The sequence below is a fragment of the Gopherus flavomarginatus genome, chromosome 4 (genome assembly GCF_025201925.1).
Source record: "Gopherus flavomarginatus isolate rGopFla2 chromosome 4, rGopFla2.mat.asm, whole genome shotgun sequence".
Classification (NCBI taxonomy): Eukaryota; Metazoa; Chordata; order Testudines; family Testudinidae; genus Gopherus; species Gopherus flavomarginatus.
In genome coordinates, this window is record NC_066620.1 from 46,539,630 (window position 1) to 46,683,808 (window position 144,179).

Consider the following 144,179-nt stretch of genomic DNA (forward strand, 5'->3'; position numbering starts at 1 on the left):
GTGCAGGATGGGGGGTGGGCTCCAGCTGGGGGTGCAGGCTCTGGGGTGGGCCCAGGGATGAGGGGCTTGGGGTGCAGGAGGGGTCTCAGGGCTGGGGCAGGAAGTTGGGGTTTGGACTCCGGCTGGTGGCACTGCGGGGCTAAGGCAGGTTCCCTGCATGCGCTGGCTCCACGCAGTGCCCCCGAAGCAGCCGGCATGTCCGGCTCCTAGGCATACAGAGGTCAGGGAGACGACTTCTGCTCAGAGTCTCCAGCTGCAAACATTATCCTTGTGTGAAGCACTTAAGCCAGATCAGCCAGGTAGCCCATGCGATCCCCATTTACTTTTGATTTGCCTGTTTTAGTATTATGGGAGGGGGGCCAAAATATTCTGCTTAGGGTCCACAAAAGGCTAGCACTGGCTCCAAGTCCTGACTTTCAGTCTGCTGACCCAAATGCTGGAGCGCTGCCCCGGTGCTGCGGTGTGCTCCAGGTGGCTGCAAGGAGAGGCTCAGTTAGAGCAGGGATCTGGCACCAGCCTCCAGCACAGGAAGGCTCAGGCTGGTAGCTGGGGGCAGAGGGAGGGGCCACAAACGCTCCCTCGCCTCCAGTGCTGCACATGGGTGATGTTACTGCAGCCAGCAGTGCGGGGTCCCCACGGGATCCTCACTGCCAGGGTGGACAGGCTGCAGGGGGTGCTGTGCAGTGCTGGATGCCTCCCTCTGAGTTCTTCTTGGCCGTGGCACCTGCCCTTCATTCTCCACTGCCAGAAGTAGTGGCCTGGCTATGGGATGAAGCCAGAGGCAGCAATTCAGCTGGAGGGTGAGTGTCAGGGCTGGGGCCTAGGAGCCGGACCTGCTGGCTGCTTGCAGAGCCAGCGCAGACAGGGAACCTGCCTTAGCACCGCAGCACCGCCAACTGGACTTTTAAAAGCCACCAGGATCCCTTTTCAACTGGGTGTTCTGGTCAAAAGCTGGACACTTGGCACCCTTAATTATCATTAGTAGCTGATAGCTTGTGCTGTCGCACGGATTTAATTCGTAAAGTCATGTATGTAACAAAGCCAAAAACGGCTGAGCGGTGCTGATTGAAACTGGTGATATTCTGAACAAAAAGAGCTCTCAACCATGCTTGTGGCTTCTGTTGCTTCACACTGACTCAAGACAGTCTAGGCTTCACGGTGAGACACAGAGTGACAGTCCTAAGAAGTCTATATAGACTAGAGATAGACCCAAAGCAAAATGCCTGGGTGGATCAAAACTCCCCAAAATCCTCCACGAATTTGTATGGATTCAGATCTGAACTTTGTGGCTAGCTGTGTCTACCAGTGGGACAAATCAAACCCTCACGTTTGAATACCACATTGAATGCCAAGAAAATTTGGATCCAGCTGAGAACTTTGCAGCTCACATGCATTTCTAGTTAGAACTTAAGCTGTTTGTTAATTTGCTTTACCCTTTGTAAGATGGTTGGGAAAGCAGAACACACACCATATTTGAACATCACTTGCCAGTTGGCCAGGACTAATGGAATGCCTGGCTAATAGCATTGCTCACCCCTCTCCTCTTCATCTGCTTCATGAAGATTTGAGAACTATAACTTACAGGCCTTGGTAACAATCCCATTTGTGGCCCTAAGATACACAGATGTCTCATATAGAAAGATATCTAATTTTCCAAAAGCTGCTCAGGCTATTGAGCAGATCTATCAGTCAGATGGTCTCCTGTTTTCACTAGATAGTCTGTAAGTGATATGAAAATTTGATAAATTACCTGTTACAGGAACAACTTTGCTGGTACAAGTTAATGCCATCCAGAAGAGGTGAAAGGCTAAAAATGATGGCCCCTCATTCAGAGGAGTAAAATTTCAAACATTTTGCCTTGGCCAACTCAGCAGACATTCCAGCCTTGTTGAAGACATGCAAGTTAAATGATGTTTCTTTGTTCTAGGCTACAATTTACAGAGAAATGTTCACAGTAAAAAACTCTTACTAGTAAGCACTGAATTATTTTGATGTTTTACAGCGTTTAATTTCTCATTAAAACTACCAATCACAAGCTTTACTATAGACTATTATTAGAGATGGATAAAGAATGGACCACAATGCAACTAGGTAGTTGTGGATGCATTAGAATGGTTATGCCATTGCAGTGTGTGTTTATGCTGTACAACCTTTCCCAAAACAATAGGTAAAAGAATGAGATTATAACAAAAGGCCAGCTTCTCATCTCAGTTACATCACTGTTAGCCTGTCCCTGAGATCAGAATCCAGATAACTGTTACTTTTTACAAAGTGCATCAGTATAACTTGCCATTTCTAATTTACTGAACCTTTACATGCTATTTTTATATCAGATTTCATAACCAAATAATTGCTTGCTTGTTTAGTTTAGTCATCTCTTCACAGGCAACTGCAAGTTACAGTATGACATTCTGGCTATATACAAGATGCTTCATTTTGCAAGGCTTTCCTGAAGCCTATAATACTTGTTTGCATAAAGTATGGTATGAGTGAGGAGGTGTTCTGATGCTTCCCTAGACCTACGGAATTCCTCTACATTTACTACTTATTGATTACCGTGCTCTTTTGCAATTAGTCATTTGCCAAACAAATTGATTGCCGCTAGTGAGAGGTAAGGGACTGACTGTAGTGGAGACTGGAGTCCCCTATTGATCCATAGAACAAGCAGAGTGAGGGTAGTAGCGCTGGGAGATTCTCTTGAGGGTGGGGGATGTTGCTAAATGGTTTATATTGGGTTTGCCTGATTTTGGTGGGCCTGTCCCTCACACTCCAAATTTGTTTGCTACTGAGTATGAATTAATCTCCCCATGCCTCAGTCTCCCCACTGATAAAATTAGCCACTTCATAGATGAGCTGTAGGTCTTCATTAAAATCACATGGTTTGAAATCCTGCAGTGGAAGATACCATGATACTGCCAAGCATTAATTTTCTTCCATCCAGTTCACCCATTCCAGGTGCATTTAAAGTCAATATTTAGCCAGTTAGTCTTTAACTTATTTTTGGCAAGCTCTTATCAACATCCAATCATAGTTTTATAGCAATTTACAAACATAAAAACCCTAAATATTTATTTCTGTTAAGAAATGTGCTCTCCACACTTCACCCCTTAAATAATGGTTAGTTAAAAAATAAGCAGCTTTCACAATACTCTAGTCTCTTTCCTCTTCTTGGAATAATATACATAAATATCAAAAATCCTAGATTTAAATCAGTGCTGGAAAAATAACATTAAAGGAAAAGACAGAAACTAAGGGCCCAATCCAGCAACTAGATCCACATTTGAAAGAGGAGGATATTTGCATCTGTGTGGAACTTAAATGACAGCAGAACTCTGTGCAAGGTGCAAAGGTCTACTAATGCCGATCGGATTGAAGGATTGGGACCTGAGGCCTGATCCGAAGTCAATAGAAGGACTCCCATTGACTTCAGTGGGGTTTGGAAGGCCCATGTCAGATATTTAGGACACGACACAGTTTTTAATGGTTACCAAAACAAAAGGTAGTTAACAAATCAACACACACCTACACTATGAGTTAGTTATAAAGTTCTGTAGAACAAGTTGCAGCTTGGTCATCTGTTAAAAAAAGAATGTAGCCTAAAAAGCAGCAGTAGTAATTTGCATGTTCCAGCCTTATCTATGCCCTGTGCAATCCCTCTGTCATCACTTTATGGGTGAAAGATTAGTTTTTGTTTCTCTGCTAATTTTGACATTGGTAAGGTTTGTATTAAAGCAGCCATTGCTAACATCAGGTATTTCTGGAAAGAGTTGGGTTAGATCTTTGCCTCTGGCACTGGTTAATCAGTAATCTTTTTTCAGTTACACAGGACTAGACAGACCTTGACATTGCTTCCTTTTGGAGTAAAAAGGTCTAGAAATGGGATGAGATCCATAAAAATCTGACAACAAATATGAGCTGCATCTTGACATACATATCATGCCAACTTGCCCTGACCAAAACATGCTTACAGTATGCAATCAGCAACAGATGAGGCTAGAAAAGTCAGCTGAAGAGATTTCACAGAGGAGAGAGAGAGAGAGAGAGAGAGAGAGAGAGAGAGTTGTGAAAGGTGCAGAGTACTCCATTCTTCCTCCTATGAGCAGCCTTATCTGACTACAGAAACCAGGGCAATGTAAGTTGTTTTGCCAGGACGGCATACTTTGCAATTTGGCTTGCCTTGACTCCTCCCACATCTCAGTTCACACTTACCTTTTCTGAGTTTGCAGACCTATCTGTGTTGAAAGTTGGAATGGCAGGCTCCCCAGGGGGGCGCACACAGGATTTTGAGGAAGGTTGTGTTGCAGTCTGTCTCACTTTGTGAAAAAATGCAAACCATGAGAGCACATGTCCCTAAGTGACAGCTTTTTGGAATCTTAGCAAAACTTCTAGTTCAATTGCACATTGCCATATGGATAGAGCGTAGAGATTATATATCAAAATACCAAAAGGGCTTTGAACATGGTTCAAACTGTCCTTGCTTCTTTTAATTCTGGAACGTCTGAACTCACTGTATGTAGTATGCTGTAGGATAAGGAAATTGCAAACTGGTCATGAGCGACACTGCCATGTCTATTTATTAATGAACATGTATGTGATAGTCCAACAATTTAAGAGGAAAAATCTAAAATTATGTTTAAACTATTTCTTATAGTAAAGGATTTACAAACAGAACTTTATAATTCCTAGGAGTTTTAGTTCTTCAGGGTTATGTCACAGAATATGCCAAAAAGAACACAACAATTACAATACATGTAAATTACAGGTAGCCTCCTATTTTCATGCATGACAGTCACGTGAACTGACACAAACCTTTTGGACAGGGTATGTGCATTAAAGACATGCTGGAAATTGTCATATCTCAAATATCACAGTTATGTATCATTGACATTACTGATATATTAAAACATCATAAGACTTATCAAAGCTCTGTAACTATTGTTAACAGTGGCTTAAAAAAGAATCCCGATGGCCTGGATGAGTCTAGCAAGACCACAAGGGATGCGATGGCTCAATCTGATCAGAGTAAACCTCATAACAGAGTAAGTCTTAGCAAGCGCAAGAACAAAAAATCAGGCCATTTTGAAAGGAAATGGGGAAACAAAAACAAAATAAATGATTTCAAAATAAACAGACCTGTTTAAAGATAGCCAGGGTGGCATTACTGCTGTGTTTCTCCTCACCAATAAAATAGGCATATTCTTGTCATTTTTTAAAATAGAAAGCTTGGAGAATAAGTCTGTTCATGGAAGGGAAAGAGAATAGGAAAGGTTTTTAAACCAAATCTTTCTATCTATTCATACTCTTAGAATTCTCAAGATTTTGGCTAATAGCAGTGAAAAATGTTAAATCAGAGTGAAACAAAATTCAGGCTAATGCTGACCTACATAAAACGCCATACAGAATGAATTGCCTAGACTTAAGGGATAGTGGTGCATAGTAATAATGCTTTAATCCAGTTGCTGGTGATAAAACATGTTCTGTTCAGGAAAGGTACTGACTAAAATTAACAATATCACTGAACTACAGTTGCCTAGCACACCATAACTATGGGCATAACCCTGATCCTATTTAAAAAAAAAAAACAATGGGAGTTTTGCCATTGACTTCAGTGGGGCCAATATTCCACCCCATGTGATGTTTTTGAATTGCAGGAGCTGTCAAAAGAAAAATGTTACACGAGTTAATATTTTATACTATGGTTCTGAGGTTATCACTCATACACTGGGAAATTGTTTCAATAGTTAATTGCCCACACAGTTAAAAATTTACACTTTTGAATACTGCTAAGATCTTGGCTTCTAATACTGGGGCAAACACATGCATACCAATAGCAACAGCTCTTGGAAAATACTTTCTGCTCTGTGTAGGCAAATGATCAGTACAAGGTAGAGATCACTGAAACCTAGTATCCTTGATATTTTTAGAAGGGTTTGGCAACACTGGATTTTAGTGATGATTAAAATACTTGAGTCACCTAAGAATCAGATTTGGAAATAGCTAGACTCCTTGAATTCATAGCTGACTCAGCTTTTCTTCCTTCAAGGACAGATAATCCGTGTACACTCTGTGATTTTTAGGTGTAGATATTTTGGATGAGATCTTAAAAGCAGAGGTCCCAATTCTGGGCTGCATCCCAGAGCCAGAAACTCTCCCCTGCAGAGGGGATACCTGTGAGATAAAGAGATAGCTAAACACCACCGCCAGTGTAGGGCTGTGAGCTGGGCAGAAGAACATGGGTGAATGGCTGGAGTGCAGGCAACTCTCTTGGGCAGTACAGCAGCTAGGGTGTAAGTAAGAGCAGTCCCTGGTACCAGCCAGGTTTAAAATGCAAATAGTTGACAAAATACTGAATACTATTTGGCCCAGTCTACACTGACTGGTTGGTTATGGTCAGTATCATGTCAGCTGACTCAACTCTTCAAAATCACATTCAAACACAATACAGCTTTCTACTGAAAACAAGCCCACCAAGATTAAATACCCTCAGGCAACACAGGTGGGTTAGCAGCACAGCAGGGATCAGGATGAACAGAGTTGAGGCTAGCACCATGGTAGGTCTACCAGGGGTTCTCAAACATTTTCATATAATGTAGACAACTTAATAGAGAGCCTGTCTCAGAGACCACGTCACCTCCCATTCACAAAAGATCCCTGTCGCAACTTCAGCAACTGTTTATACTGAACAACAGTAATACTATGAAATTAATAATGTAGTTTAGCTGTCTTTAATGCAATAAATATTTGTCCTTTTACAAAAAGACGGGAATCACGCCTTTGTTCTTCATTTCAACTCCTCTTCTCATCAGTTCTATTGCTCTCTCTCCCCACCCTCCTCCCCTTATTCTTTTGCTGTCTGGTCCCTTTTTCCTCCTCTACCCTTAGACATACTACTTGCTACTTAATTCCCTCTTCTCCTGGGGATACTGCCCCTGGACAGCAGCCTCATTCTCTTCCCTCAAGGTCACGCCTCTCCTCTTGTAAAGCAGTGACCTCTGGCAGAGGCAGATAAATTGGCTTCTCCTCATTTCCACTTTCTTTACCAGCCACCAGGCTCTTCTTTGTATTGAAGAAACTGGAGCACCGTGTGTCCAGCCTTCTTTGAGCAGACCAACCAGTAAGTGCTCCTCCATCGGCTACAGACCACAGTTCCAGAACCACTGAACTTGCATATAGAAGTGCAACGCTATTGCCAGTCTTTGAAGGTATCTTCAAAGGAGTGCACAGGTTTACTAAATTAGTGCAATACAAAGACAGGCAAAGGAAGTGTCTATTGGGGGTGCCAGTGAAATCCTAGAGCACCTGTTGTTCTGGTTTTCACCCTTTATTGCACCAAAACCTTTGTTTCCTTGTCCCATGATTTTGTGATAAGGCACTGGATTAGGATTCAGGAGATCTAGGTTTGCTCCCAGCTCTGCCACAAAATGCCTGAATGACCTTGGGCAAGTGACTTAATTTTGCTATGCCTCAGGTCTCTATCCACCTATTTCACAGGGGGATGTGCATAATCAACTAATGCTCAGTTAAGACAAACAGTAGTTTATATTTTATTGAAAGGTTTAGACATTGTTCTCTCTGCAATATTACTGTGCAGAATAACTTCAAATTAAATCTGATCTTTTCATTCTATTAAACCTGTTTGTCCCCATCCTTGGATCTCTTCCTCATACTCAAAAGTTGGCTGGAAAAGTGTATTGTGATCCTTTCAATCCATATTTAATTTGAATTGAATGTCTGTGAAGATCCTGCAGGCTTCCCACGTCAATGGTCATGCAAATTATTAAAGTCATGTTTTACGTTGTCATCATGCATTATAAGGGTGAACAGTATGAACTATTACCTGAAAAGAGTTGTCAGACTGAAAGCTTTCTGCACAAAGATCTAGTATTAACAGATACGTAAGCTGATCTCAATCTGCCAGCGACTTCATTATGTAGGAAACAGGAGCCGAGACACACGGGGTCAGATTTTCAATGAATACCTCAATCTGTCTTAGTTTCAAGTATACAATTATCTGCATGCATTAAGTTCTGTGCAGTCATATTCCTATGCAAGTGCAAGGACAGGCCAACAGAACTTCAACACAAAATTAGAGATCACGTTTGAACATCAGCCCCCATCCCCCTGTGTTTTTTGGGGCTGTCCTGGTGCTGGAGAATTCTGACTGTCGATACCTAAGGCATAAATATGATGCTGTGGTCCTTATTCACTTTAAACCATGTTCAAAAACATTTACCATTTTAGGAATTCTAACATTATAGATTACAAAAATCCAGACACTTCTGCAATAAATGTATACGTTTGTTCATTCTTCAAATCAAGACTATACTGATGAAGGGCATTCTGCCTCTCATGCTCTGGCTCCTTACAAAGTGTCTCTCCGTAGTTTGGTTTTCAGCAATAATGCTCTTGGTAAATCAGAGGATGCAGGCTCAGTCCTAGGCCTGATGTTCATTTTCTACTTGTTGAGAATATGTTGTCCACTGGTTAGAGCAAGGAAATCTGAATCACTAACCCTGGTTTCTATTCCTGGCTCTCGCTGACCCAGGGGTCAACTTGGCCAGCAAGTATTTATGTTCAAGTACTAGGACGGCCATCAAGTTGTCCTGAGTCAGTCACTGCCTACTGTTGGGATTTCATTAGTTGATAACGAATATTAACACTGGGATAACATATTCAAACGCAATTTTCACGCCTAGTCATCAGCAACCTACTCTGAGTCCCCTTCCCAACAACTCTTCCATGTCATGGTTGCAACCCAACTCACTTTAAGCACTGACATTAGGCAAGTGTCTTAACCTGTCTGGTTGGTTCGTCAGTTTCCCCAGACATCCCTATATCAGAGCAGTGCTTGCCTGCTGGATAAGGTGGGTCTTTCAAAGTCTCTCAGGTCATTGGGTGAAAGATGCAACAGAAGTGCAAAATTTTTATTAATCTCTGAGGCAGCCACCCTGATAGTGTGATTATTTTAGTATACGGGGTACCGAAGGCTATTATTCTCAATTAGGTAAGAGTCTACATTCTTTGCAATGCAGTAAGGATTGGGAACACAGTATCATAGTTTAACATATCCGATTCTTGTGTCCTACATGCCCGCTTTGTAACTGAAGTGGAAGCTTTAATATTTCATAGTGGCATAAATGAGTCGTGCCTGGTCCCCTGCATTTAGCATAAATTATGTACATGGTTTTGAATAACAGGATAGTGAAACAGAGAAGTCCAGCTTAGAAATCTATCACGGAGTTTGCCATCAAGGTGCTGACACAAGAAGGGCACACAATTTGTGTCATTTTTTCTCCACACAGGGAAATTCAACTTTTATTTGGACATTTGATTCCTGTCAAGTTCCTCTGCCTCAGTCTAATCTATTGGACAGTCTGCTAGCCTTGGCTCATGTATCTTTGAACTGCTGGTCTCCACTAGGGCTAGCTCCTTCTCTTCACCTTTAAGGCCTAGCATATAGTAGGATAATTTCCTATTGCCCAAAGCAGGGATACGTAATGGGTGCAATTGAACTAGTGCTCAAGTTGGTTAAATGGCCATGACAAACTATATTCTGCATGGTTTCAGAAAACCATGATTAACGCTTTGAGGGTAAAGTGGAAGCAAGCCTGTTAAAGGCCAAAGAAATCTAGGTCACCCTTTGTTCTCTCTACTCTCAATACCTGTTAGATCAAGTTTATTATAGACAGATCATTTTCCTAGACATAATGACTTCCGCTATGAATTCAACCTGAATTCTTTCCAAAAGGTGGAGACTGAGTTCCTCCTTAATGAGCCAATCATTATGACACATTTCTAAAGCTCCCATTGTAGTGTCTGTTCTCCTCAGCCCAGCCATCATATTCCCTCTCACACATATGTTTATCTCACACAATGCTCCTCCCTATAGCCTTCTTAGGCAAAAGGTCCCACAGCTCTTAACTGGAGTGAATAGAAGACTAACATCTCCAGCCAGCTTTTTAAATTTGACTCCAATAATGTAGTTTCTGCTTTTCTCAAAAGACCATGGCAAAGTGGCTGTCTGGTTGTAGCCATGTGTGTGGACACACCTGACAGGACTGGAAGGGGTTACGGTGGCCAGGCTAGCTAATTAAACTTCCTAAGCCACACTTGGATGAACCAGGGAGCTGGGAACTGATTGATTAGGAACAGGCTCATCTGTGCTGGATCTGGCAGATCCTATATAAACCCAGGTAACTGCAGACATAGGGCAGTCACTCTCTTGGAAGAGGGAGTTGGTTTGCAGCTGGTATTTCTAGAGAAGGGGGGAGACTAGGAAGCAGTCCAGGAAAGGAGCAACGAGGGCTGAGAAGGTAGAGCCCAGAACTGCAGAGCAAAGGGTCCCTGGACTGGAACCCAGAGTACAGGGCAGGCCTGGGTTCCCCTATTGGCCACTGGTGAAGTGGCACCATCAGGGCAGCACAAGAGAAGATTGCCTGGGACTGTTTATACAGAAGGACTTTGAGTAACCCCAAAAGGGGGAAAGATGGATGATGACCCAGCCAGCGGGTCTGCACAGTGAGAGGAAGATGAGAGAGGCGCCAGCGGAAGGCACACCAACTGGCAGAGCTAATCCCCAGGATGGCTATCAAAGGCCAGGAAGAAAATACATTTGTAAGAAGTTATTTAAAAGTCTCATGTTTAAGACAATCTAATACTATCTGAATGCACAGGGGGTTGACAATACTGGGATTTCCTCCTAGGCTTGACTTGAATAAGCCCCTAAAAACCACTGGAAGCAGTGATGGCCTTCACAATCCCACAAGATTGGATGGCAGCAGAAGCTATTTAAAAGAACTGTGCTCAGCCTTGGTGGTGGAAGTGAGAGGAGAGGTTAGGTGAGAGCTCACACGAATTGGGGAAGGGATTATACTGTAGCTATAAAATAGTTTAAGGACTAAAAATCCTAATCAGCTGCTCAGCATTACCATCAGTGGGTGGCAGCTATGGATAAGGGAAAATGTGAGGGGAGCACTAGGATCCAGGAGAGGCAAGTGGGACACGGCAGGTGGTGGGGCAGAGGGAGGAAGAGGTCACTGGGAGCTCTCACCCTCTTAGTCTTGTCATCACTGAGAGAGGCTCAGTCTATTTATATTACAGGGCTGGTTCCCATTTAATAACACTTACAAATGAGTTACTCCCCTCCCTCTGACAGTCAATTGTTCATTGGCAAGTCAGTAATTAAATTGAATAAACTTTGTGCACACACAGTCACCAACATAACCATCATAACACTCTGCTTTCACGAGAGCAATGACAGACCCTAGCTCAAGGCAGGATGACAGCCTCCAAAACTTTTTCTTTTTTAAAGGCTTTAACCAAAAATTATGGAAGACACAACTTGTTTAACTAAAATGTGAGTGTCGTTCTATTGGTGTTTAACTCAAAACAGCAGAAAGGCAATAAAACCAGTGTCAGATACAGCCTTTGAATAATTATTTGTATTACTATCGCATTTAGGAGCCCAGTCATGGACCAGGATCCCACCGTGCTAGGCACCGTACAACCACTGCCAGCCCCGAAGAGCTTACAATACTTTGCACTTAATAGCACCTGAGACTCTCCAAGTGCTCTACAATGAATTCAGCCTCACAAAACCACTGCAGGGAGGGTAAGTAGTAGTAGTCCCATTTTACAAATTGCAAAACTGAGGCCCACATTAAATGTCTTGCTTAAAGTCAGAAAGCATGACAGAGAAAGCTGAGAACAAAACACAGATCCTCTGATTCCCAGTCCTATGCTTTAACCACTATGACATCCTGCCCCTTTGATGAATGAAAAATGGTATTCTTACGTGATGGTGATAGAAACACAGATACCTCTCTCTGAGGCTCTGTCAGGTTGAGGTGTCCAATTGCTGCTCTTGGAACGCTTTCTCTTTTGCTGTCTCTCACTTTCCCATTAGACTAGTCCAAATCTTAAGAATATATACGCACAAACTTTGACAACTTACATTAATAGGAATATACCTATCAGGGAATGTTATGTATTCTGTCACTGGGAAACAGAAAATGATCGTGTAAACCTTTCCTTTTCTGTGTCTGACAGCAAATGCAGGCAGAGGGGTTCTTTATAGTATCATGCAGAAGAAAAAGGACAGCACAGGAACCAGAACACATTGCAGTAACTCTATGGAGAGTCTGAAGGAACAAGTAACAATCAACGGTTGGATTAAATTAACCTGTTATGGAACATCTGTGAGAAGATGGCAATTTACTCAGATTTATTAATTGTTTAAAACAAATGGACATTTTTGATGACTTATTTTCTCTCTAACAGCTCTGAAAGACTTTCACGTTACTCACTGGAGCTGGGCTGGTTAGTTCTGACAGGTCACCTTGTCAATAACCTAGTCCCAGATTTGGACCTTAGCGTCCAAAATATGGGGGTTAGCATGAAAACTTCCAAGCTTAGTTACCAGCTTGGACCTGGTAAAGCTGCCACCACCCAAAAAATTAGAGTGTTTTGGGGCACTCTGGTCCCTCCAAACCTTCCCTGGGGACCCCAAGACCCAAATCCCTTGAGTCTCACAACAAAGGGAAATAAACCTTTTCCCTTTCCCCTTCCAGGTGTTCCTGGAGAGATACACAGAAACAAGCTCCGTGAATCTAAACAGAGGGATTCCACCCTCCCCGTTTCCAGCCTTGGAAAACAGAAGTACCGAGAGCTAATCTCTCTTCCCCCTCACCCAGAGGGAATGCAAAGTCAGGCTAGTAAATCTAACACACACAGATTTCCCCCGACTTCTTCCTCCCACCAATTCCCTGGTGAGCACAGACTCAATTCCCTGGAGTTCCCCACTAAAGAAAAACTCAGGTCTTAAAAAGAATGCTTTATGTAAAAAGAAAGAAAAATACATAAAAAATGGTCTCTCTGTATTAAGGTGACAAATACAGGGTCAATTGCTTAAAAGGAATATGAATAAACAGCCTTATTCAAAAAGAATACAATTCAAAACACTCCAGCAACTATACCATGTAAATACAAAAGAAAAAAACAATAACCCTTATTGTTTTATGATCTCTGTACTCACAACTTGGAAACAGAAGATTAGAAAGCAGGAAATAGAGAAATCCTTCCCACAGCCAAGATGGACAGATACCAGACAAAGGACTCAGAAACAAACTTCCCTCCACCCAGACCTGAAAAAGTCTGGTTTCCTGATTGGTCCTCTGGTCAGGTGCTTCAGGTTACCTCTTTCCAGGTGTAAGAGACATTAACCCTTAGCTATCTGTTTATGACACACTTAAGTCACATGTTTTTTCCCCACTCACTGATTTGACTAACAGACTTGGGCTAATGGGTCTCCTACTACACTGCTCTAAAAATAGCTGTGCAGACAGCACTTTGAAGTTGCGGCTTGGGCTAGTTTGGACTCTGAAGCTAGGGAGTGGAGTGAGCTCCCATTGCTTGACTCTGTTGACCTGTGCTGGCAGACTTGCTAGCCTGTTAAAGGCCAATTGCAGCTGCAATACCCAGGCATGGGGCTGCAATTTGAGGGTGCTATTTCAGTCTTAACAATGGTTTTGGTTGGTTTAAAGGTGACCTACAAGTAAGGGTACTGAAAATCCAGCATAATTATATGCAGAATGTCCCACACAGCACTAGTAAGGAGGGACATGAAGCATAACGTGTAATGGAATTTAACCATGGAAGAACACAAAAGTTACATTTCAAGTCAGTCAGTTGCTGAATGCTCCCCCTTTAGTACAGTAACTCCTCACTTTAAGTCATTCCAGTTAATGTTGATCAATTAGGAAACATGCTCATTTAAAGTTGTGCAGTGCTCCACTCTTATGTTGTTCGACTGCCTGCTTTTTCCACAGCTGGCAGCCTCCCTATGGCCCCCACCTCCCAGCACTTCCCGCCTGCCAGCAGACCTTGCGGATCAGTGCCTTCCTCCTCCTCCTGCCCACGGCAATCAGCTGGCTTGCAGCATTTTGGGGGCAGGAGGGAGGAGCGAGGACTTGGTGCACGGGTTCCCCTCCCTCCCGTCTCCTGAACACCGCAAGCCAGCTTATTGCCCTGGGCAGGAGGCGGGGAGAGGGAGGGGCAGCCTGCGTGCCAAGTCCTCACTCTTCCCCGCCCCCAATGCTGCAAGCCAGCTGATTACTCAGGGCAGAAGGGAGGAGTAAGGACTCAGGGTGCGAGGTCTCCCTTCCTCCTGCCTGGGGTAATCTGCTGGCTTGCAGTGTTTAGAAGGGAGGGGAGAAGCAAGGATGCAGCATGGGAAGTAAAGGGGGAGGAGAAGAGGCAGGTCAAGGATGGGGGTTTGGGGGAAGGAGGGGAGTGGGCAGACTGAGGGTTGAGCCCCCCATCCCTGGTGCTTGCAGAGTAGGGGAAGCTGCTGCTGCGCAACGTGCTTCTCGTGGCCTACAGCACCTTCAGCCTCCTTGCCTGCCTCATTTCCAGAGCCAGTGGGCTGTGCCTGTGTGGGGTAAGGCAGGGGCACCTCCCAACTATAGTACAGTACTTGTATTAAATTGCTTGTTTAAAATGTATACAATGCCTTTTGTCTGGAAAAAAAAAGTTTCCCTGAAACCTAATCGCCCCTATTTACATTAATTCTTATGGGGAAATTGGATTCACTTATCATTTCACTTAGCTGCATTTTTCAGGAACATAACTATAACATTAAGTGAGAAGTTACTATATTAATCTTTTGGGCATTCAGCATATAATTCTAAAACTGCTGTAATTGTTAGTAATCTATCTGTGGGTCTCCTTTAAGCTGTAACTTTAACTACATATATATAAAATCTAACTTGTGCTTATTTTCTTCACACACACAATACTATTCACTCAAATCATATTAGTTCCTTTGGGTAAATACCACCTTGGGTGAGGGTTCAAACTATATATCTAATTATTATGAAGTATCAAGTATAATTGTATATTACAGACTTACAGAAATACAAAGGACTATTAAATCGACTAATGTATATGTATCAGAGGGGTAGCCGTGTTAGTCTGGATCTGTAAAAGCAGCAAAGAATCCTGTGGCACCTTATAGACTAACAGATGTTATATATAACATCTGTCAGTCTATAAGTATATAACAATGTAATATACGCCATCATATGCCAGCAATGCCCCTCTGCTATGTACATCAGCCAAACTGGACAGTCAATACGGAAAAGGATAAACCGACACAAATCAGATATTAGGAATGGCAATATACAAAAACCTGTAGAACACAAACCTCCGTGGCCACACTATAGCAGACCTTAAGGTGGCCATCCTGCAGCAAAAAAACTTCAGGACCAGACTTCAAAGAGAAACTGCTGAGCTTCAGTTCATCTGCAAATTTGACACCATCAGCTCAGGATTAAACAAAGACTGTGAATGGCTTGCCAATTACAAAACCAGTTTCTCCTCCCTTGGTTTTCACACCTCAACTGCTAGAACAGGGCCTCATCCTCCCTGATTGAACTACCTAATTATCTCTAGCTTGCTTGCATATATATACCTGCCCCTGGAAATTTCCACTATATGCATCTGACGAAGTGGGTATTCACCCATGAAAGCTCATGCTCCAAAACGTCTGTTAGTCTATAAGGTGCCACAGGATTCTTTGCTGCTTTTAATGTTTATGCCTTAGTCTATATCTAAAAATCTCTTAATCTTCACATGTGCAGTTGTTGACTAATCAGTGTGAAAAACTCCTTCAGCATGTCAGAAAGAAATGCAGGTACTTGTACAGAATGGCTGTTTGTTGTGCAAATCCCTTTATAGTGGTCAGTCGGTTCTTTCCCCCATCTCCCCCCAACAAGGACAAAAACAAAAGCCCTCCCTTGAGTACAAAATCTGTAAAACTAGTGACCTGCAAAGAAAAAAAATTTGTTTAACATGGAGCAGGTTTTGAGGTTTAAGTACAGTAACTTCCACCTGCTCTTCTTGTAATTTATAAACAATGTAAGCAGATGTTGAAAATCCCTAGAGTTGGTAGATCTGAGCAAGCAAAACTGAACAACTTGCTTGCTGCTGGCCTGTATTTTGCTGTCCTTGCTGCACTGACAAAGCCGCATACATCACCCGAGGCTGAAAATGGAAATTGGCATCTTGTTCTCTTGTAACCATACTGCTCTCATCAGTATCCCGGTAGACAAATGAGAGGACTTGCCACCTGCCTTGACTGCTGCTTTGTTAAATTCCCCCGTTCTGGCTCTGCTTAGCCACCTGTGTGCCACACGGCACATTGGGAAGAATGTATGTGGCTAATCATGTACATGCTCTTCCTGAAACACAGCACAGAGTGAAACTGCCATTCTGAGGCATTTACAACAAAACTGAGGTCAGAGATAAAACTTCACTCTCAGTCTCATTGCTTGGAGTCAAAATCAGAGGGCTTGGAGCTCTAAGGGATTGTAGGATCAGATCAACAAGCTTGTCTCTGAGGGACATAGGCTTTTTTTGCTAAGAAAATAATTTGGTCAGTGTTGGCATTGGGCGAGTTTCCCTAGCCTACTCTCAAGTTTGTTTTTCCCATGATAAAACTATTTTGACAAACCAACTTTCCTGTCATTTATTTATTCCAAATTAAGAAAGATCTACAGTCCTACTGTCACAATTTCCTTTCAGTTCTCGGTTGTCTTGTAAAGTTGCAGTCAACGCATTTTCACCCATGTATTATGTCAATTTATAACAGGGTAAGAACCAATATTCATTCCCTAGAGTAGGAGCTGAATAGTTTAACCTTTTACTTTTTCTTCTGTTATTTTCACTATAAGGATGGTCACCCCCCTATTCCTGGAGGCATGGCAAATACCAACTCCATGCATGGAGTGGATGCAGCAAGCCCCTAGTCTCTCTCTCTGTTCCATAAATGAATCTAATATGGAGTTTACAGCTATTAAGAAGGATGGTCTTGTGGTTGAAGCACTGGACTGGGATAGTTCAGTTCCCAACTCTGCCACAGACTTCTCATGTGACCACAGCTGAGTCATTTCTTTCTCTAGCCACCAGTTCTCCATTTGTAAAATGGGTGGAATACTTCACCCCACAGGCATGTCCTGAGAATAAATTAATGTTTGTGAGGAGCTTGGCTGTTACGGTGAGGAGACCATGTATATACCTAGGTATCACCTTTAAAGACAGTACCAGCTTTCCAGGCCATCTGCCCTCTGCCTCATTTCTCTACTTATATGTTCTTTCAATAACCAGGCTGATATTTATAATGTCATGCTATGTCATTTACCACTGAGCACATCAAGAAAATCCATTTCCTTTTCACCTACGATATATGTCTACACTACAGGAACTATACTGGCATCACAATGGTGCTGGCATAACTCCACAGTGTAGACACAGCCTACACTGATGGAAGGGGTTTTTATTGTCAGTGTAGGAACACCGCCTCCCAGAATAGCAGTAGTTAAGACCTACCAGCATCTATATTGGGTGTTTGGACAGCATAGCAACAACAGTTAGGGGGATAGATTTTTCACACCTCAAGTGATACAGGTGTACTGACTTAAATGTTAAGCCTAGACCAGGTCTCAACCTGTCAGCCACTCCCCACTGAATGAACTACTAGTAGAATCCATAAGCAAAGGGCGGATTTCCTGCTATATTGAAATTAGAAAATCTTTTATTTTTTTTTGGGTGGGGGGAGGAGAGGGAAGAGATTTTATTTTGTGACACTCCTCCTATTTGTGTCTTGTATCCCCCTTATCTTCTTTCAAAACACTCTGGAATTAATACCCAAAGTTGATGAAGCCCACCCATGCTTGCTTCCAATTTCCTTCTTTGAGAGTCACAAGTCAAGAGGAGGCAAAGTAGGCTATTGCCTAAGAAGGAAAAGAGGTAACAGATCTCTACACATCATCCAGCTATGCTGAGCAGGTGAATGTTGAAAAACAGGACATTCTATACATACAAAAAGTAAGGTCAGAGGCTCTTGCCAGCTTCTAGAGTGAAGCCCATCTGGACAGATATTGAAATTAAAAAAAACACAACTGCATTCAAGCTTCTATTAGAGATGCCATGTTACAGCTACCAGATTAAAAAAATTATTTTAAATGAGTGAGGTTCACATACAGCATCGGGCTTATGGAACCTAAATACCAGCATAATGGGCATATTAGAAATTCACAAATTAATTCCTGCTCCCATGCATAGATATTAAAGTGGCTGCAAAGTCCAAAAGAAGCTTGTCCCCAGCACCCTGGCAGGGTCCAACCTGCCTTTGGAGCATTTGTCATAAACAGATAGTTAAGGGTTAATGTCTCTTACCTGTAAAGGGTTAACAAGCTCAGTAAACCTGGCTAACACCTGACCAGAGGACCAATCAGGAGACAAGATACTTTCAAATCTCCGTGGAGGGAAGCCTTTGTTTGTTCTTTTTGGGTTTTTCTTTGTTCTCTCTGGGTTGTGAGAGGGACCAGACATGTATACAGACTCTCCAATTTTCTGAAACAGCCTCTTCTGTTCAATTTAGTAAGTACCAGTTAGAAAGGCGGTTTAGTCTTTTGATTGTTTTCTTTATTTGTAAATGTATATTTTGCTGGAAGGATTGTATCTCTGTTTGCTGCAACTTGTATTTGTGCTTGGGGGAGGATTCTCTCTAGTGTCTATAAGCTGAAAGACCCTGTAACATGTTCCATCTTGATTTTACAGAGACAATTTTTACTTTTTTTCTCTTTTATTAAAAGCTTTTCTTTTTAAGAACCTGATTGATTTTTTTTATTTCTTGTGTAAGACCCAAGGGGAGGGGGCCTGCACTCACCAGGGAATTGGTGGGAGAAAGGAGAGAAGGGGGGAGGAAAAGCCTGATTTCTCTCTGTATTAGGATCACTGTCTCTCTCTCTCAGAGAGAGTCTGGGAGGGGGAGAGAAGGGGGGGGAAGGTGAATTTCCTCTCTGTTTTAAGATTCAAGGAGTTGAATCACAGGGATCTTCCAGTGTCACCCAGGGAGGGGAGAATCTGGAGGAAGAAAGGAGGGGGGAATAGTTTATTTCCCTTTGTTGTGAGACCCAAGGGGTTTTGGGTCTTGGGGTCCCCAGGGAAGGGTTTGGGGGCCAGAAAGTGTCCCAAAACACTATATTTTTGGGTGGTGGCAGCTCTATCATTTCTAAGCTAGTAATTAAGCTCAGAGGGGTTCATGCAGGTACCCCATCTTTTGGACGCTAAGGTTCAGAGTGGGGAATCATACCTTGACAGCATTAAGCAGGGATTTCCCAAGAGGGATAGATTAGGCATATGCCACATGATCTATTTTCTGGGGATGCAGGCATTAGTGGATTTTAGTTCTTCCACAGTCTTCAAGGTTTCACATTTCAAAGGAGGAATGAAAACTATTTTGAGCAGGTGGTATAATTAGACTTCTAGTAGTGCTATTTATGGCAAAATGCTTCAAGAAATCTCTGTTAAAATGACTAACATGATAAAAGATCATACTGACTGAGCACCAGAGCTTTGGCATTTAATAGTTCCCTACTTAAAACGTTAAACATTAAACAGATTTACAAATTAACATTTCCTCTTTTCAAAAAAAAAAAAAAAAGTAAACAAAGTCTTGCAAAGGCAGATAAAGATGAAACAAAAAAGCCACTTCTATCCTCCTGTTTGAGGAGGCACATCCAATCATATCTGTTCCCACCACTGAAACGTCACTTCCCTTTTAAAAGTAATTTATCTGTTCTCCAGTTGGCATCCCTTCAGGACAAGTACATACAGAGGCAAGAGAATGAGCAAAGACAGCAGTGTGCGCACATTAAATACAATGTTATTGGCTGGAATGCTACCAAAATATTTTTCAGCTTCACAAATACTAAAACTACTACTATAACCATCCAATATGATGTCCGGATATTCCTGCCAACAGCTTCACATTACGAGACACTCACCTTGTGTAACACTGTTTTGTTTCGTATTGTATTGAATTGTCCAGGCTGTTAGCAGGTGGCCTGAGAGCCCAAACACCAGAACGTATACCCCTCAGGAAATGGCGGTCAAGTACATAGCACAGTTGATACACTAGGTTACCAAGGAAGGTTCTATCCACACAACTCTCAGTCTCCCCTACTGGATAATTTCACAAAGCACTGCTGCCATTGGTCTTGGAGAATATACAGCTGGGGGGACAAACTGTAGACATAGTATAAAAAAATGGAACTCCAGACTTAACCCAAGTTGTACCTATTTACACCAGGATTGAGGCTGTCTACACAACCAAAGGATGTGATTCCCAGCTTGCAGTGACAAGTGCAGCATGAGTATAAATAGCAGTGTAGCCACAGTAGTGTGGGCACTGGCAGGATGGCTAAGCCATCCTGAATACACACCCATGGCGTTCAGGCGGGTTTGTACTTGGTATGGTTAAACCATGCTACCATGGCTACACTACTATTTACTCTCATGCTAGCTCTCATCAAGTTAGCATGAATGTGTGTATACAATATGGGAATCACAACTTTATAGCTTGTATCATGGACATAAACTAGTCATATGGACCACACTGAGGCTAAGTGCAACAATAATGACACTAAGAACACAGAGGAGGAAACTTGTGGGACTGCCAAAGCATTTAAATGTCTCCAAAAGACATCGTATCCAAGCAAAGTGAGATGCCTGTAGGCTAGACCCATGAAACCTAAATGACACTTTTGGGGACTAAAAACGTGAGTATGCTGTTCTTTGCTGCTGCTGCTGTTGCTGCGACGGTGGCTGCCCTTGCTGTTGTTGAAGGCGAACCTGTTGGGAGTAGGGATCCTCAAGAGATTTAACAAAAATGGTGGTTTTGGGCCCAGTCTTCCAAACAATACCATTTAAGTCTTTTACAGAGGACTCTACTGTGATGTTATGGGTTCCAAGGATCGCCAAGTTCAACAGAAACTGAGTGCTGAAGTAATCGTTGTGTGGTTCCACCCTCTGCTCCATCTCATTGGTCATGTTGTCAATGGGGATCTGGGAATACATGAAGAGTCAGAACGTCATTCTCAACAACCTGCTAAAGGGAACATTCAGATCCTGACAAGCCGCCACTCATTCTGTGTAGTACGGTACGGAAAGACGAGAGAACATTAACTCCGTTCTCACTTTTCCCAAATCAACTGAGGCCTAATTTTGAGCCAGGCCTCACCCATTCTCTGTTGATTGGTGCAAACTGCATTCACCTGTAGAGGCAAGGCAGCTGACGGTTATTTTCAAGCAGCTCCAAATCTTAAATTAGTATCTAAATAGGATAAACATTACATTCTTCTAGTAGCTTTAGAACTGGTCTACTTTTCAATTGGCTTTTCATTGAACATTACAAATTGCCTAGCTTGTACACATCAGAAGCTTGTACACATCAGAAACTTGGATCTTTGATGAACTGTTCACCTGAAATTAACATAATTATATTTAACGACTATTCATTTAAGGCAGACTGCATTCCTAGGTCAGTTACTATAGGCAGCAGGAATTCTAATGCTTAACACAAAGGAGTTTCAAATATGCCTGTGTGGCTAGTTGGTAGAGAATTAGCTACTCTTGTCTTTCTCCTCAGCTGACCTAGCTGCATTCAGAAGGGAATGAAGTTCCACAATATGAAGCAAATTCCCACAACAGTTAGAATGATGAGTTTCTGCTCCTGAGAGCGCCACATAAAGGCAGTGTCGGTTTGCAGCCGGTGTGGACTGAAGAACTCAGACAGCAATGCATGAGGAAGCTAGCACATTCTTTACCTCCACTATGCCTAGCTCTAACCAACGCTATAAAAGTCTTCCTTTCAAGAGCACTAAAACTAGTATAGAAATACAAACGAGAAATGTGCATTCACATTCAGTACAAGAATTGGTGAGAATGAAGGGGAAACGTGATGAAAGGATGCTTTCTACCAACAGAAGTGATAGAAGACTATGTTCTGCTCTTGACCGTTATTCGTCAATAAAGCCATAGGGCACATTATGGCTCTATACTATCCATACCTTGTAGTCCTGTCCAGATTTGCTCTGCAGTGTTGAAGATACGTTTAGACAGACAGACTGAATTTTGCGGAAGAGACCTGGTTTGGAGCCATGCTGAACCACTCCCTCCACCTTTAAAGCCAGCTGTTGATTGTTTTGTACAGCAATGGGCTCTGCGGGGTTCCGTGGGGATGGTGACAGAGCGAGCTGAAACACAAAGTCAAGAGTGGAGATTACGGACTTCGAGAGATTCAAAAATTAGTTGTTCTCAGGAGAAATGTGCAATTCATAGGTAAAAGGGAACAGCTCCCTGTACATTGGAAGGGGAAAGCAGCAGATGAACATGTAGAACTGAAAGGGGAGAGAGAAGAGTCTCCTAAAGCATATGAGAATTAATAAATGGCCTTGGGAACACCAGACATGCTCTTTGCACCTGTAGCATCAGTTACACATCTGTGAAAGGAACTCCTTAAACAGCCCTCTAAATACCCACAAATAAAGACCAGATTAAAAGTCTGAGTATTTTGCTTCATTGTTCCTAAAAGGTGTAACTGTCAAAATTGGGTATTCCCCTCCCCTAGTGGAAGGGCATGTCCTCCAAGTTCCAAGGCTCCCTTCCATTTCCCTCCTCAGCGGCTCCACATCATGCCTGGCTGATCTAGTCCTGTCAGCTGAGGAAGGATGCAACACTTTTCAGTCTAATGCTGTAAACATCACTTATAAATGAGCAAGGTTGCTGCAGAGCGACAGGTGGTGTTCCCTCAGGAGATGCGCATTGCGAGGCCTTGCTTGTCCAAGACAGAGGAAAGTTGGTGAGAGAATTTATCTTCAAGGCTCTATATTTACAAAGTTTAATTCTGTTTGCTTGTTACGAGCCCTTAAGGTTAGGACTCGTATAATCTTATATACACACACTTCAAGTTATTCCAAATAGACCTAGGCTCAAGAGGCCTGAAATTTTGTTCCTAAAGCAGGTTGATAACTCAGATGTTGGTTTTAATGCACTTTGAAATAGCATTGCAAAATCCTGCCTCCTTCAGGCAACAGATGAAAATGGCCAAGAGCTAAAAAATATCACAATACTAACTTGACAAAAGCCCATTTATCTCAGAATAGAATTCAAAACAACAATTAGTGAGATGGGAAATTACAATGTAAACCCTCCCCACAACAGTCTACAAAGCAAAGAATGTTACAAGAGGCTGGCTACCAGTGTTTCATTTGAATGTGTTTCCCACCATCCATATGTAACATTTTCAAAAGAAAATAGGAGAAGTATTTTCGGAAGTGATTTAGGCTGCAAATACCACATTTATAAAGGTATTCAGGCAAAGCAATACCTTTAAAAATCTGCCCATTCCACACTAATTTTCACTGAGACTTAGACACCCAAGTGTCTAAATCATTCTGTAAAGGTAGGACTTGGACTTGCTCCTAAGACACTTATATTCTTTTGAAAATTTTGTCTCAAGTCTTATTAACTTGCAATGATTAGCTACTGTACATAACCAAATCAAAGGAATGTGTTATAAAATAATTTTAAAGAAAAGTCTATGGAAGACACTTATTGACCCTGTTTGATAGCTAAGTATTAAACCATAACTCAGCCAGTTATATTCCTCCTCCCACAATACCACACATTTCATTCTTTTAAAGTGAAGTTGGTTGAATCAGAATGGAAAACAGCATCAGAATCCAGTAATGTCTAGTGTTTTATTAATGTGACTTAAATAGCCTGAAATAATTCATTTTTTTTTTTAAATCTGCTTTTAGAAAACCCTCTCAAATCCCCCAAATTTGCTTCCAGGTTGAGACACTAGGCAGCTTCCTTGCTCTAGCATGATGAACACTAGAGCTGTATCTTTTTCTTTTTTTAGGACGATTGCTATATTTCCCCATAAGATTCTTATACATGAATTGTAATCTAAATCCAATCTGTGCACCGCTTACCTTAATACTTGTAGATTGCAATTTCTGAAAGAAATACCTTTGAAATGAAAGGGGAACTTTCAACAAGGCGATAACTGCATTGCATAGGCAAGCTGTGTGCTGTAAACAGAGATAAGGCAAATGAGATGAAATTCTTTTAACAGCAATATGAAAAAGCATGTACTTCAAGCAGTAATACTGCAGTTATTTCTACTAAGGCCTTGTCTACACTGCTACTTTATAGTGGCAACTCTCTCACTCAGGGGTGTGAAAAAACACCCCCATGAGCACTGCAAGTTTCACGGCTGTAAAGTGGCAGCGTAGACAGTGTGCCAACACTGGGAGCTACTCCCCTTGCGACTACACAGCCATGTTAAAGCGCTGCCAGGGCAATGCTTTAACGTTGCTAGTGAAGACATACCCTAAGAGACTAATAAATGCACCATCAAGGTTGCAGGATAGCATATATTTACTACCAGAGATGGAAAGAGACCACTAGATCATCAGGGCTCTCTTCTGGAATGGCAGAACATAGAATGTCCTGACCTGACACAGCAACAAGATAGCCAAGAAGAACCTACAAGAAATACATACAGCGTTATTTCAGCTGTAATGTAAGAGTGCTGAGGTCAGTGGAGTTGTACCCATTTACAAGGCTGAATTTAGCACATTGATGTTCATATCTGGCTTAAAAATGATTCTCGTTTCACTCACGTAAGTCAGGACTAATGCCACTGGAGTAAATTAATTACACTGGTCTAAAACTGGCATGATGAGAGAATCAAGGAAAAAGGGTTCAGTTTGTTTTTATATATTATACACAGACTGAAGAGCTGGAAAGCAACAGAAAAGGGATTCCACGATAAGAGACTTAGTAAAATAGCCAAGAGGTTCTAATAATCTTTCAAAGTTTACATTGGCTGTTTTATAGTTCACTTTAGAATAAGTGGGTGATGTCAGTTTAAATAAGAAGTAGAAGTAGAAGCAGAAGCAAAAAACCATGCATGAAACATGGTTTCCTGTAATTTGCATTTCTGCTTTATCATGGCCAGTAATGTTACCAGAAACAAGTACTAGTATCGTACAGCAGTGAAGAAAAGAGCAGTATGTTATCAGTTCTGTATTTCTGAATAGTATAATTTGCATTGTGTTCTCTGATGACCTGCACTGATAAGAGAAACACTACACTTGCAAAGTGCTGTGCTGAAATGCCACCGGCCTGACGAATGAAGCAAAGCTGGAAGGCTGTGACATGTGGACTCTGCAGCATTGCACACATTCCATAGACAAAATTGCTGCATGACAGCAACTACAGCACTAGTAACAAAAGATATGACAAACTGACAAAAGCCAGAATATGTAACGTTAATGTTGATGTTCCTTTTTTAACTTTTTCTGTAGTTCCCCTCTCCCTCCTCCCGCAGTCAGTAGCATCATAGCAGTCTCTGTATTTCTTGACTTTTGTCCATTCTGATCAGACCATTAATGTTACAGATGCTGTAACTAGTGCTGAAGACATGACTGTGGAACATGAAAAACGCTATTAGTCAGTATGTGAGCTACCTCCAACTTTGCTTCACTCTTCAGGCTAATTTTATTTAATTTCATAGCTCCAAGTGCAACATCATCATCAGATTACCCCCTATTCATTGGAGAATACATACACTAACTGTAGATGATGCTAACGAAGGGCTGAATCAATATATTCTTTAGCATACATCCTTCAACACCAAGAAAATGAGTTGCAGAACGTTTTAGAAACCTCTCTTTCTACTGTAGCTGCTACTTGCCAAGTAAGACACAGGAGCATATTTCCTGTTCAATGATTCCACTTCCTCCAACACATGATTAAATACAGACATCATTCTTCTTTCATATTCACTCTCAACATGTGCTGCTCCACTCGAGGTGTACTCCTGGAAACTAGAAAATAAGCTATTTTAATTGTGCCCGATACACTCCATCCATCCTAGTCATGTAGTCCCATCCTCAAACAAGTTCCAATAAGATTGTTTTTTATTCCAGCTTTAAGTATCTTCAGTAAGGAAGATTTCATTTCTTTCAAAGAGCTTGTTCTGTCCCTTGGCTCTTCTGATACTGTAATTATAATCTATCCCTCCTATTTAAACTCAAGTTTTCCTTCTTGTAGTTTGTCCATGACTTTGTCTTGCCCTCTTTAAACCCTCATTTTGCACAGATAATTAGATCTTTCTTCTATTCTTTCCTAGAGCCAACATCCCTAAATCCATTAGCTTTTCTTTACAAGTTTTATTTCTTGAACTCAAGTATCAGAGGGTAGCCGTGTTAGTCTGGATCTGTAAAAGCAGCAAAGAATCCTGTGGCACCTTATAGACTAACAGACGTTTTGGAGCATGAGCTTTCATGGGTGAAAACCCACTTCCTCACACGCATCTGAGGAAGTGGGTATTCACCCACGAAAGCTCATGCTCCAAAACGTCTGCTAGTCTATAAGGTGCCACAGGATTCTTTGCTGCTTTTACATTTCTTGAACTGTGCATTATTTTTATTGCTTTTCCCTAATACTATTTTGTCAAGGCCTTACAGTGACCGGAATCAAAGGAGGTTCTCCAATGGAGGACCTACCACTGCAGACTAGTACAGAACAATTACCTTGCTTTTTATCCCTGACCTCCAAGCAATAGTCCTGTTAAAAGCTACTCAGGTCTTGGCACAATCCTGTGCTCAAATGCATACACACAACTTCACTGACAGCAACGGGAGTTACATAGGTGTACATGCAAATTAAGGCCATATTTTCCTTTTTGCAACATTGTCATATCACTAAATCTCATTCACTATAACCCTGTATCAGAGTGGTCTGCCCTCTTAAGGGTGGTTGTGCCTTCTGGTCAGCCCAACCTGTTACATGGCTTGGCCCGTCAAGGTTTGAAAGGTCCAGAGTGAGAGCATGAGTGTGTAAAAAGGACTTTGACGTTATTGATAGAGAGGAAGTGGTCCTGGCACTAAATGGTGCTTGGGAGAAAAATCCCATCACTATTTCTCTAAGTGCCAGGAGCCTTGTAGAGAGGGCTGGGCAAGGTTCCCCTCTTGCCCAAACCAACTGGGGAGAACTGGGAGTCAGGCAACAGCATAAATGGTGCCTTTTCTCTCACAGCAGGGCAGACGCAAGCAAGAAAAGTCTGCCTACTGGATTCTCCTAAACCTGAGGATTGAGAGGAAAAAGGAGCCAGTTGAGGAAGAAGCTGGCTAGGCCCTACAGGTGCCTAAATTATATCCTGACACCAAGGAGGAAAATGGAGGACTTCTATTTACGGAAAGAGGTAATAACTGCTGGAATCACCCAGCTCCAGGAGGAGAGCTAGGGGGATCCTGACACAATGAGAGACAAAGTGACTGCTTCATTGATATATACCTCATTCCAGGAGAAGGACTGGGGGACTAGTTAACTCATGACCCAGATCCAAGGAGGAGAGGTGGGGAATTCCTGTTTTGAAGGAGTAACCATTTGAAGGACAATCTCAGCTTTAGGAAGGGGGTCGGGGCAGAAGTGGGGAGGAGGGTATCTCCTGAACTAAGACAAAGAACTGACCAGTCCTCTTCTAGGGACCCAGATGTGAGTGACCTTGGGCAACTAACCAAGTCACCCATGGTAGAAAAACGTAATAAATTAGACCCCTGGAAGGAAATGTGGATTACTGAGCCAACCTAAGTTTGGTAATTGACTGAAAGAACCCAAGAGGGCACTGAGTGCAAGGTACTGGCAGGGCCACGAGTGGGAAACCTCCAGAATGTCTGTGATATTTTTGTTGCCCCAGTATTTTTCCTGTAATTGTACATTTACACATTTCTTCCCATGTCAGATACCCTAACCAAGAGATCAGGGCCATTGTGCTAGGCAACGTACAATCGCAATCAAAAACACAGCCCTGACCCCAGAGAGATCACCGTCTAGGTTTGTAACAAGACACAGTGGGTGAATGGATCAGACACATAAAAAAGGGCATGACAAAACATTACAATAGTAAAAACAAACATGCTTTACATAATCAAATACTCTGAGCTGCTCACCTGCCCAGTCATTTCCAATCAACATTCTCTTTATTTAATTTCGTTGTATTGATTTTAGACCATGAATGAGTATTGTACTTTAATACTTTACTCTTCTACTTGGCCTCAAAACACTTCATAAAACTTAATGAATTTAGTCTCAGCACATAAGCAAGCATTAGCATCTTCACAGATAGCATCTGTGTCTCAGTTAGCCTAAGTAACAAACTTAAGAAGTCACTGGCAGAGCTAGGAATACAATCCAGCTCTCCTGGCACCCAGTCCTGCGTTTTAAACATATAACAAATCCTTCCTCCCGCACCCTACCATTCCAATTATTTATGAACCCTCGCTGTTAAATATTTTTATGTTTGATTAGCATAGCTTCCCATCCACCCTCCTAGTTATTAATGCAAATAATGGTTAGGACTGATTCCCCTATGAAGCCTATTTCAAAACTTCTAAATTGAGAGTAGTCATTATTACAGAAACTAATTTTTTTTATCCAGTTAAACAGAACATATTCACACAATCTGCATTTCTCAAGTGGAGAGTTTCAAAGGATCTGATTTAGCACTCATTAACTTCAAAGGAAGTTGGATTGGGCCCAAATGAAGGTATTTTATTAGTGCTAATCAGTCTTATGGGGTGAAAAAATGATCCCTCGTGTCATTCCACTGAAGTCAATGGATTTACACCAGAGAAAAATGTAACCTGTTAAGTATGTATCCTAAGGTCTCCAGAGCAATGAGAGAGTGTGCACATAATGAGGGAGGGAGTAACAGCAGATGACAAAACCCCAAAAGAAATCAATGGTATGAATGAAACCATGAGCTAAAAACAATAGAAAAAGCAGCAGAGGAAGTATCTAGGAAGTTACTTTTATGATTTTGACGCCAAAATATCCATACCTAAAAGCAACTCAATTACAGTATCTTTTACATAAAAAAGAAATTAATTTGGAGTAAAACCAAACACAAATAAAGGACAATTTGACTGGAAGCTACCAGGGTATCTTCAATTTAAGCTTAGCAAGATCAGAGCTTTGCAGCAGATCTGAGTATGTAAATATGCCCAGTGTAGAATCCAGGGTATATTTATGTATCTTCTGCATTTTTCCCTTGTTAATAGGGTCTTTTGGATAGAAAAGTTAGGGAGCAGGAAGTGGAGAGAGTAGAAATGTTACCAGCAGACTTACCTTGCAGATTCTGGATCCAAAATCAGGGCTTCAATTGCATGTGAAATCAATAGGCAGCTCTGCTGTTGTCTGATACTATAGGAAAGATTTATAGATATGCTATCTCAACACAAAGTAATATTCCCTACTGGCATTTTTCATTATGACAACGAAAGGAATTAATGAGGTAACTGCCGTAAGTATCTGCACCAACAACAGGGCAAGAAGCAAAGACTCCTAGTTTTCCAAGATCATACCCATCAAAGCTTGTGTAATAACTGAAGCAATTCCAAATGTGGGAGGGTGACAGATTTCTTTTTGAATAGGTTTCAAAATACCAATATTGAGATTTTTAAAGCAGTTATTAGTGGCTTCGGAATTACACTTCATAAACCAGGGTTGTTGAGCCTTACATCACCCTTACAAGCAACTTCAAATAAAAACAAGCAAATTCTGAGTTCTGAACAGTAGGATACAATTCTACATTCCTTAAAGTTGCCGAGTCTGCATCGAAAGATGACTGATACAGATCCCCATATCGTGTAGCCAGGTTACGGAATTCTTCCATGGAGAGTTTCATCTACAGCAAAGAAACAATGCTGTTGATCAACAGAAATAAAATACCACAGCTGTGTTCTACAACAGGGGTTCTCAACCTTTTTCTTTCTGAGGCCCACCTCCGCCAAACACGCTATAAAAATTCTACAACCTACTTGTGCCACAACAACGGTTTTTTCCTGCATATTCAGTAGATTAAAAGCTAGGGATGGCATTGGGGGTAGCGAGAGCAACTGCCCAGGGGGCTCCACAAAGCTAAGTTGCTCAGGCTTTGGCTTTCAGCCTTGGGCCCCAGCGAGTCTAACGCTGGCGCTATTCTCCGATTTATTCAGGCAGGCCCCCTCAAACCTGCTCATGACCTCCCAAGGGGCCATGGACCCCTGGTTGAAAACCGCTGTTCTACAACATTGAACTGAGCAAAGCCATAAATATTTTGGCAATGTCCTCTATCTTACATTTCTGAAACTTGCCAGAGAGAATAAGCTAGATGTTAGATATTACAAAATAAATCATTTATCGACTAAGCTGTTCTTTCTAAACCTATTCACAAAATGCTAATATACCATTCAATAACCGTTGTCTCGCACACACTTTATATAAAGGACTACCGCACCTCTCTGATGAGGCTAGCTGCTACTCACCTGTTTTGTATGTCTCAGTTATTGTCTACTTACAGCTCCTCTATGTAGACTGTAAGCTCCTCAGGACAGTATAATACCTCCAAAATATTCTGTACCATTATAAAGTATGAGTGCATTAAATTGGTAATTGCATATATAACCACCCCATGATTATATGATACACTAAAATGAGGACTTGCATAGGCACATGGACATTTGCGGGCACTGCAAATGAAAAACAAGGCCCAATATGCAATGACAAGAGCAATAATACTTTCCCTTTCATTCCTTCAATTACAGCGCTAAATTTTCTCATCTCAACAGGTAGACCAAGTTCAAATAAAATGGCTCAAGAGAGAAATAATGAACACATGCCTGGGTAGAGATGCGCCCACATCTCTGGAGGTCATTTCCTGATGTCATTGCAATTGTTGTGGCAATGGCAGGTGGAGGACTAGTTTTTAGGCTGTTACAGGTGCAGATGAGTTGAGAGAAAGCCTGCAGAAGGTCAATTCTGAGCTTGACAAACCCACATTGAAAGCTCAGAGGGTTAAGTGGTGTGCTGGCAGCCTGAAAAACAAAAACCAGGAGGTTGATATGTTTTTGACCCAAACTATGTGACATTTATAAGAACCTTGCAATATCACTGAATTTTTCCATCAGACTAAGGGAAGTATTTGCTTTGATGCCAAGATTATTTTTTAAAACTCAGGATAAAGCTACACAAATTCACTGTTTTGTGTTTAAAAAGGCATAATAGCTAAAAAGACCTGATCAAAGTTTTAATATTGGATGGAAGTACTTAGGAACTTAAGGTCAGACTCCACAAGATTATTTTAACTTCTGAAGGAAGCTGCCACTTAAGTTGCTAATATATAACCTTACAGGTTTCACTCCCCCCACAAAACTGACCTGAATAACCTGAGTCTTTTCAGTGGGTGGGCTAGCCCTTTAAAGTTCAGCAGCACCTATGCCTAGTTATTCACTTCCAGCGTGATGGGTTTGGGAATAGGCTGGTGGTTGGGTCAGATGGCCAGGCATCACATGATAGCACAGAGGCGGTCTTTCTTATAAATGGACAGAGAGCTGCAGGCAAGGGTGAAAGTAGTATTAAGATCTTATCAGTATGGGGGCCGGCTCCGGGTTCCCAGAAGGGGAAGGGCCTCAGGCGGAAGGGCTGGGCCTGGGGGTCAACCTCCTCCAGCCAGCCCTTCAGTGCTGCCTGGCCCTCACTGCACCAGGATTCTGGTGGCAATTTAAGAGGAATCAGGGCTTTGGCTACTGTGGCAGCTGGGAGCCCCAGGCCCTTTTAAATCGCTGGCCCCAGGGCAGCTGCCCCTATTGCCGCTCCCACTAGCAGCCGGGGGGGATGGGAACAGACGGCGATAAAGCGCCGCACCAGCGCCTTAACGTCATTGCCACCTTTGCCCCCCCATTGGAGGGACCTATGCCACGGCAGCGCTTTAACATAGGCTGCATATGGGCTGGTACTAGGAGTGCTGCAGGAGACCCAGGGTCAGAGAGGACTAGGGAAGGAGTTCTCCACACCAGCAAGAAGAAAAGGTCTAGCAGCTGCCATTACTTGCAATGAGAGGAAGGAGCAAAAATCCTGAAGAGGGAATTAGGAGGCCCTTGAGGAAGGAAGCATCTAAAAGCAAGCAGCTCAGAACAGACAGTGCAGATGGGTGTTGAAAGGAGTTGATAAGTGCACTTGTTTGGGGGTCCAGGCTGGAACTTCCATTGAGGGTGGGAGTATGCAAGGAACTGCTGAGCCCTGTGACAATCCTGATTGAAAATGGAAGACCCGGTGTTATATTGCTGAATGTATGTTTTGTTGATCTATGCTATCTTAACAAACATTTGGGACAGTTCTGACAATTCAAGAGTGGTGTAACTACAGCAGCAGGGTCTGATGCTGGATGAGGCAAGACCCTGTTTCACAGCCCCCTAATTAGGATCTCATGTTTCTGTATCTTCCATTCTTCAAGGTACGCCCATCTTATTCCCTCCCCACTGCACCAATTTTAAAAAGGAGAGTTTGTGCTGGTGAAAGGTGCCTCTTTATTCTCTTCATTTATTCACAGAACAGCTATAAGCACAATTTGTGCACACTTGCTCACCAGTGTCTCTCACCTAAGATCAACTAGTAGAGACTGTCTCTGGCAGGGAGCGAGCGAGCAAGTTCAGTCTCCAAGTGTTGGCCTCTCTGCTAGCAAGAGTGCCAAACGTGATGACATTGTGATATCATACTTGTTTGCTAGGAAGTGGACAGCCACCTACCAAATTTATGCAAGATGAGCCACTGAACAGTTCCCAGATTATAATGGATTTTCAGTAATTACTGGGATAAATTTGAACCAGTGACCCAGAGACAAGAGGTTCTAGCACATTCCCTATGTAAAACATGAGCTATCCAGCCCCATTCATGGTCCTTTGCTTCCCTTTCTCCAGATCTGTAAAGGATAGTTCTGAGGGGGGGAAGTTGTTCAGAGTTCTCTTAACAGATCTTATTTTGTGGAAGGAAGCTCATACACTGTAAACGTATTAGTCTTAAGACTATACTGAAGTGATCCTGACAAAGCAGCACGTATGATGTGAGCTCTAAGTAATGACAGTTTAAATTGCTTTGTCAGAGTTTTGTATTTTCTCTCCCCCCATTGGTAATACTTTTGTTGCGCAGTAAGCATATAGCTTCATGTACAAATAGATGCTCTGTGTCAGAACCGGCCCTGTCCCAAAAAGTCTATACTTACTGTGTGAACAAGTAAACTGAAAAACTTCACAGAAATATTTGATTTTTAGAAGAGTGAAGTTGTTTATGCTGAAGTGTTAGGATAGATGTAGGAAGGAGGGTTGGTAGGTACATGGTCAGAAGGAATCATGCAGCTGCAGCAATATGGGGGTAGTAGGTGGTGCACTGGCTTGACATACAGTGTGGGCTGAACAGCTGGAGCAAGTTACCATGCATCCTGTGTTCCAGCTGGAATGAGGTGATTAGAAAGAGGATGTCAGTCAGCTTGCCCCAGTTGTTTCCTTGCTACCAAGACAGCCAAGAGTTATAAACAAACAGTGCTCCATTGGCTGAACTGATGCCATGCTTTTCACACAGGGCCTCAGTGGAGGCAACAGTTGGCAGGCTGCAGTGTCAAATGTGGAAGTTTTACTTTCCCTGACAAACTAGAGAAGTTCCTCCCTCTCCTTCACACATCTAGGATGTACTGCTGATCCATAATGTGGGCAGGGACATCTGGACTTGAAAGAGCTGCTTACATGACTGCTAGAACAGGGATACGCAGTGACTGCAATGATGGGTCACACGCTACCCTTAAGCAGCAATGACTGGGAGGCTGACACAAGGAGAGTGAAAGGAGGATGAAGTTAGTGAAAGGAGGATGAAGTTGGGAGTATTAAAAATATTTTATTCTTATAGTACTTTGCATCCATCTGAAAGTGCTCCATAAAGATAAGCAGGTGAGTGCAGCACAAATGGGTTACGCAATTTGTCCAGATCACACTAAGTTAGTGACACTCAGCGATAAAAGCAGCTCTCCTGACTCCCAGCTCTTTTCTTAATCTTCTGGATCAGAGCAGCCCACAAGGTGAAAGAGCAAAGGCCTCCGTCCTGACTGCAGCCTACACAGAGTGCAAAGAGTGGCAACAGCTTTGAACAGCAACCCCACCAATTTAATAGAACCTCAGAATCTGGAAAATGGCCATGAAAAAGTTATTGTATTTCCTATATTGGCCTGTTTTAAAGGTTTCACTACAAGCAAAAGTGTCTGTTAAAACAGCACCTTAAAAGAAATGTAATTTTTTAAAAAAGAACAGTAGGCAACCCTCCCTGAAATTTTAAAACTAAAACACCCCACTTATTTTGCCAATAAATTGAGCACGCACAAATTTGAAGGGAAGGGAGAGTGCATTGCATTTATGAAGGACACACAGACATGGTTTAGGTCCTTTCTGCTGATTCAGCTGTAGCAGTTAATTAATATAAAAACACTACTGCCAGAGCTGTGCTCACACTGAGAATGCTAATGCACAAACAAATAAATAGGAGCCCTGTTCGTTTCAGCTCTGTTCAAAAGGCACAAGAAAAACCACATCTATGTCTGACTAATGGGAAGGACAAAAGAAAAGAAGAACGTTGAAACTTCAAAGGCTATGAAAAATCTGAAGTGACTTGACAGAGAGTAGTGTGTTTACATAAACCCTAACATTTTTCCAGCTGCATCAATACTTGGCTATTTACAACTTCTCACTATTTTCATCATGTTAAATAATTGAGTAATTTTCTGCTCTATATAAATTGGGCACCATCTTAATCCTGCTTGCCTTGAATAGTCAACTAGACTGGCTTATTTCATCCCTCCTTATAGCTGTTTCTAACCAATGGCCATCTTACAAGATATGCCATTTCCCACAATCATTTTTAGATTATGGTAACATCTAAAGGCCCAAACAAAAATCAAGGCCCTGTTAGTGAGGCCTTGTACAAACAGACAGTCCCTGCCAAAAAACCATACAATCTAAAGAAAGAAAACAGAGGATGGAAGAAAGAAAAATTTTATCCTGATTTTACAGATGGGGAATTCCAGAAGAGGTTAAGTGACTTGTTCAAGGTCATGCACAGGAAAGTCAGTGACAGTGCTGAGAACTGAACTCAAGTTTTCCTGAGTCCCAGTACAGTGCCTTAACAGACTATGCTTCCTCTCTCAACCAGCAGTTAGTTACAACTGACCTTTCCCTATGTGCCATTCCAAAATAATAGTTCCTGCAAGCTTCACTAAGAACAATTACTCCAAGCCTCTGAAAAGTCTTGTTAACAAAAACCAAACCAAAGACAATTGCTACAACCTACAGACTCACCATCGCTAGAGTAGGGGATGTATACTAACCGTTAGCGATGCTATCCCTTTGTGATAAGATTTTAAAGATTCAGCAATGCAAGAGAGTGCTGAACTATAATCTTCCTCTTGAAGCCCCGTCAGACACTGCTCTGCATGGGAAAACTCCTTCAAACTGTTCAGCCAAAAGTAGAAGTGTTCTGAAGCCACTTGAGTCAGCAGGCTTTGATACAGCTCTCTGGCCATGTCATGATTACCCTAAGAAAGGGCAAGTAAACAAACAAGAAAGTGAGGATCTTCCACTTAAATAAGTGACATAGCAACAAATAAAAACAAAACCAAACAAAAAAAACCCCCAAGCCCTCAAAAACTATTCTTTAAAAATAAATAGTGTGCGACATCTTCAATGTTTCATTAAGGCAATCCTGCTGAGATGTAGCAGTATAGTTACTTATGTCTGGCATACATAATCTTGTAGGAAGTACTACTGTTTAAACAAAACAGCTCAGAGATTCAGCTCTAAAGACATTAATACAAAATTTTGCATCTCTCATCTCCAAAGCATTTAACATTAATCAATCTTCACTTCAGGGTAGTATACAGTCATTACATCAGTTATACCAGTGGGTCTCAAACTTTTTTACAGGCGACCCCTTTCACACAGCAAGCCTATGAGTGCAGCCCCCCCTAATAAATTAAACACTTTTAAAATATATTTAACACCATTATAAATGCTGGAGGCAAGCAGGGTTTGGGGTGGAGGTTGACAGCTCGCGACCCCCCAATGTAATAACCTCACGACCCCCTGAGGGGTCCTGATCCCCAGTTTGAGAACCCCTGAGTTATACAGATAGAGATACACATACAGCAGAGGCTACATGACTTTCCCAGGCCAAAAAGGAAACTAGTCAGAGTAGGGTTTGGGGGACACATCCCTGATTCCTAATCATCACATCATGCCTTTCTTCAGGCTGCAGTACTCACTGGTCACCACCAGCTGACAGACACCTGTGACAGCCTCCAATGCTGAGGTTTACGATACAACTCTCCTGTTTCACAAACCTGAACCAGTTTTACAGTGAACTAGAAAAGGGAAAAGACTATTTTCCTTTCCCCACTTTCTTCCTCCCTCTGAGTGCTTACTTAACTCTCCACTCCCAAGTCACAGTGTGGCTGACTATACTTTCTACTGACGAAGTTTCTTTCTAGAAACTTGCACATACCATTCTGGAGGCCTGCCTGGCTATCCTGTATGCTGTCCATCCATTGGAGACATTCTCAAGCTGTTGTTTGATAACATTTTTAACTTCAGAAGATAAAGCTTTTTGACTGGCAACAAATATCACTGTGGCGAGAGATACCTAATGGAAAACAACAGTTAACATGGAAGAAACATTTCCATTTGTATGTTTTTAGAAAGCATCAGAAGCAGTGATTGTGTCAAGTACGTTTTTATACAATCTTGGACTTTCTTAAAAAAAACAAGACAAAATTTGCTTCTGAACTGGAGAACTTCTGAGCATCAAATCTTCGTTAAGGATTTCAGACAGGCAATGAAAGGGCTCTTATTACTGAAGTTTGGCAAATTTACACTTTCAATTAGAATGTTAAAGTAGAGATACATCAAAGCTAAGTCATAGTAAAGCACTGTAAAACTATAATTACATGAAAATGAAAAAGAAAAGTAACAGACTTTCTTGAAGACTAAGGCCCAGATTTTTAAATGTATTTAGGTGTTGCTGTACTCAATGTTGTGTCTAATTGATTTAACAGCCTAAGTCTCAATTTCAAAAGGGATTTAGGCACTTAGGAACCTAAATCCCATGACTGTTAATGGGTCTTAGATGAAACTACACTGAGTGCAGCCTTTCAAATCCAGGCTTAAGCTCTCATTTCCAATTAAAATCCCCTCAACAGGTTTCTCTCTCCTAGAACCCTCTAAACCACACGTTTGAAGGGCCATGTATAATTGGAGTATCTACTTCTGAACTGTCATCTTTCTTGCCTAGAAGCACTTCTGCGAAAGATCTAGTGTGTCCCCAAGAGTTCCAGCAGTGCATGATGATGATCCGGTTTGCCTATGTGTAACTTGTGCCCTCTACTGGACAGAATATAGATCAGACTGGATCAAACACTTCAGTTCTCTCTTCTAGCTAAGTGAACAGAGGTTTGTGGCTTTGGTGCTGCATATTCAGAGTACTAGTATTTCCCATTCTGCAAATATATAGTTAACAATGAACTGATATATTCCTGCTGAGGCAACAGATTAGCATTTTCTGTCACCGATGTAACAATTAGCTAAACCAGTTCACGAAATATCAATTAGTTTCCATTGTAATTCCATGTGGATTTTGTTCCATCAAGGAGAGTTCTCCTGAACAGCAGTTTCTTACCAAAAGTTCCTGTTGTTTATCTGTAGCAGATCGTCCAATCACTTTATAAAGGTCCATTAAGTCTCCCAGCATGCCATCACCTAAAACAGGCAGCTGCATGGCAATTGCTGCTAAACAGTGGCACATGAGAATTCTAGCAGCATCCTGAGCATTGTGCAACTGTGTCAGCAAGGACTCAACCACCGATTGGCTCAGATGGGGACGACATTTGGCCAGCTTCACCATACAAGTTAGTGCAATCTGCAATGTGCAAATATCACAATGTTCCAACATCAAGCACCATCCAACATTGAATTCACTTAAAAATATAAACTATCACAATATTCAGATTATAATTAAATTACAGAGCTAATGGAAAACAAGATGTATTTATAAACCTGTACTAGAAGTGTACTCTGCCAAACCACATCTGTCCAGAAGAGTACACAGTTTAAAAGCACACACATGTACAAGACACAGCAGTGTAATATTTTCTTTTCTTACAGATTTAGACAAAGTAATATTATAAAATTATTTGCGTGGTACTAGCTTGTTAGGTAGGACCAAAGGGTAACTGTTCACAAAACTATGGTGGTCACTTATGTTAGTTTCTGTTCTTCCACCAGCCAAACCAAGTGCCGTCTGAGATCCCCTCGGAGTAGCAAGATGTAACTCTCTAAGGCCATCAATTCTACTTCTGAATTGACAGGAGTTACTGCCATAGGAAACATGGCTTCTCCACTTCTCTGGCTTCATTGTGCTCCTGACCCTTTACCATCTTGGGAGCAAAGCACCGAGAAACTCGCAGCACACTGTGCTCCCACTGGAACACCTGCCACACTAAGTTATTTCTAGTGTATAAGAAGGGGTGGGCAAACTTTTTGGCCTGAGGGCCATATCTGGGTATGGAAATTGTATGGCAGGCCATGAATGCTTATGAAATTGGGGGTTGGCTGCAGGAGGGGGTGAGGGCTCCGGCTTGAGGTGCGGCTGGGGATGAGGGGTTGGGGGTGCAGGAAGGTGATCTGGGCTGGGACTGAGGGGTTCTGAGGGTGGGAGGGGGATCAGGGCTGGGGCAGGGGGTTGAGAGGTCGTCAGGGGTGCAGGCTCCAGGCAGCGCTTACTCCAATCAGCTCCCAGAAGAAGCAGCATGTCCCGCCTCTGGCTCCTACGTGGAGGTGCAACCAGGCAGCTCTGCACACTGCCCCATTCGCAGGTGCTGCCCCTGTAGCTCCTATTGGGTGCTGTTTCCGGCCAAAGGGAACTGCAGGGCAGGCGCTTGGGGTGCGGGCAGCATGTGGAGCCAGAGTGGGGACATGCCATTGCTTCCAGGAGCTGCGCGGAGCGGGACAAGCCCCCAACACTAGTCCCAGCTGGAGCACCAGAGCATTCCCTGGCAGGAGCTCGAGGGCCAGATTAAAACATCTGGAGAGCTGGATGTGGCCCTCAGGCCATAGTCCGCCCACCTCTGGTATAAAATGTAATAGGATTGACAGTTGAATTATAAGGTTTATGTGGTCCTGCCTCAGCACTGGGGGTTGGACTTGATAACTTCTCAAGATCCCATCCAGCCCTATATCTCGATGATTAAAAAAGAATTACAGATATAATGACTCTCTTCACCTTTAAGGTTGCCTGAGCACCTGGACTGTTATCTTGGCTACAAAGAACTAAAAGAGACTCAAGGCCAAAGACAGCATCTTGTTCCAAAGCCAGGAGATCTAGGAGAGAGGAACAAAGTAAAGCATTCAGTTCTGTTCTACTTATTTTTGAACATGAGTGTGAATTTAGTGGTCGTGATTGTGAGGGTTCAACAGCAGGATAATGCAAACTTTCCCAACGCTTCTGCCACAGCACCTCAGTTCTAATCAGCAACAAGTCTGTTTTTACAAGTCTCAGGAAACTATTTAGTAGAGGCTACGGTTTTATGATGTGCACGAGCATGGAGTAGGGCAAAACTACTGAACATTATGACAATCATTTATACTGGGGTTTGTACCAACAGCTCTCCAGAGGGGAAGGGCAATGTTCTAGCCCCTGGTAATGGTACAAGTTCTGCTACAGGGGAGATCAGCAACCATTCAAGCAGAAACCCTCTTCAGAGGGATCCTGGGATTAAACAGCGGGGAGAATCTTCATGAAACTCTCTAAAATATTTATAATCGGTTATAAGGCCGCATTCTCCATGGTCCATAAATCTAAGAAGTGACAATTCTAAAGAAAGCGAAGAGAGTCGGGGACAGGGCAAGCTTCCCTGCAGTAGGAGAAAGTGCACAAAAACCAGATCATGAGCTGAATTGTTCTACCACCTACTTTGTGAGTTACCTTTTTCTTGGCAAGAAGCAGATATATTAGTCAAAACTCTCACACCGTGAGCAGCAATGCCACGGTTATTATGGTAACAGCATTCCTGTGCCAGCTTTACTAAGTCAAATGATCTTGCTGTTGTAGCTGTTGTTCCTAAATAAAAAGACAAAAGGAGGAGAGCGCAGCACCGTAATCCATGTCACAAGATCTTTTCCATGGTTTTAAGTTCAATTCTGATTGGCTGACTGTTTCTCTACTTAAATTTCCCATTCTTTATCCCATCCTCAAATGTATCCTCCCCATGTGGAATTCACTCTCCCCATCAGTGTGCATGCACGTATGCTACACAAGCTGGATGTCTCAGATAGGCAGTCTTCAGGTTTAAGGGCCAATATCTGTGAATGAAACTTTCAATAGGGCATGGCATTTGCAAGCAGGTCATGAATATTGGACTTTAGCATGGGATCACTTTTATATATAAATAAGCTATGATTTTGTCACAGAAATTAATAATACATTTCACAGCAGAGGTGCAAAAAACCCTGATAAATGACAAATAGGGGAAAGTGGGAAGTCTGGGAGTGGAGAGTGAGCCCACCCCACAATCACCCTGCAGCAGTAGCTCCTGTCCCATGGGGCTGAGCCTGGCTCTCTGGTCAGAACATTGCTCATGTTTAGTACATCCATCCTTCTGTCTCCATCTACAGGGGGGTGGATGTGCCAAACCTGAGTGGTGCTGAAACCACATGAGACAGATCACAACACTAGGAGCAAGGAGCCAGGCCCAGCCCCGTAGAACAGGAGCCACTGGGTCAGGACTTCATTCAAATTCAGGATTTCGAGAACACTGTGACCACTGCACCAAATTCAAACCTTTATTATGCATTGGGGTACAAGTCACTGACAGTTGTTTTTTTTTTTAAATGTACTGGTTATTTTTCTTTGCCTCCATGACTTATTCAGTTGGATTCCCAGCAACTAAGGCAGTGTGGCCTCAGAAATTAGGAATAAAAATACCCAATACCACTCAGGAGCATTTTAAGAGATCCCTGAAACAATTCCCAAGTTATTCAGTATAATATGCAACACATCCAGAACACACAGTTGTGTCAAAGAAAGGTTTTACTGGCACTCATGTACATCATCCCCACATAACTGTCCAGTGGCTTTGCCTCTTCTGGATAATACAACTGTTCCAGTCTCATGCCAATAAAGCCTAAACTACATCACTCCATGTATTCATTCTCTCTAAAGCATTTTGCACATCTATGGATTTTTTCATCCTATGATCTCAAAGCACCCGATAAACATGATTTAAGCCTCACAATACCAATAGTAAAGTGGCGCTATTAATATTTACCTAGCCTAACAGAGACACTGAGGCACAGGAATAAATTACTTACCTGAAGTCCCACAGCAAATTGAAGCCAGAGCCTGGCATAGAATATCTGAGATCTGCTCTAATATACTACACACCACCACAATTATAGTTTGTATATTATATATAAAAGCTTGCTTGCATGGACTTTAATGGGGGTAGATAAAAGTTCATGGTTTAGGATCCTTCAAGAAGTGTTATGTAAGGTATTAACAACAATATTGAAGTGGCTGAAGATAAACACTTACTAAACCCCTACAAAAAAGTGCCTAAATTTGGCTGATCTAATCTGCTCTTCTTACCTGGAGCTACGCTGAAGTACTGTTTGATGGCAATAGTTCCTGACAGCGTGGAAAGGACAGATAGCATGCCTAGTTTCAAGCTGTCATAAGGAGTTTGAAGAGCACATTCACAGAGTGCCTAAAAACCAAACAAGAAAATAATATGGAGGGGAAAAAATCCTACAAATTCACCCCTCTTTCATAAATGTTTGCTTTTTTTTTTTTAAACTTTGTAGTTAAATTTTAATACAAGTAAAACTGTATAGGAAAAAATCATTATCGACACCAAATTCAGATCTTGCAAATATATTTCCTCACTTGCCACTCTCCTAAAGCAATTTTAATAGACTGGGTACAAGTCTTGTCCTCAAAGTGACACTGGTTTTCACAAGTTATTACACAAATCAATAAAATATGTTTGTTAAATGATCACTAACTTTTCACCTGACATTTCCCAGTAATAAAACCTCTGTAGAATTTGGAGACAAAATTATCCACCATTGCACACATGGTACATACAATACAACGTATGTATTGTATTCAACTTATTACAATCCGTGAAGGTCCTTGTTTCATGGAGAATTGTCTGTAAACAGAATTTCAAGTGTCACCTCCTGCAACACCACTATTAAAAACACTTTTTTGTAAGAAGAGAAAAAATTATCCAGTGGAAAATAAAGAATAAAGATTCCAAGCTTGTTGATAACAAAGAAAAGTCACAATGTTTATTATCTATTTGTGTTATGGTAGCTTCTGGAGGTCCCAATTCCATTGGTCTTAGCACTCCTTGCCCTGATGAGTTTGCAGTCCTACCACAGGTCTGTTTGTGATCTCTCAGCTAAGGAGACACCACAGTGATTTTATGCCTGTCAATTAATTGCAATTAAGTCAGAATAAATGAACTCGATTAAAAAAAATGAATCACAGTTTTAATCGCATTGTTAAACACTAACAGAATACCAGTTGAAATTATATTTGCGGATGAGTACTAGATATTTTTGGATTTTCAATTCACCTCATACAACTACTGTATTAATACAGTAGTTGTATGAGGTGAATTGAAAAATACTATCTTTGGTTTCTTTTTTACAGTGCAAATATTTGTGTAGTGGGGTGGTCACCTGCTCCTGCCCTGTAGGGCTGCTGCTGGGGAAAGCAGCATGACTCAGCTGATTGAGGAAATAGCCACAGCTGGCCTTATAAGAGGCTGGGAGCCAGGAGCTCAAACACTCTCCCTCTAGCTCTTGAAGGAGAAGGGCCTGGCTGCCTAGGAGCTGAGAAAGGTACCTGGAGCGAAGCAGGGCCAGAGCTAGAGAGCTCCAGCCTGGAGAACCCCCAGGCTGCAGGCCTTGATAAAGGCCAGGACAGGTACTGGGGCTACAGAGGGGCTGCCTTTGCCTACCCTAGGCTACAGGTTCAAACCCCCCTTTGCCAGTGATGAATGGCGTGTACACCTCAGTCTGCCCCAGTGAGGGGGGGCTAGATCAGTGGCTCTCAAACATTTTTAATGGTGACCCCTTTCACATAACAAGCCTCTGAGTGTGACCCATCTCCCTTATAAATTAAAAAAAAATATTTAAATATATATAACACCATCATAAATGCTGGAGGCAAAGTAGGGTTTGGGGTGGAGCTTGACACCTCGTGACCCCCTGAGGGGTCCCGACCCCCAGTTTGAGAACCCCTGGGTTAGATAGTGACTAGCAGTAGCCATATACTGAGACGAAGTGGGGATAGGGGGTTGGGGGTTCCTGGGGAAACTCAGATCGGGGGTTGCCGCAGTGGGCAGAACCCCTGGGTAAAGGGCACCAGGCTCTGGGAGGGACACGGAGGCCAGCGGCAAGTGGGGCACCAGCCTGCAGAGGGTGCTCTGGAGCTGGAAGAAGAGCTAATTCCCAGGAAACCAGCAGGTGCCGCCGAGCAGGGGTGAGTATCGCACTGCTACAATTTGTAATAAAAAATAAAGTGAGCACTGTACACTTTGTATTCTGTGTTGTAACTGAAATCAACATATTTGAAAAATGTAGAAAACATCAAAAAATAAGTTTAAATTGATATTCTATTAGTGTTTAACAGTGTGCTTAAAACTGCAATTAATCACTATTTTTTTAATCATTTGACAGCCCTAATTAATTTGATAAGCTGCCACTGCTGATGTTTAAAACTGTATATGGAGATAAATCTAGCTATATTCGAGACCTCCTCTTCAAGTGGCCTCTTCACATGTCTAAGTACTCACCCCTGCCAGGTAGGCCAAGAAAAACTATGCAATGTCCATCTCATGAAGTTATCCCATCAATTCCCACCTGCATTGGTAGTACAGCCTTTTCTGTGCTAGCTTGTAAAGTATTATATTTTATACTTTTTTTTAATCTATTTTAAATGTAGTGGCCCAAGCATTTTAACTGGGGTATGGGAGGGCAACTCAAATTATATATTAATACAGCCAATGCACAAACCAAGGTTTCTTTTTAAATTAAGCTACTCTGTCCGGCAGCCATGAGTGGACAGCTGAGGGTGATTAAAATTAAGAAAAACTCAAAATGCAGTAGGCATGTTTACAATGAGAAATGACTTGTCAGTCTAGCAAGAAAACCAAGTTTGTAGCAGAACACCCCACTCTGACATCTAACTCATTAATGAGCCCAATATGAAACTGCTTAGTGTTGCTGCCAGAAGCTTGATGTGAGTTTGTCTTGCAAAGCCTGTCATAAGGCAAGAATTACTTAAAAAGAGCACTTCTGCTGCTTTTAACTCTAAAATTTTTTCTTAAAATTGACATGCTTAGTTTTCCATGTTTAACAGTGACCTCTCATCTACACTTCTATACTCATTTGTGTAAAGACTGCATTTAGTTGAAAAATTTTACAATAAAAATGTTTAACAACTGCAAACCTGAATGTTTTCTCTGCTCCATGTATGTGGGGTTTTGTTTGCCAACAATTTTAGATCTTGGATAGCAAGTCTTTTCACAGCTTTCCTTGGGTCATTTTTCAAGTATTGCAGCAAAAGCTGAATCTGCAACAATAAATGTTTAAAATATTAAGCAGGATTCTGTAGTTAAGGTTTTTTTAAAAAAAGAACTAATTTAAGTATAGGTTACAATTGAGAAATCCTTTCATAAAAGGCTCACAAGATAACTGTATGCACATGTATATTCAAAGCGTTCAGGACTGTTTGAAGCTCAGACAGCAATACTGCTAAACACCCAAGGGCTGGGAGAGCAATCTGCATATTGCCATAAAAATGGAGCACACCAGGTATCCTACTGTGTTTCAGGTTGTCTATATCTAATATCAACAGTGTCTTCTGAACTGGAGTAGCAGTTACAAGCAACCTCAGACAGAGTTGTTCTGTTAGGCTAAAGGCTGACAGTGGGAGATCTTGTGGTCCAGGGTGGCTACAAGAGGCTAAGAGAAGATCACCAGATTTTCATGTTTTGTTTTTTTAAAGAAGAATGAGTTAACTCAATACTACATTTCATTTATGTATAGATTTACTGTGTGCTCATCACCTGTCTGGGTATACAGAGTTACAATTACGTAAGAGGAAAATGTTCCCCCATTAAGCTGAGGGTGTCACTATAGTTCCACGTCTTGACTGATATTTATAATTTACATCAGTGGGTTCAAGTGCTATTGAGACTCTTTACATACAAGATTTTAGATGTACATTCATTTTTCTAGCCTGCAGACAAAAGATTAGTTCGGATCCTCTCCTTCTCCCAAACCCAATCAGAGAAGGTGATGGGTGAGAAGCAGGGGCCTGCAGACAAGCAGAAAGACGTAAGAGCTCCAAGAGATGCAGGGTATCAGATGTTATTGCCCCTTTTAAGGAAGAGGTTTTTTGGAGGGGGTTGAAGAGACAAAAAAAAAAATTATATGGCAGTTTCTAGGATACTTCTCATCTGCAGCAGGCGCAGTAGGACAGAACACAGACTACGATTTAACTATTTTGGCATCAGAAAGGAACTGACCTGTTAAAGCTGTTTTTATTTTCAAATAAGGGATTACCTTTAGAGCAATTAAGTGTTACCTGTTTGGGTATGTCCACCAAAGACGAAGCAGCAAGCAAGGTAAAGGTGTGGAGAGTAACAATGACCATCTTGGTGGAAGGATAGGATGTTACCAGCTGTTGGAGAAGCTGACGGGAGCTAGAGGCCAAGCTGGCATCATGGTGCATGTGCTGTAGTATGGGGATCAACTTCAGCTTCAAGTCCACTGGTGTGGCTAAGCCTAGTGCATGGAAAGAGGTATTCAGGTGCTAGAGCAGTTCTCTATGAACCCTGAACTTTTCAAATACTACATTTAAATGACACTGGTGACTGAGACAAGAGCACAGAAAATCAAAGTAAAGGCCAGTAGGGAAGCAGCAGCTAAATTCCTGAAACAGCAGGTCTCTCAGTACTAAACAGACTCCACCAGCCCATTAAAGAGCAGTACTGTCAGTTTCCAAGGAGACGGGGACCCAGCCTTGCTCAATCAGAATGGCCTTAAGAATAAATGGGTAAAGTGGCTGGGAAACAATTACTTCTCCTTCGGATGTGCCTCAATTATATTAACAGTCATCCTTCAAATTAAATTACATTATTCCAATTATAATAAAGGAAAAGAGACCACCATTGTTATAATATTTAAGTCACTGCAAAAGGCTCAAGGCAGAAGAGCAGCCTTATCAGAGCATAGATGCAAAGAGAGAAACCTAGAGATTCTAAGTCAACATAAAAACCCACATTACATAGTATTTGGACATGCTATACTACACACGGATTCAGTTTACCAAATACATTAGACGATTAGAACATGCTCTGGATATTTACATTTTTAAAGACATTCAAGCTGTAGTCCAGAGCCCTGCCCTGCAGCAATCATTAGCTCACTTAACTTCAAGCAACTGGAATGTTTCAGGGAAGCATAGGGATGAGGGAGCAATGGATTCTGGTAGCATTTAAACATTAGGAGGAACAATACTAAAATTAAAAAAAACCTTTTCATTTTCTCCCCAGTATTCAATACATCTACATACCCTGAATCATTTCACTGATTTTGTTACAGATTCCTCCAGCAAAATCCCTGTGAAGAGAAAAGACATAATTGAACTTCAAATTGTGACTCTTATGATTTAATAATGATCCAAGAAACTAAAAGGGACTATAAAAAGCAGAATTATGCTTATGAACGTCAAGGTTTAAGAGTAATTTTGCAAATCCAGAAAGACACGTTTGCTTGACTGAAATTTGCTGCTACCAGTCAACATCACAGAATACTACATTTAGCCACTTGTTTCATAGTTTCCATCAGAGATTATAGATCTACCAAGTCTAATACTTGGCCTAACTATACAATTGAGTCTCTTGCCCATCTTTATCCACACTGGCACAAGTAGAAACATTTGCTCCAGTGCTAACATTCTTTTAAAATCACTAAATTATGTGTTAAACAATGTCATTTGCTACAAGTGCTCTTTTGTAGAGACTTAATATTCTAGAGAAAGACTGGTACAACCAAAAGCTTTCCCTACCCTTGTTTAATGCTATTTGAACAACAACAAGAAGTTTTATTTGACCCCAGTCTTTATTCATAGAACAAAATACAGGATGCTCCAGGTGTAATAGACAATTGATTTAAAAAAAATAGGTTAATGGGGTTGATTACTGAGCCTGCAGGATAAAGGAGTTTTAGGCACATGTTCTATTAAAATGAGCTACTAAGATTACTGTGATTTTTATGAAACTCTCCATAAACAGAAGGAATGGTTCTTTCAAATTTTTGTTTAGGACAGTTTATTGTCACTTAGTTCCCCCGCCCAAGAAATCAGGGCGTCTGCAGTGTAGATTCCAGAGAGGTGGAAATTGACTCAGGTTTTGTTAAAACACAGGTAATGTTATAGAATATTTTCCTCTTAGAATTGCACAAGATGGTTTTAAGGATTCTTTTAATAAAACCCCACAACCTATACAGTTCACCTTTAGTGCTTGCAGGAACTGTATAAAATGGCAATTTGGTTTGGAAACACATAGACACCCATCTTAAATGGAGTGCACTGAATTTTTTTCACTGAAAAATACAACTGTAATTGCCAGATTCACTTTCCTGACATTCTTAACATTTTAAGAGTAGGTTGTAGGAAATTTAGAGCCCCACCACCAACCTGAAATACACAAAAAAAATTTTTTTAAAGTTGAAAGTAGTTTCAGACACTATCTGCCATGGAGTCCCCTTGCCAATTTTTGCCATTTTATGATCTCTCTTCCTTTTGGGATTTTTTAAAATCTTCGCCTCAGTGAAAGAACTCAGAAAAAAAACAAAGGTAACTGACTAAAAAGGAAAAATGAAGCAAACTACTGTCTAAAGTACAAAGTAAAAAAATGGAAAAAAAATCCCCTTGAATACAGAAATTTTAGGGATTACATTTAAAAAGTAAAGGAAAAAATTCTGGTGTGATTTTTTTTAAGTCGATATTCATTTAATTAAAGTTTTTTCCCCTTGTATTCCTTAACTTTTCCTCACAGCTTTTAAAAAAAATACAAGCAAATTTCAATGAGATTCAAATGCCCCTGCTGGGGGTGGTTTTAAATATGATTTCAAGTTTCCTGCAACATTCATGCTGTACATTATAAATGGTACAGATCTCTTTTGTATCTCCTTATATATGGCATGGCAAGTACTGCAGAAGGTGATCCCAGATTTACTGAAGGACAGTGAAGAGTCCTACTGTATTAATAGAGCTTCCACTCCTTAAAATACGAATAAGAGCACAGAAGAATTTACAGCTTACTTTGACTGTGCAGAAAAGTTAGCAGCAGCAAATATAGCAGCTTCGACCTCAACATTATCATGGGAATCCAGGCTCTGGCGAATACTGTGGTGTGCATTCTTCCTTTCTGGGATTATGGATGCCATACTCCCCAACATCCTACAGAAATAAATCACAGCAACATCAGAAAACAGCTAATTCAGTGTGTAGGGAAATGTGAACCAGAGTGAAAATCAACTATGAAGATAGGAATTAGATCTGTAGTAATTCCTTTAAAAAAGCTCAGTCATACATAATATATCGTCAAAAGCTTCCTACCTAGCACAAAACACTGTGCCTTCCTTCTCATCATAACAGCTTACTGAGGACAAAACCAACCAACTGTAGATTTTTTTTAAATTGCTGAACCAGCAAGCAATTATAATTAATCTATCAAGATGTGATCATGACTTGTGCTGACCCAAGACATCAACTGAGATGCCTACACCAACAGGGCTCAATTAAAGTTCCAGAAAATTTAAGAGAGGAAAGTCCTCTTTCTGGGTGAGGTCTCCCACCCTTGGCAGAGCACCCAAGCTGTCCAAGGAGGTGCAATTTACTCCATGATGGTTTGGGTGAATCCAGTCTGTTACCTCTAACATTATTAAAATTACACAAGTTTTGACTGTGCATTTCTCAGTGGCTTTCCTAGGAGTTTACATCTTGTGCACTACTGGGATAATGCAGGGGAATTTCCTCCAAGTTCACATATCATAGGACAATGAGCAGAAAGTTTCAAGGGTAGATGTAGAGGAAAAAATCTAAAATGATCAGTAGAAGTGGTGAAAATAAGTCAGACATAAAAAAATTAAATTTTGTATACAAGTCAACAAACTATTCCAGTTTCGTACAAGCAGCAGTGGAACCATACTGGAAATGTATGCAGTTTGTTATCTCAATATATCAAATGCAAGTGTTTTAACATAACATACATGTTTTATACACTTCAGGAGGCAGAAAACACAAGTTAAGGTACCTGTACATGCAACCCGCCAATATCGCATATACAAGATGCAGTTTTGCTCTCTGATACATCTATGCAACTCTATGTCAAATGGACATCTAGTATCCTTCTTATTCTGGTCACAAATGTGTTACCTTATTCCCTTTAAAACAGCTGTCTTGTACTTTTGATAAGAAGAAACAGCCTGCTTTTCATTCTTAATGTTGCAGAATTAATTCCAGTTTTTAAAGACTTCAAAGAATTGATGAACATTTACTTTTCTAACTAAACAGCTGTTACATAAAGACTTGTGATAAGTAGTTTTAAATTAGAAAGACATACCTGAGTGTGATTGCTCGAGCAACTGGATCATTGCTATGAATTACAGAGAAAACCCTTTTCACAAACTCATCCACATTCAGGATCTTCTCTAAGTGCTTTTCACTCTGCTGAGTAACTTTCAGGACACACAGCCTCAAGAAGTTGTTTCTATTGGAAGATATATACACACACTTACTTCTGTGTAATGGAAATTCACAAACAGGCTGAGAATCAGAATGACTATAACTGATTTAAATTAAATTTACAGACCACTACAAAACACTATTTTACATTTGTTTTCTACTAGGATTAGTATACGTTTTGGGCTCAATTCTCTTCCTACTGAAGTTAATGGCAGTCTTGACACTAAATATGTTGGCAGTAGTACTACTGCAATGAGGTCTAAGTGGATGCAGGCGTCAGTGGGACCTATGTTTTCCATATATACCTACACTTAAGGATTGTATCCTGCAGCTGCTCCATACCCAGAACACACCCACTGACCTTACTACAAGTACAGGGCTAGCTGCACCTCTGCCCCTTTGTTGTCTGAGTGTATTACAGCTCATGCCTATATCTATCCAGGGCTGGAATTCTGCAGTTCTTCCCCTAAGACTGAATCCTTGGCCACAATACTGCATGTATCAATTACCCTGCAGGTCTGACTAGGTCCAGCACTGCAGTTCATCCCTGGGGGAAGCTGTGGTGCATGTAGTGATCACACGACATACTGTTTATTTTAACAGTAGAAACAAATAATTTAGAGAAAAAGGATTTAAAAAGCAAGTCTACATGCATGTCTATCCCACCTAAGCCCTACCACTCTGTGATAATGACCTAGGCAGGTCAAACTCCTTCAGATGCCCCGGCATGATCCCCATGTCTGTCTCTCTCACCAAGGGTATGGCTACACTTACAGTTGTACAGCGCTGGGAGTTACAGCTGTCTTCGTACAGCTGCGTAGGGAAAGCGCTGCAGTGTGGCCACATTTGCAACATTTGCAGCGCTGTTGGGAGTGGTGCATTGTGGGCAGCTATCCCAGCGTTCAAGTGGCTGCAACGTGCTTTTCAAAACAGGGGGGTGGGGTGGAGTGCGACAGGGAGCATGGGGGAGACAGAGAGAGTGGATTTTTGGAGCTGACACTGTTCTCAGCTCCCTGCCTTGCAAGTTCTAAGGACTGGAAGATACACAGTGCCTACCTTCAATCATTTTAAAAAAGTTTTGACCCCTTCCCCCACCCCTCTCTTATTCACTAAATGCAAATTATGCACTCCTAAATAGCCTTCAGACCACATAAGCAGCTGCTCAACACGGACTCCCCTCTCTCCTCACGCAAACAGCTGTGAACATTCCAAAACAATTCCCCTACCTCCGCTCCTCACTCGCTGGAGCAAAGAGCAGCTGTGTTTGTTTTAGATAAGTAGCTCCGGGGAGCTCGGAGTTCAGCCATTCTTCCGGTTTGTTGTGGACAAGAATTCTGGGATACCTCCTAATACCCTAGAGGCCTATAACAGCGCTTTTGGTGGCCACACTTGATGAGCAGCGCTGCAATTGTTACACCCCAAGCAGACCAGGTGTACAGCCAGCGCTGCAGCCAGGGAGTTGCAGCACTGGATGTGCCTTGCAGGTATGGACAGTTACTAAGTTGCAGCGCTGTAAACCCACCACCAGCGCAGCAACTCTCCAGTGTAGCCAAGCCCCAAATCACTCCCACCTCTCAAGAGTGAGTCCTTTTTCAAATTGCTATAGTCCTGTTGATGGCTGTTGTATGCAAGCCTTTTCCAGTAATGGCATTACCTGTTTAACAACCCTCAAGTGTTTGGCTCAAGATAAGCCACTGGGTTTCCTTCCTGCTTGTTTTTTTCCTTAGAGCCTCCTCTTAAACTAAACCAATATATTCATATAGTAAATATCCCAACAACCAGGTCAATATACAATATTCATAAGTTACAGAGCAGCCCCAATTCTGTCACATATTTCAATGGGAACTTCTCATTTGGAACAACTACAGCTCAGACTTTCATTTATATCACAAATACAGTAACTCCTCACTTAAAGTCATCCTGGTTAACGTTGTTTCATTGTTATATTGCTGATCAGTTAGGGAACGTGGTCTTTTAAAGTTGTGCAATGCTCCCTTCTAACCTCGTTTGGCAGATGCCTGCTTTGTCTACTCTTGCAGGAAGAGCAGCCCCCTGGAGCGAGCTGGTGGGGGCTTGGAACCAGGGTGGGCCGCAGTCCCCTAAGTTCCCTGTGCAGCAGCTGCCAGCAGTTCAGCTGCATCCCTCCCCCCACTGCCATGTGCTGCTCCTGCCCTCTGCCTTGGAGCTGCTCCCCGAGACTCCTGATTGCTGTGAGGGGGGGAGGGAAGAAAGGGGGGGCTGTCAGCGTGTCCCCCTCCCTCCCGGCTTCTGCACCTCGCTTACACCATCTTCCATGGGGGGAGGAGGGGAGACACACACCAGGGATGCAGTCTCAGCAAGCTGATCTAATTAACAAGACAGCATACTTAAGGGCAATGCACCTATCTCCCTCCATTCCTGCTGCCTTGCAAAGTTAGAGAGTTAACCTTTGAGGGCTCAGTCAATTGCTATTTCATCATTTAGCAGTAAGGGAAATATCCCACCCTTTGACCCCTCCACCTCAACCAAGCTTTACAATCATCATCACTGTGTACCAGTATTAAATTTTTTGTTTAAAACTTATACTCCGTGTGTATTTTTTTATATATAATATATTTTGTGTAGTGAAAAAGATTTCCCTGGAACCTAACCCCCTCATTTACATTAATTCTTATGAGGAAACTGGATTTGCTTAACATTGTTTCGCTTAAAGTCGCATTTTTCAGGAACATAACTACAACCTTAAGTGAGGAGTTACTGTGGAGAACTGATGTGTTTTAATCTTCTATGCAAGATCTCTGAACCTGTTGATATTAGGGGTTTGCAGCAGTGCATCTACATTGCTGGCTGATCAACAATGGTTGTAACAGGGGTTAAAATTCCCGCTGCCAACAAAGCTTTAGAAGGACAGAATGACAATGCCTTCAATTGTTCATTACCACTCCAAACCACTAAGGATGATGTTAGCTGGCTCAAAACAGAGTCCATCCAAATCTCCTTAGACAGGATAGCAGCTGTGAAATAGGGAAAGCAGGAAGATTATCTAGGCTTCAAAGGAACATGGATCAGAGAAAATAATTACCTGAGGATCAGGAATGTGAAGCAGTACAATACTTACCCAACTCTGAAAACGTCAGCCAGTTTTAAGAATGCAGAATTAATGAGAATGGGGAATGGATATTTCTGAAAGAGCCTGGGAAAACGGACAACAGCTTCACATTGCTCCCCAAGTTTTCCAGACCTGAGACCTATGTGAAAAACAACAACAACAATTACTTTCTAGCAGTATAGCTATGGTTTTCTCTGAGGAAAGACTGAAAAACTTGAGATTATCTAGAGTGGAAATAAGATGGAGCATGACTGAAATCTAACATAGAAGGTAAATAGGGCTATTTACCCTCTCAAGTAAAACTTAAGGGGAAATTTAATGAAATTGAAAGGTAACAAATCTGCAACTGATATAAAAGAAACTCCCCACACATGCACCATGCAGTTAACCCACAGAACCCAATGCCATAAGATACCATTGAGGCGAAAAGCTTAACTGGGTATTTTAGAAAGGATTAGACATGTATTTGAATATTGAGAACATCTATTACTGTTGGCCCTGATCCTGAAAACACACACACACACACACACACACACACACACTCTTAACTTTACTCATATGAGTAGTCCCATTAAAGACTACAGGACCACTCACATGAGCAAAGTGACACACATGCTTAAGTGATTAGGGTCTTGGATAAGATAAAACATACATACATTAAAATATGTAACTCTCCAGGTAACTGAGTTTTCTGAAAGTGTACAGGAAGCTAAATGTTCTTTCCGCAGAGGATATTTAAAACTGACATTTTTAATACTTTTATGCACTGTTTAACGTCTCTCTTGGTCCTTATCTATTGAAAACTGAGTCATCATCAGTCTTCCATCAACAACTAGTGAGCAGGATAGCTTTCAAGCAAAATACAAATATACTCATAATTAACACTATTTAAAAGTTGTGTGAGTAGTCACTATCTGTACTACTTTTTGTTTCCTTTTTGGTACTACAGAAGTCAGTTCAGGAATATGCTTGACAAATATAACTGAGGTATTAGATACACAAAATAAGGGCAACAGAGCAAGCACAATCTTGTAAATTCCAGGCCCTGGCATCCCCATCAGCTCTCCTACCAGCTTCAATCCACATTCATTTTAGTTAACCATTATTAAACATGTATATTGCTGTATTGTGAGAAGGCTACAACTAATTTAGGTCATGCTGTACTTGACAAGTTCTTCACATGAATTATTCTTTTCAAAACAAATAATTCTATACAATCCATAGCTCAGAAGTGCTCCTGGATTCATCACCAATACTAAACTCTCATATATCTGCATCTAAGAACACTTTCTATCATTTCCAATTGGTTAGAAGATTTGTCACATCCTGGCAAAGATAGCCTGGCCTCAGTTATTAATGCCTTCATCACCTCTTAGTTGGACTACAGCAATGAAACATAGATGGATGTGAAACCTTCAGTGCTTAGGAAATTCCAACCGGCACAAGAAAGCTGTAGCAAGTTTCCTCAGCAACACTAGCTGCCACAAACAAATCAGACCTGTTCTCCACTCCCTACACAAGTATGCAACAGGCTGATCATGCACCAAATCCACACCACTAGAAGCTTTTAAACAGACAGCAAAGTCTTTTTATTTACTTATTTTTTAATAGTACTTTCTCTGGAGTCTGGACCTTGGCCAAGAAATCGGGACCTCTATGAAAAATGTATTGATTACCTGTGATTTAAACCCAAGGTAGGTATCTAAGGGCAGGTCTCCACTCCAGAATTACTTTGATATATCTATGTCATTCAGGGGGTGTGAACAATTCACACCCCAGAGTCGTGTAGTTAGGCCAACCTCAGCACCAACATAGCTACTGCCTCTTGCAGAGGTGGATTAACTATGTGGAGGTGAGAGCTCTCCCCTCACCTTAGAGCATCTGTAGCTGTGCTGATGGTGTTTTTACTGTAGACCTGCCCTGTGAGATCAACCAAAGCTCCGAGATGAAGACTGCGGTTAACAACTTCCCTTCCCTGGCACAATAGGAGTAAAAGCTCATCCGTGCAGGACACAGAGATTGCTCAAGGCCTGGCCCAACAAGACAATGCCATGAACTTTGACAGGAACTAAGGGCCACCACAAGCCACCTTCTGCTATCAGTCCAAGGCCCATTTCTGTGACCCTGCGGGCACTAACATGACCACAGAGCTACACAGACAAATCTAATTAAAATAAAACCCAACCCAGGACACTGGCACACGGGGAGCGGATGAGCGAACGCGCAGGGGACAGACGTTAGTCGGGCAGCAAGGCGCACAGCTGGACGCTGGGGGGGGGGAGGGGGCGGGAACGGCTGGAGAACCCACACGGGCCAGAATTCCCGCCAGAGGCCCAGAGGCTTCGGTCACACCACTGGAAACGTCCGCGCGCCGACTGTGCGTTCTATGCGGTTGGGGGGGGGGGGGGGAAGAGAGCACAGTGAGGCGGGGCTTCCAGTCCCTGCCGCGCATGCGCCTTGCGTTGCCAGAGCAGGGCCGCAGGCGGCTTCCCCCTACCTTTGTCCAGCTCCATCAGGGCGGAGTTCGCGTCCAGCTCTTGCTCGCCGTAGCCCGCGTCCGCCAGGAAGGACTTAGCGCCGGCGGCCATAGCGCTCCCCGCTAGTAGCCTGCGGCACGACCCGTAAACTCAGTGCGCGACTACCAGCGCCCCAAACTGTCTTGTGTAGTTGCGCATGCGCGATTCCCCACACCACCGACTGGGTTACAGCGTGCGCACGCACAGACACGTTCCTGGCATCGCGTCTGCGGACGCATGCGCTGTCACCAGCTGCACACGTGCGGACTCAGCTAGGCTCATACTCCCGCCCCTGAGTCTGTCGCACATGCGCAGCACACTCCGGTAAGTGCGCATGTGCTGTGATCCGCCTCTATCTACCGCTTTAACCTTAGAGCCGGCAGTATCTACCATGGTGGGGTGGAAGTGGGCGTGGTCTCGTGGTCCCACCCCGAGGCAGCTGTCCAATGAGAGACAGCGGGCGTGGCCTCTAGCCCCGCCTTCGTCATGCTGTCCAATGGGGAGCGGGAATGGAGTTTGGAGAATTGGCGGGTAATTCGGGTGGCGGGAGTGGACAGTCGGTGCTGTGATCGTTCGTGTCCCGGTCGCTGCGTGGTTAACGGGTCATGCTCTGCCGCTCGCTCCTCCTCCGGGCCCAGGCCGGGCCGCAGCGTGAGTAACGGATCGCGATCCTCGGGCCAGACCCTCTGCTCCCCGGGATCCGGGTGGCTGGATCCCTGTCTCCCACTGTGCTGAGCCCCCCGGCCCCGGCCCCGGCGCGAAGGGGTGGGTGCCAGGGCCCCGGGAGGCGGGGACGGCAGATGCCCGTTCTCTCCCCGGCTAACCGGACCGATGCACGGGCGTGTCCCCTGCAGTGCGGCCCGTGGTGCTCTGTCCTTGCTTGTACGGCCCCATCGCTGCGGCGCCCCCTCTCTGGAGAGATCACCCCACGGATGGCTCTGTCTAGCCGGGGGAGGTGTTCGCAGCTATCCATGATGATGGGGTTTGACTGGCACGTCTCGATAAGACGTTTCTAACTACGTTGGTGTAGCTAATGGTATAGCAAATGCCCAGCACAAGTCGTGGATTCTTCTGTTTAGTGTTCAAATTATGACTAGTACTTCGGCTCCATGACCAAGTGCAGAACCCATCTACACGGATGAGTTCACAAAATGTGGACAAGATCTCTGACCCAAAGAAGTTAGTGGGTTTAATTTCAGCAGTTTAAAATCCTGGTACATATGTATTCTTTTCCTTATTTTTAGGTCTGTCCTTGCAATGTCCCCTACAACATCTCTTGGATTGCTATCAGTGTAGTCAGCAAGATGACCACCTTTCTTACGGAGAGATGGGAATGCCAGTTCCTCCTTTTGGTTGCACCTTTTCTACAGGTAAGTGTTCCTTTTTGGAAATTAAAATACTATGCTAGAGCCAAAGTGTTGCATATAAAGATGGACAGATATTGTAACCATTTATTTTGAATATTAAATTTCATAAAGAGTTCTTTATTTTATATCAAGAACAACGTAGACTAGATAGTTAATGACATCTATCAGAGCAACCAATAATTTGCAGTGAATAAGCTCTTAGGTCAAAAGGTTCTCCATGCCACTTTTCAGGTATAGATGCTATACAAAGATCCATTATTTCTCTAAGGTGAACTGAGTAACACTGTGATTTACTTTGATATAATAGAGCTATGCGACATGATAGATTATGGGAAGGATCATGGAATTTTTATGCATTTTAATAAAGTGTGCTCAGTTAAATAATTTAAATACATTTACACACTTAAACAGCTTTTGATTTCAGTCTTGTCTAAGGCGAAATATGTCTCCTTGATGTAGAGCTAAGATGTTTGCAGGTTTAAAATTAGGCTAGTTGGTCTTGGTTCATAAGTAACTAGGACCTGGAACAAAGTGAGTAGTAGTAAATGGAAACTGGTGAGGAGGAGGATGTACTACTAAAATCCCATATGTATCCCTTCTTACTAAATAAATAACAAAAAACCTGTTAAGTCTTTCTGTGAATGTAGCATAGGTGAAAGTTGCTGACTTATTTGACAGCTCTGAATACTGAAATCCCTATCTACCGGTATAGCATCGATATTAGGTGTGCAAGTTTTTCCACACTGCCCGTTCTGCCCATGTCCCAACCCTAGCCTGAAGGGACCACCAAAGCATGTAGAGGATAGTTAATTTTTTATATTTATTCAACACTGTGAACAAGGTGACAGTCAGTAGTAAGAGTGGTTGGATGCTGGCTTTGTTGATGAGCATACCTTTCCTCGAGAAATGAACTAAGCCAACTAATTTTCCATGAACCATTGAGCATCCATCAGATGGCCATGGTTATTGACCGCTTCACATCTGGGTTGGGTTTGTATCATCATCCTTAAAAGGAGACTTTGGCAGCTCATTACTAGTTCCCTGAGCAATCCAGGCCCCCTATATGCTACTTAATGCAGAGATCATGCTAAAAACCTTGCAACATCAAATGATGCTAGGGTATCTGTTTCCTCTACTCTTTGGAATTTGTTATTTTGTCTGCACTATCAAACCATTTTGTGTAAAAGTAATATTTCAACTAACAGATTTATTCAAGGAACAAATATATTAAAGAACCCAAATTACTGTGACATTGAGTTAACAAATCCAAGACCTTACTGTGAATCTAGGGAGAAATTCTCTTTCTAAAACATTTGACTCATAAAAGTTAAGGGAGAGTTAAAGGCTCACTTTGCATTTAGAATCTGTAAAATTCTAGGATAAAATAAGTCAGTAGAATCATAGAAATTTAGGGCAGAAAGAGACCGTGCGAGGTCATCAAGTCCAGCCTCCTGCACTGACACAGAACCAAATAAACCTAGATCATCCCTAATAAGTGTTTGCTCAGCCTGTTCTGGGCAATAACTTGGATCCCACAACCTGCCTTGAAAACCTATTTGAGAATTTAACTACCTTATCATTAGAAAGTTTTTCCTACAGTCTAACCCAGGGTGTTATGGTATAATCCCCACTCTGAACCTTAGCATCCAAAAAGATGGGGTACCAGCATGAATTCCTCTAAGCTTAATTACCAGTTTAGAACCTGTAGCGCTGCCACCAACCAGGAATTCCAGTGCCTGGTACACTCTGGTCCCCCCAAAACCTGGCCCGGGAACCCCCAAGACCCAGACCCTCTGGATCTTAACACAAGGAAAGTAAACCCTTTCCTTCACCATTGCCTCTCCCAGACTTCCCCTCCCTGGGTTACCCTGGAAGATCACTGTGATTCAAACCCCTTGAATCCTGAAACAGAGAGGAAAATGCACCTTCCCCCCCTCCTTCTCTCTTCCCCTCCCAGATTCTTCCTGAGAGAAAGTAATCCTGGCACAGAGAGAAATCAGCCTCTCTCTCCCTCTTCCCTCCTTTCTCCCCACCAATTTCCTGGTGAATCCAGACCCAGTCCCCTGGGATCTCACCAGAATAAAATAACAATTAGGTTCTTAAACAAGAAAAGCTTTTCATCAAAAAGAGAAAAACAGTAAAAATGATCTTGTAAATTTAAGATGGAATAGGTACAGAGTCTTTCAGCTATAGACACTGGGAATACCTTCCCAGCCTAAGTATACAAGTACAAATTAAAATCTTTTCAGCAAAATACCAATTTGAACTCCTTTCAGCCAAATACACATTTGAACTTCTCCCAACCAAATACACATTTGCAAATAAAGAAAACAAACATAAGCCTAACTCGCCTTATCTACCTAGTACTCACTATTTTGAATCTATAAGAACCTGTATCAGGGAGATTGAAAAGAAACCTGGTTGCATGTCTGGTCCCTCTGAGCCCCCAGAGTGAGCAACAACCAAATTCTAACAGCACACACACAAACTTCCCTCCCTCAAGTATCCTGTCCTCTAATTGGTCCTCGGGTCAGGTGACAGCCAGGCTCACTGTTCTTGTTAACCCTTTCCAGGCAAAAAGATATAAAGCACTTCTGTTCTATTAACTTTTCTTATCTGTTTATGACACAGGGGTTCTCAACCTTTTTTTTCCTGAGGTCCCCCTCAACATGCTATAAAAACTCCAGGGCCCAGTGGGACAATGGGGAGACTTGGAGCTCTCGGCTAGGGGTGGGGCCTCGAACATAGGCATAGTTTGACTTCTATGGGGTGGGGGAGCAGGCGCCGACAGGGCTTGGGCCAGCTCCACACGGAAGGGTCCAAGGAAGCAGTGCTACCTCTACCCCCTGACTCATCTCAGCAGACTACGCAGCTTATCTGAGTTGCGTGTGGTGGGAGTTCAGCTCAAAGAGTTTGAAAACCACTCAGGATACAAAGAGGGGGTAGCTAGGAGTTGTGTGTGGTCAGGGGGTAGCTCAGGGTACAGGAAAGGAGTAGCTAGGGGCTGTGTGCCAGGAGGGTTCCCTTGTGGTCACTGCTCTCCAAAGGCTCTGCTGGCCACAGAGCCGAGTCTCCCTGCCTAGGTGGCTCTTAATAGCTGCATGAGCTGAGGAGCAGCTCCAACCCCAGGCACCAGCAACAGGAGATGGAATGCCGTGGCTGCCCACTCCATGGCACCAGCCAGAGCAGCAGCTGTCCACCTTCAGCTTCCCACCTCCAACATGACCAAGGGGCAGGGAGAGGAGGAAGTGTGGGGGTGCAGAGCTGTCCTTGGGACTGCTCCGCTCTGGCACTGCGGGGAGGAGGAGCAACCAATGCTCAGGGCTTCAGCCCCATGACTCTTGGCTTCAGCCCCGTAGTGGGGGGCCCCGGAGCTCCCAGCTTTAGCCCTGCGGGGGAGGCCAGGGCTCGGGCTCTGAGTTCCAGCCGCGGGGTCCCTTGGCCCCCAGAAAGGGCTCAAGGCCACCCAGGGGGCCATGGACCCCCAGTTGAGAACTGCTGATGTAACCTAAATCCCCCTTGCTGCAGATTAAACCCATTACTTCTTGTCCTACCTACACTGGATATGGAAAACAATTGATCATCATCCTCTTTATAACAGTCCTTAACATATTTGACTTTTATCAAGTCCCTCCTCAGTCTTCTTTTCTCAAGACAAAACATGCCCAGTTATTTTAACCTTTCCTCATAAGTCACGTTTGTTTAACCTTTTATGATTTTTGTTGCTGTCCTCTGGATTCTTTTCAGGTTATCAACATCTTTCCTAAAGTGTGTAGCCCAGAACTGGACACAGCACTCCTGATGAGGCTTCTCCATTACCAAGTAGAGCAGAACAATTATATCCCATGTCTTACATACAACACTTGTCTTAATACACCCTAGAATATTAGCCTTTTTTGCAACTACATTGTGCTGTTTACTGATATTCAATTTGTGGTCCACTACAGCCTCCAGATCCTTTGCAGCAGTACTGCCATTTAGCCAGTTATTCCCCATTTTGTTGTTGTTGTTGGTTTTTTTTTTGTATTTGATTTTTTTCCTTCCTAAGTGTAGTACTTTGCACGTGTCTTTATTGAATTTCATCTTATTGGTATCAGCCCAATTCTCTACTTTGTCCATTCTGATATTCTTTATAAACTACTGAAGCAGCAGTGGATTAGTAGTTAGAAATATCTGAGTTCTAATTGTGTCTCTGCTACCATCTCACTGTAGCATTTGTCAAGTCACGTAAGCTTTCTGTTTTCCCTTTGGTAAAGTGGGCTATTCCTATTCTGTTATGGAGCATTACTGTTTATATAGTGCTTTGAAGATGTAAATTGCTATGTAAGTGCTAATTACTTTTCCAAAGTTGTGCAATTGCTGTATATTCTATTTAAGTAATTTGTTTGCAGTTCTCTTTTAGGAAGGAAACATTGTGGTAGCTATTTAATATAAAAAAAAATTAACTTCCAATCATTTGTCTTTCAGCTTCAGATTCGCAGCATGTACTTGCAGTCGCAAATGAAGAAGGTTTTGTTAGGCTTTATGATACTGACACCCAAAACAGTCGCAAGCAGATCTTTAGAGGTAAATGTAATGCAGAGCAAGATCTGAACCTGATATAAAAATGGGCATGATTTGTTAGAAGCAACAAGTGCTTTTGCTGTGTTGACTAATATTTAAATATGGGCAGTACTTGCATTCCTTCTTTGTAAGTTCCTGGCTTCTGTTTTTAACGCAGTAGCATGGGCATGTCCCCTGGTGCGAAGGCTGCGGATCTCTCAAGGCATCTAGACAGACTTATGTGTAGTGCTGAGGAGGAGCCAGTGGTCGTGGTACGTGTAGTACCGTGGTACAGTGACATAGGGAAGGGTAGAAGAGATGTCCTGGAGGCCAAATTTAGGCTGCTAGGGAAGAGACTGAAATCCAGGATAAATGTAAAGTAATGCACATTGGAAAAAATAACTCCAACTATATATACAATATGATGGGGGCTAATTTAGCTACAACAAGTCAGGAAAAAGATCTTGGAGTCATCGTGGATAGTTCTCTGAAGATGTCCACGCAGTGTGCAGAGGCAGTCAAAAAAGCAAACAGGATGTTAGGAATCATTAAAAAGGGGATAGAGAATAAGACTGAGAATATATTATTGCTCTTATATAAATATATAAGATATGATATAAGATAAATATATGGTATGCCCACATCTCAAATACTGCATAGAGATGTGGTCTCCTCATCTCAAAAAAGATATACCGGCAGTAGAAAAGGTTCAGAAGAGGGCAACTAAAATGATTAGGGGTTTGGAGAGGGTCCCATATGAGGAAAGATTAAAGAGGCTAGGACTCTTCAGCTTAGAAAAGAGGAGACTAAGGGGGGATATGATAGAGGTATATAAAATCATGAGTGATGTGGAGAAAGTGGATAAGGAAAAGTTATTTACTTATTCTCATAATACAAGAACTAGGGGTCGCCAAATGAAATTAATAGGCAGCAGGTTTAAAACAAATAAAAGGAAGTTCTTCACACAGTGCACAGTCAACTTGTGGAACTCCTTACCTGAGGAGGTTGTGAAGGCTAGGACTATAACAGGGTTTAAAAGAGAACTGGATAAATTCATGGTGGTCAAGTCCATAAATGGCTATTAGCCAGGATGGATAAGGAATGGTGTCCCTAGCCTCTGTTTATCAGAGGGTGGAGGTGGATGGCAGGAGAAAGATCACTTGATCATTGCCTGTTAGGTTCACTCCCTCTGGGGCACCTGGCAATGGACACTGTCGGTAGACAGGATACTGGGCTAGATGGACCTTTGGTCTGACCTGGTACGGCCGTTCTTATGTTCTAAACAAATTGTGCCACGTTGCTCTTAGCACTCATGAAAAGCTGTTGATGACAAGTAACAAAATTTAGTCATTTGAATATTGGATTAAAAAAATGTTCATAGTTCTCTACAAGCGAATGTCACATTTCAATGTGTTTCCAAGATGCCTACTTTTTGCATGGTCTGAACTAATCTTAGATTTTGTTTTTCCTTCAGAGTGGCTGGCTCACTCTAATGCTGTCTTCGACCTTGCCTGGGTGCCTGGGGAACACAGGATTGTAAGATGACTTGTGCTGTCTGACTTTATTTTTATTGGTCTGGTGAATGACTGCAAAGAATGACTAAATCTTTTCATTTGTTCCCCTCAAGGTTACAGCTTCAGGAGACCAGACAGCCAAGGTGTGGGACGTAAGGGCTGGTGAGCTGCTTGGCATATGTAAAGGTCATCAGTGCAGCCTCAAGTCAGTTGCTTTCTCTAAATTTGAGAAAGGTAAATGTTCATGATTCTTTTCCCATTTTTTTTAAGTAAATCTTAGCGCTGATGAGATCTGTGGAGGCCAAAACTCACTGTTTGTAGCACAGGCAGTGCCTGAGTAGGCTTCCTCCCACTGCTCTTTCAATGTGGCTCAATTGTGTCTAGTACAGACCCCCTCTGGGGTGAAAGGCTGGTTAAGTTTCCAGTACCACTCAGTTTTAGCAGTCTCTAGGCTGAAGTTGTCAACAAGGGTGTCTGTGGTAGATAGTTATACAAAAGGAACTGTTGCAAGGGTGGCCAAACCACAGTTTGAGCCTCATGCGGCTCTTTTACAGTTAAAAGTGCGGCTCGTGGAGCCCTCCTCATGCTTCCCCTCGCTTCTCTGTTTACTGGATTGAGGGGTGGGGTGGAGCTCGGGGCTTCTGCCCTGCAGCAGGGTAGGGCTAGGAGCTAGGAGCTTCTCCTCTGAGGGGAGGGGGGGTGTCGGGGCTTCAGCCCTCCCGGGCGCACCTGCCGGGGCTTGGGGCTTCAGCTGGAGCAGGGCTGATGGCCCAAGCCCCGGTAGTGCCTCCTGCCAGGCTGAAGCCCTGAAACCAGAAGGCAAGCCCTGGCTCTTGAACTTCAAAAGATTGTCGTATGCGTCTCAGAGAATCAGTAGGTTTGGCCACCCCTGAACTATAGTAAGATTAGCTACTCCTGCTCGGGACACCAGAAAGCGATTTAATGCTGGTAACTTCTTGTCATCACTAGCCTGAGCCAAATTTAAGCTATTAAAGTTGGAGGTCCCCTGAGTCATTCAGTTCTCCTTGTATATTCAGATGCTACTATCTTCAGTTATTGCCTGTCAGTTATAATGAGGACAAACCCACCAATCTCCTTTGTCAAACAGTACCAAGCAGCAGGCTGCCTTTCCTCAGATTCTAAATCTATCACCTTAGCAGTGAGCCTGCAGCCTTGAGATGTGGTTGCCAGGTTTAGGGCTAGGAGAGGCAGATGAGGCTGGGCATTGTCATAAACACGGTGTCACCCTGGCTTCAGTTAATCTTCTAAAATGAACACCTGTAACTTTTTGAAGCTAATAAATATGTTTCCCTCAGCTGTCTTCTGTACTGGAGGCAGAGATGGAAACGTCATGCTCTGGGACACCAGATGCAACAAAAAAGGTAGGTGAGCTTTCAAATGTGTGTAATGGGGCTGGTGGGTTTTGTTCCATCTTGGAGCTTATTCATTGGGTTGATACAGTTCATTGCACTACTGGCAACGCTCCTTGAACGGGACATGGATAATTTGGGGGGAAAGCTGCTTTAATGGGAGAAAACCAAGGATCTAATTTATCTGTATTTAATGGGTATTGCCACTTTCATGGGACTCTCAGATTTGCCTAAGTCTGTGTATTGATATGTTTTGTGGGCCATAATTACAGAAATGTGAGGCTTGAAAGGGACCTTGAGAGATCGTCAAGTCCAGCCCCCTAAGATGAGATAGGATCAAATAAGCCTCATCCCTGACAGGTGTTTGTCCAGCTAATCTTACAAACCTCCAGTGAGTGGGATTCCACAACCTCTCTTGGAAGCCTATTTGATAGTGTAACTACCCCTATTGCTAGAAAGTTTTTCCTACTATCTAACCTAAATCCCCCTTTCTGCAGATTAAGCCCATTACTTCTTGCCCTGCCTTCACTGGACATGGAGAATAATTAATCACCGTCCTTTTTATAACAGCCCTCAAAATATCAAAAAACTCTTTTCAAGTTCCCCCTTGATCTTCTTTTCTCAAAACTAAACACACCTAAGTCTTTTTTTAACCTTTCCTCCTAGATCAGGTTTTCTTAACCTTTTATCATTTATCATTGTTCTCCTCCAGATTCTTTTCAGTTTATCTACATCTTTCCTAAAGTGTGTTGTCCAGAACTGGACACAGTACTCCAGCTGAGGCCTCTCCAATGCCCAGTAGAGCAGTACAATTACCTCCCATGCCTTACATATGAGACATCTGTTTGTACACCCCAGAATAGTAGCCTTTAAACTGCATGACATTGTTTACTGATATTCAATCCGTGGTCCACTATAACCCCCCATTTCATAGTTGTGCGTTTGATTTTTTTTTTCTTTCCTAAGTGCAGTACTTTGTACTTGTCTTTATTGAATTTCATCTTGTTGACTTCAAACCAATTCTCCAGTTTGTCAAGGTTACTTTGAATTCTAATCTTGTCTTCCAAAGTGTTTTCAACCTCTCCCTGCTCAGTGTCTTTCAATCAGTTATACACCCACCTTTATGATCATTACATCCAGGTCACATTTCCCTACTTTGCTTATTAGAATGTCATGTGGGACTGTGTCAAAAGCCTTACTAAAGTGAAGTTATCTCATCTTGCTTCCTCCGTATTCACTAAGCCAGAAATCATGTCCAAGAAGGAAATAAGGTTGATTTGGCCTGATTTGTTCTTACACAAATCTGTGCTGGTTATTCTTTATAACACCATTATCCTCTAGGTGTTTACAAATTGATTGTTTAATAAGTTGTCTTGTTGTTCAGAGTCAGAGTTGCTACAAATTGTTCTCAGCTGCTGATCAGGGCTTTTGCTGTTCAGGCTCTCAAGAAGCCATCTGGAGGAAACAGCTCTTGGTGCATGCTGTTCTCCACGCTTCCACTGTACCTATGCTCTTGCCAATCAATTTGGGACTTCAACTCACTGGATCAGGCGGCGGCGGGGGGGGAATTGTTAGAGAAATATCCAAGACTGGAAAGGAGAGTGTGTGAGGGTTCGGGCTATGAGCTGGTAGATGTCCTAACTGCTATGATTTCAGTGAGTACAATCAAAAGAGGAAAACTCTGATCCAAAAACTACCTGCCTGAGATTTTACTTCACAGTTATCTGATGTTGTACCAATTATATTAGACCAGTAAAAACCAGCAGGATCTTATTAAAGGGGACAAGGCAAAGATGCCACATTTATTATGATAATTTATGACTAATATCTTAATTCTTATACACACACATTATACCTATTACCTACACACACACACACACATTCACATTATACCTAATACCTATATACACACATTCACACACACACATCCACATTCATCAGGTGTTCTGCAGCTGCTGCATAGTTACCAGTCCTGAAGATAGCTTAAGTTCATGGCTTGATTTTGCAGCTTGGGTTCGTAGCTTGTGGCAGCTAACTGGCCAGGAAAGCTGGGCACAAGGCTGAGCTGGATCTCTGTTGGGCAGGCACCGATGTTCTTCCATGTTGGCAGCGGAAGGTTACCCAGAGTTTCTCATCTCACCCTTCTTTTTTATAGGCTTTTAGTTTGGATTCAAAGTCTATAGGTCTTGCTGTGTCACGCTGCCTCTAGGTTTAGATTGATCACCCATCAATTGCAGGCGTGACTTTCAGCCTTGGACCTGGCTTTGATCTTCCTTCTGTTGTTCTGTTGTCCTTTTCTTTTTAGGGTGGATGCTTCTTACTTTGTTTAGGGCTGTTGTCTAGGTCTTCAGCCGTTGGTATTTGAACTTTATCTCATCAGGACAGGCTGGGGCTGGAGGTTGATTCCATCATTCATACATACCTCATTCACACATCTAAACTAAACTAATAAGATTACAGCAGGGTTTGCAAAAATGAAGGTTGGAGGAAGCTTTTACAAAATGGAGTGAGTGTTTTAAAATGGGGTTTGAATTACAATATGGAACAGAAGTTACAGTATAGGCAAGTGTAGTGAATGGTGAACAGAAGTTACATTAACTAAGTGAACAATTGAAAACAATTTCATTTATCAGTCCTACATTGTCTCTCATGCAAGAAATGACACCATAACATTGGTTTTAAACCTCGTCAGCACTGACACATGGGCAAGGCACTCTCACTAAGCTGCGCCATATGTGACAGAACTCAGGCTAGTTGTAGACCAGTCAGATGGCTTTGTAAGGTGCTCAGACACCATGGTGATAGGTGCAGGAGTGGTGGATGAACAGAAAACTGAGTCTCCTCAATGAGAGTACTTGGAACCAGATTGGAGAAAGCACTACAAATATACTGTGGGAGCAATCCTGCACTGGACTAGATGATCAGATGCATTTCCCCTCACAATTTAGCTAAGGTTAATGAAGTGCTATGTAAGTGCTAACTTTTAGAAACTTGACACACACTGTATTTAATAAACCTCATGACTGCATGCAGGATTTAAATGTATTACACAGATACTTGATTAGTGAAATTAATTGTAGAACTCACTGTCCTAAAGGGCTAACCATGGTTTGCACTTCACTTAATCAGGAAGAATTTAACCTGTTGAAGAGTCCTGATTGTGTGGCAGCTATTACAAATATATGCTCATGTTCTTTATTTCCTGCTTCTATTCAGCATTAGAAATAATTGAAAATGCTTGTTTGCAGAGTATATGAATGAAACTAAAGGTCACTCTCAGTCACTTCCTAGAATGTATTTCCACTTCGTGTCTATTTTTATTAAAACAAAGGCTATAAATGGGAGCTAATCTAGCAGTAATAAGTGAGGCTTCCTGGAACTGTCTTTCAGATGGATTTTACAGGCAGGTGAATCAAATTGGAGGAGCCCACAACATAGTAGACAAGCAGATACTCTCCAAACCAAAGAAGAAAAAGCAGAATCTCAGAGGACTTGCCCCTTCAGTGGTAAGAATTTGGAAAGTGAAAGAAATTTAGGACTCTACTTCCCAAAATAGCATTTTGTGTTGTGATAGCTTTGCAAAGTAATGAACAAGAGAGCATCTCAACTGGGGAGAGCTATCTAGTTTGAATGGGACAGAAATACTGATAAACATATATTCTTCAAAGCCTGATCTCTATCGTTGTTTTATAATCAGATGCTGTGATCAATTTGGGTCATCTGTATGGGGAATTAACTATGAGCTCCAGTTATCCTTGAGCAAACCACATGTTCTTTCCTTGCCGGGTATGCTCTTGTGTTTTTACTTTGGCAGGATCATTACTCCATTTCTAGGCTTCTAAGATTGGCTTTTTCGGGAAGCTGTTCACACTGTCATGCTTTGATATTTATAACTCACAGGAGTAAGAGTTGTGCCTACTTCATCCACTAAATGTCATGGTGCAAGAGCTCTACTATGTCTAATCTGTGAGGGGTGTTTTCAAATCTGAGCCCAATCCCATTGACCTCTGTGGGAATTCTACTTGTGGGGCTCTTGCAGGATCAGAACCTGGTGTCCTAAATTGCTGCTAGCACTCCTGGGCCTCCTCTATAGTGACTAAATTGCTGGGCAACAAAAACTTTGTGACCGTGGTGGAGTCCAAGGACTGAGCTGCTACTGGAGCAAGACTGAGGCTGGTTAAAAGTTTGGCAGAACTCAGAAATTGTCTGTCTGGGAGGGAGAGTGAACTGATTTTCCAAACATTCATGCTGGCCTTGAACTTTGCAGAGAATCTCTATAGACTCTGACAGAAAACAAATAGCTTTTTTTTTCCTTTTAGGATTTCCAGCAGAGTGTGACAGTGGTGCTGCTTCAAGATGAACACACCCTTATCTCTGCAGGAGCTGTGGATGGGTAAGGAGAGAGAGAATAACTCAGAAAAAAAATTCAATCTGAATTTTCCTCTTAGTGGCATGGGCAGAAACTGAACAGAAATTGTATGGGTCCCAGTCGATTTTACATATTGCTTGAATCAGAGTAAATTGCTGGTCACCATCTCAAGTGTTACTGATTGTCCATCTAACAAAATCTTGAGTAGACAATAAGAGCCATGAATGGTTCTAACAGGAGGCAAGCTCAGGCTCTGGTATTCTGGCACGCGGGCGGTTGAGATGCCTTGTTTAACTGCGTAGGGAAATTCACTCTACTTGCCGATCAGAAAGGTCTCTAACAATGTTAATTTTAGATCTAAATGAGACTGGATAGCATCTCTTTTAAGGAAGCAATGCACTATAATAGCAGTTTTTCATCTGTAGAGTTTTAAATCCTCTACAAAGGTGAGCAAGCATTTCCCCCATGTTACAGGTGGGAAAACAGAGGCAAAGAGCAGCTAGGTGGCTTTCCCCAAATCACTTAGGGTATGTCTACACTGCAATTAAACACCTGTGGCTGGCCCATGCCAGCTAACTTGGGCTCAGGCTGTGAGACTGTAAAACTGTGGTGTAGATGGCTCAGGCTGGAGTCTGGACTCTGGGACCAGGTGACGGAAAGGGTCCCAAAACTCAGGCTTCAGCCTGAGCCCAAACATCTACGCCAAAATTTTATAGCCCTATGAACCTGAGCCAACTGATGTGGGCCAGCCATAGGTGTCTAATTGCAGTGTAGACAGACCCTAGGAGGTCTTCTGACTCCAGACCGGTGCTGAGTCTGCTGGATTGCATTACCAGTTCTGAATGTGTTTCTTACTCCTCCTTACCGGGGATTTAAATTAGTAGGGCAAGCCATGAATTTTTTTAAAAAATTTGGCATAGAAAGAGCACTCCTGTAAAGGTATGTTAAAATTATGGGCCTTATGTGACTAATCTCTCTTAAAGCCTGGTGTCCTAAAATGGGTTGTGATGGCAAACCCAAGGTATTGCTGCTATTCATGACAAGTGATTGAGTTTTCTTTCAAGCTTCATAACCAAGTACCAGATGGATGCTGATTTAACTGTTCTAGCACCTCCATTTTTGTTTAGGGGACGCTGTCAAGCTACTGGGTGGAAATATTATTCTTCAAATAATGAGCTGCAGCTGGATATGTGTGAGTGTGCAGGATAAAAAACTGTCGAGTTACGGAGGGTGCATTTTTGGGGTGCAAGGTCTGTTGGTATATGTTGGAGTACTAATAAACTGTCCTTCTGGTTAATATGGAGATTACCTTCTCAGGCTCTGATCCTGCAATCACCTCTATGTGGCCAGATCCCTGCACACAAGCAGAGTGCTAGTGAAGTCAACAGGGCTGGGGCCCACCTGCATGGAGCTCATTGCTGGGTCAGGGTCTTCATGACACAGACCAGGGAAGACGCTTGAAGGGCTTTTTCAGTATGACTATCAAAATATCAATGCATCCTCTTTATTTTAGTTTTCATCTGAGAAAATTAACTTAGTTTTTTATCTCATTGGGTCAAATTACATCTCGATTCTCTCTGAAACCTAATTCTTGAACTGGAAAACTTCCATGCTTTAGCCTTAAATATATTATATTGGTTGCAAAAATAGAACATTCTGGAAAGTGAAAGGCAGCCAATGACTCCACTGTCTAGCCCAGCAATCTCAGTTGTCATTCTCTGAGCAGGCCTCTGCTCTGGTTTGCTTCAGTCATGCTGCATTTCTAGATTCTCTGGATACAAGTGGTGGGGAGCCATTCTCTAATTGCTGTAGAATGCTTTTATCAGCTCTAACAAATTTATTTCAGCATAAGCTTTCATGAGCTACAGCTCACTTCTTCGGATGCATAGAATGGAACACACAGACAGGAGATATTTATACATACAGAAAACATGAAAAAGTGGAAGTATGCATACCAACAGGAAGAGTCTAATCAATTGAGATGAGCTATCATCAGCAGGAGAAAAAAAACTTTTGAAGTGATAATTGAGATGACCCATAGAAGGTGTGAGGAGAACTTAACATAGGGAAATAGATTCAATTAGTGTAATGACCCAACCATTCTCAGTCTCTGTTTAAACCTAAGTTAATTGTATCTAATTTGCATATTAATTTGAGTTCAGCAGTCTGTCTTTGCAGTCTGTTTTTGAAGTTTTTTTTTGTTGCAAAATTGCCACCTTCAAGTCTGTCCACTGAGTGGCTAGAGAGGTTGAAGTGTTCTCCCACTGGTTTTTGAATGTTATGATTCCTGATGTCAGATTTGTGTCCATAAAGAATAAATGGACACAAATCTGACATCAGGAATCATAACATTCAAAAACCAGTGGGAGAACACTTCAACCTCTCTAGCCACTCAGTGGACAGACTTGAAGGTGGCAATTTTGCAACAAAAAAACTTCAAAAACAGACTCCGAAGAGAGACTGCTGAACTCAAATTAATATGCAAATTAGATACAATTAACTTAGATTCAATTAGTGTAATGACCCAACCACTCCCAGTCTCTGTTTAAACCTATTTCCCTATGTTAAGTTCTCCTCACACCTTCTATGGGTCATCTCTATCACTTCAAAAGTTTTTTTTCTCCTGCTGATGATAGCTCATCTCAATTGATTAGACTCTTCCAGTTGGTATGCATACTTCCACCTTTTCATGTTTCTCTATACGTATAAATATCTCCTGTCTGTGTGTTCCATTCTATGCATCCGAAGAACTGAGCTGTAGCTCACAAAAGCTTATGCTGAAATAAATTTGTTAGTCTCTAAGGTGTCACAAGTACTCCTGTTTGTTTTGCGGATACACAGACTAACACAGCTGCTACTCTGAAATTTATCAGCTCTGTGTAGCAGATGTAGAAGGAGTTGCCTGTATCTTGAATTTCAGTGTAATCAAAGTATGGGACTTGCGCAAGAACTACACCATGTATCGGCAGGATCCGGTGCCGTTCAAGTCATTCTGCTACCCTGGGATCAGCACTCGCAAACTGGGTAAGCAATTGAATGATATTACTCCTCAAGGTTGCAGATTGATCTGAAAAATGATGTAAAAGAAGACGGCTTGGAGGGGGTTCATGCCTTGTGTCAGTGATTTCCAGATCTGACTGGCCTGGTTTAGCAGGACTTTTTTTTTTTTTTTTTTTTTAAAAACAGCCAGCACCATAAATTCAAGCAGAGATCTGAAAGTCAAGCTGTTTCTCCTGCTTCTGTATCATCAAACCAGTAATAATAACTTCTGTGGGCCTTTCCAGTGGGATTGCACAAAAGTAACTGAGTGGAGAACATGGTCCTGCAATTTGAACTTAGCTAACTTGATGACGATGAACGAGCTAAAACCAAATTCAGCTCCTTCTCTCTTTGCTGTGTGGGCTCAGCAGAGCCAACAGGAGTACAACACAGTAAAACTTCTGTTGGCCAGAAAAGTAAGCAGCTCTAACTCTGAATACACAATGGGAGCAGATCTACTGAATAAGAGGGTGCTATTTTTATATGGTAGCTTTCTTGACTAGAACCTCACTTTAAGGCCCAGCTTATTATAAAAATCTTGATTTTATTTCTGTTGCTCTGCACTTACATTGATTAAAATCCTTGTATCCCAACTCCACAAGAATAGCATACTGGATCGGACCAGTGCTCCATCTAGTTCAGTATCATGTCTCTGACAGTAAGAGTCCAGTACAAGCTGCTTCCAAACAAGATGAAAGAAATCCTGCAGCAGGCGGTTATGAAATAATCTGCACACAGGAAATGTTTTTCCCTAACCCTGGAATCCTAACTAATCAGTTAGAGGTTGACTTATGCCCCGAAGCGTGGAGTTTTGTGTTCCTTCCAAAACTCTTGGTGGTTATTTATTTAATCTTTTGCTGTGTATAAATCTGGATGTTCTTGTTACCCCTGTAAATCCAACTTTACAAATGCCTGTGAGATTGCTGCTTTTGAAAGTCCGGCTTGTATAGGTGAGATGGGTGGTTTCTAAACTTCTCCATAAAGTCTTGGAAGAGTTCAGCGGTGAGAATATGCTGCATCAGTTCTAGGAAATTTGATCCTCCAGTCACTGTGCCCTCCGAAAAAAGAATATCCCAGTAACCACATGTAATAGAGATGCCCAGAATTGTGCCCAGAAGCTTCCACTTGTTTTTTTGGAATTACTGGTTATGCAGAACTTCTCTTTCTGTCTCCAGGATATTCTAGTCTGGTTCTGGACTCCACTGGTACCAGTCTGTTTGCTAACTGCACAGATGACAATATTTACATGTTCAGTACGACAAGTTTAAAGACCACTCCAGGTAAGAATGATATCTATGGAAACAGTTGTCAAATGGCTATACTGACACTGTAAAATGTAGCTTTTAAGTTTGAGCCACAAGTTAGGCACCTGCTAAAATCTGGGGTCAGGATGGCTCAGGGCATTGTTAAAGGGATACAGACCTCTTCTTGCCCATCTAGTTCAAGTTGGGTCCAGGTCAGTAATGAAAGTAAAGTTGATGCAAACAGATGATGATTTGGTGGCCTGTATGAAATTAGTTTGGTCTCAGCCTGGATATCCACATCGCAGAAACCACCGTCACAACTGGCACTAACTGGAACTGTTTGTTGGCAGTTTTGGTAGAATCCAAGGATGGGAAAAGTTTATTGTCTTTTAACCCTTGCAGACTGAAGTGCCATTTGTCCACCTACCAGGCACAATGTGGATAGTAGCAATGCAAGCTTTCCCCATCACTTGTGCCCTGTTTTGGAGGGACTGCCTGAAGGAATGAGAAGCCTACTTATTCCTTTGTATCTTCTGTGACTGCCTACAAAGAGCATCTATTACGATACCTGTTCTTGTGATGTGCTCAGATCCATCGTGATGGAGTTGGGATAAAAACTAGGAACTGGACTGGTCACTAGCTCACTCAGGCCATGTCTGCGCTTACCTGAGATCAACTCTGCTGTGATCGATGCAGTGGGGATTGATTTAGTGGGTCTGGTGAAGTCCTGCTAAATTGACAGTAGAGCACTCTCTGGTCGACTCCGGTACTCTACCGGAACAAGAAGAGTAAGGTATGTTGACAGCAGAGTGTCTCCCGTTGATGCAGCGTAGTATAGACACCACAGTAAGTTGACCTAAGCTACGTTGGCTCCAGTTACATTATTCACATAGCTGGAGTAGTATAACTTAGGTCAATTTACAGTGTTGGTGTAGACAAGGCCTTCCAGAGCTGAGCAGTAGTGTCAGTTCTCAATATTATCAGAGTAGCTGCTGATGTCAAATATGCTATTTCTCAGCTCTGGAAGCATTTTCACCAGGCTGCCTTCCTGAAGGAGATTCCCTTCCCCAAGGCTGGTCTTGCCTTCCTGTCTCTTCAACCGCACAGCACAGGGGAAACGTAAGAATGGCAAGCCTGGCCACTTGGAGAAGAGAAATCACAGATCAGATTTCTGTGCTAATAAACGTGAAGCTCTACATCCCAGGGGAGGAAACAAACAGTACAGACTGAGGTGGGGGTGGGGGAGAGAACTAACCAGCGACAGCACCATCTTGTTAATTTATCTTCAGTTTGTCTCCATACAACCATCCTTAGGTCTTGTTTGTTTAAATAGCAGACACTTTTGTAGGGAGGGCGTAAGATTGAGAGGCTGGCTGAAGAGGTGTCTAGAAGGATCTTTTATATATTTTTTTCCCACACCGTGGAACAGAACGTCTGAGTTCTAGTAATATTTGCTGTGCAGCTCTAGGCAAGTCATTCCACTTTTCTGTCTCCATTTCCCTGTGTTTAAAATAGAGATGTTGACAGTGATTACGATCCCCAAGAAAGATTAATTAGATAATGTCTATACAGAGCCTTGAACTCATACTATTCTATACAAAAACTAAATAATTTATTATTCCTGTGTAAGGTTAATAAATAGAGCTGGGCAGATTTCTTCAGTTGAACAGTAAATTCACAGAAAAATGCAGTTTCAGGGAGACTGTTCCTGAATTAGTGTAGAATTCAGCAAATAGTTTCAGCCACGTAAAAAATGAGAGGTGGAGAATGGAAGAAGTCAGCTGTTCCTTTCAAGATTTCATTTCCAAATGAACTGGTTCAAACTGACATTTTGTTTTGAAATGATGGTTCCACTCGACCCGAACAAAATTTGTTTGGTTTTCATGTTTTGGTAAAAATCTGAAAAAAATCAGTTTTGGTGTAAAACTAAACTCATTTTTGGGTCATTTTTCAGTTCAGCCACAAAATCAATTATTCACTCAGCGCTAGTCCTACAGCAGGGGTTGGCAACCTTTCAGAAGTGATGTGTCGAGTCTTCATTTATTCACTCTAATTTAAGGTTCTGTGTGCCAGTAATACATTTTAATGTTTTTAGAAAGTCTCTTTCTATAAGTCTATAATATATAACTAAACTATTGTTTTATGTAAAGTAAATGAGGTTTTAAAAATGTTTAAGAAGCTTCATTTAAAAGTAAATTAAATTAAAATGCAGATCTCCCTGGACCGGTGGCCAGGACCTGGACAGTGTGAGTGCCACTGAAAATCAGCTCGCGTGCCGCCTTCGGCACACGTGCCATAGGTTGCCTACCCCTGTCCTAGAGGGACAGGACAGTCTCCAGTCTGGCTTTTGATTTTAGTCACTAGCTTCTATTGACTTCTATGCTATGACAGATCAGCATTAGGAGGCAAATCTTGATTCATATTATTGGCTGCAAAACCTTTCACTTTTGTTTCAAAGAATTCTCAGCCAAACAGAATGTGTCCATCCTATTCTGAGCCCTGCAGAGGGCAGCAGACTCTTGCAGATTGACTTCAATAACTAGAAAACCAGCAGGGTCTGCTGTTGCTTTTCTCTTTGTAGCTCGTCTGAATCAATTCTGTTCCCTTTTAATTTGGAGGAGGAGGTGGGGAAACGGCTCCTCAGTAGGATCAGTCCCTGTTGCCAGAGTGCAGGCTCACGCTGCATCCCTGTCACTCTGAACACTGCATTGAAACAAAAGCTGGCAAGAGCCACAGGTTCCAGCAGGATGTGGAGACCTTTGTAAATGCAAGTTCATGAAATACTCCAAATACAAACAAACTTCCTTGGAAACCACTTACAGTTTCTATTTCCTGCTAACCTGCTACTCCAAGTTCTTACTGTATTGCTGCTGTAAATCAGACACCGCTACGTTCACAGTTCACTTCCTAGCTCTGTATGCCAGTGTTGGCAGAGGGCCTCAGTCACGTATCATGCTAAATTGGGTAACTTGCCCTTTCTACCTTGATAAGAAGCCTGGGTGCAGAGTGGCCGAGTGCTCTAGATCTGTGTGCTGCTCCCGCGTTGGCTGCTGGAACTTCCGGTTCTTGGCATACCAAGGATTGCAGCTATTCAGGGCAGTAGTTTCATGGCTTAATAGTTCAGGTAAGGTGTTACTGAGACTTTAAAAATAGGCAAGCGACCAGTGTCTCTGAGCCAGCACATATTCTCCTTAAGACATAAAGCACTGGCAGGAAGAAGAGGGAAGAGCAAATGCCTCCTCCACTGTTTCAGTAGAAGCCAGGTCTTAGCTAACAACAATTACTGGGTTCCCCATTCTTTTGGGGTTGGTGGGGAGAGTTGCATTCATGGCCCTGTGAATAGGCGACAAAGAGGCTGACTGAGGGGCCTGGGCTTGGCCCAGAGGAGGTCCTTGCCTGGAACTGTCACACGGGAAGAAGAGGATTTAACAAAGCTATTAGATGACTGCACCACTGTGCCAGTTTATAGCAAAAGGGAATAGTGTCTCCTGCTAGCTAGTGGATGAAACTTGGGGCCCTAAAGCAAGGTAGTCTGTATAACCACTGCCTTCTGAGCTATGTGAGCAGGCAGAAAAAGCTTGTAATGTCAGCCCTACTTGTGTAATCAGCTGAACTCCAGAATTACGTTCTGAGTTTATTTATTCTTATTACTTTTTTTTGTCTCAGTGGCAGTCTTCAATGGACACCAGAATTCCACCTTTTATGTCAAGTCTAGCACTAGCCCAGATGACCAGTTCCTGGTTAGTGGCTCAAGCGACCAGAGTGCCTACATCTGGAAGGTGAGACACTTGAAAAAACCCCAGACACAAAGCCCCAACCTGAGGGCCCAGAATTGTTCAGTTTTCTCCTTTTGTTTGCTTTCCACATTCACATAGTGAATGGAGATGAGTGGGCAGGAAGGGTCCCATTTAAAGCAGCACAGGCTTAGTTCCTGGCATGTTGTGCCCAAAGTATACAGCTGTCAAACCTGAATGTAACTATTAATGTAAAACAGAGCTAACCTCCTGCCACCACTATGTCTCTCATCACTGCTGATTATTGTAAGTTGCTGATCTTAATCTGGTTTTAATGGGCATTAAAATCTTCTTTCTGTTTATTCAGCAGCTATGACAGGTAGAAGGTTCTTGGTTCATATTTAGCAGCGGTGCACATTAGTGGAGTCTAACAGCTTAATTGTTTTAAGGGGCACTTTTTTTTTCCACTTCATAAGCTCCTGCTTCAGACACAGCTTTTTCTCATGCTTAATTTGCAATAGTTAAAACCTTTGTATTATGGCAAGGGCTCAGCCAGAGCCTTCAGCAAAATTCCGAAATGCTGGCTGACAGCTGAGGAGCTTAGTCACTTGGCATCTCTAGCTGATGTGTAGGAAATGCAAATGTCACCATGTTAATAGCAGAGCCTTCAAAATGAGAGAAGTTCTGTTCCCCACTGTCGTGTGGGGAGGGATTGTGGAGTTTCATCCACGCAGGAACATGGATAAGAGAGGCATTCTCAGACAAAGGGACAAATGGGTACAATCTTTAGGTGACTGTTTGTGTAAGTTTTTTGTGTAACTCTTCAGATTATGCTGTTTAGTGCTGCAATGAATCCTGGCTGAGGTGTCTTTCAATACCATATAGGGTGACCAGATAACAAGTGTGAAAAATCGGGATAGGGAGTGGGGGGGTAATAGGGGCCCATATTAAAGAAAAAAAGCCCCAAATATCGAGACTATCCCTATAAAATCGGGACATCTGGTCACCCTAATACCATACTAGTGTTCTGGGGTAAAGTTTGAGGCATATTGATTGTAAGAGCAGGAAATCAGTGAATTTGGAACCCTGTGCCTTAACTGGCCATGAGACTTTTTTTCTCAGTCTTAGAATTGTTATTGCTGTCTCCATTTTACATTAGCACCATTGGCCTAAACGCAGCCACTCTCATGCAGAAGGCTCCTGCCATTTCTGATCATATTGCTGGTTTGCAGAGTAGACTTTTTGCGCGTGCGCGCACACACACACACCCCACCCCTGTATATTTATAATTATCTTACTTGGATTTCCTTACCCTGGCAGCTGCCCTGTGGTGGTAGATTTCAATCGATAGGAACCTATTTAAGTACCAACCACAACTTAATCGACATTAGAGTGAATCTTCACTTTTATCTCTAATACTGCGTTCCATGCCCAAATCCTTTGCCAACTCCCCTCCCCCAAGTAACCCTTTCATGGCACTGTGCAACCTCTACACTGTCTTCTGTTGCTCAGAGGCAAAATTCATCCGCTTACAGGCGATAAGAGAGAGCTATTTAAATGTGGCTAACCTGACCTATATCCAGTCAGCCAATTGGCTTCAAACATACTTGCATGCGCACTTCTGAATTCCTTGGTTTAGTCATATTCACTACCAAATGATGTTTCTGATGTTATGCTTTCACTCCTGCCCATACCTAACTTAACATGTACCTTAGAATATTGCACTGGCAAAGTCAGCTGTCTGAAAATTGAAGCTGCCTTGCTTTCCCAGCCTGCTCTCTTTTCACGATGGGCTTGGAAATAAAAGCAAAGTTAGGAGTGCTGAATATGTACAACTGCAGTCTTGGCTCAGGCTCATAGCCATTTTGGGTCTGAGAGAAGCATTCTTGTAAGGTTCCTGGCTGCTTCTTTAGGAGTAGCAGCGCCGCAGTGATGTGTCTGCTTTCATAGCCAAAGTAATAGGTATCCACTTAGGCTTATCCACGCCAGGCCCTTCAGTGGTTCATAACGTAACACGCTTACCAAGCAAACGGGCTGTGTGATCTTGCATTGCACATTTCAAGCCCATGCTTTTAAAAAGGTTCCCTGGAAACTAAGCTGGGAACGCCACAAGAATATTTAAGGGCTTCATAAAATTCAGAAAAAATGGATTTAAAATCCATCTGTTTATTTTTATAAGGTTTCCAGTGCTGTAGCATGTGGATGCTAAACATCAATTAAAACAAATATATGAAGGGTGGTCAGATGACCATTATTATGTTAACCTTGTGGCTACTTTATGTAGTGGTAGTGTTCTCTGCACTGACAATCGAAAACTTATCACAAATCCAACCTACTCAGATTCCTTCCTGTGCCCTGAAGGCTGCCAGACTTTATTGATTTTGATGTAAACACGCTCCTGGGATGATCAGTGCCATAGAAAATATATGGTCAGCTGCTCTGAGAAGCATACAAGTGAGCTGCCAACAGAGACAAAGGCTAGCCTCGTATTTTCAGACTGGGAGGGGGTTCTGAGAAGAGGCTCTGTCTGTGCAAATTCAGAGGTAGGTAAAAGGTAATTTAATTAGGACATTTTCCACCCAAGACATTTCCAGGAGACTCTTGATCAGTAGTCGGAGTAGTACCTAGGTCAGGCAATGCCATGGACAGAGGTTATTGCTGACCAGACAAGGAGCACCTTGTGGTTCCATGTTTCAGCATGTGATATCACTTGCATGTAGTGAGCACTTCAAGAAAAGCAACTCCTGGTCCAGTAATCAGTCGCATCTGTAAGAACCTTCGCATTCAGCTTAGCATTAGGGGTAGGGGTGGAAAGTATTTATTTTAAAATGGACATCTGACTTTGAACCACTAACTGACCAGGAAAGGAAGAAACTTCCTTTACAGCCAGGTGGTTGGATAACTGTACTTTTCTTTGAACCATCTGGTACTGGCCACTGTCAGAGCAGACAGGATACCAGATTAGGAGGACCCTTGGTCTGACTAGTGTCACACTTCGTATGTTCCTGTGTAGTCTGATGTGTACATAATATAAGACATATCCTGAATCCCAGTAGATAGCCAATTGGCTACCAGTTTTTATACCTATATGTACATCTTGGCATCCTAATGACATAATAAAACATGTGGGACAAAGCACCTGTGATGTTGATTTTACCAGAACCCAAAGGATACAGCATCAACAACTGAGTTTGTATTCTGTTCCTCCCTCCCCCCTCAGACCCATTCAGATATAAATGCCTTGGTCCTCATCTCACTCGCACTGGTGGAAATTATATACAGCTTCATCAATGTCAGTTAAATGATATCAATGTGAAAACAGTACAGGAGCAGGATCTGGCCCAGTGAGAATAATTCTCTCCTTCCGCCCTCTTGTTGGTAGTCAAGGATTATTAAACATCTTGCTACACGCAGTAAAAATCTATTAAATGTAAACTAAGGTGTTCTCTGTACCAAGAACTCCTTCAGTTTATTCCTTAAATGGGATTTTAGTTTCCATGGTATTGCATGTTTTGGCAGAGAAGATTATATTCTCAACAAGGCATTTAATAGATATTTAGTCAAGTGGTTACCTCCACCATGCCACACACATACTGAAAAAAAGCCTGTTATGAACCATTTAGTTCAGACAAACTTTAAATACTCTACTTAAGAATCTTAACTACAGCTTTTCAGGCTGCCATGGCAAGAAATAAAAGTTTGACAAGAAAAGGAAATTGATCAAGAAACTAGAAGCCCTCCCTGATATTTTGCATTTATCTTTGTAAATCTGTGTATAAAACCACCTTTTCCCACTTGCTAAAGAATCTATTAAATTTACTTAGTCATCAGTGCAAATCCCACATCTAATGTCACATCGCTGCTGGTGACTCATAACTTCAGGAAACCTGCTTAAAGTCTGCAAGATAAAAAGAACCTTAAATCTGATTTCTTGCTCTTGCTTGGTTGTGGCAGGGCTAATATTAGCCTCAGATAAGTCAGTCTCTGGTTAATGGCTGGTCTCATGAGCTGTGATAAAGATTGTAGGTCAGGAGAAAGGTGTCTCAAACAGGGGTTCAGTTCCAAAGGTGTATCAGATTGGGGTTCAGTTTAATCAGTGTGTGTACTGTATTGTCTCATAACCTTTTTTTTTTTTTTTTTTTTTTTTTTTTAAGGAACCTTGATGGTGTTGCTATCTTATTGTAAAGTTAATTATAGGTTAGCCGGCTGTAAGACACACTGGAACTTGCCAACTACATGAACAGCTAGCTCTGAAGCAAGTAGTAAACTACCAAATTCTGCTTCTTTTTGAAGTAGGTGTTGGGTTTAAGACTTCCTGTTGCTTTATAAATGTCACCTTCTACTCAGCATAGAATCTGAGTAGGCAAACTTGCTCCCAACAGAAGCTACTGGAACCTTAAACGGACCATGCTATTCAATGTAGCAATGTGCTTGTGCAAGGCACTGGATTGACACACCTGGAGACAAGTCCTATGTATAGCAGAGAGTCCTATGCAAGTTTTCCCAGGCACTGTCAATACACTCCACCCTGACCCAGCTGCTTCACCTCTACGAGCAAAATGCTAATTTTTTCTTAGAGCTTATTCAAGCCCTTGCCTTTCTGCCAAGACTGCCAACAGGGTACTAATTGTGAGGGTGTGTTTTTTAGATGGGGCTGTCAAGTCCATGAGGAACTGCACTGAGGCCACCAACTTATTTCACATAGGCTACTAAGTAACTGTCAGACAGTAACTACTTTTACTCATGTCATCGGTGTGAAATTGATTTCTTCCCTGCTTTGAGCCATTCAGTTCTATGTGGAGCATTGTTTTCAATAAATGCAGAGACTGTGCTGAATTCTTGGGAATAATTGATACCTTCTAAGATACAGCAGAACCTCAGAGGTACAAACACCTCGGGAATGGAGGTTGTTCATAACGCTGAAATGTTCATAACTCTGAACAAAAAGTTATGGTTGTTCTTTCAAAAGTTTACAGCTGAATGTTACTTAATACAGCTTGGAAACTTTACTATGCTGCTTGTAACCATCTTAATTTAAATGAAACAAGCACAGAAACAGTTTCCTTACCTTGTCAAATCTTTTTTTAAACTTTCCCTTTATTTTTTGCTGTTTATTTTTAACAGAATACTGTACGGTATTTCCCTTTTTTTTTAATTTTTATTTATCTATTTGTTTGTCTCTGCTGCCTGATTGTGTATTTCTGGTTCCAATGAGGTGTATGGTTGACCAGTCAGTTCGTAACTCTGAAGTTCTGCTGTACCTAGGCATGGAGGATAGGCTTGTGACTAAAGTGCAGGCATTAAGGAGATCTGTGTTCTCTTCTCAACTCTGCCACAGACCTTCAAGCATGACCTTAAGCAGGCAGTTCTAATCTCTTTGTGCCTGAGATCTATATAAAATGGGGGAAATACCTGCATACTTCATAGGGGTGCTGGGCAGTTTATTTCATTGTAGAGTGTTTTGAGATCCTTGATGAAAGACACCATAATATTCTACTTCAGCAGAGTGGAGCCTTCCTTAATGATGCCTTTGATGCAGAAATCCAACTGATTTTAAATTGTGGATTGGTTTTTTAGATTTCTGAGCCCCATCTTCCTCCTATGATGCTCCTTGGTCATTCTCAAGAGGTTACCTCTGTTGCCTGGTGTCCTTCAGACTTCACTAAGGTTAGTTTCTAGAAAAACTGTGTTTTGGAATCTCCTGTGAAACCAATGAATGAAGGACCAGATGTGACCATGATAGTGTTTGTTTTACAAAACTTGAGGGGGGTGTTTTGACCAGCAACAGAATCTTCTCTGTATGGAAAGCCTTGTTGAAAAGAGAATGGCATAGATGAACTGGCTTGCTACATTCTTCCCTTCACATAGAGTTAGAGCTAATTGGAAATGTTGTCATGAAAATTCCTAAGATGGTTTAGTGCTGTGAGTTTAAAGTCTAGATAATTTTTTTTCATTTTTTGAAATATTCCACAGATGTTTTTTTTAAATCACAATTTTCAATTATTTTTCATTTTTAAAAAGTTTTCTATTTTGATAAACACTACCAAATCACTAAGCCAACCAGTCAAAATTGATGATTACTTAAAAAAAAAATCCTCCAAACAAAAAAGCAATAAATGGTAAACAAAAATTTTCAGTGAGAAATGGAAAATTTAAAGAAAATAAAAATGTTTTTTGCAAAAATATTTGATTTTTGGGAGGGAGGCCATTTTCTGTGGCATCAAGCCACATTGCCCGCACTACATTTTCAACCAAATCCTCAAGTGCATATGGTATGATGCTGTCCTGAATTTTTTTCAGGTAATTTGAGTCCTTTGATAACTATTAGTAACTTGGAAAAGTCTGTTCCTGGAAATGTGTGAAATCTTTTCCTGATGGAAACTGTCAGAGACTCATAGATTCTAGGACTGGAAGGGACCTCGAGAGGTCATCGAGTCCAGTCCCCTGCCCTCATGGCAGGACCAAATACTGTCTAGACCATCCCTAATAGACATTTATCTAACCTACTCTTAAATATCTCCAGAGACGGAGATTCCGCAACTTCCCTAGGCAATTTATTCCAGTGTTTAACTACCCTGACAGTTAGGAACTTTTTCCTAATGTCCAACCTAAATCTCCCTTGCTCCAGTTTAAGCCTATTGCTTCTTGTTCTATCATTGGAGGCTAAGGTGAACAAGTTTTCTCCCTCCTCCTGATGACACCCTTTTAGATACCTGAAAACTGCTATCGTGTCCCCTCTTAGTCTTCTCTTTTCCAAACTAAACAAATCCAATTCCTTCAGCCTTCTTTCATAGGTCATGTTCTCAAGACCTTTAATCATTCTTGTTGCTCTTCTCTGGACCCTCTCCAATTTCTCCACATCTTTCTTGAAATGCGGTGCCCAGAACTGGACACAATACTCCAGTTGGGGCCTAACCAGCGCAGAGTAAAGCGGAAGAATGACTTCTCTTGTCTTGTTTACAACACACCTGTTAATGCATCCCAGAATAACGTTTGCTTTTTTTGCAAAGTATCACACTGTTGACTCATATTAAGCTTGTGGTCCACTATGACCCCTAGAACATGTCATGCTAACAAATATGTTGATAATTGATTAATCTAAGTGTTATAGTGCCAAAATTTGAAGCCATTTCTTCAAGGTCTTCATATGCTGATGAGTTTTGTTGCTGTCTTCTGCTGTCTGTCCACTGATATGTTTGCAAGTCTAGTGCAGAGCAATGAGAGCTTTAGTGGGAGGATGGAAAGAACACTAATGTCTGTTCTTTCAATAAGCCATATTGAGTCGTCAACATGACTTCTAATTCAATGCTAAATCTGAGAGCTTCACTGTCCTGGACCATATCTTAACAAAAACACAAGAGTCAGCATTAGTGGTTCCCCGATATGGCCATCACTGGAGGGGAGGGAACTGTTGGCATGGGGATTAGGGTTAAGAGACCAGTCTAGATCCAAATCAGGAGCAAGCCCCTCCCGCAGCTATGATATCCGAGGAGTCCCATAGAGTTTATTGCTGGCGGTTTCAGTTGCCCCTCTGCCCACCATTGTTAATCAGCTAGTTTCTCTAGACATCACAGTAGGCCTTCAGGAGGAATTTGAATTAGGATCGAGTAGTGGCTTTGCAGACAAACTCAAGATGTACTTTCCAGTTATAGGGGTGACATAAGAATTACAGTGCTGGATCAGACCTATGTATCCTGACCATAGTAGCACGGGAGAAGAAAACAAACAGGGCATTAAAATCTGGGCCAATGTAAAAGGAGTCAAAGGCAGTTCAGTTCAGAGTGGTGGTTAGGCAGGTACTCGAATGCAACGACAAGAAACTTGAAGTTGATGCAGAGGAGATGAGGAGCCAATGGAAAGGCTGGAAGAAGCAAGTGGTGTGGTCTGAACCCCAGGCAAGGAAGACAAGCCTACCAGCAGAGTTCTGTAGTGCTGATGATGGTGCTGGGGAGGCCAGAGGAAAAGCATCTTGATTACTGTGAACAGAGGCCATAGCTCTTCCTTTTTTACTAATTCCCAGGTGAATCACTGCATATATAGCACAAAGGGAGATCAATACAAGTTCTGATGCTTGTTTGGCAGGTTCCACTGATTATTTGGAAGAGCAACATGCCATTTTATAGGGATCTGCTGAACCTTAACTTTAGTCCTGTCTCTTGCTTTTCTGTACCAAGTGCTACTGACACTGGATGATGGCAAAGTCTGCAAAGACTGCGTAGTGACACAATCCCTTTCCAGCGTTTATCCTTTTTCCAACGTTACCTATTTAAAACACTGCAAGTGTTGTCCCCAAGCCAGGAAAGGTGAGGAGTGAGAGAAGGAGCATTGGACACTGATGCAAAATGTTGAATTCATATCTTCTGCTGTCTGTTTCCTCTTGGAACATGAGCTTTGGATAGTGTTTGGATTTCTGCTATTATTTACTGAGTTACTGAAATGTCAATAAACAAATACTGTATATATTGGCACTTGTGGAGCAAATGGCTGCCTGCCACAGAATCTTCACAAAGCAAATAGGGAGGCTGCGATTTCTTTGCCATAAAAGGGATAGATGGAGGCTTTCTCCTGTCAGATCACATTTAAGGGAAATAGATAGCTTTTTCCTCTGGTACAGTAATTAGATAGCATTTGGTTGTCGCTGGAAGTTGATTTACCTGTTTCTTAGTAGGCAGGGAGAGCTCCATGCAGAACACTTATTGGCACAGAGTACTGAGAGTACCAACTCTCTTGGATTGATTTGCCAGTGACTGTGGGACCTGGCTTCACAGTGGTCTAACCTGCTAACTGACTTATGCTGTAGATCGCCACATGTTCTGATGACAACACTGTGAGGATTTGGCGCTTACGGCGTGACTGTGATAAGGAGAGACTGACATCAGGCAAAGTCAACTTGGTAGGCTGGGTCTGTCAGAAGAAACCAGAAGAGCAAAATGGAATAGGTAAGGCCCTTAGGGGTATTTTGTCCCACAACATAGGAACAGTACTTCAGAATTCTGTGTATTTACTGGTTCAGCAAAAGCTTTCCTATTGGCTATTGCTCTTCATTTCTTTAGAAATGTGAATTCATGCATTTGCCCAGGCCTGATGTACCATCCAGTAAAGGGCTGGTACTGCATATGCAGCTCTGGAGCTTTGAAATTTTCCTCTTGTCCAGCGGATGAATTCAATTAAATAACACTGACTTCCTCTCTTTTTGTTTTTAAACATAACAAAGCATTCCCTTTCTACAGGACAAGGTGCCTTTTCAACATTCCAGAACTATACACACCTGCTTCTAAACTCTTACATTCCATTAGAAATGTAATCTTAATTTGACTCTGTCTTGCTGTAAATTATTGTTTGGCTTTCTAAAATGCACCTATTCTTTTCACCACTGATGTGTGTACATGGAAATCTATTCTCAGATATTCTAAAATAAACCAAAAATAAATTTAAAGTGGGATATGAAGATAGCTGTATCAGAAATACAGAATTTTTTAAAATTTGGACCAAAAATGAGTTGGCAGTGGCTGGTTGGTGTCATTTCCTGTGTTGGTCTATCTCCCTCTATTGACTTTCCAAATGAGCTTCACCTTCATTGTTGTAAATACAAGTGGAAGGTTTTGTAATCCCTCTGACTAGGATAACATTAAAATTAGCTTTTTGCCAGTCGTAACTGTCTTGCAGGAAGCTTGCGGGACAATAGGTGGGTAAGGGCCAGCTCTCTTCCATAGTTGCTCACCACGCACATATACGTGCATTGTTTCAGTGAGCTGCTGAGAAACTATTTCACATTCTATTCCCTCAGAAATAAATATGGAAACTTTTCTTGTCGAGAAGCTTGAAAACCCAAAGCTGCCTGGACCCTGGATCTTTACAAATCGAATTTGGCAATTATACTAGATAAAATATGATTTCTCTTTGTTCTCTATGCATTAAGACAACCCAGGAGGGAAGAGGAAGCACACAGACCTTGTGTATGCAACAGCAGGCTTCCTGCTGACCTTGGCTTTTTGAACGCAAAACACATGCTGTTAAAATACGGGAGCTATCTGCAAACTGATTCATAGTTGGCTAACCAAATAGCATTTCAGGACTGTTTAGATGCAATCTAGATTGCATTCTACCCATTTAAATGGAACAAATTGTGAAGTTGTGGCTATGTGTTGACTGTTGACCTGCATTGTGGCATGCAGCAAACACAGCTTCCTTCCCTTGGGAAATTATGTATGTAAATTTGCTAAGTGATATTAATTTCTCTGCACTTCATGTAACCAGAATAGCTAGAGCTGGGCTGTCTCTTGAATTTGTGATTCTTTTGATTCTTGAAGCCCATAATGTTGCTGAAGAAAATTGATAGGGTGAGAGCAAGAGAGAGAGAAATCCCCACTGTTAGTATACATTGTACATTTATCTGTCTGAGTCCTACAGACACATACATCATTCATTTGACTGGCAGCTTGGAAGAGGCTTGCGCTCAGTGTTAAATATAACAACCTTGTAGAATTGTTGGAGAGTGGTATCGATGGCAGTAGCCTGCACTTGTTAATAGAATTTTGAGGTCTGAATGTTTGACTGGTGCACAAACTGCTACAAAAAAGCTTGCTGCTTCTATCCTGTTTCCCAGCACAGGGGAATCACAGGCTGCCTTTAATCATCACCATCAATCCAGCAACTAAATCAAGATAGCTTCCACATTTCCAGAGATAGTGACTCCAGAATATATTTTTCAATCTGCCATGGATGTGGGCAGACACATCCTCATTCCAGCTCATCAACCCACATTTCTAGTGTATGAATTTGTAGCTAATCACTAGTGAGAGGGGGTTGCTGAGATCACTACTACCCTTCTTCCACATCTAAGAGCTTACATTTTAAGCACAACTAATTCTCCAGCTGTGATAATATAGTCCTGTAAGTAAGTGCTCATTAAGGCCAAGATTAAAAGACCAAATCTTAGCAGTGACCCTGCTATGAGTTCATAATAACTTGTTTCAGTCTGGATTAATAAACATCATTGGGAAAGGAACATTTAACTCCACCTTGTGCTGTAAAGTGGTTGACATTCGTATTCTACTTTTTTTGCTCAGCATGTGAATTTAAAGGTGTAGAGACATTATTGGGCAATATTATATGAGAGTCTTCAGGAAGGATAAGGATAAAAAAAAGCTTATGTATAGTGTAGGAGTACTTGTGGTACCTTAGAGACTAACAAATTTATTGTAGCATAAGCTACAAAATGGGCCATTTTCATTACCACTACAAACAGTTATTTTTCTCTCCTGCTGACAACAGCTCACCTTAACTGATCACTCTCCTTATAATGTGTATGATAACACCCATTGTTTCATGTTTGCTCTGTGTGTGTGTGTGTGTATATATAATCTTCCTTCTGTATTTTCCACTACATGCATCCAATGAAGTGAGCTGTAGCCCACGAAAGCTTATGCTACAATAAATTTGTTAGTCTCTAAGGTGCCACAAGTACTCCTGTTCTTTTTGCAGATACTGACTAACACGGCTACTACTTTGAAACCTATGTATAGTCAGGGGTGGCTCCAGGCCCCAGCACGCCAAGCGCGTGCTTGGGGCGGCATGCCGCGGGGGGTGCTCTGCCGTCGCCGGGAGGGCGGCAGGCAGGGTGCCTTCGGCAGCCTGCCTGCGGAGGGTCCACTGGTCCCGCGGCTCCGGTGGACCTCCCACAGGCATGCCTGCGGAGGGTCTGCTGGTCCTGCTGGTCCACCAAAGCCGTCGGATCAGCGGACCCTTCGCAGGTACGCCTGTGGGAGGTCCACCGGAGCCGCGGGACCGGCGACTAGCAGAGCGCCCCCAGCAGCATGCCGCCGTGCTTGGGGCGGCGAAATGTCTAGAGCCATCCCTGCGTATAGTGTGTTATTGAGAAGTTCTGTAGGTGTTTACACTATGCACACTATCTCACAAGCAAGTACAACATTCTAAAGAAAATGGCACTTCGTTCACACAAGACTTCAGCATCCTAATTAAGTACTTTACCGCATCACAGCTAATGCTGAGAATTAAGAGTTTCAGACTAAATCCCTGGTATGCAGAAAATGTTTAGAGCCCTTTTGCTCCTTGATGAAACAGTGTGCTTAAGGTAGCTAACGTGCTGTCTTATTTTAATTGTACCACCTCGAGTTTAGGGCCAAAAAGGTTCCTTCAGATACATGACATTTCAGCATCTGAAAAGCAGACATTGGACACACATTAGTACATCACCTCTCTTCAGAGTAAAATATCTCTTTAAAAAACAGTTTAATAATTACTGATTTGTTTTGGCCTGAGATGTAGCTTAAATGCATGCTGCCCTCAGATTTATTGTGGGATTCCTGGTGCACAGCTGATAAACACTGATGACTATGCTTTGCTTTACAACACAATACATGGGCATGCAGTTGAGTAGACGGATTTATACGCAGTTTATTTCATAACATGCCGATTTCAATAGCCACACTGTGCTATACGTACATGGAAATTGCTTATTTAAAAAAAAATTACTCATTTGTCATGGCAACCAATCCATCAGTTACTTTTATCTTCCTTGGACTCTAAGACCTTGTACAAGATGTGGGGAATTTCTAGCCTGTCCCTTTGCACTGTAAATAACTGACTGCTACCCAGTAACATATCTTTGCAGAATATTCTCCAGCAAAAGGATAGTAGGAGAAATGGGAAACCTTTCTTAGCTCTCACCTTATCTATCTTACTGGTGTATGAAAGCCTATTTGGGACAATTATCTGTAATGGAGAGCATTCTAATCAAAGGCTTCATCCACATTACGACTAGTTGTGGGACTGGGTTGCAATGTCACCTGAGCTGGTTAAAAACCTCTTGTAAATTGTAATGTAGATGGGATCTGATCAAGTCTCCATAACTGAACTAAAGCTTTGGACAGTTCTGGGTTTTAAGTGAGCAACAGGGACACAGCTACAAAACTTCTAACTGCACTAAATCCTGCCTCAGTTATAGCTCTTGTACAGATTGGTCCTCAGGGAAAAAATAACTGGGCTGAGGCACTTTTTAAAAATATGCTTCCCTCTCTTCCCATTGCGGCTGTGCTGGGAGGCCAGATTACACTGGACAAGGTCAATGACTAAAATACGTCTTGATTCTTCTGTTCATTTTAGTCCTCTGATTGCAGCTCTTTTAAGAGGTGCCAGTTACAACTAAGGTAGACAAGTGCCATTAAATAAGCATCCTATGTTCTGTGGAGTTTTCAAAAGTGCTCAGTATTGGCCTAACTCTGCTGCTGTTGAAATCACTAGGAGCTTAGAGGTGTTTAGATCTAGGGCAGGAAGCATTAGACAAATAGGTAAGCTGCTAAATTCAGATTCTGAATGTCCCAGAGTCTGGGGGGCTTCTTTAAGGTCTAACTTTAGTCTGTCTCTCTTCACTTGTTGTTGCTGTACTGTGACATTCACTTGACTGTTTTTTGTTTCTCTTCCATCAGTACTACCAGTCAGCACGCAGAGAACTCCTGCAAAAATCTCCATGGTGGGTAGCCCATGCATTTCCTCACCCCGGCCAGCAGCTTGTGCTCCCAGCTATGCTGGGGACCTTCCTCTTTCTACCAACACTCCAACATTCTCTCTCAAAAACCCAACAGCTGAGGCTCACACTCCAGCGAAGCAAAGCCAAGCCATATCAGGAACTTCTCCCAAACCATCATCTTCCACCAAGATGTCCATTAAACACTGGGTTACCAGGACTCCATACTCCTCTCCGCCAGGGATGGGAACAAAGACGCCGTCTCCAAGAAAAGCCCTGGCAGAGGTCACGCAGGGTCTTCCAGAAGCAGTTGGCCCCCACATAGCATCACACTCACGGTTTGAGAACCGAGTCAAAAGGAGGCTGGTGTCCAGCAAGGGAGATCACATGAGGCAGAAGTGTCTGAAAGGCTGCAGTTGTGTGACTGAGCTGGACCCGGTGGCTAAAAAATCCAAGCTGGATTTGTGCTTCTTGGCAGCAGGCCAAAAGACCTGTAGTGAAGACTGCCTGAGCCTCACTGAGTTGAATAATGGAACCGAAGGCTGTGGCCAGAGCCCAAAGGAGACATCCCTTCCTGAAAGCCCTCTTAATCAGGCAGACTTCCAGACTCCCCCTCTTCCTTTAAAGAACTCCTGCAGGAAAACGGCTGGTGTGCTGGACAAAGAGAACAGTTCACCTGGGAAAAAAAACTGGCTGTCTGCAATGGGAGAGAAGCTGAAGACTAGCAAGGCCAGCAGCCCAAAAGTGTCAAGCAACAGCCCCCCATCCTCTCGGAGTCCTAGCACAAGACAAGAGGCAGCGATTGCAGCCAGTCCATCGGGATCTGTAAGTAGACTAGGCATGGTTACAACAGCAGAGAAACGCTTGAACTCTGGGTTCTGTTCTCTCCTTGCTGTGTTGCACAACTCCCATTTGCAGGCAGTTAACTTGTGCATCAAAGGGAGCATCAGACCTCATTGCTTGTGGGGCGGAGGGGAAGGGGAGAAGAAGGAAGGGAAATCTGATATAACAAGCCCCAGAATCTCTGCCATACAGGGTCATGATGTTATCCTTCAGTGCCACCCGCACTCTTGGGAGAGAGAAACAGAACTTGTGTTGTCATCTGAAAATGATTTCGAACAAAGTATTGGAAGATGCTCATTATGTATGACACTGGCACTTACAGTGCAGTTCTACTCTGAACTCTGAGAATAACAACAGCACGCACTTGACAGATCTGCTGCTTACATGTATTCACAGCCATATCTGCCCACTTCCATGACATAAATTGGCCCCCACTAGCACTGTAGACCCAACCCAGCTTTTGGAGAAAATGAGCTGAATTTTATTCTAGCTCTTGTATTAACAGAATTTGTATGTCTGTAACAAGTGTGGGACTAAATTCTACCCTCGGTTACATCTGTGGAAAAACCATTGAAAACAAAGGGATTGCACAACTGTCAGAGGGCAGAACTTGGCCTGCAGACTCCTTACTATTTGTGTTGTGCAAGAAAGCAGGAACCCAGCCTGACTTTCAGATCCTAGGGTGAGTTTGCAGAGTGGTTAAAATGGCTGGCATATGAGGAGTTTTTTGTGCTTTAGAGCGAATTCTCAATTTGCATGTTGTCATTGAATCAATACACATGGAATCCCATGATGCCTGTAACTTCCAAAGTCAGTTTTGAGAAGATTGCTGAGCTTTGTTTATAAAACTGATAACTGAGCTATGATTTATACAATCTTTAAAAAAAAAAAATAAACGAGAAGTCCTTGTGGCACCTTAGAGACTAACAAATTTATTTGGGCCTAAGCTTTCGTGGGCTATAAACCACTTCATCAGATGTATGAAATGAAAAATACAGGAGCAGATATAAAGGATATATATAAAGGATGGGGGTTGCTTTACCTAGTGTGAGGTCAGTCTAATGAGATAAATCAAATAACAGTAGGATACCAAGGGAGGAAAAATAACTTTTGAAGTTGTAAGAGAGTGGCCCATTACAGACAGTTGGCAAGAAGGTGCGAGTAACAGTAGGGAGAAATTAGTATTGAGGAAATTAAGTTTAGGTTTTGTAATGATCCAACCACTCCCAGTCTTTATTCAGGCATAATCTGATGGTATCCAGTTTGCAAATTAATTCCAGTTCTGCAGCTTCACATTGGAGTCTATGTTTGAAGTTGTTTTTTCTTGAAGAATTGCCACTTTGAAGTCTGTTATTGAGTAACCTGAGAGATTGAAGTGTTCTCCTACTGGTTTTTTAATGTTATGATTCCTGATGTCAGATTTGTGTCCATTTATTTTTTTGCGTAGAGACGGTCCAGTTTGGCCAATGTACACGGCAGAGGGGCATTGCTGGCACATGATGGCATATAACACATTGGTAGATGTGCAGGTGAATGAGCCCCAGATGGTGTGGCTGATGTGATCAGGTCCAATGATGGTGTCCCTTGAATAGATATGTGGAAAGAGCTGGGCCCAGGATTTGTAGCAGGGTTTGGTTCCTGGGTTGGTGTTTTTGTTGTGTGGTGTGCAGTTGCTGGTGAGTATTTGCTTCAGGTGGGGGCTGTCTGTAAGCGAGGACTGGCCTGTCTCCCAAGGTCTGTGAGAGTAAGGGATCATCCTTCAGGATAGGTTGTAGATCCTTGATGATGAACTGGAGAGGTTTTAGCTGGGGGCTGTAGGTGACAGCTAGTGGCATTGTATTACTTTCTTTGTTGGGCCTGTCCTGTAGTAGGTGACTTCTTGGTACCCTTCTGGCTCTGTTATTTATTAGTTATTTTTCCTCCCTTGATATCCTGCTGTTAATTGATTTATCTCGTTAGACTGACCTCACGCTTGGTAAAGCAACCCCCATCCTTTCATGTATTTATATCTGCTCCTGTATTTTTCACTTCATACATCTGATGAAGTAGGTTCTAACCCATGAAAGCTTAAGCCCAAATCAATTTGTTAATCTCTAAGGTACCACAAGAACTCATTTTTTTTGCTGATACAGACTAACACGGCTACCACTGAACACAATCTTTAGTTACACCAGAATTTGAAACTTGATGGTAGAATATAATTTGGGCTACAAATTATCTTTGAAACTGTCATAATGACTAGCGCTTATCTTGGTAAAATCCCTTCCTATTGACCTAAGATTTGTCTCACACCAGCATTTGGGCTCATACAGAGTGCTAACCATACAGGCCATTCAGTAATGCACTTCAGAGACTTAGTCCTTTCATGATTGAATGTCTTTCTAAGCAACATACTCTAGCTCTACTTCAAGCTGGTCTTGATGCAAATGAAAAATCTATGGCCCCAGACTAAATGATCATAATGATGTTTTCTGGTGTTAAAATCTATGACATTTTGTATCTGGTGCAGACAGGGTAAAAACTAGAGCGTCTGGCCCTTCTCATAGAACAGAAGGGTAACTCCAGGATTTTAGCAAATGTTTCCTGTCACTAAATAGGATCCGAATGTCCCAGAAGCCATAGAAATTACTGCAAAGAACATAATGGTTGTTCTTTTAACAGTATGTAACTTGGCAGCTCCTCAGCATAGGCAAGCTGTCGCAGTTATCGAAGGGAGAAGCTTAAAAGACTTTTACAGTGCGTCCAGAGTTTAACCTGGAAAAAATAGATGGGGACATCTACTGTCAAATACACATGTTTATACTTGACTTGAATCTCTTCTAGGTTGCAGTCACTTCAGTTTCCATGAGGAAGATCTGCATGTACTTCCATCGAAAGTCACAGGATGACTAGTGCAAAGTGCTGCATTTGAAAGGAACTGTAGCCCTGATTGTTGACACACCACTGGTGCTACCAGAAGTGGATTTAGCAACACAGGAGGAGGAAGACACTAGGATTAGCCAATGCATTGTTGGTCCTTAATAAAGTTGGATTTTTTTTATTCTCTTGTTCTTTTAATTCTTTTATAAAATCTGTTACACTTTGTAGCCTCAAGTTAGTTCAGCATGAAATCTGTAGAATGCTAATTAATGGAGACTCACACCATTAACATGAAGTAGGTGATGAATTTTAAAATATATGTTTTCTTTTATCACGTCACTCAGTTAAATGTTCCCCCGTGAGTTCTTTTTCACATGGCATCTGTGAAATGCTCTAGTTATCTTTGGAAACAGCATCTTTGATGTGTGTTATTAGCATAGTCAAATACAGCTTGTCAATTGCTATTTGTTTTATGATGTCTGATCTTGAAACTTTTGTACTTAAGAGCACTGTGCAAAACACATACCATCTCCTTTTGATAGCAGCTGAATAGAGATGTCTGTGGAGAAACTGTTGTTGCAGATAGACTGGAGCCACCATTTCTGCTAAAGGATATTTCTACAGCTGTTCCTCTTGTATAGCAATGACTCTCCCATTTCAGCAAAGAAGCCTGTAAATGTGACTTAACTTCCTGTAAATATAAAACATTTTAATGTTCCAGAGTGTCTGTCTGACTTTTCCAGTGGTGCATGTGGTGCTTGCAGTGTGAGAAAAGATATAGTATAGCTAAGGGCATTTTTGCCTCCTTTTTTAAAAAATTCCCCCTCCCACCATCTCCCAAGTTTGCTGCTTTCCATACTTCGGCCTCTGCTAGCCCAAGGACACCCATGATAGTCTTGTAACCATGGAGAGCATGACTGTCGAGGCTGGAAGCCTGATCACCCCTTTTAAATCAAGTTTTGTCAAGGTCGGTTAGAAGTTATCAGATTTTAGTCTATCCCAAACAAAATTGGCTTTAGGAGAAAGCATTCCATACTAGCTTATTGACCTTTTATAGATGTAAATTGTAGCATAACTGTCTTGATGTTAGAGGCAGAAAAAAACACCCCACTATACAGAGTTTAGGTTGTAATACTAATATTAATGCTTAAAAGGCTTGGATTGGAGAATTATGTATATAATTGTCATGTGATTATGGTAGGCTGTCCCAAATGGGATCAGGATTCTGCAGCTAAAGCTGTTTGTCACCACTGCTGGTTGTTCAGACTGAAACATCTTGCAGGTGCTAAAACGTAATGAAGGGACACTGAGATGTAATGAGCCAGACAGAATTCAAATAGATATGTTACGCTAATGATGACTAACTCACAAGTTACTTGTTCAATACAGGAGTAACTGGCTGAAATTCTAAGGTCTGTATTTTACAGGAGGTCAGACTAAATGAGCTAATGGTCCCTTCTTGCCTTAAAAATCTATGAAAGTCTGTCTATTTCAAGCCTCAGGATTGCAGACCTCCTGAACGTTATTTAAAGAAACACAACAGAATTAAGTAAGTCACATTTCTGTCTGAAACTTTTGCACCTACTAATGTTAAATGACATATTTCTATAACTGAAATGGATTAGAGGAAAAAAAGTTGTATATTTTACTGGTTTATATTTTACTGTGTGCATTGGAAAGCGCTTGATGTACTCTGATTAACTGAGTCTCCTGTATCACCAATTTCTCTTTACACAGCAAGGAGAGAGAGAAATACACTGTTGTTTTTTTTTTTTTAAATGTGATAGTAAACCTGCACTGTTGGCAGGAAGACTTAAAGACAGGTATAGAGCCTGAAATTACTTTCTATTTTTTGTAACATTGACTCAGTTTCAAATTGACAGCAGCCATCTAGCTTTGGAGAAATATCAAACTAACATTAAATTGGACAAGTAAAATATACTTCAGCCATTTATTAAACCTCACTTCAAAAACTGGAACCTTTAAGTGGTGTCTGAGTCAATCCAATATCTTGAGCTAACTAAGACTAAAAAAGCCTGACACTTTAATGTTCAAAAGTAGCTCACCATTAAACTTGACCTTAAAGGGTGGGAGGAATTGAAACTTAACATAGAGGGCAAACTAAAATCAGTAGGACAGTTTAATGTTCTGCTAAGTATCTTACACACTTATAAGCAAAAACTCTGCTGATTTGTACTCTGTATTACGAGCGGTTTCATTGGGGCTGCATAACAAGTATAAACTCCCACAGAAATTCCATGGGTGTCCCCCGGCCCCAACTTTGTGAGAGGTTACAGTTGTGAGGGAATAGGATGGTGAGGGTGAAATTCTGGTCCTTTTGAAGTGAATCCCTCTCATACTTGTCATAATATCTTTCACTTCTGGGAATAACTCTCACACCTAAACCCTTACTCATCTCTACTTCTCAGCTGATTATTCAGGGGTTTAGAAGTATAAATGGGCAAATACCTGGCCAGATAATCTTCAGTGGGAATGTGAGAGCCCCTCTCCTTTCATGGCAGCTCTGCAAAGTTTCTTACCCCAAGCACACATCATCAATTTGGCTAACATTATGAAGACACAAAACATAACTCAATCCCTTACTCGTATGTCGTCAAAGTGACACAGTCTGATCCTGACAAAAAGCTTGGCTCCAGGGGAATAGGAAAGGAATTGTTAGTATGAATCACTTGGTTTGTGATGTGACAGTCTCTTGTTTTCAGACTGCGGAGAATTGCATAATGTGGTTTAAGACAACTAGTAATGTCTTTACCTGAGGCATCTGCTTAAGCATTTAATATGTATGTCCCCAAGGAACTGAACCCACTTGCCTGTCTTGAAAAAGCCAAATGTATTTCTAAAACAGATTTTCTCCTACATGATCCCCAAATACTCTAGCCTCAGATGTCACAAAAAAAAATTAAAAATTCTCCATAATAAATTATTCCAAAATCCTAGTATTCTAGCTCTCTGCCATTCCCTGCAGAAGTGCTGGTTCTCTTCCCAACAGTCTTATGTGGTGTGCCTTACATTCTTTGCCATCTTTTTCATGCTGGGAATTCTGCTGCAGATGTCACACGTGTCCAGTCTGAATTGTCTGGCCTCTTAATTATGCCTTGGTTAGTCCTCCTTGTATCTTCCCTCTCCCTAGAGATTGATTTCTATAAGTCACCTCTCAGAACTATACTGTTATGGTATTTGGTGAATATTTGCACACCTATTCTACTGAACGCGGCAAAGATATTTGCGAGAATTTAGATTGTGATGTGCTTCCTGAACCACTGGGCAAATAGAACTTTTTCAGAAATGCCTAAGTGAGACTATAGGTAAAATTTTCAAGTGCCACCTAAATCACTTTTGAAAATGAGACTTAAGAGCCTAAATCACTTAGGCTTTTTTTAAAGTGTGACCCATAATTGTGCTGGCAATGATATTGTGTTTCAGATGCACATCCCCTTTTAAGACTACTTATTTGTTTCTTTTACCAACTGAGAGACTGAAAAGAATTAGAGACTGACAATTTACCTCTCATATAGACAAGTGCTCAAGTCAGCATTAAAATGTCTTGAGCACAATAGACCTGGGGACAGACAGACTCCCAAGCCCTGCTTCCCACCTCATGCCAAAGCAGTGGAATCTACACCTTTGGAACTAGTGTCCATTTTCCTGTTAACGTTTGTCAGATTCTTCTGGCTGGTTAAATTAATTTGTTCCCATATGACAGTTTTGAATGGTTGAACCTAGGATTAAATATCTATCCTGTTCTGTATTTGGGAATTTAATTGTGTGATACAATTTTGCTTTGGAAACAAGCATTCCCCAACCAGGAATTTGCCACGAGAATCCATCAGACACCCCCACGTGCCACCATGTTCAGAGGTCCCTTTGTTGCGGTCACAAGCACTTGGAAGTCTCTTCCAAAAGTGTCTGATCTTTCAATATTTGTCAAGGTCAAGTCTTAAAAAGACTTGTAGATTCCACTGCTTTGGCACGAGGTGGGAAGCAGGGCTTGGGAGTCTGTCTGTCCCCAGGTCTATTGTGCTCAAGACATTTTAATGCTGACTTGAGCACTTGTCTATATGAGAGGTAAATTGTCAGCCTCTAATTCTTTTCAGTCTCTCAGTTGGTAAAAGAAACAAATAATTTCTTACCCCAGTGGAGCATTTTTGTGCCATCATGCAGAAAACTATTGCTCATTGACCTCCTTTGGATTTATTTGACTTTCCAGCCTGCAAGATAGACCAAATGTCAGATTTGCGGCATAGAAGGTGTTTTGTTACTCAGTAATCTCTTTCATGGGTTTGGAATAGCCATAGAGTGGCTTTGACCATAACCAGTGCTCTGTTTGGACAGTGGAAAAAGCCAGAGATCATAGAAAAAAGTGAGTGAATAAAGCCAGTCCCAAGGATAGGAGGGAGCACACCTCCATGGTTTATTTTAAAGTAGTTTGTCTAAAGGGATGCTGAAGGGGAATAGACCCAAAGTTCACTCTCGGGATTTTTTTTCTTTGAAAAGGAGAGGTGGGGCGAGGAGTAATGCTAGTAGCTTTCTAGCAATGAGCTCTACCCGGGACTCATAGACTCTAGGACTGGAAGGGACCTCGGGAGGTCATCGAGTCCAGTCCCCTGCCCTCATGGCAGGACCAAATACTGTCTAGACCATCCCTAATAGACATTTATCTAACCTACTCTTAAATATCTCCAGAGATGGAGATTCCACAACTTCCCTAGGCAATCTATTCCAGTGTTTAACTACCCTGACAGGAACTTTTTCCTAATATCCAACCTAAATCTCCCTTGCTGCAGTTTAAGCCCATTGCTTCTTGTTCTATCATTGGAGGCTAAGGTGAACAAGTTTTCTCCCTCCTCCTGATGACACCCTTTTAGATACCTGAAAACTGCTATTATGTCCCCTCTCAGTCTTCTCTTTTCCAAACTAAACAAACCCAATTCCTTCAGCCTTCCTTCATAGGTCATGTTCTCAAGACCTTTAATCACTCTTGTTGCTCTTCTCTGGACCCTCTCCAATTTCTCCACATCTTTCTTGAAATGCGGTGCCCAGAACTGGACACAATACTCCAGTTGAGGCCTAACCAGAGCAGAGTAAAGCAGAAGAATGACTTCTCGTGTCTTGTTTACAACACCTTAGCAAGCAGGTGCTTGGGATGGCCACTCCAGAGAGGGGCGGCACGTCCAGGTATTCAGTGGCAATTTGGCAGAGGGTCCCTCACTCCTGCTGGGAGCGAAGAACCTCCTGCTGAATTGCCACAGATCGGCAATAGCGGCTTTTTTTTCTTTTTTTTTTGGCTGCTTGGGGCGGCAAAACCCCTGGAGCCGGCCCTGAGCTCTACAATACTAAAGCAGTATGAACCTAGGAAGATGAAACCAATATTCTGCTTGGGAACTACATTTCATTTCTAAACTTACAACTGGTTGTTTTTAAACAGAACAAAAATCTCTTAAAATTATGTAATTTTTTCTTTTTGCTTTTTCAGGTTAAGGAAATAACTCTCAGTCTGAGGCAATGAATCGATTACTGTAGAAAGATCCTGTTATCCCAAGCTTTTGCAGATATTCATAGATTTTGAAGGCCAGAAAGGACCATTATGATAATCTAATCTGACCACTTGCATAAAACAGGACCCAATAATTTCTGCATCAAACCCATAACTTCTGCTTGAGCTGTAGTGCCTCTTCTAGAAAGATGTATAGTCTGGATGTACAGACTGCAAGTGGTGGAGAATTCACCACATCCCTAGGTAAGTTGTTCCCATAGGTAATTACCTTTGCTGTTAAAAAATCTATACCTTATTTCTAGTCTGAAATTATCTGACTTCAGCTTCCAGCCACTCAATCTCATTCTGCCTGTTTCTAGGAGGTTGAAGAACTGTCTATTGTCAGAAAATCTCTTCCTTATGTAGGTATTTGCACACTGTGATCAAATCACCTCTTAACCTTCTCTTTGAACTAAATAGTTCGAGGGTTTTTCAGTATTAAAAAATTTAAAGGCTTAAGTGAAGTACCTGAGGGCCTCCCCACCCCCTGCCATAATATCACAGCTGAGTGCCTCTGGTGTCAATGAGAAGGAGCTGCTGGCAGGTCTCCTGGGTGGGTCCTACAGCTTGGGAATTGCTTCCCCAGTGTTGGTCTGAAAAAGTGCAGGACTGGGCAGGAGGTGAAAAGTTAGGTAGTGAAGCTTTAGCTATCCAGTTGCCTGGATTTTTGGTTTGGATCATAGAGCATATAGCTGCTGTCTAGTTGCATGGGAGGTCTATTGCCCATGTATTTAATGCTGAGGGTGCTCAGAGCACAGGGATAAGTATGCCCTTTAATTTCTATATATCTAAATAAGTAAAGGCCAAATTGACCTAGCAGAATATAGAATTCTTCTGTTGCAATACCTATGCTTACACAACAAGACATTCCTGTTATTCTTGGCTCTCACCCTCCCAATTGTTTCATCATTGCGATAAAACCTCACTTCAGTTTATTTTTCTATTATTGTTCTTGCAGAAGGTATTTTAACTTGCATCTATAAAATCATTTAATAGTAATCAAATAAACCCACCCTTCCTTGTAGTGCTATAGCCCAGGCTCAGACTGTACGGTACAGCAATAACAGAGTAGGCCAGGAGGCCTTGCTGTGTTGACATGAGTTTAGCAAATATTGTCACACCACATTCTTGAATTATTCAGTGTCTCCATTATTTTCTCTGTCACCAACTGACTCGGATATACTGAGGGAAGAGAGGGAGAGTGTTTACCAAGTGTGATTATGAAATCCAGTGGATTCCAGAAAACACCATGTGACAGATAAAAAATAAAACAAGCCTTGATTTGCTTAAGCAGGCTCTGCATTTTGCTGTAGGTGTACTTGTCATGTGTCGTCATTGGTGGGTAGGTAACAAAGTTAGAAAAGTTGCATCATCAGAAGCTTAAAGTGCAATCATTTTTAGACAGGAGTAATGAAGCAATCGTGTGAAGCAGACAAGAAAGATGCCTGGCCATGCAAGTATCAAACTAAAGTCAACAACAAACTCTATGCGAGACACAGGTAAGAAAGTAGACAATAAAATTCCCTTTCAGATACTTATTCCAGTGAAGCTGCATTGTTTAGCAGTAAGAGCAAAGGAGTGGGAGGCATGAGGTCCAGGCACTATTCCTGTACCTGACTCTCAGGCCTGGTCCACACTACGCTGTTAAACCGATTTTAACAGCGTTAAATCGATTTAAGGCTGCACCCATCCACACTACAATGCACTTTAAATCGATTTAAAGGGCTCTTTAAATCGATTTCTGTACTCCTCCCCAACTAGAGGAGTAACGCTAAAATCGATATTAACATATCGATTTAGGGTTAGTGTGGCCTCAAATCGAAGTTATTGGCCTCCGGGCGGTATCCCACAGTGCACCAGTGGCCGCTCTGGACAGGAATCTGAACTCTAATGCACTGGCCAGGTATACAGGAAAAGTCCCACGAACTTTTGAATTTCATTTCCTGTTTGGCCAGCGTGGAGCTCTCATCAGCACAGGTGACCACGCAGAGCTCATCAGCACAGGTAACAATGCAGTCTCCTGAGAATAGAAAAAGAGCACCAGCATGGACCACACGAGAGGTACTGGATCTTATTGCTATATGGGGAGAGGATTCAGTGCTAACAGAACTCCGTTCCAAAAGACGAAATGAAAAAACTTTTGAAAAAATTTCCAATACCATGAGGGAGAGAGGCCACACCAGGGACTCAGTGCAGTGCAGAGTGAAAGTGAAGGAGCTCAGACAAGCCTACCAGAAAACCAAAGCAGCAAACGGCAGATCCGGATCAGGGCCAAAAACATGCCGCTTCTACGCTGAGCTGCATACAATTTTAGGGGGCTGCGCCACCACTACCCCCCCCTTGTCCGTGGAGGTGGTGGGGGTTATTATCTCAACCATGGATGAGGATTCAGTGGAGGGGGAAGATGACGAGGAGAAAGAGGAGGAAGAGCTTGCAGAGAGCGCACAGCACTCCATTCTCCCCAACAGCCAGGAGCTTTTTGTGACCCAGACGGAATTACCCTCCCAGCCCTCCCAAGCCACTAGCCCAGACAGTGAAGCCATGGAAGCGACCTCTGGTGAGTGTACCTTTGTAAATATAAAACATAGTTTAAAAGCAAGCGTTTTTTAATGATTGATTTGCCGTAAGGGCTTGGCATGCATTAGCAGGCATTAAAGTTAATGGAAAAGTTTGTTAACATGTCTGGGGATGGAGCGGAAATCCTCCAGGGACATCTCCATGAAGCGCTCCTGGAGGTACTCCAAAAGCCTGTCCAGAAGGTTTCTGGGCAAGGCCGCCTTGTTCCGTCCACCATGGTAGGACACTTTACCACGCCATGCATGTAGCAAGTAATCGGGTATCATTGCATGACAAAGCCTAGCTGCGTATGGTCCCGGTGATTGCAGGCATTCAAGAAACATCCATTCTTTATCTCGCTCTGTTATCCTCAGCAGAGTGATATCGTTCATGGTAACCTGGTTGAAATTAAGGAATTTAAATGAGGGGGCAGAGAGATGGGGGAGGGGAGAAAGGATAGCGCTGAGCTTTTTAGCGTTTGGCCAGCAGGAATCGTCCCAGCTACCAGCCACGTGGTGGGGGGTGGGGTGGGAGGAGAAAGGGGGGTGATTAGCAGTGATCTTCCATTATACCAGCCATGCAGTGGGGGGAGGGGTAAAGCAATTCTAGAGAATTGGATTGGGGATGGGAGGGTTTGGCGTCTGCTGCTCCTTGTTAAGAGGAAAGAAGCAGCACAGGGAGAAGCTATATGCCTTTTTATATGCCTTACCATGACAGCATGCAAGCTGAATTGTGCTGCCCGGACCTGCTTCTGTGTTGATCTGTTACACCAGAGCCGCAGGCACTCAATGCTAAAAGAATCCAAATGCGACCTTGTAGTGAAATCACATGTGCTAGGTAAGGTGAATAGTGTTGTTCACTGTGAAAGAGTATAACCATTGTTCTGTGAAATGTATCTTTTATAATCCTTCTATCACTATTTTCCCCCACTCATGCAGCTGCACATTTTTCAAGCCTCCCTACTCAATCCCGAAGGCTAGCTCAGATAAGGCAGAGGAAGAAGAGGACACGAGATGAAATGTTCTCAGAAATCATGGAAGTAACCCGCAATGAAAGAGCTCATCTGAGGGAGTGGAAGGACGTGGTAGCAAAGTACAGGAAAGATGCTAGTGAACGTGAGGACAGGAGGGACCAACATGAGGACAGGAGGGACCAACGTGAGGATAGGAGAGACGCTTGAGATGAGAGGTGTAGGCAGGAAGATCAGAGGTGGCGGGATGCAACGCTGGAGCTGCTCCGTGATCAAACTGATATCCTCCGACGTCTGGTGGATCTTCAGAAAGAGCAGCGGGGTCACAGAGTGCCGTTCCAGCCCATGTTTAACCACCCTCAGTACTCACTATGTTCCATATCTTCCACACCCAGATGTGTAAGAACGCGTGGGGGAAGGCTTTCTGCACCCGCCTACTCCACCCCCGTGGACAGTCCAACCAAAAGGCTGTCATTACATTGCAATGTCCTTAATGGCCTTTTTCTTCCCTCCTATCCTCCTCCCAAACCACACCCGGGATACCTTGTTAATTCTCTGCCTCTTTTTAAAATTACATGCTTTTTAAATGATAGTGACTTTATTTCCTTAAGCAAGCTGCAATCGAAGGGGGCAGGTGGGTTGCTTACAGGGAATGACTTTTAATAAAGAATACATGCTTTTTAAACGATAGTGACTTTATTTCCATAAGCAAGCTGTAATCGAAGGGGGAGGGTGGGTTGCTTACAGGAGGAGTCAATAAAGGGGGGGAGGTTCATGAAGGGGAAACAAACACAGCAGTCACACCGTACCCTGGCCCGTGATGAAACTCGTTTTCAAGGCTTCTCTGATGCGCACCGCTTCCTGGTGTGCTCTTCTAATCGCCCTGGTGTCTGGCTGCACGTAATCAGCGGCCAGGTGATTTGCCTCAGCCTCCCACCCCGCCATAAAGGTCTCCCCCTTACTTTCACAGAGATTGTGGAGCACACAGCAAGCAGCAATAACAAAGGGGACATTGGTTTGGCTGAGGTCTGAGCGAGTGAGTAACGTTGGCCGGCGTGCCTTTAAACGGCCAAATGCACTTTCTACCACCATCCTGCACTTGCTCAGCCTGTAGTTGAACAGCTCCTGACCACTGTCCAGGCTGCCTGTGTATGGCTTCATGAGCCATGGCATCAAAGGGTAGGCTGAGTCACCCAGGATAACAACAGGCATTTCAACATCCCCAACTGTTATTTTCAGGTCCGGGAAGTAAGTCCCTTGCTGCAGCCGTTTAAACAGAACAGTGCTTCTGAAGACGTGAGCGTCATGAACCCTTCCTGGCCATCCCACATGGATGTTGGTGAAACGTCCCTTGTGATCCACCAGTGCTTGCAGCACCATTGAAAAGTACCCCTTGCGGTTTATGTACTGGATGCTCTGGTGCCAAGATAGGGATATGGGTTCCATCTATCGCCCCACCACAGTTAGGGAATCCCATTGCAGCAAAGCCATCCACTATGACCTGCACGTTTCCCAGAGTCACAACCTTTCGTAGCAGCAGCTTAATGATTGCTTTGGCTACTTGCAGCACAGCAGCCCCCACAGTAGATTTTCCCACTCCAAATTGATTCCTGACTGACCAGTAGCTGTCTGGCGTTGCAAGCTTCCAGAGAGCTATTGCCACTCACTTCTCCACTGTGAGGGCTGCTCTCATCTTGGTATTGTGGCGTTTCAGGGCAGGGGAAAGCAAGTCACAAAGTTCCATGAAAGTGCTCTTACGCATGCGAAAGTTTCACAGCCACTGCGAATCGTCCCACACCTGCAAAACTATGCGGTCCCACCAGTCTGTGCTTGTTTCCCGGGCCCAAAATCAGCGTTGAATGGGTAGAACCTCCCCCATTACCAGCAGGAGCTCCAAAGCGCAGGGGCCCACGGTTAGGGAGAATTCAGTGTCCATGTCCTCATCATCACTCTCGTCGCCGTGCTGCCGTAGCTGCCTCCTTCTCTCCTGCGTTTGCAGTTCATGGTTCACCATAGACAGCACGAGAATGCAAAAGGTGTTTACAACGTCCATGATTGCGCTATTGAGCTGATCAGGGTCCATGCTTGCTGTGCTATGGCGTTTGCTCAGTTCACCCAGGAAAAAAGGCGTGAAATGGCTGTCTGCTGCTTTCAGGAAGAGAGGGGTGAGGCTGTACCCAGAACCACCTGCGACAATGATTTTTGCCCCATCAGGCACTGGGGTCTCAACCCAGAATTCCAAGGGTCAGGGGAGACTGCGGGAACTATGGGATAGGTACGGGATAGCTACCCACAGTGCAACGCTCCAGAAATCGATGCTAGCCTCGGACCAGGGACACACACCGCCGAATTAATGTGCCTAGTGTGGACGCGTGCAATCGACTTTATAATATCTGTTTTATAAAACCGGTTTAAGTTAATTCGAAATTACCCTGTAGTGTAGACGTACCCTCATTCCTGTGCGTTGGCTTCCCCATCTATGAAATGGCAATAATGGTTATTCACCTAAGTAACGTGGTTTGAGATTGTTAGGTGAAAGCTACTATGTAAGTACAATTCAGAGGAACAAGGCATTAGGAAAACTTCCTCCTAACCGAAAAGGAATTTGCTAAGACATGGCAATTAGTCCCTGACAGACTCTGGAGCAGTACCCAGGAGCAATCATGGAAACACTATTGTATATCAGAAAGGAAACAGTAGGAATAAAAACGGCTTGATGTTGTATAGCATGGGCTTGGCAGTTAAATGTTAAGTATCATGCCTAGGTCATAGTTGTTTGCAATGTTCTAGCCATGTTGGCCCCAAGATATTAGAGCAGGGGTGGGCAAACCATGGCCCACGGGCTGGATCCGGCCCTTCAGGGCTTTGAATCCGGCTCGCGGGATTGCCCTCTGTGGCGCTGCAGGCCCTGCACTGGTCTCAGAAGCAGCCGGCACCACTTCCCTGCAGCCCCCCAGGGGCAGGTGGGCAGAGGGCTCCATGTGTTGTCCTTGCCTCCAGGCACCACCCCCCACAGCTCCCATTGGTCGGGATGGGGAACTGTGGCCAATAGGAGCTTTGGGGTACCTGGAGGCACGACAAGGGCAGCGCATGCGGAGCCCTCGGCCCCCTTTCCCCCAGGGGCCACAGCGCTTCCTGGAGTGGCACAACATGGGGCCAGGGCAGGCATGCAGGGAGCTTGCCCTGGCCCCAGTGTATATCGCTGCCACCTCTGAGCTGCGTTAGGTAAGCGGCACTGGGCTGGAGACCGAACCTCCTGCACCGCGCCCCACAACTCCCTGACCTAAACCCTCTGCCTGCACCTCTCACCCTTCCTGCATCCCAACCCTCTGCCATGAGCCCCTTTCTGCACCCTGCACCCCATCCCCCTGCTCTAAGCTCCCTGTTGCACCTGTGCACCTCAATCCTCTGCCCTGAGCCCCCTGCCGCACCCCACAGCCCTCCTGCACCCCAACTCCCTGTCCCGAGCCCCTTCATACACCCCTCCTGCACCCTAACCCCCTGCCCTGAGCCCCCTCCCACACTCCGCACCCCTCCTGCATGCCAACCCCCTTCCAAGCCCCCTCATATGCCCTTCACCCCTCCTCTGCCCCAGTCCCTTGCCCTGAACCCCTTCCTGCACACCACACCCCCTCCCACACCCCGCACTCTCTCCTGCACCCCTGCCCTGGCCCTGCATACAATTTCCTCATCCAGATGTGGCCCTCGGCCCAAAAAGTTTGCCCACCCCTGTATTAGATAACCCAGATGGGTGAAGTAATGTCTTTTATTGGACCAAGTTCTGTTGGTGAGAGAGAAAAGCTTTCAAGCTCCGTAGAGCTCTTCTTCAGATTATAGTGACTAATATTTGCACCTTGTGGCAGTGACCTTTTCTTACTTCTTGGCTGGGAAGGGCCTGTCTCACTTTTGGATTTATGTAAATGATCTTACAGTCTGTCCTACCATGTGCATTCCTGCAGCAGCTAAGCACTCGCTGTCTTGCTACCACATTTCCATTCCTGATATCTTTGTACTTGAATTTTATTAGAGGGGGGGAGAAGAGGCGTTCATTTGAAAAGCACTTTTGTGAGGTTAGTGCTTGTCAGAAGAGTGTGCTTGACAGCCCTGGATCCTGGAGCTCCGCTTAGCTGTAGTACGGATACCCCCCGGGGGCAAAAGCTTCCCCAAACTACCCTTATGTGAAGAGACCATTTCTAGAGCAAAGAGGTCTAGTATTCAGGCTTACTCATTCCCTGGCAACAAAGCTGCTACTTGATGAGTTGTGGCACCGTGACTGGTTTGTTTTTTGTGAGGTGGATGCGTGCCACCTTAGGCTAAATCCTAGCCTAAGCCCAGTCTCACTTCACGTACCTCATGTGGCCAGCAGATGGTCACTTGTCCCAGTCCCTTTGGGCACCTAGTTTCCTAACATCTTCAAATTTTAAACAAGGCTTTCAAAAGAGCACTACCCAGTTTCAGCCCCCCCCCCCCCCCCGGCTTTGCTGCCATGCTGAAATGCTTCTTTCCTACACTTTCTAACTGGGCCAAGTTTATGATAAGTTCAAATTCAATCAAGTTTACAAATACTATATTTACATTTCATAATATACTAGAGCTCTTTCCCTGTGTATAATAGGAGCAAAGTTTTACAACACAGAAATTCCCCAGTATATACTTTAGACAAGTGCGGTTCAGAATTAGCAATGAAAATTATTGCAGGTCCTGGAGGCAAAATTATGCTAGTGAGAAGACACAATGTAAGCAAGATTTAGGTGGAGACTTGACTGTATTCTCTAAGGCCCTATTCAGCAGAAATGATACATACCCTTCCGCATTGCTGTGTATCAGCATAATGTAGGTGTGTGGGAAGTACCAGAACATGTTCCCACACCTCTTCAACCCTTTCATTGGAAAGTCTAGCCACTTGTGCGTATTCTATTGAATAATTAAAGTGATGGAGACTGTGAGAGTGCAGATATTCCAGAAGACTGGAAGGGAGCAAATATAGTGCCCATCTATAAAAAGGGAAATAAAAACAACCCAGGAAACTACAGACCAGTTAGTTTAACTTCTGTGCCAGGGAAGATAATGGAGCAGGTAATTAAAGAAATCATCTGCAAACACTTGGAAGGTGGTAAGGTGATAGGGAATAGCCAGCATGGATTTGTAAAGAACAAATCGTGTCAAACTAATCTGATAGCGTTCTTTGATAGGATAACGAGCCTTGTGGATAAGGGAGAAGCAGTGGATGTGATATACCTAGACTTTAGTAAGGCATTTGATATGGTCTCGCATGATATTCTTATAGATAAACTAGGAAAGTACAATTTAGATGGGGCTACTATAAGGTGGGTGCATAACTGGCTGGATAACCGTACTCAGAGAGTAGTTGTTAATGGCTCCCAATCCTGCTGGAAAGGTATAACAAGTGGGGTTCCGCAGGGGTCTGTTTTGGGACCGGTTCTGTTCAATATCTTCATCAACGATTTAGATGTTGGCATAGAAAGTACGCTTATTAAGTTTGCGGACGATACCAAACTGGGAGGGATTGCAACTGCTTTGGAGGACAGGGTCAAAATTCAAAATGATCTGGACAAATTGGAGAAATGGTCTGAGGTAAACAGGATGAAGTTCAATAAAGATAAATGCAAAGTGCTCCACTTAGGAAGGAACAATCAGTTTCACACATACAGAATGGGAAGAGACTGTCTAGGAAGGAGTATGGCAGAAAGAGATCTAGGGGTCATAGTGGACCACAAGCTTAATATGAGTCAACAGTGTGATACTGTTGCAAAAAAAGCAAACGTGATTCTGGGATGCATTAACAGGTGTGTTGTAAACAAGACACGAGAAGTCATTCTTTCCGCTTTACTCTGCGCTGGTCAGGCCTCAGCTGGAGTATTGTGTCCAGTTCTGGGCACCGCATTTCAAGAAAGATGTGGAGAAATTGGAGAGGGTCCAGAGAAGAGCAACAAGAATGATTAAAGGTCTTGAGAACATGACCTATGAAGGAAGGCTGAAGGAACTGGGTTTGTTTAGTTTGGAAAAGAAAAGACTGAGAGGGGACATGATAGCAGTTTTCAGGTATCTAAAAGGGTGTCATCAGGAGGAGGGAGAAAACTTGTTCACCTTAGCCTCCAATGATAGAACAAGAAGCAATGGGCTTAAACTGCAGCAAGGGAGATTTAGGTTGGACATTAGGAAAAAGTTTCTAACTGTCAGGGTAGTTAAACACTGGAATAGATTGCCTAGGGAAGTTGTGGAATCTCCATCTCTGGAGATATTTAAGAGTAGGTTACATAAATGTCTATTAGGGATGGTCTAGACAATATTTGGTCCTGCCATGAGGGCAGGGGACTGGACTTGATGACCTCTCGAGGTCCCTTCCAGTCCTAGAGTCTATGAATCTATGAATCCTTTCACGTACACATATGGCAAAATGCAGCCTTCTGCAGAACAAAATACAGCCTCTTCTTCTTCATTTTTCCAGTAATTCTGTCTAAAAACTGGATTAGCAGTCGATTATCTTTGTGATAAGTAGGGCATAGACTTGAAGGCTTGTTGTTCCAGGCCAGGACCCCAACTCTTAGTAATCAGATGTTGCTCTCATTGATAATATGTTCTTTGAGATTGATCCTTGATGGGGCCATTTGGGGATTGGTCCTGCTTTGAGCAGGGGGTTAGACTAGATGATCTCTTGAGGTCCCTTCTAACCCTAATAATCATCTATGGATCCAAGGCCTTTTACAAGCTATGTGTGTATAAATTATATAAAATAAATGGTTCATTCACTACTGAAAGGCAATTACCTTGGGACTGAAACGTAGCTACTGTTTATAGCATAAAGTAACCTCACACACTCATTTCTGTAGCAACCTCCACTCATGTCCATGAGTTATAGTGATATCTCTACGCTTTGAACGTTTGGCTTGTTTGCTAAATAATTGCTTTATAATGCTGCTAGTGATCTCTCCTTTGTAGAAAATCCTGCTGACAGATCAGTCCCCCAGCTGTTTCATTATTCAATGACACTGAGGGGCCACAAATCATTCCTATAGCAAAGAGGTTAATTCAGTGTTACAGCAACTAGGTCCATGAACCATCGTGCCACTATGGTTTGTAAACTAATTGACGCAAGCCTCTGCTTTCTAAATAGTAAGCAACTAGCTGAAAGCTCATGACACAGATTGTGCAATGGGGCAGCAGCAAAGACAAAAAAAAGATGTAGATGTTGATTCTGTCTGAGGAATGTCCTGGATTGTACGGGCTTTAAGTGAATGCACGATCAGAAAACAGATCTTTTTGCTCTTAGCTACTTAGTCACTTTTTTAAAAATTCCCAAGTTATTTCGGAGCTTAAGTCTTATTGATTTTTGTTTGTAATGAAACTTAAGGCTCTTGATTCACTTTTGAAAATGTTGCCTCCAATCAACACTAAAGTCATAAGCTTGGGTGCAACCATAAGGATACAGAACCTGCAAGTGCCTCTGTGCAGATCTCCTGCAGGCCCAAGAAACTAGAAACATGCATGTTTTCATCTCCTACAGGCAACTTCCTGTTGTCACACATGACTGGAGAGTGTTCCCCTTGTACGTTAGCTCTTGTCCGGCACCTTGTACATAATGGGGAGGAGGGGGCAATTTTCTGTCCTGGGATAGAAGATGAGACTCAGCATTCTGCTCTGCCGTGAGTTGTTGTCCAAGCCTGCTGTGTGAATTCCATAAACAAAGGGCCAGACTCTCCGCTGGTGTAAATCAGCATCTCTCTGCTGGTCATGGGAGTTGCACCAATTTACACCAGTGGAGGATCTGGCCCACTGCATACAAAGTTGGGATTCTAAATTCCATCACTGTCTGCAGTCCCACAAGCCACAATCTATTTAATTCCAATCTATTTGAATAGAGCTCTTAAAGATTACCTCCTATCTCCTTTAAAGAAGTAAAAACCATTTTACATAGTCCTTCCAAACTATGGCATTCATTCAAAATACATAATAAAGCTTAAACCACTGTAAAAATACTTACAATGCTAATATAGGCTGGCAATTTAAGAGCTGTTAAGAGATGAAGCTTTTCCATGATCATGTTTGTTTGTTTTGCATATTTTTGTTTTCAAATAGGTTCAGAGTTCAGTGCAATGAATTGTCATTTCAGATTTTTAGTAAGACCAAACACCACCAGATGGCAGTTCTTAGTTTAAATTAAGCTGTGCTTTCATGCTCCATTGCAGTCACCTGTCTTATTTGCTAAGCCTCTGGCCTATGCAACCTCATCATAACTGAACCATGGAAACTTTTTTCACAGTAGTAAATTATCTGTTTTTATTTATCTTGTTTTCCCAATAAAAATACAAATCTCACCTCAGCAGATTGGCAGGAAGCAAACGGCTAGTGTCTTCAGATAAAAACATCTGCAATTTTTCTGGGTTATTTTAAAGGTAAAAGCTATTGAACTCTGATGCAATAGTGGAACAGCACACAGATTACATGCATGAAAACATTTGCTTCTCTCTCATTTTGATTTATCTATGCCCTGCATTTTGCTAATTTTTCATCACTGCAGTTGTTGGTTTGCAAATCAAACATTTGTCTGTGAGATTGTGACATTTTTCCCATGGAGAAATGATACCTTAACGGTGTCTCTTTCAAACATATGTGAAGTACTGCTATATAATTTGGATGCTTCCACAATTACTATTTACTAGATTCATACATAAAACAAAGGACAAATAGACTGGTAATTTGCAATCACTGCACTTTTCATTTGAGAATCTCAAAGTTCCTTACTAAGGTGGGGAGGATTAGCTACATGTTACAGATGGAGGAAGTGAGGCACAGTGATGACATCAGTGCTGTGTAAACACAATAGATTAGTCCAGAGTTGAAGATGAATTTCCCTGTCTTTTCTTTGTTTGATTTAAAGCTCAAACCTTTTGTAGCACATCATTAGCATGAAAGAGAACTGCTGCCAACATAGTTTGAATGCCTTTTATGGTACTGTATGTGACTGTCTTTATTTATACCACCTTTGCTGCACAAGCTATGAGATTCTATCAACAGAGTTCACGTTTTTCACGGCAAAAAGCTTCACCTTTGTTCTTTCTTGCCAGAGTGCCTCTGCTTAAATTGAGCCCAGCTTTTAAAAGACAACTGGGGAGGGAGGGGGAGGATATTTCTCTTTGTGTTAAAGCGAATCATTTCAAAAGGTTTATTTGTTCCAAAGTGCATCAGAGGCATGTTGGGAAACTCGATGGAAAGGGGAAAAAACCCATGTGAACAAAAGGCACAGTTTATATTTCAAACTCTATCTCATGTCAGCGGCAGTTCTGCTTTATCTGTGAGCCGTGAGATAATCACACTGCAGGCAGCTAAATAGGAAGTACAGTTCCGTGGTATTTCAAACCCCACCTTGAAATAGACTCCAACGCCTACCAAAAACTGTGTGTTAAATTAGGTCTGATGTAACACAATTTTTCCTCTCATGATTTTCCTCCAGGCTCTATTTGTCTATTGAATTTCTCTCCCACTCACTCACAAAGCAGGAGGCCATGGCCCATATTTGCATGTGTGGTAAATATTCTTCCTCGTTACCCTGCCTGCTGGTAATTAAATTAACTAGTTCAAGGGAGCTGCATCTGATGAAGTGGGTATTCACCCACGAAAGCTCATGCTCCAAAACATCTGTTAGTCTATAAGGTGCCACAGGATTCTTTGCTGCTAGTTCGCAGGAATATGTGTTGCACTCCTTTAAATCCTGCTGGGCTCTCACCTTCAGGAGCCATGGAGAGGATGGTTGTGTAGATAAGGTTCAGGTATGAAAGCAAGGAGCTCTAGGTGCTATTCCTGGCTCTAGCAAATGCTTAACTGTGTGACCTTCAGCACTGTAGTTAATTTCTCTATACCTGTTTCCCCATCTGTAAAATGACGATCATGCTGTCCTACTTAACCAGCACGTCATGGAACCCAATATTTGTAGAGTGTTTTAAGATCTTTGTACAGAGGGAGCTATAAATGTACAATTATTCTATGTGGGTAGATAGTGTGACATCCAAAGGACCGAGGCAAAATCACATTATCTAAAAATCCAACAAATTGTCAGCGCCTGCCTCCCTTAGAGCCAGAGATGGCAAAAGAACACTGTTTCAATTCCCAATCCCCCAGCCTTCACCCCAGCTAATAGAGAGGGGTAGGCCATTACAATGGATCCCTTCATACTTAGATTGATTACAATTGATATATGATATTTTAAGAGAGTAAAAAGGAGATTAATTTACAGTGTAATTTCTTCATGGTGAAGATATGCATTTTTTGGTTGTTAAATTGTCCAGTAGAATCTTATGGTCAAAACGCCAACTCTGCCTAGTGAGTGGATCGGTCCCGTGTTTTATTCTATTCCATAGGAAAGCTAACTTCTGGAGCAACAACACAATTCCCTGTTCTTTGGCCCCTTTAGCTAGAAGAACATTGCTGAGATGATCCTCTTGTCTGTGATAGCAGGGTCACTTTCCCCAAGCTGCTGCTCTTAGGTCTTCACCATGCAGCTGTGTGCTGTGCCTCTAACTGCATAACTGGCTAACACCACAATTTGTGTCTGCATGATGTGATGATAACTGGTGACTCTGCACTGTGCTCCGGCCCTGCTAGCTGCCTACTCCTCTCTGGCATTGTTTGCAGGAAGCGGCTAGGTGATTCTGCTGTATGGATAGGGAATCTCCAGCCATGCCACTGTTACCAGTAAATTTTGTCCTCCTTTAACTGTGCTTCCTTTGCCTCTCTTCAGCACAAAGTTTCATACAAGCAGGCTGAGCATGTTTAATGGCAGAGCTACTTTTGCCAGCTGAAAACAGAGTTCATTCATCTGAGCACTGCTTGCTCTCCAACACACTTCCTGCTGGTTGCCAGGCAACAGTATTAGTACTGTTGCGCTTGGATGTTATGCAACCTTTGCTGTTCTCCTTTTTTTTTTTTTTATGAGAATCTACATATTCCCAAAATAGGATGTGTCCCTCCTCCCTCTCACATCCCGGAAAAACGTGGAAATGTGTTTTTTAAAAGCCAACACAGTGAGCAATTGCATTTTATTAAATGCATCAGATTTTTTACAAAACCCTCAAACATAAATAAGCCTCTTCCTGGAATTGCTTTGCAGAAACCAGCACCCTAAATGGCACTCTAGGTTCATGTTGTCAGAGCCCACAGTGAGAGGTTCTCACAATAACATTTCCTTTCTCCTTTTGCACTGCCTGGATGTTGTTCACATTATACATTTGCAAATAATGTATTTGCTTAAAAAGCTACACTGGAATAGAAACTGCAACATTTGGATAACATGATTTATTTACAGTGATGCCCACTACATGCTTTCCAAACAAGAAGGATGGTTGCTGCTCCCAGGAACTTGCTTTCTCAGAATAGACAGACAGACAGAGATTTGGGAATGGACACACCACCAGGCAACTTGTGTACAAGTCTACTCAAGTCTCCCTGTAAGCAGCACAGCAGAAGTGGGTCCTGAAAGGAGGAGTCTCATAAGTCTTTCTTTGTTGCTTGACTTGCATTAAGTTTAGATCAAGCAAGATATAACATTACAAAACCTTCTAACTTATTCTTATGGATTGGATTGGATTGGATTGGATTGGATGTTATAGGTGTTACAGAGAAAGAAAAACTACAGCACTGATAGGCTGGAAACATCAACTGAAATTGCACTGAAGAAATGGGAGTTTAGGGATAAATCCTACCCCTCCATTTATGGGTGCAGAGGCCCTTCAAAGTGAAACCAGTACAGTTCTGCACTGCAGATAAGTGGAGGTAGGGGAGTAAGGGAGTCACATGGGGGATACTTGGGAGCAAAGCCAAATTCCTTGTGTAGACCTGCATGACACTCATACATTTGATAGTCCTGTCACACCTGCCTGCACTCAGATCAGAGGCCATAAGGGAAAGAGATCCTCCCCCTCAGAACACCTTTTGGCCTACAGGAAGGTGCACTGGGCTGGGATCAAGCAGACAATCATTACTGCTAACTGAACTCGTACCCAGGGGCTCCAGGAATCAGCACGCCAAGTGCGTGCCTGGGGCGGCAAGCCACGGGGGTTGCTCTGCCGGTCGCTGCGAGGGCGGCAGGCAGGCTGCCTTTGGCAGAATGCCTGTGGAGGGTCTGCTGGTCCCGCGGCTTTGGCGGACCTCCCACAGGCTGCTGCTGAATTGGCGGGACCGGGGACCTCCTGCAGGCAAGCTGCTGAAGGCAGCCTGCCTGCCGTGCTTGGTGCGGCAAAATGCCTAGAGCCTCCCCTGCTCGTACCCATACTCCAAGAGGTGAACAGACAAATATCATTCTTCCCATTTTACAAATAGGGCAAGAGAGCTTGCACAAGGTCACTTCAGTCACAGCTGGGAATAGAATTGAGCTCTCCGATATGACAGAGCCAAGTCTCATTCACTCAGTCACTGCCCTTCAGACTCAAATCTATGGACTTGGCTATCTTCTGTCTAACCAGTGATATAATGACTAGACTACACTCTGCACTCACAGCCCGGCACAGAACCCAGGAATCCTGGTGCCCAACATTCTACTCATTTCAGAAATTATTGTGCAGCCCGGTGGCAAAATGCCTTATTCCCCTTTAGAAGGTGGTCCACTCCGAGAAGAACAGTCTTCTTCTGCTACAAGCTGTTTCTTTAGCTCAAGTGGAACAGGTCTGTGCCATGCGTCTAAAGGTCTTGCCTGGGTTCAAACACCACAGATGATCCCTGTAGGGGAAAGTAGCATGTAATCATGTAACTAGAGGCTGTGAGATAATACAGAGAAAGAGGCAGAATTATGGTTTCACTGGCAACCATAATCGTGGCATTTCCTCACTTCTGAGCACTTGACATTGTAACTTTAATATGATTTTAAATAGTTTTATTTTTAACTACAGCATATATTACATATAAAAATGTCAAAGGAACATTAAAATGTAACTACTTCCCAACCTCTATTCTAGAACTTTTATTCCATTTTTGACCCTGTTGTTAATGGAACATTTCTTTATTTTGGTTCTGAAATATAAAAGGGATGCTGGGTTCTATAATTTATGAGTAAATCCATTGTCCAATTTAAGTAACATAGCTCCTTTACTGGGGGTGAGGGTGGGGAGATGGGCGAGGAGTAATCCTCTCCCAAGCATAGCTGCTGAGCTTTGGGCAGCTGTCACATTTTATGCAAATTATTGAAGTTACTTGTAAATTTGCCACCCCACCAATGCTCTATGGATGAGGACAGTTTAGTCTCTAGACTCATTTTTTCTGGAGGTACCTGTTGAGACTGTCAGTAAAGGTACCCGTTGTCTCATTAGGAAGTGTGCACTGTGGAACAATGCACTAGCTTTTTCCATTCAATTTCCACTGTTGGAGACAATTGCCTGGGTTCAAAATCCTAACTGTATTTACACGTGAAAATGAGTTGGATAGCCTCATCCTAGTCCTGATTTGTGCACCTCAGAAAAATCCATGCTGCGATTAGCAGTCTGCTAAAGTGAAGTCTAGAACTGGCCAGTAATGTTGTGGCTAATCAATAGCAAGGTGCATTGACAGAGGTAAGTGAAGGAAGTTTACACAGTTCCTTCCTAAGCTATTCCTCATTCAGCACTTTATTGCTTTACTTTTAAGGGTACACATGTTGAAAATAATTTAGAAATTGCATACGCCAGCCCATGTGCAGCTTGAGAACTCCTCAGATTTGTCAGACTGTGCGTAGGTGAATTTTTTAAAGAGTAATGTATTGTTTTTTTTTCCCCGGATATAAAACAAAATTTCTCAAGCACACTAGCTCATATTTCTTACAGAGAATCATCTCATTCTTCAGCTTTATGTGCACTCTTTACTCATAGTAGGAGAGATTTTTTTTAAGACTATAGGGTGGGAACACTTAATTGGTGAAAGCACAATGTTGGAGGCTGATCAATTTGAAAACTTGGAGCCGTTCAGTGTACGAACAGAGAGCTACTGTAGGTTCAATCTATAGAAGCAGATTTAAGACCCTTCAGAAAATCAAATAATATACGTTTGAAGGATTGTTTACTGATCACAGCTGTTTTAAGGCTCTTCCTATGTGCCCTATTAAATTATTACTCGCCATTAGCCTGTGGGTGCTGACTTCATCACAGCGGCAGACATAGTCCCTAACCCTAAGAAATTACATTCATGGATTCCTGAAGGTCACTGAATATTATATATTGCCTCACTACATCAAGAGATCACAACACTCATTTATAATAAACCACTTATTTATTTTAACACCAGTCATTAAACTTCTAGACATACCTGTAAAGTTACCCATTTCCTTTGATTTCATATTGCTGTAGCACATCTATTTGGCTTAAGCAAGGATATGCATGTATAGTATACGTCAGGGGTCAGCAACCTTTCAGAAGTGGTGTGCAGAGTCTTCATTTGTTCACTCTAATGTAAGGTTTTGTGTGCCAGTAATACATTTTAGAAGGTCTCTTTCTGTAAGTCTATAATATATAACTAAACTATTGTTGTATGTAAAGTAAATAAGGTTTTTAAACCGTTTAAGAAGCTTCATTTAAAATTAAATTAAAAGGCAGAGCCCCCTGGATCGGTGGCTAGGACCTGGGCAGTGAGTGCCACTGAAAATCAGCTCACGTGCCAAAGGTGGCATGCATGCATAGGTTGCCTACCCTGATATACGTGAAAGATACTGTTAGGCTTCTATGTTCCCTCAACTTGTTTCTGGAACCCATTGGCTATTTTGAAACCTATATGCTGTTTGTTTGTCTCCCACACTCCCCAAGTAACAATAGCATATGTTCAGTGACAATGCAGTGTGATGGCTCTCTGCATACAGTACATTTTAACTACACAGCGTCCAGACATCTTTTCAAATGTTAAGGTACTAAAGCACGGTCTACACTAGACAATTAGTTCAGATTAACGATGTTGGTCAGTGTGTGAAAAATCTGAAACCCCTGTGCAATGTAGATAAGCCATTCTAAGTCCTGATGTAAACAATGCTAGGTCAACAAAGGAATTCTTCTGTCAACCTAGCTCCCACATCCTGGGGAGGTGGATTACCTACATGGACAGGAAACTCCCTCCTGTCAGCTTAGGTAGTGTCTACACTGAAGTACTACAGCAGCAAAGCTGTGCCACTGTAGCATTTTACGTGTAGGCAAGCCCTAAGACTCATATCAGCCCTTGTGAGGTAGGCAAGTAGTGTTCTCCCCCTTCTTATATCTGGAGAAATTGATGCAAAGATAAGGCAAGTTGCCCAACATGTCCTTTACACAGCACTATTCAATCAGCATAAACGGGCCTTTAATGAGTTGGGCAAAACCTCACGGAAGTGGGAGGGTGTAACTGTTGCCCTTCAAATAAGATAGTTGTAAGAAGCCATTAAGCTCATTTATAGAATTAGGTAGCTAAAACAATAGGAGCTTTCAGCCAAAACACAGGCACATGCAACAACACAGAAATGGAGCCATGTGAGCAGAGAGGATTTCACTGGTTATTATTTAGTGGAGGGGTATGTGTGTGTGAGAGAGAGAGAGAAGCAGGCAGGCAGCAAAAAGAACAGAGAAGCTCAAAGAAAGAACAGAAATCCAAGGGCATGGCATGAATTAACACTGGGAACACGGTCCTGAGAAAAGACTAGAGAGAACTGAGTTACTGCAGAGAATTCCCTCTTGGGTGCTGGCTGGTGAGTCTTGCCCACATGCTCAGGGTTTAGCTGATCGCCATATTTGGGGTCGGGAAGGAATTTTCCTCTGGGGCGGATTGGCAGGGGCCCTGGAGGTTTTTCGCCTTCCCCTGCAGCGTGGGGCCTGGGTCGCTTGCTGGTGGATTCTCTGCAGCTTGAGGTCTTCAAACCAATTTTGAGGATTTCAATAACTCAGTCCTGGGTTAGGGGTTGTTATAAAAGTGGATGGGTAGGGTTCTGTGGCCTGCCTTGTGCAGGAGGTCAGACTAGATGATCATATTGGTCCCTTCTGACCTATGAGTCTATGAGTCTATGAGAATGCATTTTTGGTCTCAGCTCTGGCTGAAATAGCAAAACCGATACTTGCAAACAGTGACTCAGAGTTGGCTTGCTGACTGTGAACAGTAAAGGGCAGGAGAGGGGAGCTGGGACTATTGGTGTATCAGGGATGCCTTTCCCCACCCAAGACAGCATCACCACCCTCCAGACTGAGGGTGTCCTCCTGCAGGGATAGGAAAAAGTGGAGCCCTAACTGGGGAAGATGTCCACTGACATCGCTACACTCCAAAAAAGCAGTGGACATTGATGACGGTCAATTTTTTATCAAAGTCAACTGCAGCACCACCTGCACTGTTGTGGCTCTCTCTTGTGCAGATGTGCTGATGGGGCAGAGGGGCTTCCTCCAACCTCTAACACACCTGCTACAGTTTGGCTCATCTCATTAGGTAATCCAGTGCAAATATCGATGTTGCATTGTTCGCTTCACTAAATCTGTCACACCCTTCCTTCCCCCTTTGTGGCATTCTTAGGTTACATTACTGTGTTGATATTAAAACATACCCAATGGAGTTGCTTGGACCAAGTCCCACAGATATTATTGCTATTATCAGGAGCCAGTTATGTCTGCACACAAATCACTGGAATGTAAATACCAAGATATCAGTGTCCTGCATTGCCACAGCTCTCATTAACTGTCTGGAATCTGTTTGGACCAATCCATTAACTACTCAGAGTAACATACTCTGCTAGTCAGCTTCAGGGGTCGTTTTATGTATGTCTACACTGCAATAAAAGACTTACAGCATGGCCGCAGCTAGCCCAGGTCAGCAGAGTAGGTTTTGCAGGGTGTAGCACAGTGGACCCCTGCTCCTGTCCTGAAGAGCTTAAAACAGCCCAGGAGAGGGCTGTGGCTGGGGCAAGAAGCCTGGGCTGATTGGGGAAAGTAGGCTCAGCTGTGGCCATGCCCCAATCAGGCCCAGCTGGCCCCTATAAGAGGCTGTGAGCCAGAAGCCCAGACAGTCTCCCTCTGCCTGTAGAGGGAGATGGGCCTGGCTTCAGGGAGCTAGAGATCGGGTACCTGAGTGGAGCAGGGCTGGGGAAAGGCAGAGGAGCTAGGGAGCCCTAGCATTGGGCCAATAGGTATTGGGAGTTGCAGAGGGCAGCCCAAGCGTAGGCCAAGGCAGCAGGTCCAAACCCAATCTTGCCAGTGATGAGTAGGCTGATACTGCAGTCTGCCCCAGGGCGTGGGGCTAGATGATGACTGGCAGTAGCCTGATACTGAGGCAAGGTGAGGATAGTGGGTGGGAGTTTCCCAGGGAGGGGAGACCCTGAGAGAAAAGGGTTACTGCCAGGGGGCAGTACCCAGTTAAAAGGGCACCGGATCCAGGGGAGTCAGAGGACAGGTGGATCACCGGCCTGCAGAGGGTGCTCTGGGTGGAAATTGAGCTAGTTCCCAGAAGTCACCAGCAGGAGGCGCCATGGTGGTGAGTCTGCACGTCTACACAGGGCTATAAAATTGCAGTGTAGACACTTGAGCTCTGAGACCCTCTCACCATCAAGGGGTCTCAGAGCCCAGGCTGGAGCCCAAGCCCAAATGTCTGCAATTTTATAGCCCACAGCCTGAGTCTTGTGAGCCTGAGTCACCTTACCCCAGGACTGAGAATTGGTGCTGTGGGTTTTTTATTGCAGTGTAGTCATTCCCTGCGGGTATGTCTATGCAGCACTCTAAGCCTGGACTTTGGCTTGGGTTTATGCCCAAGCCTCCCTTCCATCCACACAGCTATCAGTCTGACTTGGGGCAGGACCCCAGATCCTGCTGAGGGGGTGGGCAGAGCCCAAGTCCTGTTGTGATGCAGGTCAAAGCCCAGACATGTAGACGCAGCTCAAGTGAGAGTCACCAGATTCATGTGTGGAGTCTCCCAACACTATTTCACAACCCTCTGGGGCTGTGCTTCCCAGCTCGTCTGTGTGTTGATGGGCTAAAACCACCCAAAACACGTCCAGAGAACTCATGCAGGCTGGCAGACTTGTGCTCCCACAACTCATTATGACTGAAGCCTTAGAGCAGCTACAGCTGGCTAGAGTGCTAGATATGCTAGGACGCAATGGCATAAGCCCACAGAAGCTGAAGCTCTCTCAGGTTTGCATAGCGCAATATGGATGTTTCAGCACAACTGGGAGGTGTGGGTTTCCAATGCAGGGTGGACGCTCAAATGTGGGCTTGGAAACACTGAGTCTGCAGGTGTGGGTCTCACAGACCAAGACTATGCTGTGTGTACTTACCCTTTTTCTCCTTCAGAATGCTATCAGCACAAATTCTAGTGACAAACCTTAGAAAAGAGCTTGATGAATCTCTTTGCTTTGCAGCATTAGGTATTTTGTTCCCCAGCTCTTTTATGCTAACTTCCTTGTAATACTTGAGAACTACTTCCTCTAGGTGGCTGATGTGAAACAAGATCCTGCAAGCTTCCAGGCTGCTGCAGAGGAATAGGCAGAGACAGCATCCCAGAGCTTTGCTATGTGATGATGGATTGGTCCAAACAGATTCCAGACAGCCTTGTGCTTTGGCAGCTCAGTTGTGCAGCATTTGGCCACGAGCATGCGAATGTTATCAGGAACATGTGTGACTCAGCAGAAGATACAGATGCAATTGAAGTAATGGCAACATTTGCCAAGTTAGACTATTTGCGTCATAGTGGTATTCACACAAAATCCTCTGGGTATTACTGAAGAAATGTAAATCAACAGACATTGGACCAGACTGAAACATACTCTCCCCTTTCATGTTGTTGAAGGAAAGCTCTGGTAATCAGCAGATATTTTCTTGAGCTGGCTTTCGGTTAGCAAAGTAAGATTTTCTCCAAGTTATTTTTGTAGATGTTTTTGTAGCAGTTTTTAAAAGACCCCATCATTGTTTCAGTACCTCCATGAAGTGAACATCCAGGTTCTCTCTCTCTGTGGGGGCTTCCTTTTTAAGGATACAGCACTTTGCTTCCCAGCAGAGCCCAGTTTAAACCAAAATAGGAGTGGTTTTATGGTTAGAAAACATGGGGGTGGGGAAGAGGAAGCTGGATTCAGAAAGCTTCAAGGGTAACTTGCAGTTCCATAATTTTCTATTATCAATTAAACAATTCTTAAATTATCTTTTTTTTAACAACCTAAGGCTTATCTACTTTGAAATCTGGCAATTTCCCATGCTTTCTAACAGTAGTTTGCATCATTATATTGTCAAGATGTGAACTTTCTAGTAGATTGTAAAGAAAAGAAAAGTTAAGATATGTAGTTACTGGAATCTCTTCTATTCCACTGAATTTTCTTTAAAGCTGCTAGCAGTCCCTGTAAGCCCATGTTGGTTGTTGTAGCTTTGGAGGAGTATGTCATTCTAACCATTCTCCAAAGAGGATGATAAGTATGTATTCGGACAAGCTCCATCCCCCTTCAGTTTCCAGAGTGTAATGGTGATGTTCCTCAATTGCATTTTGAAAAACTCTTCAGAGGTCAAAAGCCCTGCCCACCCTGGAACACTGCATCATGCAACCTGCAAGTTTTCAGAAACTGATGTCAGCTACAGTTCTGCTGCATTATGAAGCAATATGCTTGAGAACTGCTTTAGACATCATAAAGCAGCAAAAAGGGTTCAACCATCTCATTCCCCCTTGCAAGTCATCTTTTCTACACAGCAACTTTACACAACTGTTGAAGGAAGGAAATGAAGAAAGTGGATTGTCTTATATATCATACCAACAACTCTCATAGCCCCTGTCCTCATTATGGCTTGTAACAACGTTTGAAACAACTTTAAACACAGATCTGCTCTAATAGGATGTATGTCCATATATACAGCACAATAACACTGTGTTTAGAACTATGTGGGGATAATTAGAGCATGATTTCCACTAGCACAGTAATCTCTAATGCCATTTTATCCATGTTCTACAGTCAAACTGTACTAAAATGGTACTAACCACAACCATATATGAAAAAGATTATCACCATTGAACATGCCTGTAGTTAGCACATTTCTGCTTTCAGTAGGAACTAAATAGTTTTATTTACATTAGTCTTTTCTGAGATGTCTCCAACTAGTACAGCTCCTCTGGTAGTAAATATGGGAGTGCGAGAGTAGATGGGCACAGGAAACCAATGATGGTTTTTACCACTGCATCTGCTAGAACTTCTCTGAGCAGATCTAAAGGACAAAGTGGTAAAAACATCACTTTCCTCCCTACACTACCACTTCCATTGATGTTACCACCAACACCGGTGGAGCTGCACAGTTGAGAGATTTTTGAAGAAAGATTGTCAACACATCAAGGGCAGATCTGCCTGAGTATAAAGCACTGCAGATTTACATGACAGAAAGTGAGTAGTGACTCTGTAGTATTAGAATATCTTGTTGTTATTATATATTATAGGTAAATATTATGTGTTTTCAATGGATCTGCACAGCTGACCACAACACTTCAAGGAAGCCACTGTGACATCTCAGGTTGTTAATGCTTGGCTTTGAAACACATTTCAAAATTGGTCTGAAATATGCAACTCATCTCAACATTCGTATTTTTAAACAAACATTGAAAACCATCCAAAGGAAACTCAAACACAAAACAATGGTAAGACTCTGGCTTCAACTGACTGAAGCTAGGAAATGACTACAGGCTGCAACTCTGTACTGTCCTGTACTCTTGCCATACCTAGGTGTGGCATTGGTATGGTGCTTTTACCAGGGGACCTCCATTTTGAAGAGGGATGGTCTTCTACCATGTGTGCTAAAATACTAAGTTAAACTGAATAGCACGAATCAAAAACATTAAGGAGACTCTCAGCCATAACTAGGAGTTTCCTCTCGTTATCCATTTAAGCCACTCTTTAAATTTGGTTTCAATATAGCTGATGTGTATGCAAACATCAGAGACATGAACAGAAAAGCATGTCACATGTAGTTCCTTGACTAAGCTTCTGAATGGGAAGAAGGATAGTACCTAGCAAGACTGCTGCCTGAACTTGTGTTTATAACTTAGACCAAATTCATCCATAACATAAGCAAGCACAACTCCCACTGAAGTAAAAGGGAGATATACATGCCCTGTGGGACTAAATTCAGCCATGGCATATGTATCAGCTAAATGTATCAGGCAAATTTGCAGCCAAATTGGGGCTGCTCACCCAGGTGCTGCAGTGACTCAGCTCTCGGGCATGCGGCCGCACCTATCCCTGAGCAGAGCATGGGTCATATGACCTCAGGGTCAGGTATTTCTGCAACCTCACCAGAGCTGCAGATCAGTCTAAGCAACAGCGCTACCTGAAGTAGTGAGGTTTTTTTACCCACGAAAGCTTATGCCCAAATAAATCTGTTAGTCTTTAAGGTGCCACCGAACTCCTTGTTGTTTTTGTGGCTACAGACTAACATGGCTACCCCCGATACTTGACACCATGTAGGTACTTAGTCTGTTAAGTATTTTAGAATGAAAGACAAGATGTAAAATATTATTTAGTGAGATTTTGTTAAATTGATTGTTTAACATTTTCACTAACAGAGATGATTTTACCTGCACAAACATTTCAAGATTCATGCCTCACTTAGTTGCCTGCTACAAGTTTTCACACAAAAATGTTCTCAGCGTCATGGCATAAAATAGGCTGTTGCCTACAAAAAATATATATTTTGTATTTAAATGACTTTTTGTTGTTGTGAAAAAATAGCCAAATTTCATGGTGAAACTACAAAGTATTTTACTGTTCACGAAATGCGAGAAATGCTACTTTTTTCCTGGGCTTGTCAGCACTGCAGTCATTAAAGATGTCTTAAATCAAGAAAGAACTACTGTCTAACAGTTTCTTTGAATAATATGGATTAAACACTCATCATTTCTGTAGTTAACAAGGTCTGAAAAGCCAGCATTAAGGAATGACTTTCATGCATTACCACCACCAGATTGTTGACCTAATTCCTCAAGACAACTGGACGCAATATAGAACCTGAGAAAAAAACAAAACAAGAATGTGTGCATCAAAAAAGCCAGCCCCACCTTTACGACCTCTATCGTCTGATTAGCCATGGGAGAGTCTGTTAACAAATACTCCCTCCCTCTTTTGGAAATAAATGGGAAAAGTGAAAGATCAGTATATCCACCCTTTCCTGAAGTAGCACAGGGAAATGCTTCCAGGAAGTTTCTGTACATCCTTTCTACAGATGAGAAATAGGCAGGTTTACCAAACCATGGGCTGTGCTCTACAGGGTTATAATGAAAGTGGTCCAAGGGTGGCATGCAAAAAAATAAAGCCTCCAGGCTGCCTTTATTTAACCACAGGGGCTACCACACCTACTTGTAACCTCTGATTACACTACCAGGTTGCCTTTTCTTACTGGAATGATTGTGGATACACACATATACATACACACAATTTTGGTCTGGGGGTTTCTGTTCAGTGCAATGCATACATTTTTTATATTAATGTTCTCTTAGTTTAGCATATCAGTTATGTTCTGAATACTCTATTGCTCATATTAGCTTTCTCCAATACACTCAGACTCTGAATTCCTATTGTCTAGAGGTATCATTTAATACACCATTTATAATGTCCATCTTCAGTGCTCCTCATAAACAGTAATTAATTAATCCTCACCATACTTCTGTGAGATATAGGGAAACTAATGTTTTGACTACACTCTTATTTTCTATGGTTCTGAAACTCTTTTAAAAATAAGTTACTTAAAATTTGCTTCAGTCAATACAGTTGTGCCTGCCAGTGTGGATGGGGCATAACTTATTTTAAAAACATTTTAAGAAGTGGATAGCAGTGACCTAGTCTCACAAGGACATGGAAAAAAAGTTAGACAAAGAGTGACAGGGTGTATCAGCTCCACACTAGTACAGCAGGGGTTAACCCTTCTCTCTTAGCTGAGGAGGCCACACATCCTTGACTCTGCTGGGCATGCTCCAGCTGGAAACAGGGTATAAAAGCTGGCAGAGCAGCTCAGTCTGGGCTGACCGCTGGTGGGGAAGGAAGTGCATTGTTAGCTCCTGAGGAAGGACTGCCGGCGCTCGAAGGTGCGGAGGCCAGCCAGTCGAAGACAGACCCTGACACACCAGCTTGGAATGGTGTGGAGAGACCGGAGAATCCCAGAGACAGATAATCCCAGAGATTAGGGTAGGAAGTAACCCAGGAGGTTTTGTAGGGGAAATGGTCACAGAACCGGAGCAAGGCTTGGTGTGTTTTTGTTGGAGCCCTGCCACCGATAGGGCCCTGGGTTGGGACCTGATGGAAAGGGTAGGCCAAGGTTCCCATATCCTGGCCATCACCCAGACTCTGGCCGCTAGGCTGCACTGCCCTGACAGTAAGGGCCTTAGCATTGACTCTGGCCATTCGTCTGCACTGCCCTAAGAGCAGGGGCCTTAGTAATGACTTTGGCCACTAGGTAAGACTGCCCTGATAACAGGAGCCGTATCATTGACTCCAGCCATCAGGATGTGCTGCCCTGATCACATGGGTTGTTGGACTAAGGCCACAGGGCCATGCTGCCCTGAGACTAGGGGCAGCCCTACAGACACAACTGTGGGGTTGGAATCCCCATCAGCACCCTCCAAAGGGCGATGGGTGTACCAGCCCCATAACACAAAGTCATTACACATTCATGGTTTTTAAAAAATATATGTATAATAATATGGCAGAAATTGGGTATACATGAGACCTGAGAGAGAGGTTAAAAGGACAGGCTCAGAACAACACAGCTTTCTGGGATGTGTCCTTAACTCATTTTAAGTGAAACCACAGTCAGCTAAAACATTAATATCAGTATTATCTTTCTTGTCATAACTATCACCAAAACAAACTAAAAAATGCAGTCATTTCTCACCCTTAACAGTTTGTTATCAAGGTAAGATAGCATTTGCATAAGTCATCTTAAGGTCTCATTCTTCTCTGTGTAGTCATCATTTTTGTTTCCAGCCCTCAATGTAAAGCTCCTATGCCTTTTCACCCACATATATTTGCTCAGCTGAATATACTAATACCTCTTCTTAAAATAATTTAAAAGATATGTCTCATACAACAGCAAGACTTGATTTTATTTTTAACTATTGGTGGATGTGTTTAAACAGTTTTCTAAATTTAGGATTATTTTAATTTATTTGTGGTTACATGATGATAAATCCACACATGTACCTGATACCACTTCATTTTAGAATTTTGCTCCATTTCAGGCAAGACTGTAAAGCTCAGGCTGAATTCTGCCCTTTCACTGGTGTTTCTCTGGAGTAACAACTGCTGAAGACAGTGGAGTTACTCCAGATTTACACTGATGTACCTGAAAACAAAATTTGGCCGCTCAGCTTGGAGTCACAGGCTATGGCTACACTTGAAACTTCAAAGCACTGCCGTGGCAGCACTTTGAGGTGCAAGTGTGGTCGCAGCGCCAGCACTGGGAGAGAGCTCTCCCAGCGCTGCACGTAAACCACCTCCTCATTGGGTGTAGCTTGCAGCGCTGGGAGCCACGCTCCCAGTGCTGCAGCACTGTTTACACTGGCGCTTTACAGCGCTGTATCTTGCAGCACTCGGGGGGGGGGGGGTTCACACCCCTGAGTGAAAAAGTTGCAGCGCCGTAAAGCGCCAGTGTAGCCAAGGCCAGTCATTTTTATTTAACCTCCACTGCTGCGATGAAACTATATGAAGAGATTTTCAGTGTGAGTACTAATTTATATGTTGTTGTGATCTAGGAAAGCAAGAATATAACTTGCCTTCTACACCCACTATGAAACTCTGACAGATTTCAGAGTGGTAGCTGTGTTAGTCTGTATCAGCAAAAACAACGAGGAGTCCTTAGAGACTAACCAATTTATTTGGACATAAGCTTTCATGGGCTAAAACCCACTTCATCAGATGCATGGAATGGAAAAAACATAGAGAGGTATAAATATACAGCATATGAAAAGATAGGAGTTGCCTTACCAAGTTCAGGGTCAGTGCTAACAAGCAAATTCAATTAAGATGGAAGTGGGCTATTCTCAACAGTAGACAAGAAGGGAAGAAAAATCACTTTTGTAGTGCTAATGAGTTCAATGTAATCAAGGTGGCCCATTTCAAACTGTTGACAAGAAGGTGTGAGTATCAGTGGGGGGAAATTACTTTCTGTACTGACACAGCCACTCGCAGTCTTTATTCAGGCCTAATTTGATGGCATCCAGTTTGCAAATTAATTCCAGTTCTGCAGTTTCTCGTTGGAGTCTGTTTTTGAAGATTTTTTGTTGAAGAATTGCCATTTTTAAGTCTGTTATTGAGTGTCCAGGGAGATTGAAGTGCTCTCCTACTGGTTGTTGAATGTTACAATTCTTGATGTCAGATTTGTGTCCATTTATTCTTTTGCAATAGAGACTGTCTGGTTTGGCCAATGTACATGGCAGAGGGGCATTGCTGGTACATGATGGTATATATCACATTGGTAGATGTGCAGGTGAACGAGCCCCTGGTGGTGTGGCCAATGTGGTTATGTCCTATGATGGCGTCCCAGGAATAGATATGCGGATAGAGTTGGCACCAGGGTTTGTTGCAGAGTTTGGTTCCTGGATTAGTGTTTTTGTTGTGTAGTTGCTAGTGAGTATTTGCTTCAGGTTCGGGGGCTGTCTTTAAGCGAGGACTGGCTTGTCTCCTCACTCTCACAGACCTTGGGAATCATCCTTCAAGACAAGTTGTAGATCCTGGATGATGCACGGGAGAAGTTTTAGCTGAGGGCTGTAAGTGACGGCTAGTGGCATTCTGTTACTTTCTTTGTTGGGCCTATCCTGTAGTAGGTGACTTCTGGGTACCTTTCTGGCTCTTCTGTGAATCTGTTTCTTCACTTCACCAGGTGGGTATTGTAGTTTTAATACTTGATAGAGATCCTGTAGGTGTTTGTCTCTGTCTGAGGGATTGGAGCAAATGCAGTTGTATCTCAGAGCTTGTCTATAGACAATGGATCATGTGATGTGGTTTGTATGAAAGCTGGAGGCATGTAGGGTAAGTATAGTGGTCAGTGGGTTTCCGGTATAGTGTGGTGTTTATGTGACCATCAGTTATTTGCACTGTAGTGTCCAGGAAGTGGATCTCTTGTGTGAACTGGTCCAGGCTGAGGGTGATGGTGGGGTGGAAATTGTTGAAATTCTGGTAGAATTCCTCAAGGGCCTCCATCCCATAAGTCCAGATGATGCTGTCATCAATGTCGCGTAAGTAGAGTAGGGGTGTCAGGGGATGAGAGCTGAGGAAGCATTGTTCTAAGTCAGCCATAAAAATGTTGGCACACTGTGGGGCTAGGTGGGTACCCATAGCAGTCTGAGGATCCCATGCCCAGAATAGTTCATGAATCTTCATCAAAAGCACTCCCAACCTGGGTATGGATTCCTTTTGGAACCCATCAATGCCACTACAGAATGGCACGGTGAGACTATGGGGCCAATAGGGTTCAGTTTTGAATTGGCATGTAATTCCCTGGCAAGTAATTTGGGATGTAGGCCAAAGGATTGAGACCACAGAACTAGGAATTAGACCTAGATCTCTTAAATGTCAGTACTGATTGAGCACTCAATGAACCAGATCATTGCAAATCACTCAGCTGAGGCAGAATAATCACACATTCTTGAGTGCAGATGAGCTATTCTTGGTTTTGGAGATGTAACATTCAATATATTAAACTGATTGCTGAAGTATTCATGAAACAAAATCTGCTATTCTTGGCAAGTCAAGAGCATCACCTACTGTGTTCCTTGGGTGGCAGAAACTCTCAGCTTCACTTCGCACTTCTCTCACCTTAAGAACATGCAAGACAACACTCTTGATTTTGCCAAGAAATATAGAAACCTGTTAATTGGCTTTTATGTGATTACATATTAATTCATGATTAGGAAGTAGGGGGATGTGTGAACACTGAGGTGGCAAAATTTTCAGATGACAAAGTAATTTAGTTTAGTTAACACTAGAGAAGACTGAGAAACATCAGATGGGCCTAGCAAAGCTTAATGAATGAGCAGCATGGCAGTAGATGAAGTTCAGTGCTGAGGAAATGACACTGACAGCAAGGTAATGCACAGTGCATGAGTAGTTCAAGTTATTCCTTCTGGGAATTCCTGCTCGGTCCTAAATAAACTGTCATCATTCCGGGAAAAGATTTAGATGTCATTGTGGATCATTCACTAAAGATCTCAGCTCAGTGTCAGACGCATTCAAGAGCAAACAAAAATATATAAATAATAGAACAGAGTGAAAATATTAAAATGCCATTATATGTCAATATATACCCTGATCCTGAATATTGTGTTTAGTTCTTATAATCAGATCTCAAAAAAAAAACAAAAACCCCACCAGAAAACAGAAATTCAGGAGGTCAACAGTACACAACAAAAATGACTAGAGGCATAGAATGACTACCATATACAGAAATATTTGGAGGAGGAGAATAAGAGGATTTGATTAGGTATATACAATAAATGGCTCAGAAAAGGTAAACCAGGAGTTCCTACACACTTTATCATGATATAAGTTCAAGACAATATATTACAATTTGTGACAGAAAATTGGGTTTTGTTACAAAAATAAACACATTTATTTGTGGAACTCACTGCCCCAACATATCATTGTCACCAATAAGTCAGCAGAATTCTAAAACAGGATAGTCCATTTATATGGATGACAACATCCACAGTTATAGGACAAAAATTTTTAAGGGATATGAACTCTGATGTTTCAGGGTACATTGTTAGAGGGCTTTCCCTAAACACTCCCACTTCCTTGGTTCTTGTCAGGCAGATAGCAAGCAGCAAGACACCAGAAGGCCGAAGAGCAGACAATGCAATGTTTATTGGGATTAGTTTCCAAAAGAGCATATTCCAAAGCCCTTCACATCAGTCAGGCTTATCTCTATATGCTGATAGAGTCTGTTTCCCAGTGTCCCCCTTCCCAGCTCTGACACCACAGAGTGTTTACCCCGTGTCCCCCTTCCCAGCTTTGATGCTGCAGAGCCTTGCCTGTGTCCCTGTTCCCCATTCCTGTCCCCACTCTAAGCAAACATGATTCCAATTTCCCTTCCCCCCACGTTTGACCTCAGTTTATATAGTCATATTCTCAGCTATATCTTAACCAATTATTTTTACTGAAATTTAACTAACCAATCCTGACATATTGTAACAAAATTCTCTAACCAATTATACCCCACTACCCTAATTAACTTACACCTAGCAAAATTAATTATACTGCAGACAGAAACAATTAGAGAACCAGAGATTAACAATAGAAAAGTGGAGGCCATAAAGATAAAATATACAGAAATGAGGGTTTCACAACCACAACCATTGATAAGTGATTTCTTGCCAGACAGGATTGTATTCCTAACAGCCCAGTACCACCTTATTTCAATGCGACAAGTTTGGAATGTGAGGATGTGACCATTTGCTTCCCAGTTTATGGCTGTCCCTGCTACTTGGCCAAAGAACCAGGCCTCACTCTATTCTAGTGAGAGAAGGCCCATGCACAGGCAGATTTGTGATTTTGATTCTTTGTTTTATACCTTGATAACTAAGTGATAAAAATACACCCAAGTTCTTAAAGTATAGGCCTTTACAGGCAGGCCTGCATATCTATATTCTAACATATATGTCAACCCCTTACTGCTTGGGATTAAGAAGAAATTTCCCCTAAAGTCAGATTATTTCATGGTTGTCAATAGGGAGATTTTTGCACCCTCTGAAGTAGATGGTACTGGCTAGATACAGCATACCTACCTAGAGGGTCTGTTGATTTGAGTCATATGGCAAGTCCCATATTACTCCCCACTAATGTAGTGGGATGAAAGCATGAGTGCTACTGAGGGTTTCAGCTTTTTCCCTTTAGCGGAGGCACAATATGCCTCAGGTGGCACATGACCAGGATTCATCACCTAATTTGTTCTGCTGGTTGGATCGTTAACATCCCCATCTTGGGCTGGGTACTGATGAGGAGTGCGACATGAATGCTGATCCATGCCCTCTAGAGTTTCAGCTAATAGCAGGTAATCTTGCCTGAATGATGGTTAATAAACTAACTACTCCTATTTGTTAATGGTGATACTGCAGTCAACATTTTTCAGAACTGGCTTCACACAAACCAGAAATGATTTAAAAAAAAATTGGTATAATTTAATTGGTATAATTAGAGTTGCAGCAGAATTCAGATTCTCTATTTTCTGTCATATTACTTAAGTGGCATTTCTGTCCCAGCATACACACACACACTCTTACTTTGCACAATAATTCATACAAATGTCCATTTTCAAAGGCTTGTAAATTCTCCATGCCTTAAACCCACTCTGCTCTCAGATTCCCTGGTACTATTCTTGCCAGCTTATTGGCACTTGCAGTATGGAAGATTTCCATTATTTCCACACACCAAATACAATAGAGGAGTTAAGGAAGGGTGGTGGTGTCCCCTCCAGTGCTGGGTGTTCCTATTTGAAGTTCAAAGCCCGTTACATGGCAGCTGACTGGGAGGCTTTCCAAAATCTACAGGAGGCTGGGAAAGAGTCCAAAAAAAGCAAGGAGTGTCCCAGCTGAAAGAGATCTGGCAAGTACATATACTTGAAATACAACCCTCCTACAGTCATCATTTCCCTAAACAGTCACATTGCTCTTATAAAATAGTATTTACTAGATTTCCAGTGTGCTTGACTCAGTTGACCTAGCCAAAGACCCTCTAAAGAACAACTGAACAATCCTTTCACCTTTTACATTACGGTACTTCTATCTCTGTCTTCCATCCCTGGTGTTGCCAATAACAACAGCTGATTTGTTCTAAGAGCTTGATCCTGCAGCCCTTGGTAATCCTTCTGAAGTAGGGTTATTTGCATGAGTAAGAACTACTCATATGAGAATGAATTTTATAGGATCAGAACCTAAATTTCTTCCTGAAGTGCTTGCAACACTTTAGTCCCTGCCAAATCCAACTTCCCACTCTGTTCACATGCTGCTCTTACATTCAAGCTCAGTTTCCTGCAGCTTTGGTTTGGCTTGTTTTTTGCTCTTTTCTTTTTCTGCTTAATCCCTCAATTTTCTTTTACCATATTTTTCTGGCTCTAGAGCTTGTGAAAGAATTTCTGTAGTCAGACTTTTTTTTGCAGGACTCCTAATTGCAAAACTAGATGTATGGCTCACAGTTGAAAGAGCTGATCTGTGAACTTGGGAGAGCAAAGGGATACGCTCCATGTTTACCTTAAAGTCCAACCATTCTTAGCATTACTACAGAGGGTGTTGCAGAGGTGAACTAAAACGCTTTAAAAAATAAATGTCAGAATCCTAAATTCATGCACAGACTTATAAATCACAGCTACATTTTAAAACTAGTTCCTCCTATACTTCATACCCAAGACCAGAGTCCAGACCCGTACTATTCTGCATTTCACAACTACAGTGGCTAAACAATACTTAAGGGCAATTTAGAGAAGACAGTCTGCTCCTGATTAGCTTTATATATTAGTTAGAGGCCCAGATAAGGGATTGGGGCTACAATATGTCAGGCATTGTGTATACATAATGAGAAAATGGTCCCTGCTCTAGGGGACCTGCAATGTTAGTGATGCAACTGTAGCAGGAAAAAAGTCACAAACCTAGGGATCAGAATTCATGTCTTGCCAAGTTAAAAAATCTAAGTTTACCTTTAAATTATAATACTGATTTATCTAGAGCCTTTCCTCCCAAAGGAATTCTGTACCATATGCTGAAATGAGTCTGTGGTCACCTAGCATTCCACAGATGTCCTTTTGCATACTCAGCATACTATAGGGATGCAAAACTTTTACAGCATCAAGGGAAAAAACTAAGATCTTCTTGCTCCAAATGCCAAACCCCAACCACTTGAACTAAAGGCAAATCTCCATTAGCTGTTAGCAGTATCTGGCCTATAACAGAGTTGGGCAGCTCTAATTCTATCCACCAGGAGCTGTATCTCTACCTGTAGTCAGTACATTTCTTGCTCTAAAATCCTCCCAACTGCTTACTGGTTCCTTAACTAAAATCCCTTTAGTAGCTGTTGCTAGAACTCCTCCTTAACAGATTACGTATTTCTTAAGTGCCTCAGAGAAAAATATGTCGTCTGTTCATTAAGGATGTACAAATACCAGTCATACTTTCTTGAGCTAGCTTATCTAGTCAAGGGTTAAGCCACAATGGCTCCTGGTCATTCTTTCAACAGGTTTCCCCCACTAACTGCAAAGGAAGTAGGAAGTTTTAAAACAAAAATACAGTAAGTTATAGTATTTCACATAAGTTATTTACAACAAAGATTTTTTAAGATATCTTGTCTTAGGATAGATTTTTAACGCCTTATAATATCAACTTTATTATGAATCATCTAAATGTTTCCTTTGAAGCCAGGGATATGGCATAATGCTTGGGATCTTGGGAACTGCCAGTGTTTAACATGTATTTATTGATAGCATTTCCTTCAGGAACGTCAGGTTTCCTAGCCAGTCTTTAGATTCCATTACTGGATTCCTCCACATCCAAAACTCCCAGGAAAGTTAGGATCTGGCTAATCTTTGACTTAATTATTCCCCTTGTTTTATCAATCTTTTCCCCAGCTCTTTAAAAACTGAGTCAGCATTCTCATTTATAAAAAAAAAAAAAAAGAAGCATCAGCAGCCCAGCACATCAACAACCCCACAATAACAAACCAGCACATGCAGTTAAGTACATACTGCAGAAAAGAAACATTTTTTTTTTGCTAAAGAAACATTTTTGCTAAAGAAACATTTTAGTGTGATAATAGTGAAAAAAAAATCTTTGAAAAAATCATTACAGAAGCACTATGTAAGCAAGGTCTTCTTTCCCACCTGATGCCATACAAGACTCCAGGTTCTTCAAGATTTTGTCTACACTTACAAGTTTTGCTGCTTTAATTGTGTTAGTATAGTTAAAGCAGCAAACTCTGCCCAGACCCTCCTAGCGTGGATGCAGCTGTGCTAGCATAGTTTTTTCCAGTTTCACAAAGTAAAAAAGGATAGCAGTATAAAACACCATTGTATTGGTATAACTGCCTCTATAATAGGACTTTTTACTATGTTAAAATTTAATATCTATCTAATCTCTATCTATCTATATCTACAGATAGATATATATTTATCACACTCCTAACTGACATAGTTATGCCAGTAAAACTTTTTAACCATAGACTAAGCCCAAGTCTTAGCTGGGTCCTTAGTCACAAAAGACACCACAATATTAGAATCACAACTCCTGGGTTATGGTCTGTTCACCCAAATTACCCTCTATAATTAAAGTCCTCCCAAAAGTTGTTCTCAGAGTCATCCTTCCTTAGAGCTTTTGGTTTCCCAGAGCACTATACTGCCATTGTTACACCTTCTCCCCCAGGTTGGACCCACTCAGGGCTCCTGTCCCAACCATACTAGTATACTGCAGTCACAGCTCAACCCTCTCAGATCAAACAAGTCTGTTCAAACCCCAATTTTATTCCTGAGAGCGACTTTCTCTTCCTTCCAGTCAGGTGAGTTAACAAGCCAGCTGCAGAAGAGGGTCAACACAAATTCAGTTAACCCTTGCTCATCCAGCTTCAGAGCCACTACTAATAAGGTGAATGTTTGTTAGGCAACACTGCCAGCTTGTTCATACTGATCTTTTCCCTCATCAGAGTATATAGAATTGCTCTAGTTCAAATGTGAATGTAACTTCTGTTATAAGGGTTCAGCATTTCAAAGTCATAAAAGCATCATACCACCCGACTGGTCTACTTTTCATTACAAAGAGGTTTCTCCAAATATAGATCTGTTCCCTCACCCTACCCTATACAACCGGCTAAGTTTTCCTCCATACTTATGTCTAACTCTTCTATTGTTTTCCTGTTACTTGGTTCAGTTATTTCTAAACATTCCAAATAATTGCAAATATTTTCCTACACATTCTCAAAGAATCAGTCTCAGTCATCAATAATAGTAATTCATTGTGGGGGAAGAGGGAGAGACACAAAGTTAGGGAGCCCAGACACTGATGTGTGAACTTTCCTGCTGCTCTCAAGTTACTAATAAGAAACTCGCCACCACTAGATATGTCTTAACTTGAACTTGAGCTGATATTTCAAGCATGGTAATCTACACTTGAGTTAAGTCCTCTTGAGGTAGCCTAGCTTAAGTGAGAATGATCACACTGTAAGAGAACACTCAGGCTAAACAGAGTGGTTGTGTTAGCTAATATGTTGTGCTAACTCAAATTTTAGTCTATATCCCACGACTTCCAGCCAACTCGAGTTAAAAGCACCACCATACTTTAGTTAAAAGTTTTTGTGTGTAGACAGGACTTGAGTGAGGCATAATTTTTGAGTTATAACTTGAGTGCATTCTGCACCGAAGACAAGCCCTCTGGCATATTGGGCTAATTATTTAACTTTTTTTCTCTCTTGCTCACCTCACCTGAAGGTACCAGCCATTACACAGACTTGCGCACATGCTTAACTCTGTACACTGTGAGTGATCTGCAGGGCTATGCACAGTGTGTAAAGTTCAGCACATGCATAAAACTTTGCAGGACTAGGTACTAACTTGTTCTGGAGCTTCATTAAACCGCTAAAATCATCTTAGCAGATGTCTACGGAGTATGTTCTGAAGTGACTTTTCAATTTGTAGTTTTCCCTCTCCCCAGAGGCCTAGCAAAGTCTCTTCTCCTTGTTAATGGCCGCCGATACCAAAAGCTTCACTTCAGCCATTTTCACTGTACCTTTTCCTCTAGTTTTTTAAATAAAATAAAAACTCACCTTTGAGCTCAGATCAAGAACAGATCATATCAGCCCATCAGACAAGTTTCTCAGAAGATTAAATGCCTCTGAAAACAAGGAACAATGGAAATCATTTTGTAAACTAAATGTATTGTAGTCTTTTCTACAAGCAAAAGCTGTCATGTAACATACTGGTGATACAGATTCTCTAGGTGATTCCGATCGTGGAGATGCAAAATATTTTCTAAGTGTACAGATGATGCAAAGGATCAAAAATATAAATGCTCAGGAACAGCATAAAATACAGAAAAAAAACCCAGACAGTTTAAGTACAGGCTAAATTAGGGCAATTATATTTGGATGGTGGTAAATGTAGAATAAATATAGGTTCAAAACTGGTGAAACAGCTGTGAAATAGAGAAGCCACAGAAGCATCAACAGTATATTGATTTGAAAAGAGATTTGAAATCCCTGTAGAAGAGTCTGTGCCCCATCATGCTGCTTCAATAAAGAAAGCAAACACAATGCTGAGTTATTAGGTTGCAGCAGATTGAAGAAAGATCAAAAGCTGAACCTGGCAAATCAAGCATAAGAAGGTATTTTTTTCTGTAAATGTAGTGTTTTAGATCTCAGCTAGTATATGGCATGTGGGGTGAGGTGATCCAAAGTCAGGGCCGGCTCCAGGCACCAGCCCAGCAAGCAGGTGCTTGGGGTGGCCAACGGACCGGGGTGGCACGTCCGGCTCTTTGGCAGCAGGTTCCTCACTCCCTCTCGGAGTGAAGGACCTCCTGCCAAATTGCCACCAAAGACTGAAGCAGCAGCGGTAGAGTCGATTGCAATCGCGGCTTTTTTTTCTTTTTTTCTTTTTGCTGCTTGGGGCAGCAAAAGCCCTGGAGCCGGCCCCGTCCAAGTTAAGATTTTTCCAAGGGATAGTAAGCATTTTAGGGTAGGGACCTCCATCTTCCTTTATGTTTGTATAGCTCAATGAGGCTCCAGTCCTGAATGAGGCCAGTAGGTGCTACTGCAAAACAAATAATAATAAAGAGTGCAGTGGTGAGCAATGAAAAAGTTTATCAGTTAATTATCAGGGAAAAATGAATAAGAACTGCAGTGGTCCTATTTTCATCTACATCCTGAAACAGATAAGTGAACAACAGCAATATAGGTAACAAAGAAGCCACATACAAGTACTCTGTATCTTATACGCAGACACAAACATACACCATACTTCGTACATTCCAATTCTACACCTACCATAAATTATTTAAGGCAATAGTTGTTTAGCACTGAGATACTCTGATGGTTGTGGTGTACATGCTTAGCTGAAAAACGGAGATTAGATACATAGTCATAGCTATTAAATCCTCTTTCCATTTTTCTTTCAACCCTTGTAAGCTACAAAGGACCTCAATCAGTAGAGGAGATTGTTCAACAAGATTAATGTGTGGCAAAAAAAAGGTTGTTTTTTTTCATGGCTTAGACCCTTTGGCAGCAAAGGGAGAGACAAGAAGTGGAGTATAATGTATTTGAATTAGTCAGCAAGTCACGTTTTAAACTGAATACTGGGGGAAATCCCCTTTGGACATCACAGACGTGCATCATCCTAATCATTAATATGGCTGGCACACTTGAAAACACTAGTAGTCTAAGGGTTAAAATCCTGAAGACTGTGGTTAGCTGCCCATCCATTTGGGCCTTTAGTTTTAAGAAGGGAACGTTCCCAGCTATGAACATGATGATTAAGCCTGAGAGCAGCAATTGCAAACCAAGATAAATAGTAACCAGCTGACACATTTCCAATTCAAAAATATCCTGAAATATAAATTAACAACATACAGAACAAAAGTCTTTCTTCAGCAATTAAGCTTTTCTCTTTTTATTCTACGTACAGAGAACTAAGTCTGCTATGTACAATTCAATAACCTCAGGAATATGTTTCTCAAAGGTCAGTCAAGGAGGAAACTGTGCTTTGAGAGACTGATAAGCATAATATATCTTCCAAAACAGTTCTATCCAACCAGGTGATCTGTAATTCACCTCTGTGTGTTGTTAGCACAGCTTTGTACCACTATTTTTGTGCACTAACTACATTAAGAGCAGCATGTTATTGTGGGGTTGTTTTTTAAATGACTCAGAACCAAAGGGATCAGTTTCAAAACAAAATTAGTTTGCTGCAAGAAGGTTCAGCATTAAAGGCTAAGTAAATTTGGAGTCTGACATAATCCACACCCTTTAAAGAACTCTGTTTGTGTTTGTGAAGGGCTACACCCTCACACAGGGCTGGAGGAGGCTAATGAGCTCTTCTGGGCCTGTAGTGTGCTAACAAGGCACACTTGCAAGGCATGTTCAGCTTGGAAGAAAAGGTGCTTAAAAGGGGAAATTTTCCAGAGGAAAGGGTGGTGAACTGGAAGAAGGTTACTTCTCCCAAAGACTGAGGGTAACAAAGGCAGTCCAGCTGAGGAGGAGACAGCTGTGGGACATGCTACTCCCAGAGCCATCCTGGCTGCCAGCAAAACAATACACCCCAGGAAGAGGGGTAGGAGATAGTTTCTTAAAGTCTATTGCCCTTTTGCAGAGACTAAGCCAAACAGCCAGGGGGTGTCAGAGACTGGACTTTGTTCCAGCCAGCCCCAAGTGTTGCCAGCTGGGGTAGAAGAGAGGGTAAATGATGGATAGTGTTAGGGATGGGCTTTAGGAAGCCCCCTTCCTCCCCCTTGCCCCGTTCAAGAGAGAGGATGACTCTTCTTCATGGCAACCTAACTGTAGTGGCTGAAATGGAAAGGCTTCTCTGCAACAATTTTGTTTAGGAAAAAACTGCTTTTAGTAGAAGAAAAACAGATTAATTTCTTAATCTACTCTTTTGTATATGGTCATTGAGTGGACATAAAACAGAACTGACTCCTAGAAAGGGAAAAGAGGACACTTGTTGATATGGAGCCTTCCATACCAGTCACCACCAACACCTGAAGGTATTGTCCCAAAATCAGTACTGCAATCTTTTGACCAAAAGCAAGCACCTAAAAGGATCCAGAAATTGGTGACTACATAGTGAGAAATGTAGCCCAAAACATCTATGGCCTACAGAAAACAGGATGATATGCTGTCTCCCAGTCAGCAGAACAGATGCTATCACAATAAAGGTATCAGTTATTCTAAAGGATGCTGGACAGCTCCCATCAATTATAATCCAAGTTGCAGCAAGTGATGCTAATGAAGAAAGATTTTTATAATCAAAACATCACGTCGGGGAGCTGGAAAGAAAACTGAAAATGTGGTTAACACTGGATCCCTTGATAGATCCTTCAGGGGACAAACATTAGCAAAGAAAGGAGGAGACTGATACTGGAGACCAACTTATGGGTGCACCAGTGATGCAGTAAAGGGAGGAGTTGAGATTCTCAGAGTGCCAGAATACCAGCTGAGATGCAAGATTATTTGGGGTTAAACAGTCTTCACTTACAGCAGAACTGGTTCCAACCTGGTTGGTTCAAAATTGCCAGGGCTTCTTAAGTGGCCTTTAAATTATGTAGGAAATGAGAAGAGGGACTTTCTTTAGGCCCAAATAATCTGAACTATGCCTTGAAAAAAAACACACAGTAAGATATCAGAGCCAAGTTTTTAGAAGTAAACTCTGTTTTTTCCTTGCCCCCACTCAGACACAACTTGCTGGTACCAACCAGCCAGCAGTACTATCAGGCTGCTTTCTTTGTAAGCATTTTAATGTGTAAAAGGAATTTAAAGAACAAAACTCCCTTATTTATTAGGGATGAAATTCACTGCTGTGCAGAGGACATGTGCAAGACCTATGCATCACTGTCACACAAACCTTAATTTGGGTGCTTAAGTGGGACTTAAGTGCTCCATAGGTCCTGTGCTGGCCCTCTGCACAAGGTGAATTTCATGTTAATTTTTTTAACATATGTCATTCTGGTGGTATTCACTAGCGCAGATGCACCCACAGAATTATTCAACATGAGAAAAAAATACATGATAAAGAAATTGTCAGGATAATCTAAACTATCTACTGTACTGATTTTAGGAGAATAAAATAAAACATGTTAACGTAAATACTTTACTGTAGTGTGTGGAGCAACAGTTGTAGCATCCATGGTACTCCTGTCTTACCAAAAAAACAGGTAACTTACTTTAATAGAACCTAGACCAAGGGAACATTACTCAGGATCTTAAATTAGAGAAGACAAAAAGATTGAGATTTTCTAAGTTATTTAAAGAGATGGATTCAACCTTGGAGAAATTCAGCTTGTGGGTTTGACCAATCTCTAATCATGTGATCTCATTTTTCAGCAAGTGACAGTGGACTTCAGCACCATCTATTAAGAAGCCCATTCAAAATGAGGAAATGTTCGAATAGCTAGGGTAATCAAAATGACAAACCTAAGCAAAGAGAGATTACTACTGAATTTATGAATTAGTAGGTCCATTCTTATGTTTACATTTTAGGGAATTGGTGACTATTCCAGCATAGCATCATGTTTAAATAGAAGAACCAGTACCAAAACAGAGAGCAGAACAAAATACAGATGAAAGTCCTCACAAAAACATATGATCTAGTACATTTTTGGCAAATACAAGCAAGAGTGTGCTACTCTAACTTAAGATTATTATTAACAAGATTTTTGCAAATATTTTGGACTATTTTATCTAGTAAGAGAAAACAGACATATTAATATGCAGTAGGAACTGTAATGCATCTAGGGCCTTACATTAGAGCAGCTGCGGGGAGCAGAGCCCCTAAAGCTTCACTTACTCACCTGGCTAAGGGTCAGTTCCAGTGCAACCTATGAAATGCCCCAGTGTCCTGAACTGATCCCAATTCCCATTACCAGCTGCAGTGGGAGCCTACCTATGTTCACGCTCTTAGTCCCAGAACATCAGATTTGATATCTGGTTTTGAACTTTTAACTCTGTTCCAATCTGCTGCTGTTCAGTCTCCTGCTAGCACTTCCTCTCTTCTCTTCTCCCCTCTCGCTTTCACTCCCTACATTCTTCCCTGTTATCTAACTTATCCCCATTAAAAACAACAACAGCAAACAAAGAAAAAAGTTTCTGGATCTAACAAGACATTTGCTAGACACTCTGATCTCTTGTATCTCTTTCCCCCATCCTTCATCCGTCTTGTCTGCTTAGGTGAGAATTCAAGGGGCCTACTCACCAGCTTAGAGTTAAGCACATATGTAATGGCTTGGCTACACTTGTGAGTTAGAGAGCATTAAAGCAGCCCCAGGTCTCCTAGCTCACTTCCCGTCCAGACTGGGAAGGCACGTAAAGCGCTCTGACTCCAAGGCTAGAGCACTCCTGGTACTCCACCTCAGTGAGAAGATTAATGCTTGGTGCACATTGGCTGAAACGCGCAGGTGTCAGTGTGAACGAGGTATTGCATTACTGTGCTCTGATCAGCCTCCGGAAACAACCCATAATTCCCTTAAGTCAAGTGGCCACTCTTGTCATTGCATTCCTGCAGCAGTTACAAAACAGATATGCCCTTTGAAAGCTCTGTTTCTGACAGCCGGCATGCTTATCTGCTCCAAGACAAAGCAACCATTACTGTGGAATGCTGTGTGTGAGAGAGAGAGAGGCGGGGAGGAGGCAGGGTCCGTTGCTGTCTGAACTTACAAGACAGCATGCTGACATGCTTTCAGCCTCACAAAAACCCATTCTCTCTCCCCTCGCATACACACAACACCCACTCCCTGTCACACTCCACTGCGCCCCGCATTTGCATGTTGCAGCCACTTGCAAGCTGGGATAGATATGACAATGCACTGCTCTCTGTAGCCATTGCAAGAGCTGCTCATGTCGTCACACCAGTGCACTTGCAGCTGTCAGTGTGGACAGATTGCAACACTTTCCCTACTGTGCTCTACGAAGGCTGGTTTAACTCAAAATGCTCTACATCTGCAAGTGTAGCCATGCCCTAAGTCTCTGGAGGATTGGGGTGTAATCTGGAGCCGTTACTGTATTTCTATACATTTGTAGAGCTCTCAGCATAAAAGGGATCCAATCAAGGCATTTAGGTGCTACTGGAATATAAATAAAAATGATTACAGTGCACAGAAAATGTATATAACCTACAGAAGTGCAATTTCTCAGGCTTCTGTAGGAGAAATAGTTTTTTTCTTCAGGTGTCTTCTGCACACTTATCTCGTCATAGTACGGCTGGAGACTGCATGAAGAACAAGTCTCTACTGGGCTGTCAGCAGAGATCTCCTCAGAGCCTACATTCTCCAATGTGAGCTAATGAAATGAAGGAACATTTCAGTTGGAAGGAACTCCCTTTGTAGACCATCGATGCTATCAGCTGAGGAAAGGGAGGGAGATTAGTATTAAGCATCTTCTGGCACTTTCCCCATCACAGTCGAGAGCCCTGCTTCCATTCCACTTCCAGTCCTGCCCAGCCCTGACAATCAAACCTGGTTCTCTCATGTAGCCTTACAGTGATTACACACTAGATTATTGAGGCAGCCCCAAACATCTTATTTGCTTACAATCTGCCAACAACACTGAGATTTTGAAGTACACTCTGGTTTTCAGCTGTTCGATAAATATCACAAAGGTTAGGCTGAGTCCATTCTATCAGGAAAGAAACCACAAAACAGCAAATATCAGAGCCTACACAACACAAAAAGAGGGCCAGAGTGAAAAGTAGGGGTAAAGAGTGCAAGTGTAGCAAGGAGATGTGACCTCCCTCAGAGAGTGACAAGGAGGGACCACAACATGCCCCCTGCTGGGCTGAACCAGGAGAGCCACATCAATCCTGATGGAAATGGAAGGGTGGGACAGCAAGCGGAAGTACAAACAGTGGGCCTGCAGCTCAATTGTGGTGGAGCTGCCACAGGAGATGGAAACATCCTGCCTTTTGTTGGAGCCTGCAGAGGAGTTGCCTTCTGAGGACTGGCCAGAGCTCTCAGGGCTGCTGGCCAACCAAGGCATCGAGGAGCTGCAGGGGCAGCTGCCTGGGGACTGGCTGGATTTCCCTGGGCTGCCAGCTGACCAAGATGCTGAGAAGCTGCTGCCTGGCCAGTGTTCCCTAAGATAACAGACACAAGTACACCTGAGGAGGAGAGTAGGAAGCAGCCCTGGGAAATCAGGCAACAGTTTCATTGGGAGCTGTCCTGATACAAGGTCAGCATGTTGTATGTGGATCCCTGCTGACCAATGGTGGGCCACTCTGCCACTGTTAGGGCCCTGGACAGGGATGTGATAGAGTTGGGTGGGCCTGCATCCCTCCTGCCCCCTACCCTGGGGGGTGGCAGTACTCCCCTCTCTTGAGGCCTGTGCTCCTCAGGCAACTGTTACCTGAGCCCCTAGACTTTATTGGTGCCCTGCCCTGACTGGGACTAGGGCTCATAGACTGCCCGGTTGCTCTGCCCTGCTTCCAGGCCAGAGCCTACCCATTGCTTGGCTGCTCCACTCTGGCTGAGGGCCTGGGGCTCAGGGACTACTTAATCATTCTATCCTGCTTGTAGGTCAGAGCCTACTAATTGTTGGCTGCTGTCCTGTTCTGCATGGCTGGAGGACCAGAACATTAGATGTAGCTAATTCACCCCCTGTGAGCTCAACTTTACAGGTACATGACGGTGAGGAAGAGTAGCCTCTGAAGAAGGGACAGCCATGCAGCCTACAGTAAGGCAACAACATAATCAAGAAAGGAATGAGAAGTGTAGCAGAGGATTAATGCCAATCCTTTAGTCAGATCTATATGGAAATAAGGAGTGAAAGGAAATGTGACTTTTCACTCCATGCATCTGAAGAAGTGGTTTTCTACCCACAAAAGCTTATGCCCAAATAAATCCATTGGTCTTTAAGGTGCCATCAGATTCCTTGTTGTTTTTGTGGAT

At 42.5% G+C, this 144,179-nt stretch overlaps 2 protein-coding genes across 9 annotated transcripts; one reads left to right on the forward strand and one right to left on the reverse strand.

The window, feature by feature from the left end:
* Positions 1 to 20,198: 20,198 nt before the first annotated feature.
* Positions 20,199 to 55,419, reverse strand: INTS7 (integrator complex subunit 7). Of its 8 annotated transcripts, none has more exons than XM_050951790.1 (20): positions 55,176 to 55,414; positions 52,688 to 52,817; positions 49,469 to 49,615; positions 48,166 to 48,303; positions 46,414 to 46,460; positions 45,424 to 45,623; positions 44,284 to 44,406; positions 41,410 to 41,527; positions 39,748 to 39,882; positions 39,046 to 39,143; positions 37,444 to 37,683; positions 36,274 to 36,411; positions 35,102 to 35,308; positions 30,579 to 30,773; positions 29,502 to 29,605; positions 29,047 to 29,115; positions 25,610 to 25,742; positions 23,841 to 23,939; positions 21,912 to 22,097; positions 20,199 to 20,907 (listed from the first exon to the last, which is right to left on the reverse strand). In XM_050951790.1, exons 1-20 carry the CDS (start codon positions 55,264 to 55,266, stop codon positions 20,614 to 20,616), a joined length of 2,892 nt encoding a protein of 963 aa, XP_050807747.1. In that variant the 5' UTR covers positions 55,267 to 55,414; the 3' UTR covers positions 20,199 to 20,613. The 8 variants fall into 8 exon arrangements, 5 of the variants coding, with proteins under 5 accessions (XP_050807747.1, XP_050807746.1, XP_050807748.1 ...); XM_050951789.1 differs by having other exon boundaries at positions 29,047 to 29,121; XR_007774149.1 differs by lacking the exon at positions 20,199 to 20,907 and adding an exon at positions 24,296 to 24,396 and having other exon boundaries at positions 21,999 to 22,097; positions 29,047 to 29,121; positions 55,176 to 55,419.
* Positions 55,420 to 55,777: 358 nt separating this feature from the next.
* DTL (denticleless E3 ubiquitin protein ligase homolog) lies at positions 55,778 to 93,741 on the forward strand. The gene is made up of 15 exons (XM_050951982.1): positions 55,778 to 55,845; positions 56,439 to 56,564; positions 61,029 to 61,127; positions 62,578 to 62,639; positions 62,731 to 62,851; positions 63,934 to 63,999; positions 67,378 to 67,493; positions 68,307 to 68,380; positions 71,277 to 71,380; positions 72,571 to 72,675; positions 76,306 to 76,418; positions 81,951 to 82,040; positions 85,174 to 85,312; positions 89,822 to 90,684; positions 93,526 to 93,741. Exons 1-15 carry the CDS (start codon positions 55,800 to 55,802, stop codon positions 93,592 to 93,594), a joined length of 2,193 nt encoding a protein of 730 aa, XP_050807939.1. The 5' UTR covers positions 55,778 to 55,799; the 3' UTR covers positions 93,595 to 93,741.
* Positions 93,742 to 144,179: the final 50,438 nt, after the last annotated feature.

Excerpts from the sequence above, each read along its gene's own strand:
- INTS7 (XM_050951789.1), bottom strand. The coding sequence starts at position 55,266 with ATGGCCGCCGGCGCTAAGTCCTTCCTGGCGGACGCGGGCTACGGCGAG. Across the intron at positions 48,304-49,468 it reads GCTCGAGCAATCACACTCAG|GATGTTGGGGAGTATGGCAT; the intron begins GTATGTCTTTCT and ends TTATTTCTGTAG. Across the intron at positions 23,940-25,609 it reads ATGCTCCTGTGTCTTACTTG|CACACAGCTTGCCTATGCAA; the intron begins GCAAGTAGCAGC and ends CTCTGTTTACAG.
- DTL (XM_050951982.1), top strand. The coding sequence starts at position 55,800 with ATGCTCTGCCGCTCGCTCCTCCTCCGGGCCCAGGCCGGGCCGCAGC. Across the intron at positions 61,128-62,577 it reads TCGCAAGCAGATCTTTAGAG|AGTGGCTGGCTCACTCTAAT; the intron begins GTAAATGTAATG and ends TTTTTCCTTCAG. Across the intron at positions 72,676-76,305 it reads AAGTTTAAAGACCACTCCAG|TGGCAGTCTTCAATGGACAC; the intron begins GTAAGAATGATA and ends TTTTTGTCTCAG.